This window comes from Budorcas taxicolor, chromosome 25 (genome assembly GCF_023091745.1).
Source record: "Budorcas taxicolor isolate Tak-1 chromosome 25, Takin1.1, whole genome shotgun sequence".
In the NCBI taxonomy this organism is placed as follows: domain Eukaryota; kingdom Metazoa; phylum Chordata; class Mammalia; order Artiodactyla; family Bovidae; genus Budorcas; species Budorcas taxicolor.
This window is the reverse complement of record NC_068934.1, coordinates 38,577,874-38,699,413: the sequence shown is the minus strand read 5'-3', so window position 1 is coordinate 38,699,413 and position 121,540 is coordinate 38,577,874. Positions and strand designations below refer to the sequence as shown.

Genomic DNA, 121,540 nt, shown 5'->3' with positions numbered 1-121,540 from the left:
GAAAAGACCCTGATATTAGGAAAGGTTGAAGGCAAGAGGAGAAGCGGAAGACAGAGGATGAGATGGTTAGATAGCATCACCAAATTGATGGACATGAGCTTGAGAACGCTGTGGGAATTGATGATGGATAGGGAAGCCTGGCATTCTGCAGTCTATGGTGATGCAAAGAGACGGACACAACTGAAGGACTGAAATGAGCTGAACAAATTGAGAACAAAGACTAATAAATCTAATTGCATCAAGTTTTTGACTAGCTATCTACAACAACACATTACTTAAGTGGCTTTAAAATTCAGACTTATGACTCTACATTCAGAGTGGAATAACTTCTAAAGGAAAAACAAAAATCATGCCCATCAAAAAACAAAACCAAAGAAAACGAAAAGAAAAAAAGGAAAGAAATCTGACACTGTATTTAACAACTTCAGTTCAGTTCAGTTGCTCAGTTGTGTTCAACTGTTTGTGAGCCCATGAATGGTAGCACGCAAGGCCTCATTATCCATCATCAACTCCTGGAGTCCACACATGCTCATGTCCATTGTGTTGGTAATGCCATCCAACCATCTCATCCTCTGTAATCTCCTTCTGCTCCTGCCTTCAATCTTTACCAACATCAGGGTCTTTTCAATCAATCAGCTCTTCGCATCAAGTGGCCAAAGTATTGTACTTTCAGCTTCAACATCAGTCCTTCCAGTAACATTCAGGACTGATATCCTGTAGAATGGACTGGGTGGATCTCCTTGCAGTTCAAGGGACACTCAAGAGTCTTCTCCAACACCACAGTTCAAAAGCATCAATTATTTAAGGCTCAGCTTGCTTTATACTCCAACTCTCACATCTATACATGGCCACTGGAAAAACCATAGCCTTGACTACGTGGACCTTTGTTGACAAAGTAATGTCTCTGCTTTTCAATATGCTGTCTAGTTTGGTCTCAACTTTCCTTCCAAGCTGTAAGTGTCTCTTATTTTCATGGCTGCAATCACCATCTGCAGTGAATTTGGAGCCCAGAAAAATGAAGTCAACCACTTTCTCCACTGTTTCCCTATCTATTGGCCATAAACTGATGGGACCAGATGACATGATCTTAGTTTTCTAAATGCTGAGCTTTAAGCCAACCTTTAAATCTCCTCTTTCACCTTCATCAGGAGGTTCTTTATTCTTCTTCACTCGCTGTAATAGGGTGGTGTCATCTGCATATCTGAGGCTATGGATATTTCTCCTGGCAATCTTGGTTCAAGCCTGTGCTTCCGCCAGCCCAGCTATTTCATGATGTACTCTGCATATAAGTTAAATAAGTAGGATGACAATATACACCCTTGAAGTACTTTCCTATTTGGAACCAGTCTGTTGTTCCATGTCCAGTTCTAACTGTTGCTTTCTGACCTGCATACACGTTTCTCAAGAGGCAGGTCAGGTGGTCTGGTATTCCCATCTTTTTCAGAATTTTCCACAGTTTATTGTGATCCACACAGTCAAATCTTTGGCATAGTCAGTAGAGCAGAAGTAGGTGTTTTTCTGGAATTTGTTGCTTTTTTGATAATCTATCAGATGTTGGTAATATGATCTCTGGTTCTTGTGCCTTTTCTAAAACCAGCTTGATCCTCTGGAAGTTCATGGTTCACGTATTGCTGAAGCCTGGCTTGGAGAATTTTAACCATTACTTTACTAGCGTGTGAGATGAGTGCAATTGTGCTGTAGTTTGGGCATTCTTTGGCATTGCCTTTCTTTGAGATTGCAATGAAAGCTGAGCCTTTCCAGTCCTGTGGTCACTGCTGAGTTTTCCAAATTTGCTGCAATATTGAGTGCAGCACTTTCACAGCATCATCTTTCAGGATTTGAAATAGCTCAACTGGAATTCCATCACCTCCACTAGCTTTGTTCGTAGTGATGCTTTCTAAGGCCCATTTGACTTCACATTCCAGGATGTCTGGCTCTATATGAGTGATCACACCATCGTGATTATCTGGGTCATGAAGATCTTTTTCATACAGTTCCTCTGTGTATTCTTGCCATTTCTTCTTAATATCTTCTGCTTATGTTAGGTTCATATCATTTCTGTCCTTTATTGAGCTCATTTTGCATGAAATACTCCCTTGGTAACTCTAATTTTTTGAGGAGATCTCTAGTTTTACCCTTTTTTTTTTTTTTTTGAATTTTTATTTTTACTTTATTGTGCTTTGCAATACTGTATTTGTTTTGCCATACATTGACATGAATCAGCCACGGGTGTACATGAGTTCCCATTCCTGAACCCCGCCTCACACCTTCCACCCCATATCATTTCTCTGGATCATCCCCGTGCACCAGCCCCAAGTATCCTGTATCCTGTATCGAACATAGACTGGTGATTGGTTTCTTACCTGGTAGTATACATGTTTCAATGCCATTCTCCCAAATCATTCCCACCCTCTCGCTCTCCCATACAGTCTAAAAGTACATTCTATACATCTGTGTCTCTTTTGCTGTCTTGCATACAGGGTTATCATTACCATCTTTCTAAATTCCATATATATGTGTTAGTATACTGTATTGGTGTTTTTCTTTTTAGCTTACTTCACTCTATATAAACGGCTCCAGTTTCATCCACCTCATTAGAACTGATTTAAATGTATTCTTTTTAATGGCTGAGTAGAACTCAATTGTGTATATGTACAACAGCTTTCTTAGACATTCATCTGCTGATGGACATCTAGGTTGCTTGCATGTCCTGGCTATTATAAACAGTACTGCAATGAACATTGGGGTACACGTGAATCTTTCAGTTCTGGTTTTCTCAGTGTGTATGCCCAGCAGTGGGATTGCTGGGTCATAAGGCAGTTCTATTTGCAACTTTTTAAGGAATTTCCATACTGTTCTCCAGAGCGGATGTACTAGTTTGCATTCCCACCAACAGTGTTAAGAGGGTTACCTTTTCTCCACACCCTCTCCAGCATTTATTGCTTGTAGACTTTTGGATCGCTGCCATTCTGACTGGTGTGAAATGGTACCTCATTGTGGTCTTGATTTGCATTTCTCTGATAATGAGTGATGTTGAGCATCTTTTCATGTGTTTGTTAGCCATCCGTATGTCTTCTTTGGAGAAATGTCTATTTAGTTCTTTGGCCCATTTTTTGATTGGGTCATTTATTTTTCTGAAATTGAGCTGCATAAGTTGCTTGTATATTTTTGAGATTAGTTGTTTGTCAGTTGCTACATTTGCTATTATTTTCTCCCATTCCTAAGGCTGTCTCTTCACCTTGCTTATAGTTTTCTTTGTTGTGCAGAAGCTTTTAATTTTAATTAGATCCAGTTTGTTTATTTTTGCTTTTATTTCCAGTATTCTGGGAGGTGGGTCATAGAGGATCCTGCTGTGATTTATGTCAGAGAGTGTTTTGCCTATGTTCTCCTCTAAGAGTTTTATAGTTTCTGGCCTTACATTTAGATCTTTAATCCATTTTGAGGTTATTTTTGTGTATGGTGTTAGAAAGTGACCTAGTGTCATTCTTTTACAAGTGGTTGACCAGTTTTCCCAGCACCACTTGTTAAAGAGATAGTCTTTAATCCATTGTATATTCTTGCCTTCTTTGTCGAAGATAAGGTGTCCATAGGTGTGTGGATTTATCTCTGGGCTTCCTATTTTGTTCCATTGATCTGTATTTCTGTCTTTGTGCCAGTACCATACTGTCTTGATGACTGTGGCTTTGTAGTAGAGCCTGAAGTCAGGCAGGTTGATTCCTCCAGTTCTATTCTTCTTTCTCAAGATTGCTTTGGCTATTCGAGGTTGTTTTTTTTTTTTTTTTTTTGCATTTCCATACAAATTGTGAAATTATTTATTCTAGCTCTGTGAAAAATACCGCTGGTAGCTTGATACGGATGGCATTGATTCTGTAGATTGCTTTGGGATGTATACTTATTTTCACTATATTGATTCTTCCGATCCATGAACATGGTCTATTTCTCCATCTATTAGTGTCCTCTTTGATTTCTTTCATCAGTGTCTTATGATTTTATATATATAGGTCTTTAGTTTCTTTAGGTAGGTGTATTCATAAGTATTTTATTCTTTTCGTTGCAATGGTGAATGGAATTGTTTCCTTAATTTCTTTTTCTATTTTCTCATTATTAGTGTATAGGTGTGCAAGGGATTTCTGTGTGTTGATTTTATATCCTTCAACGTTACTACATTCATTGATTAGCTCTAGTAATTTTCTGGTGGAGTCTTTAGTGTTTTCTACATAGAGAATCGTGTCATCTGCAAACAGTGAGAGTTTTACTTCTGCTTTTCCAATTTGGATTCCTTTTATTTCTTTTTCTGCTCTGATTGCTGTAGCCAAAACTTCCAGAACTATGTTGAATAGTAGTGGTAAAAGTGGGCACCCTTGTCTTTTTCCTGACTTTTGGAGAAATGCTTTCATTTTTTCACCTTTGAGGATAATGTTTGCTGTGGGTTTGTCTTATATAGCTTTTATTATGTTGAGTTATGTTCCTTCTATTCCTGCTTTCTGGAGAGTTTTTATCATAAATGGATGTTGAACTTTGTCAAAGGCCTTCTCTGCATCTATTGAGATAATCATATGGTTTTTATTTTTCAATTTGTTAATGTGGTGAATTACATTATTTGATTTGTGGATATTGAAGAATCCTTGCATCCTTGGGATAAAGCCCACTTGGCCATGGTGTATGATATTTTAAATGTGTTGTTGGAGTCTGATTGCTAGAATTTTGTTAAGGATTTTTGAATCTATGTTCCTCAGTGATACTGGCCTGTAGTTTCCTTTTCCTTTTTTTTAATTTTTTGGCATCTTTGTCAGGTCTTGGTATTAGGAAGTGAAGAGGAGCTAAAAAGGCTCTTGATCAAAGAGGAAAGTGAAAAAGTTGGCTTAAAGCTCAACATTCAGAAAACGAAAATCATGGCATCCGGTCCCATCACTTCATGGGAAATAGATGGGGAAAAAGTGGAAACAGTGTCAGACTTTATTTTTTTGGGCTCCAAAATCACCGCAGATGGTGACTGCAGCCATGAAATTAAAAGACGCTTACTCCTTGGAAGAAAAGTTATGACTAACATAGATAGAATATTCAAAAGCAAGGACATTACTTTGCCAACAAAGGTCCATCTAGTCAAGGCTATGGTTTTTCCTGTGGTCATGTATGGATGTGAGAGTTGGACAGTGAAGAAGGCTAAGCGCCGAAGAATTGATGCTTTTGAACTGTGGTGTTGGAGAAGACTCTTGAGAGTCCCTTGGACTGCAAGTAGATCCAACCAGTCCATTCTGAAGGAGATCAACCCTGGGATTTCTTTGGAGGTAATGATGCTGAAGCTGAAACTCCAGTATTTTGGCCACCTCATGTGAAGAGTTGACTCATTGGAAAAGACTCTGATCCTGGGAGGGATTGGGGGCAGTAGGAGAAGGAGACGACAGAGGATGAGATGGCTGGATGGCATCTTGGACTCGATGGACATGAGTCTGAGTGAATCCGGGAGACGGTGATGGACAGGGAGGCCTGGTGTGCTTTGATTCATGGAGTTGCAAAGCGTCGGACACGACTGAGTGACTGAACTGAACTGAACTGGCCTCATAGAATGAGTTTGGAAATTTACCTTCCTCTGCAATTTTCTGGAAAAGTTTGAGTATGATAGGTGTTAGCTCTTCTCTAAATTTTTGGTAGAATTCTGCTGTGAAGCCGTCTGGACCAGACTTTTGTTTGCTGGAAGATTTCTGATTACAGTTACAATTTACATGCTTGTGATGGGTCTGTTAAGTTTTTCTATTTCTTTCTGGTTCAGTTTTGAAAAGTTGTATTTTTCTAAGTATTTGTCTATTTCTTCCACATTGTCCATTTTATTGGCATATAATTGCTGATAGTAGCCTCTTCTGATCCTTTGTATTTCTGTGTTGTCTGTTGTGATCTCTCCATTTTCACTTCCAATTTTATTGATTTGAGTTTCCTCTCTTTGTTTCTTGATGAGTCTGGCCAATGGTTTGTCAATTTTATTTATCCTTCCAAAGTATCAGCTTTTGGCTTTGTTGATTTTTGCTATGGTCTCTTTTGTTTCTTTTGGTTTTATTTCTGCCCTAATTTTAAAGATTTCCTTTCTTCTACTGACTCTAGGGTTCTCCATTTCCTCCTTTTCTGGTTGCTTTAGGTGTAGAATTAGGTTATTTATTTGACTTTTTTCTTGTTTCTTGAGGTATGCCTGTATTGCTATGAACTTTCCTCTTAGCACTGCTTTTATAGTGTCCCACAGGTTTTGGGTTGTTGTGTTTTCATTTCATTCATTTCTATGCATATTTTGATTTCTTTGTTTTTTTCTGTGATTTTTTGGTTATTCAGAAGCGTGTTGTTAAACCTCCATATTTTGAAATTTTTAATAGTTTTTTTCCCATAAATGAGATCTAATCTTAATGCATGATGGTCAGAAAAGATGCTTGGAATGATTTCAATTTTTTTTTTTTTTAATTTATCAAAGTTAGATTTATGGCCCAGGATGTGATCTATCCTGGAGAAGGTTCCATGAGCACTTGAAAAAAAGGTGAAATTCATTGTTTTGGGGTGAAATGTCCTATAGATATCAATTAGGCCTAACTGGTCTATTGTATCATTTAAAGTTTGCGTTTCTTTGTTAACTTTCTGTTTAGTTGATCTGTCCCTAGATGTGAGTGGGGTATTACATTCCCCCACTATTATTGTGTTATTGTTAATTTCCCTTTTCATACTTAGCATTTGTCTTACATATTGTGGTGCTCCTATGTTGGGTGCATATATATTTATAATTGTTATATCTTCTTCTTGGATTGATCCTTTGATCATTATGTAGTGGCCTTCTTTGTCTCTTTTCACAGCTTTTGTTTTAAAGTCTATTTTACCTGATATGAGTATTGATACTCCTGCTTTCTTTGGGTCTCTATTTGCATGGAATATATTTTTCCAGCCCTTCACTTTCAGTCTGTATGTATCCCTGGTTTTGCGGTGAGTCTCTTGTAGGCAGCATATATAGGGGTCTTGTTTTTGTATCCATTCAGCCAGTCTTTGCCTTCTGGTTGGGGCATTCAACCCATTTACGTTTAAGATAATTATTGATAAGTATGATCCCACTGCCACTTACTTTATTGTTTTGGGTGCGGGTTTATACACCCTTTTCATGTTACCTGTCTAGAGAATATCTTTTAGCATTTGTTGGAGAGCTGGTTTGGTGGTCCTGAATTCTCTCAGCTTTTGCTTGTCTGTAAAGCTTTTGATTTCTCCTTCATATTTGAATGAGATCCTTACTGGGTACAGTAATCTGGGCTGTAAGTTATTTTCTTTCATCACTTTAAGTATGTCTTGCCATTCCCTCCTGGCCTGAAGCGTTTCTATTGAAAGATCTGCAGTTATCCTTATGGGAATATCCGTGTGTGTTATTTGTTGTTTTTCCCTTGCTGCTTTTAATATTTGGTTTTTGTGTTTGATCTTTGTTAATTTGATTAATATGTGTCTTGGGGTTTTTTGTCTTGGGTTTATCCTGTTTGGAACTCTCTGGGTTTCTTGGACTTGGGTGATTATTTCCTTCCTCATTTTAGGGAAATTTTCAACTATTATCTCCTCAAGTATTTTCTCATGGTCTTTCTTTTTGTCTTCTTCTTCTGGGACTCCTATAATTCGAATGTTGGAATGTTTCATATTGTCCTGGATGTCTCTGAGATTGTCCTCATTTCTTTTAATTCGTTTTTCTTTTTTCCTCTAGGATTCATTTATTTCTACCATTCTATCTTCTATTTCACTAATCCTATCTTCTGTCTCTGATATTCTACTATTTGTTGCCTCCAGTGTGTTTTTGATCTCATTTATTGCATTATTCATCATATATTGACTCTTTTTTTATTTCTTCTAGGTCCTTGTTAAACCTTTCTTGCATCTTCTCAATCCTTGTCTCCAGGCTATTTATCTGTGATTCCATTTTGATTTCAAGATTTTGGATCATTTTCACTATCATTATTTGGAATTCTTTATCAGGTAGATTCCCTATCTCTTTTCTTTTGTGTGGTTTGGTGGGCTTTTCTCCTGTTCCTTTACCTGCTGGGTATTCCTCTGTCTCTTTATCTTGGTTAAATTGCTGCGTTTGGGGTGGCCTTTCTGTATTCTGGGAATTTGTGGAGTTCTCTTTCTTATGGAGTTTCGTCGCTGTGGGTGGATTTGTATCAATGGCTTGTCAAGGTTTCTTGGTTAGGGAAGCTTGTGTCGGAGTTCTGGTGGGTAGAGCTGGATTTCTTCTATCTGGAGTGCAAAGAAGTGTCCAGTGATGAGTTGTGAGACATCTATTGTTTTGGAGTAACTTGAGCTGCCTGTATTTTGAAGCTCATGGGTGTGTTCCTGTGTTGCTGGAGAATTTGTGTGGTATGTCTTGATCTGGAACTTATTGGCCCTTGGGTGGTTCTTGGTTTCAGTGTAGGTATGGAGGCGTTTGATGAGCTCCTATTGATTAATGTTCCCTGGATTCAGGAGTTCTCTGATGTTCCCAGGATTTGGACTTAAGCCTCCTGCTTCTGGTTTTCAGTTTTATTTTTACAATAGCCTCAAGACTTCTCCATCTATACAGCACTGATGATAAAACATCTAGGTTAGAGATGAAAAGTTTCTCCACATTGAGGGACACCCAGAGAGGTTCACTGAGTTACATGGAGAAGCGAAGTGGGAGGGGGTAGTTAGAGGTGACTGGAATGAGATGAGGTGGAATCAAAAGAGAAGAGAGCAAGCTAGCCAGTAATCACTTCCTTATGTGTGCTCCTCAGTCTGGACCACTCAGAGATGTTCACGGAGTTATACAGGGAAGAGGAGAGGGAGGAAGTAGACAGAGGTGGCCAGAAGGATAAACAGAGAAAGGAAAAGGAGAGAGACAGATCCACCCAGTAACCAGTTCCCTAAGTGTTCTCCGTCATCTGGAACACACAGAGATTCACAGAGTTGGGTAGAGAAGAGAAGGGGGAGGGAGGAGACAGAGACAACCTGGTGGAGAAAAAGGAGAATCCAAAGGAAGAGACAGTGGTCAAGCCACTAATCTCGCTCTTAGGTAAACTTGGGTACTGAAGATTGGGTTTTTAAATGTGCAAAATTAACAACAAATGCCAAAAAGCAAAGAGTAAAAATCTAGAGTAGAGGTTGAATTTTCAAAAATACAATATTAAAGAAAAGAAGAAGAACAAGAAGAAAAAAAATAAGAAAAACAAAGTCACGAGAATTATTAAACAACAACAACAATCACAATATATATATATATGGCATTTGCTTTAAAAATAGTGTCTTTGTTTTTTAAAGTGATAGTAGGTTATAAAAATTAAAATTAAAGGAGAAATAAAGGACTTAAAAATTTTAAAAAGTTTAAAAAAGGAGAAGAAAAAGAAAGGAAGAAAAAACAATCAAACAACATCAACAACAACAAATAAAAAGAGAATGGTCATAAATATAGTAAAGAATTTCTGGGACTTTCTCTGGTGTTTTGGGCAGTGTGAGGTCACTTTCAAGGCATTTCCCTCTGTTTAGCTTCTTCTGTTTGCTGGTCTCTTCAGTGTCTGATTTCAGCCTGACACAAGGAGGGCGGTGGTGGAAACTTTTTTTTTTTTTCTTTTAGGCTCACTTGTTCAGTTGTACTGTGGGGAGGGAGGGATGCTGCAAACAAATAGCACTGGAATGTGCTCACAGTGTCTCAGCCACGCTGGGCATGCCCCTGCACATGGAGCGCACCACTCAGGCTCTACATTGCTCCTCTGGGAACCGTCTGAGGCCGGCCCTGGGCTTCATGCACCTCCCCGCTCTAAGCCGCTCAGGCTCGGCTCTCAGGTAGCCCTCACAGGTGCAGATTTGGTTGGGCCTGCATTTTGTGCCCTTCCCAGGACCGAGTAGCTCAGGTGTTTGGCGAGCACGGTTGCTGCGACTTATCGCCTTTCCCTGCTGCTCAGTTTTCTGTGTGTACCGCTGGCACCCATTGTCAGGCAGATGGTGATGGTCCAGAACCCTAAGAAGTGTTAGTTAGCAAAGAAGCCTGCTTGCAGTTTGGTAGGTAAAGTATCTCCGGGGCTGCAGTTGCCCCCTTCCAGCCCTTATGGCTCTGGCTGCCTGTCACTGGCGGGGGACGGTCTGCAGCTTGTTATTTCTGTTCCATCCATTGTTCTGTGCGTGGTCTTGGCAGTGTGTTATGTTAGAGCTTTTTGTGTGGTAGCTATCCCATAGTCTGGTATGCTAACCCAAGTTAGTTCGCTCTGGTTACATTTGGGGCATTCCGGCCCAGTTCTTAAAAAGCACTGCAGCCCTTGCCTCCCTGCCCAGCCCCCACTTACTAGTGGTGGATGCAGGCGTCTGCACTGCTTCTCCACTGGGGGAGTTACCGTTGGGCTTGTAATCTGTTGATTTTAATTATTTATTTATTCATTGTCCCTGTTATGTTGCTCTCTGTACTTCCAAGGCTCGCCACAGACACGGCAGTGAGAATGCTTCCTGGTGTTTGGAAACTTCTCTCTTTTTAAGACTCCCTTCACGCGACGGGACTTCTTTCCAGGGACAGAGCTCCCTCCCTACCTCCTTTGTCTCTTTTTTCATCTTTTATATTTCTCCTACCTGTTTTTGAAGACAATGATCTGCTTTTCTTGGTGCCTGATGTCCTCTGCCAGCATTCAGAAGTTGTTTTGTAGAATTTACTCAGCATTGAAATGTTCATTTGATGAATTTGTGGGGGAGAAAGTGGTCTCCACATCCTATTCCTCCACCATCTTCTGAATTCCACCCATTCTATTGTCTTCCTCTATTTCTTTGCATTGGTCACTGAAGAAGGCATTCTTATTCTCCTTGCTATTCTTTGGAACTCTGCATTCAAATGGATATATCTTTGCTTTTCTCCATTGCTTTTTGCTTCCCTTCTTTTCACAGCTATCTGTAAGGCCTCCTCAGACAGCCAGTTTGCTTTTTTGCATTTCTTTTTCTTGGGAATGGTCTTGATTCCTGTCTCCTATACAATATCATGAATCTCCATCCATAGTTCATCCAGCAGTCTTTCTTTTAGATCTAGTCCCTTAAATCTATTTCTCACTTCTACTGTACAGTCATAAGGGATTTGATTTAGGTCATACCTGAATGGTCTAGTGCTTTTCTCCACTTTCTTTAATTTTAGCCTGAATTAGGAAATAATGAGTTCATGATCTAAGCCACCGTCAGCTCCCAGTCTTGTTTTTGCTTCCTGTATAGAGCTTCTCCATCTTTGGCTGCAAAGAACATAAGCAATTTGATTTTGGTGTAGACCGTCTGGTGATGTCCATGTGTAGAGTCTTCTCTTGTGTTGTGGGAAGAGGGTGTTTGCTATGACCAGTGTGTTCTCTTGGCAGAACACTATTAGCCTTTGCCGTGCTTCATTCTGTACTCCCAGGCCAAATTTGCATGTTACTCCTGGTGTTTCTTGACTCATACCTTTGCATTCGAGTCCCGTATAATGAAAATGACATCTTTTATTGGTGTTTTCTAGAAGGTCTTCTAGGTCTTCATATAACTGTTCAACTTCAGCTTCTTCAGTGTTACTGATCAGGGCATAGACTGGGATTACCATGATTTTGTATGGTTTTCCTTGGAAACGAACAGAGATCACAGTGTCATTTTTGAAATTGCATCCAAGTACTGCATTTCAGACTCTTGTTGGCTATGATGTCTACTCCATTGCTTCTAAGGGATTCCTGCCCACAGTAGTAGATATAATGGTCATCTGATTTAAATTCACCCATTCCAGTCCATCTTAGTTCGCTGATTCCTAGAAATTCTATGTTCACTCCTGTCATCTCCTGTTTGACCACTTCCAAGGTCCATCTAGTCAAGGCTATGGTTTTTCCAGTGATCATGTATGGATGTGAAAGTTGGACAATGAAGAAAGCTGAGCACCATAGAATTGATGCTTTTCAACTGTGGTGTTGGAGAAGACTCTTGAAAATCCCTTGGACTGCAAGGAGATCCAACCAGTCTATTCTAAAGGAGATCAGTCCTGGGTGTTCTTTGGAAGGAATGATGCCAAAGCTGAAACTCCAGTATTTTGGCCACATCAATGGAAGTGTGACTCATTGGAAAATACTCTGATGCTGGGAGGGATTGGGGGCATGAGGAGAAGGGGACGACAGAGGATGAGATGGCTGAATGGCATCACTGACTCCATGGAGGTGAGTTTGAGTGAAAGCTGTGCGTTGGTGATGGACAGGGAGGCCTGGCGTGCTGCAATTCATGGTGTTGCAAAGAGTTGGACACAACTGAGACACTGAACTGAACTGAACTGAATTTTCCTTGATTCATGGACTTAACAATCCAGGTTCCTATGCAATATTTCTCTCTACAGCACCAAATTTTGCTTGTATCACCACTCCCACCCACAACGGGGTGTTGTCTTTGCTTTGGCTCCATCCCTATATTCTTTCTGGAACTATTTCTCCACTGATCTCCAGTAGCATAATGGGCACCTACCGACCTGGGGAGTTCATTTTTCAGTGTCCTATCTTTTTGCCTTATCAAATTGTTCATGGGGTTCTCAAGGCAATAATACTGAAGTGGTTTGCCATTCCCTTCTCCAGTGGACTATATTCTGTCAGACCTCTCCACCATGACCCATCCATCTTGGGTGGCCCCGCAAGGCATGGCTTAGTTTCATTGAGTTAGACAAGGCTGTGGTCCATGTGACAGATTGGCTAGTTGTCTGTGAATGTGGTTTCAGTCTGTCTGCCCTCCGATGCCCTCTCTCAGTGCCTACCGTCTTATTTGGATTTCTCTTACCCGGACATGGGGTGTCTCTTCACAGCTGCTCCATAAAAGCGCAGCTGCTGCTCCTCACCTTGGAAGTAGGGTAGCTCCTCTCGGCTGCAGCCCCTGATTTGGCTGTGGGGAAGTTCCTCTCTGAGTCGCTTCTCCACTGCCATTGCAGCCACCATGCATTTGCACCACCATCACAGCTGCGGCAAGCAATAATTCAACAATTTATTGTCCCTCATATTGTTTCTGTTATTGTGACAGAATCGTATGTATGTTAACAGGTAAAAGCAAGACAATAATTAAAACTATTGTTCTGAAGTAAGCCTTTCAGTGGCTAGAAAAAGAGGTTCACAAATAACATATAGAAGTTTAACTCAAACCCTGCTGTCTTAAATCTTGAACTGAAAGCATAAGTTTGCATCAAATAATTATATTCCTTTTTATATTAATTTTAAAGGAAAATGTGTACTTCCTCCTCTGACCACTGTAAAGCCTAGAAGGAGTGACAACTTGATAAGAGTGACTATTCTGAGGTCTAACATGTAGCTTCTAAATACATTTCCCATCAGACGATCTTAAAGAGCTGGCTGATTTCAGGACTGGGTAAAGAAATGCACAAAATAATTTTGAGTATCATGAAGGAACAGAAAGCTGAGAGACTTCAAAGACCAATTGGGACTGGACAGAATGTTCAGGAATCCAGATGAAAAGGCCAAACATTTACCAGTTTGTTGGGCAGAATGTTTCTGCTTCTCAACACACTGTTTATGTTTCTCATAACTTTCCTACCAAAAAGCAAATTCCTTCTGATTTAATGGCTGCAGTCACCATCCACAGTGGTTTTAGAGACTAAGATGAAGAAATCTTTCAATGCTTCCACATTTTCTCCTTCTTTTTGCCATGAAAGATGGGGCTGGATCCCATGATCTTATTTTTTTTTAATATTATTTTTAAGCTGGCTGAATGTGTCCAAATGTTAATAGGCAACATCTAATTTATCACTGTGATTGATTGCTAGGGCACCAACTCACCATTATGAGCACTGAGAAAGGAAAATAATCATTAATATTTATGTTATTTTGTTTCTATTAAGCATAGGTTATGTAACTACAAACAGTTCCAGGAAAACAAGGTAGACTGTTCCTTCTGGGGATGATAAGAGAGTGACGGGGAGCAGCTATAATACAGATGAAGCCTCACTCAGTGACCTGCAGCTCACCTCCTCCTGTGGAGGTCTGGTTCCTAATAGACCAAGGACTGGTACTGGTCCAGACCCACTGTGCTGGTATTGTGGACTCCTGCTCTAAAACCAATACTGGGACATTCTCTAAGACAAACCACCCTGCTTCCGCCCAGTTTTCGAACAAATAAATGACATTAAAATTGGGAGAGGAAGAGTTACTTAGTCTTAAAGGAGAACAACCAAGTGCAACATATGACTACATTCTTTCAATAAACTGTGAAAACTGCTTTTTGAGTATCAGGGAAATTTGTACACGGACTGCATATTAGATGTTAATTTTATTGGGAACAAAAGAGCATTTTTTGCACATCCTATATTTTACCCCAAATACTCATTATGTGTATTTTGTGAAATGTTCAACTTGTCCCTAAAACACTTCCAGAAAAATGAACAAGGGGTAAAAGAGAGAATGAAATGACGGTCTGTCTTGATTTTAAAACAGATCTGCATAGCTGCTATGGATTGAATTGTGTCCACCCTTGACTACCAATGTGATGGTATTAGGAAGTAGAGCCTTTTGGAGGTTGACATGGGGTTTTGATGGTGGTCCCTCATGATGGAATTATCCTCTCTCTCTTTTTCTCTCTTATTCTCCCTCTTCCTCTTTCCCTTCCCCCACTACAATTGAGAACACAGCAAGAAGAAAAGGGCCTGATTCAAGTCAAGAATGTCTTCACCTGAATTCAACTGTCCGCCACTTTGATGTTTCATAGTCTTTGGTCTATGACAACCTGTGGGACTAAGAGGTTAGTTTTGCAGTTATTGATGTTGAATGATGAATTATAGTGTTCATCACACTCTTCTTTCTTATATGTGTTATGTTTGAAATCATTTTGTAATAAGAAGTTTATAGAATGAAATTTCTGTCTTAGTGATACCCTGAGGGGCCCAAGTTAGCAAATTCAGGCAGGTCCCCGATGAGTGAGTGGTTGGAGGGGACATGTTCCTTCCTCCAACTCTTCTCTTGTCATCTGAAAAACACTCCCCGCCCCGCCATACCTGACAACTTTTCCTCCAACTCCATCTGCATCGCCACTCCCCTGCTAAGCTACTGAATCATCTAGTTGGAGATCTTGATGATTCAGGACAGGGTCTGAAGGAGAAAGAATGCATACATTTTTAGAAAGAATGATCGGGGAAGACCCCTCTTTGGTTTTCCCTTCTTTACTGCCATCTGCAGGTGAGGGATAGGGCCTGAGTAGAAAGGAAGCCACAAGTGAGACTGCATGGATATTTGCAAAAGAATGGAGGAAAAATTCACAACCCATTAACCAGGAGGTGGGCAGCTTGCACAGGACCCAGGAGGGAAGGAAGAAGCACTGGGAAAAGAATAGTGCCTACCTGACAGCCAGACCTACATGAGTCTTCCTGTTAAACTTTGAGGTTGTGTCCTTCCTGCTTTAATTTCTTCTCTAGATGTGGAGGGGATAGAGCTTTACTCACTGCTAATGAGTCACAGGGAGAGGGACAGCCTCCCCCAGGATCCCTTTGATTCCATTCTAACTGTGGGTATCCTCCCATGCCAGAGAGCAAATGGCAAGTCATCCAAAAGATGACTTACTTTAAATAGTATTTAAAATATTACAATATTTGTCTAAGAGTCCTGGCATATCTTGTTCCCAGAGTTTTTTTAGGAGAGATGATTCCTTAGCCTAATTTGAGTTCTGCTGAGGATTCTACAAGCTTCCCCATTAGTAACTTCTGACTTATAACTACCTGATCTTATCCCTCAGAACACAAATGATTTTAAGTTTCAGGAGGCAAGGCCTCTAAGGTCCTCAGTGTCACATTAGCTGAGTGCCAACCGGTCTACAACTCACAGTCCTGAGCCCAGGACCCATGAACATCATCAGACAGTTACAGCACCCTGCTCATCAGAGGCAGCCTCAGCATCCTCAGTAACACCCATCTCTGAGCCACTTGTCCACTGATTGGCACTGAACTTCAGTCTGGAACAAGTGCTCTCGAGCAAGTCCAGTCTCCCTCATCCAAGAGATTGGAAACTGTACCCTGGGGTGTATGACTCACCTTAAGGCTGCAGGTAAGTTTGTGAAGATTTAGGAACCAGGAACTCTGGTTCCGAGGGTAGGAGACTTCAAGGAAGGGAAACATTAGAGAATGCTCAATTGCATCCACTGCTGGGTAGCTCTCAGATGTCTGCAAGCACCAGAGTGGAAGTTCCTTTCACATTGCTCCTCAAGTCTGGTTCCGATTTTATCAGCAGACCTGCCTCCATATAGCAGCAGGAAAGCAATATTCAGGGCTGTTTCTTCTGGGTTCCAGGCACAGAGGGGGAACCTCAGCTCTAGTGACCTCTGGAGGCAGTCTTGAAGGTGGTGACTGACTCACTCCCAACTCAGAATCCTCAGAGCTTCCGCTCCTCATTCACACAACACAGACCTTGGGTGACTGGATAACGTGCACCTGCATTCAAGTTAGAAGCATTCCTTTCTCAGCCTTCTGGTAACTTAGATAAGTGTCTTATGTTTCCTCAGGGAACCCCTAGTGATTGAGGCTGGGGTCTGAGACTAGCCTGCATAAAACGTATGTGTTCCCTCTTTGATGCTCAAAATAGACCTTGGAGCTTCGAAGGCCTTGAGATGGCTACAATCACACGTATGTTTTTTTCAGGACTTTGCTTTATGAATCTGGTTGGAGAAAAAGGACAGAAACACAGGACAAGGCTGGACATCTCTGGGTCCCAGTTAATTGTGAGTTGAGTTCCAGCCACCAGGCTACAGAGTCAATTAGTGATGTTATTCACAAGCCACCTTTGAGGAAGGAGTAGAGGAAAGAGTTTTTGGGCAGAGAGCAGTGTGGTTAAAAGGCCATGGGAATCACACGGGACAAGATGAAACAAGAGTCATTACTTGTTTCTTTGCTCTATCATTTCCTTGGCGTTTCTACTCCTAAGAACAAGTACATGGAGATAACCAGAGGCATTGGTGGTGTCCCTGGCACCTGATGCTCCTGATGATAACCAGTTTGTGTACATGTCCCTGAGTCCAGAGCGTATTCAGTATCGTGATAGTCCCAGGTTCTCCCTTCTTGGGAAGGCTGATGTGGCTCATTGCTGCTAACTCACAACTGAAACCTGGGATGAGGTAATGGTGGTTGACCTGTAGGCCAAGTTCCAAGCATGGAAGGAAGGTTGGAAGTGAAAGGGTAGACATTTATTAACCTTGGTTACCTTGGTCCTTAGCAGGGGCTACTTCCCACATCTACAATGTTTTTCTCCCAGCTTTTTGCATGGCTAGGTTCTTCTCAACATTTACCATCATCTCAAATGAGTCTCTCTCGGGCTTGCTTTCCCTGGCCACTCCACTCTCACAAGCACAGACTCTGATCCAAAAAGTGCCTATAGACACTTCCTCCATCAAAACAATAATTATAGTTACCTAAGTGGAAAGGTGGGGGAGAAATAAATTGAGAGTTTGGGATTAATATATGTATACTACCTTATTTAATAGATAATCAACAAAGACCTACTGTACAGCACAGGAATTCTGCTCAATAGTTTGTAATATCCTGTATAGGAAAATAATCTAAGAAACAATGGATACATGTGTATGCATAAGGGAATTAATTTCCCATACAATTAATGTTAGTACAATACTGTAAATTAACTATACTCCTATATAAATTAAAAGCTGAATGCCCCAACCAAAAGGCAAAGACTGGCCGAATGGATACAAAAACAAGACCCTTCTATATGCTGCTTACAAGAGACCCACCTCAAAACAAGGGACACATACAGACTGAAAGTGAAGGGCTGGGAAAAGATATACCACGCAAATAGAGACCAAAAGAAAGCAGGAGTGGCAATACTCATATCCGATAAAATAGACTTTAAAACAAAGGCTGTGAAAAGAGACAAAGAAGGCCACTACATAATGATCAAAGGATCAATCCAAGAAGAAGATATAACAATTGTAAATATATACGCACCCAACATAGGAGCACCGCAATATGTAAGACAAATGCTAACAAGTATGAAAGGGGAAATCAACAATAACACAATAATAGTGGGAGACTTTAATACCCCACTCACACCTATGGACAGATCAACGAAACAGAAAATTAACAAAGAAACGCAAACTTTAAATGATACATTAGATCAATTAGGCCTAATTGATATCTATAGGACATTTCACCCCAAAACAATGAATTTCACCTTTTTTTCAAGTGCTCATGGAACCTTCTCCAGGATAGATCACATCCTGGGCCATAAATCTAAACTTGATAAATTCAAAAAAATCGAAATCATTCCAAGCATCTTTTCTGACCATAATGCATTAAGATTAGATCTCAATTACAGGAGAAAAACTACTAAAAATTCCAACATATGGAGGTTGAACAACACACTTCTGAATAACCAACAAATCACAGAAGAAATCAAAAAAGAAATCAAAATATGCATAGAAACTAATGAAAATGAAAACACAACAACCCAAAACCTGTGGGACACTATAAAAGCAGTGCTAAGAGGAAAGTTCATAGCAATACAGGCACACCTCAAGAAACAAGAAAAAAAAATCAAATAAATAACCTAACTCTACAACTAAAGCAACTAGAAAAGGAAGAATTGGAGAACCCCAGAGTTAGTAGAAGGAAAGAAATCTTAAAAATTAGGGCAGAAATAAATGCAAAAGAAACAAAAGAGACCATAGCAAAAATCAACAAGGCCAAAAGCTGGTTCTTTGAAAGGATAAATAAAATTGACAAACCACTAGCCAGACTCATCAAGAAGCAAAGAGAGAAAAATCAAGTCAATAAAATTAGAAATGAAAATGGAGAGATCACAACAGACAACACAGAAATACAAAGGATCATAAGAGACTACTATCAGCAGTTGTATGCCAATAAAATGGACAACGTGGAAGAAATGGACATATTCTTAGAAAAGTACAATTTTCCAAAACTGAACCAGGAAGAAATAGAAAATCTTAACAGACCCATCACAAGCACGGAAATTGAAACTGTAATCAGAAATCTTCCAGGAAACAAAAGCCCAGGTCCAGACGGCTTCACAGCTGAATTCTACCAAAAATTTCGAGAAGAGCTAACACCTATCCTACTCAAACTCTTCCAGAAAATTGCAGAGGAAGGTAAACTTCCAAACTCATTCTATGAGGCCACCATCACCCTAATACCAAAACCTGACAAAGATGTCACAAAAAAAGAAAACTACAGGCCAATATCACTGATGAACATAGATGCAAAAATCCTCAACAAAATTCTAGCAATCAGAATCCAACAACACATTAAAAAGATCATACACCATGACCAAGTGGGCTTTATCACAGGGATGCAAGGATTCTTCAATATCCGCAAATCAATCAATGTAATTCACCACATTAACAAATTGAAAAATAAAAGCCATATGATTATCTCAATAGATGCAGAGAAGGCCTTTGACAAAATCCAACATCCATTTATGATAAAAATTCTCCAGAAAGCAGGAATAGAAGGAACACACCTCAACATAATAAAAGCTATATATGACAAACCCACAGCAAACATTATCCTCAATGGTGAAAAATTGAAAGCATTTCCCCTAAAGTCAGGAACAAGACAAGGGTGTCCACTTTCACCGCTACTATTCAACATAGTTCTGGAAGTTTTGGCCACAGCAATCAGAGCAGAAAAAGAAATAAAAGGAATCCAAATTGGAAAAGAAGAAGTAAAACTCTCACTGTTTGCAGATGACATGATCCTCTACATGGAAAACCCTAAAGACTCCACCAGAAAATTACTAGAGCTCATCAATGAATATAGTAAAGTTGCAGGATATAAAATCAACACACAGAAATCCCTTGCATTCCTATACACCAATAATGAGAAAGTAGAAAAAGAAATTAAGGAAACAATTCCATTCACCATTGCAACGCAAAGAATAAAATACTTAGGAATATATCTACCCAAAGAAACTAAAGACCTATATATAGAAAACTATAAAACACTGATGAAAGAAATCAAAGAGGACACTAATAGATGGAGAAATATACCATGTTCATGGATCGGAAGAATCAATATAGTGAAAATGAGTATACTACCCAAAGCAATTTACAAATCCAATGCAATCCCTATCAAGCTACCAGCCATATTTTTCACAGAACTAGAACAAATAATTTCAAGATTTGTATGGAAATACAAAAAAACCTCGAATAGCCAAAGCAATCTTGAGAAAGAAGAATGGAACTGGAGGAATCAACTTGCCTGACTTCAGGCTCTACTACAAAGCCACAGTCATCAAAACAGTATGGTACTGGCACAAAAACAGAAATATAGATCAATGGAACAAAATAGGAAGCCCAGAGATAAATCCACACACCTATGGACACCTTATCTTTGACAAAGGAGGCAAGAATATACAATGGAGTAAAGACAATCTCTTTAACAAGTGGTGCTGGGAAAACTGGTCAACCACTTGTAAAAGAATGAAACTAGATCACTTTCTAACACCGCACACAAAAATAAACTCAAAATGGATTAAAGATCTAAATGTAAGACCAGAAACTATAAAACTCCTAGAGGAGAACATAGGCAAAACACTCTCAGACATAAATCACAGCAGGATCCTCTATGATCCACCTCCCAGAATTCTGGAAATAAAAGCAAAAATAAACAAATGGGATCTAATTAAAATTAAAAGCTTCTGCACAACAAAGGAAACAATAAGCAAGGGGAAAAGACAGCCTTCTGAATGGGAGAAAATAATAGCAAATGAAGCAACTGACAAACAACTAATCTCAAAAATATACAAGCAACTCCTGCAGCTCAATTCCAGAAAAATAAACGACCCAATCAAAAAATGGGCCAAAGAACTAAATAGACATTTCTCCAAAGAAGACATACAGATGGCTAACAAACACATGAAAAGTTGCTCAACATCACTCATTATCAGAGAAATGCAAATCAAAACCACAATGAGGTACCACTTCACACCAGTCAGAATGGCTGCGATCCAAAAATCTGCAAGCAATAAATGCTGGAGAGGGTGTGGAGAAAAGGGAACCCTCCTACACTGTTGGTGGGAATGCAAACTAGTACAGCCACTATGGAGAACAGTGTGGAGATTCCTTAAAAAATTGCAAATAGAACTCCCTTATGACCCAGCAATCCCACTGCTGGGCATACACACCGAGGAAACCAGAATTGAAAGGGACACATGTACCCCAATGTTCATCGCAGCACTGTTTATAATAGCCAGGACATGGAAACAACCTAGATGTCCATCAGCAGATGAATGGATAAGAAAGCTGTGGTACATATACACAATGGAGTATTACTCAGCCGTTAAAAAGAATTCATTTGAATCAGTTCTGATGAGATGGATGAAACTGGAGCCGATTATACAGAGTGAGGTAAGCCAGAAAGAAAAACACCAATACAGTATACTAACACATATATATGGAATTTAGAAAGATGGTAATGATATCCCTATACAAAAGACAGCAAAAGAGACACAGATGTATGGAACAGTCTTTTGGACTCTGGGAAGAGGGCGAGGGTGGGAGGATTTCGCAGAACAGCATTGAAACATGCATATTATCATATGTGAAATGGATCACAAGTCCAGGTTTGATGAATGAGACAGGGTGCTTGGGGACGGTGTATTGGGATGACCCAGAGTGATGCGATGGGGAGTGGGGTGGAAGGGGGTTAAGGATGGTAATCACATGTACACCTGTGGCAGATTCAACTAAATACATGGCAAAACCACTACCATATTGCAAATTAACCAGCCTCCAAATAAAGTAAATCAATTTATATTAAAAATATTCTCATAGAGAAATCAGTGCAGTCTCAGGGGAAGCAGGACATGAAAAAGGATGAAACCAGTCTGGGTCTGATATCATGCAAGTCGTGGAGAGGGAAGCTACAGCCTGTTTGCATAGGGAACTTGGGATATAAGTTGTGCCTCAAATGTGCCCTAACCCAAGACTTGGGAGCTGGGATTTCACTCTCCCACTAGCACTGCCCTCTAATCCTTCAACTAACACCCAGCTGGTGTTTCAGAGCCTTTGTTTAGATCATCCAAAGACAAATCAAAGGTGACACTAGAAGGAAAAAGACACCAAAGCTCAAGAAAATGCAACCTCAGATAATGGCTCGATTTCTGCACCCACTCTGGCATCTCCAGCATCATATCTGGGATCCTGCGAGTCTAAAGAACTCCATAAGTCTCTAGACAGAAGCATGTTTCAAAATTCAGCTTTTTTTTTTTTTAATTTATTTTTTTTTTAGCTTTTTTTTTTTAAAATTTTAAAATCTTTAATTCTTACATGTGTTCCCAAACATGAACCCCCCTCCCACCTCCCTCCCCATAACATCTCTGTGGGTCATCCCCATGCACCAGCCCCAAGCATGCTGTATCCTGCGTCAGACATAGACTAGCAATTCAATTCTTACATGATAGTATACATGATAGAATGCCATTCTCCCATATCATCCCACCCTCTCCCTCTCCCTCTGAGTCCAAAAGTCCATTATACACAGCTGCGTCTTTTTTCCTGTCTTGCATACAGGGTCATCATTGCCATCTTTCTAAATTCCATATATATGTGTTAGTATACTGTATTGGTGTTTTTCTTTCTGGCTTACCTCACTCTGTATAATCGGCTCCAGTTTCATCCATCTCATCAGAACTGATTCAAATGAATTCTTTTTAATGGCTGAGTAATACTCCATTGTGTATATGTACCACAGCTTTCTTATCCATTCATCTGCTGATGGACATCTAGGTTGTTTCCATGTCCTGGCTATTATAAACAGTGCTGCGATGAACATTGGGGTACATGTGTCCCTTTCAATTCTGGTTTCCTCGGTGTGTATGCCCAGCAGTGGGATTGCTGGGTCATAAGGGAGTTCTATTTGCAATTTTTTAAGGAATCTCCACACTGTTCTCCATAGTGGCTGTACTAGTTTGCATTCCCACCAACAGTGTAGGAGGGTTCCCTTTTCTCCACACCCTCTCCAGCATTTATTGCTTGCAGATTTTTGGATCGCAGCCATTCTGACTGGTGTGAAGTGGTACCTCATTGTGGTTTTGATTTGCATTTCTCTGATAATGAGTGATGTTGAGCAACTTTTCATGTGTTTGTTAGCCATCTGTATGTCTTCTTTGGAGAAATGTCTATTTAGTTCTTTGGCCCATTTTTTGATTGGGTCGTTTATTTTTCTGGAATTGAGCTGCAGGAGTTGCTTGTATATTTTTGAGATTAGTTGTTTGTCAGTTGCTTCATTTGCTATTATTTTCTCCCATTCAGAAGGCTGTCTTTTCCCCTTGCTTATTGTTTCCTTTGTTGTGCAGAAGCTTTTAATTTTAATTAGATCCCATTTGTTTATTTTTGCTTTTATTTCCAGAATTCTGGGAGGTGGATCATAGAGGATCCTGCTGTGATTTATGTCTGAGAGTGTTTTGCCTATGTTCTCCTCTAGGAGTTTTATAGTTTCTGGTCTTACATTTAGATCTTTAATCCATTTTGAGTTTATTTTTGTGTGCGGTGTTAGAAAGTGATCTAGTTTCATTCTTTTACAAGTGGTTGACCAGTTTTCCCAGCACCACTTGTTAAAGAGATTGTCTTTACTCCATTGTATATTCTTGCCTCCTTTGTCAAAGATAAGGTGTCCATAGGTGTGTGGATTTATCTCTGGGCTTCCTATTTTGTTCCATTGATCTATATTTCTGTTTTTGTGCCAGTACCATACTGTTTTGATGACTGTGGCTTTGTAGTAGAGCCTGAAGTCAGGCAAGTTGATTCCTCCAGTTCCATTCTTCTTTCTCAAGATTGCTTTGGCTATTCGAGGTTTTTTTGTATTTCCATACAAATCTTGAAATTATTTGTTCTAGTTCTGTGAAAAATATGGCTGGTAGCTTGATAGGGATTGCATTGGATTTGTAAATTGCTTTGGGTAGTATACTCATTTTCACTATATTGATTCTTCCGATCCATGAACATGGTATATTTCTCCATCTATTAGTGTCCTCTTTGATTTCTTTCATCAGTGTTTTATAGTTTTCTATATATAGGTCTTTAGTTTCTTTGGGTAGATATATTCCTAAGTATTTTATTCTTTGCGTTGCAATGGTGAATGGAATTGTTTCCTTAATTTCTTTTTCTACTTTCTCATTATTGGTGTATAGGAATGCAAGGGATTTCTGTGTGTTGATTTTATATCCTGCAACTTTACTATATTCATTGATGAGCTCTAGTAATTTTCTGGTGGAGTCTTTAGGGTTTTCCATGTAGAGGATCATGTCATCTGCAAACAGTGAGAGTTTTACTTCTTCTTTTCCAATTTGGATTCCTTTTATTTCTTTTTCTGCTCTGATTGCTGTGGCCAAAACTTCCAGAACTATGTTGAATAGTAGCGGTGAAAGTGGACACCCTTGTCTTGTTCCTGACTTTAGGGGAAATGCTTTCAATTTTTCACCATTGAGGATAATGTTTGCTGTGGGTTTGTCATATATAGCTTTTATTATGTTGAGGTGTGTTCCTTCTATTCCTGCTTTCTGGAGAATTTTTATCATAAATGGATGTTGGATTTTGTCAAAGGCCTTCTCTGCATCTATTGAGATAATCATATGGCTTTTATTTTTCAATTTGTTAATGTGGTGAATTACATTGATTGATTTGCGGATATTGAAGAATCCTTGCATCCCTGTGATAAAGCCCACTTGGTCATGGTGTATGATCTTTTTAATGTGTTGTTGGATTCTGATTGCTAGAATTTTGTTGAGGATTTTTGCATCTATGTTCATCAGTGATATTGGCCTGTAGTTTTCTTTTTTTGTGACATCTTTGTCAGGTTTTGGTATTAGGGTGATGGTGGCCTCATAGAATGAGTTTGGAAGTTTACCTTCCTCTGCAATTTTCTGGAAGAGTTTGAGTAGGATAGGTGTTAGCTCTTCTCGAAATTTTTGGTAGAATTCAGCTGTGAAGCCGTCTGGACCTGGGCTTTTGTTTCCTGGAAGATTTCTGATTACAGTTTCAATTTCCGTGCTTGTGATGGGTCTGTTAAGATTTTCTATTTCTTCCTGGTTCAGTTTTGGAAAATTGTACTTTTCTAAGAATATGTCCATTTCTTCCACGTTGTCCATTTTATTGGCATACAACTGCTGATAGTAGTCTCTTATGATCCTTTGTATTTCTGTGTTGTCTGTTGTGATCTCTCCATTTTCATTTCTAATTTTATTGACTTGATTTTTCTCTCTTTGCTTCTTGATGAGTCTGGCTAGTGGTTTGTCAATTTTATTTATCCTTTCAAAGAACCAGCTTTTGGCCTTGTTGATTTTTGCTATGGTCTCTTTTGTTTCTTTTGCATTTATTTCTGCCCTAATTTTTAAGATTTCTTTCCTTCTACTAACTCTGGGGTTCTCCAATTCTTCCTTTTCTAGTTGCTTTAGTTGTAGAGTTAGGTTATTTATTTGATTTTTTTTTCTTGTTTCTTGAGGTGTGCCTGTATTGCTATGAACTTTCCTCTTAGCACTGCTTTTATAGTGTCCCACAGGTTTTGGGTTGTTGTGTTTTCATTTTCATTAGTTTCTATGCATATTTTGATTTCTTTTTTGATTTCTTCTGTGATTTGTTGGTTATTCAGAAGTGTGTTGTTCAACCTCCATATGTTGGAATTTTTAGTAGTTTTTCTCCTGTAATTGAGATCTAATCTTAATGCATTATGGTCAGAAAAGATGCTTGGAATGATTTCGATTTTTTTGAATTTATCAAGTTTAGATTTATGGCCCAGGATGTGATCTATCCTGGAGAAGGTTCCATGAGCACTTGAAAAAAAGGTGAAATTCATTGTTTTGGGGTGAAATGTCCTATAGATATCAATTAGGCCTAATTGATCTAATGTATCATTTAAAGTTTGCGTTTCTTTGTTAATTTTCTGTTTCGTTGATCTGTCCATAGGTGTGAGTGGGGTATTAAAGTCTCCCACTATTATTGTGTTATTGTTGATTTCCCCTTTCATACTTGTTAGCATTTGTCTTACATATTGCGGTGTTCCTATGTTGGGTGCGTATATATTTACAATTGTTATATCTTCTTCTTGGATTGATCCTTTGATCATTATGTAGTGGCCTTCTTTGTCTCTTTTCACAGCCTTTGTTTTAAAGTCTATTTTATCGGATATGAGTATTGCCACTCCTGCTTTCTTTTGGTCTCTATTTGCGTGGTATATCTTTTCCCAGCCCTTCACTTTCAGTCCGTATGTGTCCCTTGTTTTGAGGTGGGTCTCTTGTAAGCAGCATATAGAGGGGTCTTGTTTTTGTATCCATTCGGCCAGTCTTTGCCTTTTGGTTGGGGCGTTCAACCCATTTACGTTTAAGGTAATTATTGATAAGTATGATCCAGTTACCATTTACTTTATTGTTTTGGGTTCGGGTTTATACACCCTTTTCATGTTTCCTGTCTAGAGAATATCCTTTAGAATTTGTTGGAGAGCTGGTTTGGTGGTGCTGAATTCTCTCAGCTTTTGCTTGTCTGTAAAGCTGTTGATTTCTCCTTCGTATTTGAATGAGATCCTTGCTGGGTACAGTAATCTGGGCTGTAGGTTATTGTCTTTCATCACTTTAAGTATGTCTTACCATTCCCTCCTGGCCTGAAGAGTTTCTATTGAAAGATCAGCTGTTATCCTTATGGGAATCCCCTTGTGTGTTATTTGTTGTTTTTCCCTTGCTGCTTTTAATATTTGTTCTTTGTGTTTGATCTTTGTTAATTTAATTAATATGTGTCTTGGGGTGTTTCACCTTCGGTTTATCCTATTAGGAACTCTCTGTGTTTCTTGAACTTGGGTGATTATTTCCTTCCCCATTTTAGGGAAGTTTTCAACTATTATCTCCTCAAGGATTTTCACATGATCTTTCTTTCTGTCTTCTTCTTCTGCGACTCCTATAATTCGAATGTTGGAGCATTTCATATTGTCCTGGAGGTCTCTGAGATTGTCCTCGTTTCTTTTAATTCATTTTTCTTGTTTCCTCTCTGATTCATTTATTTCTACCATTCTATCTTCTATTTCACTAATCCAATCTTCTGCCTCCGTTATTCTACTATTTGTTGCCTCCAGAGTGTTTCTGATCTCATTTATTGCGTTATTCATTATATTTTGACTCTTTTTTATTTCTTCTAGGTCCTTGTTAAACCTTTCTTGCATCTTCTCAATCCTTGTCTCTAGACTATTTATCTGTGATTCCATTTTGATTTCAAGATTTTGGATCATTTTCACTATCAATATTTGGAATTCCTTCTCAGGTAGATTCCCTACTTCTTCCTCTTTTGTTTGGTTTGGTGGGCAACTCTCCTGTTCCTTTACCTGCTGAGTATTCCTCTGTCTCTTCATCTTGTTTATATTGCTGCGTTTGGGGTGGTCTTTTTATATTCTGGTAATTTGTGGAGTTCTCTTTATTATGGAGCTTCCTCACTGTGGGTGGGGTTCTATCAGTGGCTTGTCAAGGTTTCCTGGTTAGGGAGGCTTGTGTTGGAGTTCTGGTGGGTGGAGCTGGGTTTCTTCTCTCTGGAGTGCAGTGGAGTGACCAGTAATGGGTTATGAGACATCAAAAGTTTTGGAATAATTTTGAGCTGCCTGTATATTGAAGCTCAGGGGAGTGTTCCTGTGTTGCTGGAGAATTTGAGTGGTATGTCTTGTTTTGGAACTTGTTGGCCCTTGGGTGGAGCTTGGTTTCAGTGTAGGTATGAAGGCATTTGATGAGCTCCTATTGCTTAATGTTCCCTGACTTCAAGAGTTCTCTAATGTTTTCAGGCTTTGGATTTAAGCCTCCTGCTTCTGGTCTTCAGTTTTATTTTTACAGTAGCCTCTAGACTTCTCCATCTATACAGCACCGATGATAAAACATCTAGGTTAAAGATGAGAAGTTTCTCCACATTGAGGGACACTCAGAGAGGTTCACTGAGTTACAAGGAGAAGAGAAGAGGGAGGGGGTAGTTAAAGGTGACTGGAATGAGATGCGGTGAGATCAAAAGAGGAGAGAGCAAGCTAGCCAGTAGTCACTTCCTTATGTGCGCTCTATAGTCTGGACCGCTCAGAGGTATTTACGGAGTTATACGGGGAAGAGGAGAGGGAGGAAGTAGACAGAGGTGGCCAGGAGGATAAGAGAGAGGAATGAGAAGGAGAGAGACAAATCCTGCCAGTAACCAGTTCCTTAGGTGTTCTCCACCGTCTGGAACACACAGAGATTCACAGAGTTGGATAGAGAAGAGATGGGGGAGAAAAGAGACAGAGGCCACCTGGTGGAGAAAAAGGAGAGTCCAAAGGAGAAGAGAGTGGTCAAGCCAGTAATCTCACTCTCAGGTAAACTTGGGTAGTGAAGTTTGGGTTTTTAAATGTACAAAATTGACAACAAAAACCTAAGAGCAAATATTAAAAATCTAGAGTAGAGGTTGGATTTTCAAAAATACAATATTAAAGAAAAGAAGCAGAGGGAAAAAGGAGGAAAGGAAGAAGGAAAGAAAAAACAAGAATTATTAAAAAAACAAAACAAAACAAAACAAAACAAACAAAAACAACAACAACAACAACAACAAAAAAAAAAAAAACCACCAACAACCATCCAAAGGCTATATATGGTGTTTGCCTTAAAAAAAAAAAAAAAAAGTCTTTTTTTTTTAAATAGTAATAATAGGTTATAGTAATAAAAATTAGAGGAGAAATAGAAGACTTAACAATTTAAAAAAAAAAGCTAGAAAAAAAAAAAGGAGTGATTTTAAAAATAGTAAAAATATATCTGGCCCTTCTCTGATGTTTTGGGCCGTGTGGGATCACTTCCAAGGTGGTTCCCTCTGTTTAACTTCTTCCATTTGCTGGTTTTTTAGGCTCACTAGTTCAGTCGCACTGTGGGGAGGGGGGATGCTGCAAACAAATAGCACTGTCGTGTGCACACAGTGTGTCAGCCCCACTTGACCTGTCCCTTCTCGCGGCGCACAAACCGCTCTGGCTGTACGATGCTCAGCCGGGAACCGTCTGGGGCCGGCCCTAGGCTGCGTGCACTTCCCCGGTCCAAGCCGCTCAGGTTCGGTGCTCAGGCAGCCCTCAGAGGCACAGATTCGGCTGGGACTGTGCTTTGTGCCCTTCCCAGGTCCGAGTAGCTCAGGAGTTTGGCGAGCGTGATCGCCGCAGCTTGTCACCTTTTCTGCCGCTGCTGCTCAGCTTTCTGGGTGGACCGCTGGCGTCCCCCATGAGGCAGATTGTGACTGTCCAGCACCCCCAGAAGTCTTAGCAAAGAAGCCTGCTTGCAGTTAGGTAAGTAAAGTCTCTCCGGGTCTGCAATTGCCGCTTTCCAGTCCTTACGGCTCTGGCTGCCTGTCCCCGGCGGGGGATGGTCTGCAGCCGGCTTTTTCTGTTCCATCCTTTGTTCTGTGCTCGATCCTGGCGCTGTCTTATGTTCGAGCTTTTCGCGTGGTAGCTATCCCACAGTCTGGTTTGCTAGCCCAAGTTAGATCGTTCTGGTTGTGCGTGGGGCATTCCTGCTCGATTCTTACAAAGCCTTCAATATTGTTTTGAGGTGAGAAATGCACGATGGGTGGTTTGCTTTTGTCCATTCCTGTGAGTAGTTAGATGACTAAATGTCTGATTCCTTAAATGCATGGTTGGAATCATGCTTAGGAAAGCAAACTAGGTCAGGTCCACACATATTTCCTGATGAACAGCAGGCATAGGCAGGTTTTTAAGGTCACTGTAGGTATTTTTACCGTGAAGGGCCATTTGGGGACAGTTTAATTTAGCAGGCTGAGATGACACTGTGTTGTTGCTATGACAAGTAGCCATAACAGCTACTTGTTGCTACGCTGGAGATGTGGGAAATTGAAAAGAGACCAAAAGCCTTACAACTCTCCTTGCAGTTGATTTCAGGCTCCCTAAGGACCATTTGACTTCACATTCCAGGATGTCTGGCTCTAAATTAGTTATCACACCACCGTGTTTATCTGGGTCGTGAAGCTCTTTTTTGTACAGTTCTTCTGTATATTCTTGCTACCTCTTCTTAATATCTTCTGCTTCTGTTAGATCCATATGCTTTCTGTCCTTTATCAAGCCCATCTTTGCATGAAATGTTCCCTTGGTATCTCTAATTTTCTTGAAGAGATCTCTAGTCTTTCCCATTCTGTTCTTTTCCTCTATTCTTTGCATTGATCACTGAAGAAGTGTTTCTTATCTCTCCTTGTTATTCTTTGGAACTCTGCATTCAGATGCTTATATCTTTCCTTTTCTCCTTTTCTTTTCACTTCTCGTCTTATCAGAGGTATTTGTAAGGTCTCCTCAGACAGCCATTTTGCTTTTTTGCATTTCTTTTCCATGGGGATGGTCTTGATCCCTGTCTTCAGTACAATGCCACGAACCTCTATCCATAGTTCATCAGGCACTCTTCTATCAGATCTAGTCCCTTTAATCTATGGACTTCTCTATGCATAGAGGACTATGCAAGAGGACTTCCACTGCATAGTCCTCCAATTGTGTTTTTTGCTCCATTCCCACTGGGAGTGGTGGGTAGTAATCTGGCACTATTGCTTAGGCAGAAGCAAGCAATATTCAGGCTTCAGTTGAAGTAAGGAAAACCACTAGACCATTAAGCTATGACCTAAGTCAAATCCCTTATGATAATACAGTGGAGATGAAAAATAGATTCAAGGGATTAGGTCTGGTAGCCTGAATATCTATGGATGGAGGTTAGTAACATTGTATGGGAAGTGGTGGCCAAAACCATCCCCAAGAAAAAGAAATATGAGAAGGCAACGTGGTTGGCTGAGGAGGCCTTGAAAACAGCTGAGAAAGTAAGAGAAGTGAACAGCAAACAAGAAAAGGAAAGATATACCCAAAGACATGCAGACTTCAAGAGAAGAGCAAGGAGAGATAAGAAAGTCTTCCTAAGTGAAAAATGCAAGAATTAGAGGAAAAATAATAAATTGTAAAGAGTATAGATCTTTTCAGGAAAATTGGAGATACCATAGGAATACTTCATGGAAAGATGGGCACAATAAAGGACAGAAAAGTCAAAACCTAACAGAAGCAGATGAGATTAAGAAGAGGTAGTAAGAATGCACAGAAAACCTATACAAAAATGGTCATAATGACCCAGATAGAGATGATGTTGGGGTCAGTTGTGTAAAGCCAGATAAACTAGAGCATGAAGTCAAGGGGACCTTAGGAAGCATCACTAGAAGCAAAGCTAGTGGAGGTGATGGAATTCCAGCTGAGCTGTTTAAAACATCCTAAAGAATGAGGCTGTAACAGTGCTGCATTCAACATGTCAGCAAATGTGGAAAACTCAGCAGTGGCCACAGTGCTGGAATAAGCCAGTTTTCATTACAATCCAAAAGAAAGGGAATTCGAAAGAATGTTCAACCTATCATGCAATTACGCTCGTCTAACTTGCTAGCAAGGTAATGCTCAAAATTTCAAGCTAAGCTTCACAGTACATGAACTGAGAACTTCCAGATGTACAAACTGGTTTGAGGAATCAGCGATCAGATTGCCAACATTCATTGGACCATAGAGAAAGCAAGGGGATTCCAGAAAAACATCTGCATCTACTTCACTGACTATGCTAAAGCCTTTCACTGTGTGGACCACAACAAACTGAGGAAAATTCTTAAGAGAAAGGGAGTAGCAGATCACCTTAACTGTCTCCTGAAATTCTGTATGGAGGTCAAAAATTGGCAGTTAGAATCAGACACAGAACAACTAAAATAATTAAATTGGGAAAGGAGCATGACAAGGTATACATTGTCACTCTGCTTATTGAACTTGTATGTAGGCAAGATCATAAAATATGGTGGACTGCATAAATCCCAAGATGGAATCAAGATTGCTGGGAGAAATATCAACATCCACAGGTATGAAGATGACACCATCCTAATAGCAGAAAGCAAAGAAATAAAGACCAATTGATAAGGAGAGGAGATGAAAAAAAGCTGGCTTAAAACTCGACATTCAAACAACTATTCACAAAAAAACACTCAATATTCATGGCATCCAGTACCACCACTTCATGGCATATAGATGAGAGAGAAGTGGAAACAGTGGCAGATTTTATTTTCTTGGGCTCCAAAATCACTATGGACCTTGACTCCAGCCACAAAATTAAAAGACACTTGCTCCTTGGAAGGAAGAAAGGGTATGAAAAACCTGCAGTGTATTAAAAAGCAGAGACTCACTTTGCTACAGAGGTCTGTAGTATCACAGCTATGATTTTTCCAGTAATCATGTAGAGATGTGAGATCTGGACCATATGAAAGGGTGAATGAAAAAGAATTGAGCTTTTGAACTGTGGTGCTTGAGAAGATTCTTGAGAGTCCCTTATAAAACAAGAAGATCAAAACAGTCAATCTGAAAGGAAATCAACCTCTGACCACTATTTTCTTCACCAAGACATGTACTGAGGGGTCCAGGTGGAAAGAACGGATACTTCCACTGCAAAAGTGCCTAACCATGGCGGCTCCAAGCAAATAGTTTGTAGCTCCACCCCTGGAGGGAGCTCAGAAAGGCTGAAGGCTCTTTGTTCCCTGGGTCCCCTGACACATGTGTTGCATTCTTCCCAGCAGCATTGGAGGCCAAGGAAGGGGTATTCTGGGCCTTGGAGGAGGGGAATGGCTCAGCGATCCACTGGGGCCACCACTTACCAAGTAGGACTGGAAAGGACAGAGCAGGCATATGTGGCAGAGAGATGGTGACTGGGGTATGGGAACAAGGGGCAACCAGTTCTGCATGAAATACCTCACCAAAAATCCCCTGGAGGAGAAGCCCAGCAATAAGATCATCTGAGAAGAGATGAAGAGAGACTATTTCATTACCCCTGTAATTCCTCTGAATGAGGAAGTGGTGGAGTTGGTGGGTCATCACAAACTCCTCCATGGCCTAGACCATCCCCAAGTCGCTATCCTTGGGGCTGCCTCTCCCCAGCTTCAGTCATGTAATTCTGGAGGAAATTGACAGTCATGTGTGCTGCTGGGTCAGGTCCAATGACCATGTAAAGCCAATCATAGGACCCCATGGCCCTGCCAGGATGGCTGATCTAGGGCTGTACATGTGAACTGAGGTAGGTCATTTAGGGAACACCCTTGAATTCTAATGGTTCCGAGCTTCTTTCCTTACTAGGAGATGACTTCAGGATATAAAAGCCTAGGGCAGGTAGCTTGGACTCCCTCACTAAGTGTGGAAGCCTTAAGGAAGAAAGTTGTCAGGCTAAGACCATTAAAGAAATGGAAAGGGAAAGACCGAGGGTGAGAAAGAGAGAACTGATGACTTCTGATTCCCTGGGTCCAGTCACTGAGATCTTTGTATTTGCTCTGAGTCTTGTGTCCTGGATTCCCAGAATCATTTCAATGAGTCTTCTTTTTCCTTGAAGCCAGTTGGAGTAGAGCTTCTCTCAATTTTGTTTCAGACTTCATTCTAGATCCTTCACTCTCAGACACAAACAGAGGCAACCATTTGTTTCTGCACCATTAAGAGTGAAACCTTTTATTATTTACTGAGAATAGGGTGTGCAGACCACCAAACACAGTTCACCAGCATCCGGGGGAGCAGTGCCTAATGTGTGAGTGAGTGTGTGTTAGGAGCGTCCTTACTGATTCCTGAACCACTCCAAGCATTTACACTGCCCGTGCCAGGCCAATCCTTTCATTTCCTCGATCATAGACTGAGAAATACAGCCTCAGGAAGACGTCACCCAGGACCCTGGTCTCTGTAGATGGACTCACAGCGTTCTCTTGAAAGGTGGTATAGCAGCGGCTTTAGAATCCTGGGGGATTCAGACACACACACCAGTCAGCATGAGCCCTTACCTGTGACTCCCCCCAATATCCAGACCCAGCCAAATTTTTTTTTTTATTTCCCTCTTTTGGTAAGTATCAAGGGGTTTTCTCAGCAGCAGGCAATATGAGAGTTCATCCAAAAATGAAGATGGCCAAGACATGAGGTTGCCATGAGGAAGGGTGTGGTGAGTCGAGGACTGGGAGTTTGGGAAACAGAAGAATGAAAAGCAACAAAGTCCTACTGTACAGCATAAGGAACTATATTCAATATTCAGTGATAAACACATGAAAAAAATAAGAAAATATATATATTTTTATGTGTATAACTGAATCACATTGCTGTGCAGGAGAACTTAAAGCAACACTGAAGATTAGACACACTTCAGTATAATTTTTTGAAAAGAACAAGTGTGTCCATAGCTGTCCTCATTCCCTGTTTCTTTCCTTCTGACTCCTGCTCCTTGTTTTCTCTGCAGAGAATGTTGATTCTCCTCCTGAATCCCCACAATCTGTACTTTATTAAGAAACTTTATTTTGTATTGGATTATAGCTGATTAACAATATTCTGAGTTTCAGGTGTACAGTAAGGGGACTCAATGATATGTATCCAGGTATCCTGGTCACAAAGACACCCCTCCCATCCAACTGTCATATAACTGAGCATAGCTTCCTGTGCTACACAGCAACTTGTTTTTGGTTATCCATCTTAAATAGAGCAGTGCCCACAACACTTTCTTGAAGACTTAACTCAGGAACTCTGCAAAACCTCCTTCAGCCCACACTCACTGTCTTTGGCCATTCCAGGCTTGGTTGGGTAACGTACTCCTGTTCCCCATCCCCACTGGTCAGTCCATAGCCTTCATCATCCCACTAAAGTGCCCAGTGCCCCAGTGCAGACCACCTTGAGATGCCATTTGCCTGGAATCCAGTGAAGCTTGCCTAGAACCAAGCAACCTTCCATATGGCTCAATGAGTTTGTGGTTTTAGAATTCCTGTAATTTCCTCTCTTCCTCAAAGCCTTCTTTGAATCCATCAGCCTGCTCTGAACTCCTGCTGGGAGCTGACACGAAGCTTCCACCCAGTGCTGAGGCTGAGCAGTCACAGTGCATCCTTTATGCACATTGGCATCCAACCTCACCACAGAGGGGTCGGGTACCTCAACTCACAAAGGGGGCACCTGGCCAGAGCAAGAGGAAGATGCAGCAGAGAACTAGGCTGACCATGTAATTTATCATTCAAACCAGGAAAACTTTGAGGAGGGAAGGGAGCCTATTAACTTATGCTGGGATATCACACTGGGACTGTCCCCACACATTCTCCTTGTAATATAGCCTATTTCAGGGACTGCTAATGGTGAATTTCATATTCATGAACCTAAGGGTTCACATTGAATTGAAGCTCTTTGAGGACTGAAGACCTTAGTGTTCCCCTCTCCCTGACTCAAACCATGCATATGGTGTGGCCTCTCTAAATTTATTTCAGGAAGATCAGTGTCCCACACTGCCCTTTACTCTCAAGTGATTGGTTTTGTGGGAGTCACTTGCCCAGTCACAGGGCTCAGCAGCATCTGCAATGGTGTGACATGGCCTCCAGAGGGCGCCCTCCTCCCAGCAGCAGCCCAAGGGTTCCTGCAAGCTCCAGTTTGAGAACCAACCCTCAGTGTTGTCCCCTCACCTTGAGGATGTAGGCTCGAGTTTGCACTGGGTAGTTGATGCTGTTGATGGTGAAGATAATAGGTGTAGGTATTGACTGCAGAACATGAAACATAGTGCTGTTAGAGAGAGAGGGTAAGAGGTTGGCCCTGGAGATCTTTGTTGTTTGTGGAGATTGGGAGTGATCCTGGGGCATGGCCCTTCACCTTGGAACCCTGTGGTGTGGCGCTGATGAGCTTCTGTATGTTATCAACCAGTGTTCTTGGGCCTTTGATCATTGATACCCAGGTGTAAACAATGGCCTCACAGCTGCCAGAACAAGCAATAACCTTTCTTCTCATGGAGATGCTGAGAGACAAAGGAAGAAAGCTGGCATCAAGGTCACTCTGAGTCTCCCCAGAGTTGTCCCCTTCCCGACTGTCTCCTAAACAGCACTTCATCTCTCACCCTCTTTTCCTTTGATCTTGAAAAAAGCACCTTTCTTGACATCCTGGAATGCAGTTCTTGAATACACTAGGATCTTTTGTACCTTGACACAAGCTGGTCTTCCTTCCTAGAGAACTCCACTCCCCTTTGACTAGCAAATTTCTTCTCATCTTCCAGATTCCGGCTTAATTGTATTGTTTTCGGGAAGTCTTTCTTCTGGTGTTTATCAGTCTCCTGTGTTAGTCACTCTCTGTAGACCCTTCCTCATGTCTGCTGCTGCTACTGCTGCTAACTCACTTCAGTCGTATCTGACTCTGTGTGACCTCATAGAGGACAGCCAGCCAGGCTCTGCTGTCCCTGGGATTGTCCAGGCAAGAGTATTGGAATGGATTGCCGTTGTCTTCTCCACCTCGTGTCTAGCATGTACCAAAGTCAGAATTCACTATGTGGGCAAGTCACTTCATGTATATCTGCCTTCTTGTATGTGAGGGCAAGTTTTATTGTCCTTGTCTCCCTAAAGTGGCTGGAACACAGTAGATGTCCAATGCTTGTCTGTTCAATGAGTGGATGAAGACTGAGAAAACAATGAGAAACATCCAGAGAGCTGTATCTTGTGGGGATCAAATAACAGGTCACACACAGAGTGAAGATTGAGATTCACAGGGGCAGCAAATTCTCATAGTAGCTGGAGAGGGAAGCTCCTCAGAGAGAGGGTGTCTCCCAGCACTGCTCCTACAACCAACTCAGACCTTGAGACCCTAGCCAGGAAATACATGACTAGCCCACAGCATTCCCAAAGGACAAGTCAGCTTTTGTCTGAGGGTATCACACAGAATCCTATCAATTATACCTCTTGTCCTCAGGTTGCTCCTGAATCCCACTTTCCTGATTCTCTGTTATAGCCCCAAAAACAGTGGGAACGAAATCTCCACAGCAATGTGCTGGAATCAGCCTTCAGTCTCTGCACGTTTTTATTTCACCTAGAATTGGGAGTGCAGTTGGGACAGAGAGGAATTTAATTCATGTCAGTTGATTTAAAAAGAGACTGAATGCATTCTGAAAATGTGTGTTTCCTTTCTATTTATAAAGAAAGATCATCAAGGACATACAAACCAACAAAATTTAACTACTGAAGATAAATGGATATATTTCTGATATAATTTCCCCATAGGGTCGATGTCATGAAAAATTTTGTCTGCCAAACAAAACATACGAAAAAAAATTTTTTTTTGAAATGTCATCCCAATCAAAGAAGACAAAACTACTGTGGCAGCAAAGTAAAGACAATCGTGTTTAATGACTCATCCAAAACTCCCAGGGCCTATTCCTGCATGAGATCAATCCATGCCTGTCCCTTGAAAACAACAGGAGACTCTCCTTTTGCCAGGTGTGTTATATGGGGCACTGTGACTTAATCCTCATTTTTTCATGTTGTTTAAATGCACTTCTGGTGGTTAAATCCCAACAGGGGAAATATGACATCACTGACAAATGACACACATACGTGCCCTTTGAACTATGGTGTTGGAGAAGACTCTTGAGAGTCCCTTGGACGGCAAGGAGATCAAAGCAGTCCATCCTAAAAAAAATTAGTCTTGTATATTCACTGGAAAGACTAATGTCGAAGCTGAAGCTCCAATTATTTGCCACCTGATAGGAACAACTGACACATTGGAAAAGACCCTGATGTTAGGAAAGATTGACGGCAGGAAAAGAAGGGGAAGACAGAGTGAGATGGTTGGTTGGCATTACCAAGTCAATGGACATGAGCTTGAGTAAACTCTGAGAGTTGGTGATGGATAGGGAAGCCTGGCATGCTGCATTCCATGTCCTTGCAAAGAGACAGACACAACTGAAAGGACTGAACTGAACTGAAGAAATTGAGAACAAAGAGACTGATAAATCTAATTGCAGCAAGTTGGTGACTAGCTGTCCATAACAACACATTACTTAAGTAGCTTTAAAATTCAGAATTATGACTAAATTCAGAGTAGAATATATTCTAAGGAAAAAAAAATAATAATACTGCCCATCCAAAACAAAACCAAAGAAAATCAAAAGAAAAACAGGAAGGAAATCTGAAGCTATATTCAACAACTTATTTTTCCTCATAACCTCTGTTATTGTGACAGAATCATATGCATGTTTACAGGTAAAAAATAAGACAATAATTAACACTAATGTTCTGAAATAAGCCTTTCGGTGGCTAGAAAAAGAGGTTCACAGGTAACAGAAAGAAGTTTAATTCAAACCCTGCTGTCTTAAATCTTGAACTAAAAGCATAAGTTTGTACCAACTAATTATATTCCTTTTTACTTTATTTTTTAAGGAAAATGTGTACTTCCTACTCTCACCAATGTAAAGCCTACAAGCAATGACAACTTGATAACAGTGACTATTCTGAGGTCTAACATCTAGCTTCTAAATACATTTCCCATCAGATGATGCATGGATTCTTAAAGAGATGGCTGATTTCAGGACTGGGTCAAGAAATGCACTAAATAATCTTGGGAATCGTGAAGGACAAGAAAGCTAAGGCATTTCAAAGCCCAATGGGGACTGGACAGAAAGTTTAAGAATCCAAATGAAATGGCCAAACATCTACCAGTTTGTTGGGCAGAATGATGTTTCTGCTTCTCAACACACTCTTTATATTTGTCATAGCTTTCCTGCCAAGAAGCAAACATCCTCTGATTTCATGGCTGCAAGGCACCATCCACAGTGGTTTTAGAGGCTAAGATGAAGAAATCTGCCAGTGCTTCCACCTTTTCTCTTTCTATTTGCCATGAACGATGGGGCTGGATCCCATGATCTTAGTTTTTTAATATTTAAATTTAAGCTGGCCAAATGTGTCCAAATGTTAATAGTCAACTTCTTATTTGACACTGTGATAGCTTGCTATGGCACCAACTCACCATTCTGATCACTGAGAAAGGAAAATAATCATCAACATTTATGCTATTTTATTTCTTTTAAGCATAGGTTATGTAACTACAAACAGTTCCAGGAAAACAAGCTAGACTGTCAATTCTGGGAGTGATGAGAGAGTGATGGGGAGCAGCTATAATGCAGATGAAACCTCACTCACTGGCCGGCAGCTCACTTCCTCCTGTGGAGGTCCGGTTCCTAATAGACCAAGGACTGGTACTGGTCCTGACCCACTGTGCTGGTATTGTGGACTCCTGCTCTAAACCCAATAGTGGTGCATTCTGTAAGACAATCCACCTTGCTACCACCCAGTTTCTGAACAAATGAATGACACTAAAATTGGGAGAGCAACAGTTTTTTCATCTTAAAGGAGAACAACCAAGTGCAACATATGAGTACATTCTTTCAATAAACTGTGGAAACTGCTTTTTGAGAATCAGGGAAATTTGCACATGGACTGGATATTAGATGTTAATTTTATTGGGAACAAAGTGCATTTTTTTTTAAATCCCATTCTTTTATCCCAAATACTCCTTATGTACCTTTTGTGAATTGTTCATCTAGACCCTAAAATACGTCAGGAAAAATAATAAGAAGTAAAAAGGAGAATGGAATTAGTGTCTGTCTTGATTTAAAAGCAGATAGCATAGCTGCTATAGATTGAATCATGTCCACGTTTGACTCCCAATGTGATGGTATTAGGAAGTAGGGCCTTTGGGAGGTACCCAGGTTGACATGGATTTTGGACGGTGGTCCCTCATGATGGGTTTAGCCTCTCTCGATTTTTCTCTCTTATTCTCACTCTTCCTCCTTCCCTTCAACCACCACATGTGAGAAGATAGCAAGAAGAGAAAGACTGATGCAAGTCAAGAATATCTTCACTGCAAACACAATTGGCCACCACCTTGATGTTGCATAGTCTCCAGTCAATGAAAACCGGTGGGACTAATAGGTTAGTTTTGTATTTATGATCCTCAAATGATAAAATATAGCATTTATGACACTCTTCTTTATTATATTTGTTATGTTTGAAATCGTTTTGTAGTAAGCAGTTTATAGAAAGTCCATTTTGAAATTTCTGGCTTAGAGATACCCTGAAGAGGCCAAGATAGCAGATTCAGGCAGGTCCCCAGTGAATAAGTGGTTGGAGGACAACATGCTCCTTACTCCAACTCATCTCTTGTCATCTGAAAACCGTCCCCCACACCTGAGAAACTTACCACCCCCCACTCCTGCCATCTGCATCTCCATTACCCTGCTAAGCTGAGTCAACAAGCTGGAGATGTTACTAATTCAGGACAGGGTCTGGAAGCAGAAGGAATGTGGACATTTTTAGAAAGAATGAACTGGGAAGACCCATCCTTGGTTTTCCCTTCTTTAGTGCCATCTGCATGTGAGGGATTGGGTCTGGGTAGAGAGGAAGCCACAAGTGGGACTGCATGGATATTTGCCAGAGAAGGGAGTAGGAATTCAGAACCCAGGAACCAGGAGGTGGGCAGCTTGCACAGGATGCAGGAGGGAAGGAAGAAGCACTGGGAAAAGAATAGTGCCTCCCTGAGGGCCAGACCTACCTGAGTCTTTTGGTTAAACTTGGAGGTCACATCCTTCCTGCTGAAATTCCTGCTCCAGATGTGGAGGGAAGAGAGCTGTAGTCACTCCTGCTGAGTCACAGGGAGAGGGACAGCCTCCCTCAGAGCCCTTTGATTCCACTATAACTGTGGGTATCATCCTAAGGCAGACAGCAAATGGCAGGTCATTCAAAAGATGACCTACTTTAGATAGTATTTAAAATAATAAAAATTTTGTCTAAGATTCGTGGCATATCTAGTTCCCCGAGTTTTTTAGCAGAGATGATTCATCAGCCTAATTTGGGTTTCTGCTGAGGAAACTACAGACTTCTCCATAGGTAACTTCTGACTTTTAAGTACCTGATCTCATCCCACAGAACCTAAATGATGGTAAGTTCCAGTAGGCAAGGCCTCTAACGTCCTTGGTGTCACAGCAGCTGTGTGCCAAGTGTTCTACCCCTCCCATTTCTGATCCCAGGACCCATGAACATCACCAGACAGTTACAGCCCCCTGCCCACCAGAGGCAGCCTCAGCATCCTCAGTAACACGCATCTCTGAGCCTCTTGTCCACTGATTGGCACTGAGCTTCAGCCTGGAACAAGTGTTCTGGAGCAAGTCCAGTCTCCCTCATCCAAGAGGTGTGAAACTGAACCCTGGGTTGTATGACTCACTCTAAAGCTGCAGGTACATTAGTGAAGACTTGGGACCCAGGAATTCTGGTTCTCAGACTAGGAAACTTCCAGGAAGGGAAAGATGAGAGAAAACTCCATTGTATCCACTGCTGGACAGCTCTCAGATATCTGCAGGCACCATAGTCGAAATTCCTCTCCTGTTGCCCCTCAAGTCTGATTCTGATTTTATCAGCATTCCTGCCTTCTTGTAGCAGCAGGAAAGCGATACTGCATGCTGTTTCTTCTGTGTTCCAGGCACAGTGGGGAGCCCCAGGTGTAGTGACCCTAGGAGGCCATCATGCAGGTGGTGACTGACTCACTCCCAACTCAGAATTGCCAGAGCTCGCAATCCTCATTCAGACAACACAGACCTTTGGGTGACCGGAAAGCATGAACATCCATTCACAGTGAGAAGTATTCTCTTTTCAGCCTTCTGGCAACTTAGATAAGGGTCTTATGTTTCCTCAGGGAACCCCTGGCTGAGGGAGGCTGTGGTCTGAGACTAGCCTGGATGCAAGGGAATATGTTCTCTCTTTGATGCTCCAAATAGACCTTGGAGATTCAAAGGCCTTGAGAGAATTACCATCACCCTTACGTGTTTTAGGGACTTTGTTTTATGAATCTGGTTGGAGAAAAAGGAGAGAAACTGAGGCAAGGCTGGGGATCTCTGGGTCCCAGCTGATTGTGAGTTGAGTTCCAGCCACTAGGCTTCACAATCAGGTGTGGATGTAATTCACAAGCCACCTTTGAGGAAGCAAAAGGGGAAAGAGATTTTGGGCTAAGAGCAGTGTGGTCAAAGGGCGATAGGAATCACACAGGGCAAGATGAAACAAGAGGCATTATTTGTTTCTTTGCTCTATTTGTTCCATGGCATTTCTACCTCTGAGAACAAGTATATGGAGATAGTCAGAGGCATTAGTGGTGCCCCTGGCATGTGATGCTCCTGTTGATAACCAGTTTGTGTACACATCCTTGAGTCCAGAGCATATTCAGCCTCATGATAGCCCCAGGTTCTCCCTTCTTAGGAAGGCTGACATGGCTCATTGCTGCTAACTCACAACTGAAGCATGGGATGAGGTCATGGTGGTTGACCTGTAGGGCAAGTTCCAAGCATGGGAGGAAGATTGGCAATGGAATGGTAGCCATTCATTAAACTTGGTTACATTGGTCCTTAGCAGGGGCTACTTCCCACATCTACAATGTTTTCTCCCAGCTTTTTGCATGCCCAGGTCCTTCTCAACATTTAGCATCATCTCAAATGAGTTTCTCTCAGGCTTGCTTTCCCTGGTCACTCCACCCTCACAAGTACAGACCCTGAACCAAAAAGTGCCTAGACACTTCCCTCCATCAAAACAGTAATTATAGTTACCAATGTGGAAAGGTGGGAGAGGGATAAATTAAGAGTTTGAGATTAATATATGTATACTACTTTATTTAATAGATAATCAACAAAGACCTAATGTATTGCACAAGAATTCTGCTCAGTAGTCTGTATTATCCTGTATGAGAAATGAATCTAGAAAGAATGGATACATTTCTATGTATAAGGGAATTAATTTCTCATACAACAAATATTAATATGATGGTATAAATCAACTATACTACTATATAGATTAAAAGCTGATTAATTTCTCATACAACTAATATTAATACAATGCTGTAAATCAACTATACTACTATATAGATTAAAAGCTGATTTTTTAAAAATGCTTACATGTAGAGACCCATGGAGTTATTTAGACTTGCAGGATTTCAGATATGATGCTGGATATGCCAGAATGGGTGCAGAAATCTAGACATTTTCTGAGGTTATATTTTCCTGAGCTTTGGAGTCTTCTGTTCCTAGTGCCACCTTTGATTTTTCTTTGGAGGATCTAATACAAGGGCTTGGAGACACCAGCTGGGTGTTAGTTGAAGGGTGAGACAGAGGCACTAGTAGGAGAGTGAAATCCCAGCTCCCTAGCCTTGGGTTGAGGCACATTTGAGGCACAACTTACATCCCAAGTTCCCTGTGAAAACAGGCTCTTCCTTCCCTCTCCATGACTTGCATGAAATCAGACCCAGACTGGTTTCATCCTTTTTCATGTCCTGCTTCCTCTGAGACCTCACTGGTTTATCTGTGAGAATTTTTTTTTTTTTTTAATTTTGACTGAACTAGGTCTTCATTGCTGCTCAGGGCTTCTCTATTTGCAGCGAGTAGGGGCTACTCTGTAATTTCAGTGCACTGGCTTTTCAATCCTGTGCTTCTCTTGATATAGATCAGTCTCTAGGGCACTTAGACTCAATAGTTTTGGCCCACCTGGTTAGTTGCCCTGGAGCATTTGCCATCTTCCCAAACCAGGTCTCAAACGCATATCTTAAGCACTGGCTCAGAAGGGAAAACCTTCTGGAAGGAATTTGAAATAAATCACTTTTACATGAAACTTGGCACCATGCCTTATTTATGAGGAGACTGATAGAGGATTGTCCCTGCTTCAAGCAACCTCCTGAGATCAGGACTGATTGAGGTGCCCCTCCCAAGGGTTCCTACAGGATCTTGAAGCTGTCCTTCCATATGGCTTTGTTCCCGCTTCAGTTTCTGAATCCCACACTAGAGCACAGCTTCTAGACTGCAGGGCTGTCACTTGACTCACTTCTAAGTATACATCAGTAGATACTGTCTCATTCAGACCCTAATGTCAAGACAAGGCTAACACAAAGATCAGTTATTCTATTATGAGTGTTTGGTTACAGGTCCAACAAGTGTAATCAAACCCTGAATAACATTATCTTAAATACAATAAAATTTCAACTCTTTTTCATATAATGTTAGTGCAGGTCTCTCCACAGAGATGAGGGTTAACTTCTTTCTTGTCATATCTTCCACCTGTGCTACTTACTTCTGGTCTAACATGGCTGCTCCATCTTCTGTCATTACGTCTGCATTTCAGGTACTGGAACAGAAAATAATACTTCAGTATGGAAATGACATATCACCTCTACTCAAATTCCACTGGCCAAAGTATCTTCCATGTTCATGGAAAACATGGGGGTTGTGGGCACACAGAAGGGCAGGGGAATGTGATCCTACTGAAGAACATTCATGATGAATAACACGGGCCACCACCATTCATTCATATCCCTGTATTCATTCTTCTTTGGTTCTCCCCACAGAGCTCTTGGTCGGTTTTGGCCTGCAGATATGGATATGGATGAAGTTAACAGAGAGGACACGATCCAGGCTGTACCAATATGGAGAAAAGAAGAAAGGAAAGAAGATAAGAAAGTATAAAAATTCAAAATCTAAAAGAAAGCATGCTTATAATCATAATTTTGCATTTATAAAATTTAGGTATAATGGTTGATGAATCAATTTATAAAATAAAAAAATTGAGAAATGTAAAACTTAAATATATTCCTTAAACCCAACAAAATAATAAGGCTGTATCATAGTAAACACATAGTAGTATCAGGATTAAGTTTGGATACACATTGCAAAAAACTAAAACAACTATAAATTTAGCAAGATAAACTTGATTTTTCTCTCCCACTGAAACAAAGCTGTAGGTGGGCCAGCCAGAGCTTGGGTGGTATCCATCTCCTAGGTTACATGATTGTGCAATACAACTGCAGGAGTTCCAGCCATCACAACTAAAATCCAGACAACAGTTAGGAAGAAAGTAGAGAAGTGAAGAGTCCCATCTCTCAGCTAAATCAGTTCCTTGAAAGCAGTCTTTAAAGAAATCCCTCTTAAATATCCACTTGCATCTCTGTCACCAGTCATGACTAAGAGCATGGCTGGGTAGGAAATGCACTCCTGTAGTTACTGGGCTCATGGCTATATAACAAACTATTTTCAGTTTTGAAAGAGAAGCAGAGAATAGATCATTTTGTAGGTAGCTTGCATCACATGCCTAAAATAACAAACTTTTTCTGAATGAATTAGGCTGAACGGCTGGGCATAGTGTGGAAGCCAGGAGAAAGGAACAGCAATGAGAAACAGCTAGATGGTCCTGAACTGTGCTCCAGAAAAAAAGAGGCAGACTGGTCAGTAGAGATCTTTTAAGGACTGAAGTGAGGAATATACACACCACATGACCCAATGTGGTTTGAAAACTGCTTTTCCAGCTCAGACCCCAAATCTCTCTCAATTCTTCAGCTTCTAAATACCTTGTCTTTGTTACCTCACATTCTGACCTACCTGTCTCACCTTCCTTATTTCTATTCACATCCCTTCTCCATCAAGTCCACCAGCATTGCAAGATCCAGAACTGAGGAGTTAGCAATAATTTCTCAAATTGGGTAGAAACACAATGACTATTTCTGCTTTAATATTTGTTTGTCCTTATCAAGGTCTTTTGAAAGATTGAGATGGCTAGAATTATGGAAATCTCACATTTGAGGCCTGGTATAGAGAAGAAAACAGCAACCCACTCCAGTACTCTTGCCTGGAAAATCCCACGGATGGAGGAGACTGGTAGGCTACAGTCCATGGGGTCGCAAAGAGTCGGACACGACTGAGCGACTTCACTTCACTATGGATGTGAGAGTTGGACTGTGAAGAAGGCTGAGCGCCGAAGAATTGATGCTTTTGAACTGTGGTGTTGGAGAAGACTCTTGAGAGTCCCTCGGACTGCAAGGAGATCCAACCAGTCCATTCTGAAGGAGATCAGCCCTGGGATTTCTTTGGAAGAAATGATGCTAAAGCTGAAACTGCAGTACTTTGGCCACCTCATGCGAAGAGTTGACTCATTGGAAAAGACTCTGATCCTGGGAGGGATTGGGAGCAGGAGGAGAAGGGGATGGCAGAGGATGAAATGGCTGGATGGCATTACTGACTCGATGGATGTGAGTTTGAGTGAACTCTGGGAGTTCGTGATGAACAGGGAGGCCTGCCATGCTGCGATTCATGGGGTCGCAAAGAGTCAGACACGACTGAACTTAACTGAACTGAACTGAAAAAAAAACATGTCTTTTTACATTGGTTGTTGGTGGTGATGCAGTCTCATAGTGGTTGTACGTCTGACATATTTTATCTTGTTTTTAATATGTATTTTTCTTGGGTATAGAATTCTGAGTCAATTATATTTCTCTCAGCATTTTAAGATGTGGTGCCAGTGTCCTCTGGGAAACATTTTTCCTATGCCCAATCTGCTGTCTTTTCCATTTTTGTTCTATTCTGTCTATTTTTCCTTCTGGTTACATTTCTTTTGTTGATTGTTTGAAACAATGAATTATCATGCACCTTTGAATAGTTGTCCTATTTCTTGTCCTTGAATTTATTGACCTTCTGTGTTAATGGGTTTAAAGCTTTAATCAGATCTGGAAATTTTTCAGCCAGTAATTATGAAGTTCTTTTCTCTATTCTCCTTCTTTCACTTCTTGTGGGATTCCATTTACATATATTTCAATATTCTTAAAATTGTTTCAAATCTCTGTGATGCACAATTAATTGTTTCCCAGAGTATTTTCATTCCTATTTTCCATATCTCTATTTAACATACTCAATATTCTTCAGCTTCATGACTATAAAGATTATTATTCTAGGAAGCATTTTAATATCCTTCCCTGCTAATTATGTAATATATATTTTAACTGTGTTTTTACTAATTTATTTTTCCCTCATTTTGGATATTTTCTTGCTTCTTTACACATTGGAGACTTTTTTCTTTTTGAATTTATTTATTTATCTTAATTAGAGGATAATTACTTTACAATATTTTGATTGACATAGGACAAATATTTTCACACTTCATATGGAAATTTTAAGTTGGATATTGGATATGGCAATTTTTACCCTTTGGATGCTGGATATTCTTAATTTTTAAAAATTATTCATGGCACTGCTTGCAGACACTGTTAATTTCATGGAAACATTTGTATTTTTTGAAGGCTTGCTGTTCAAGTTTTTAGCTGATATAAGACCTGCCTTTAGATCAGGTTTATTATTCCCCACTAGTAAGGCAATATTGTCTTCATGGCCATGCTGATGTCATGGGAATTATGAGTAATTTCCATGCTGGTGGGTGGGGACACCATTAGACTTGGTGCAGTTTGAGACTAAGGATTGTTCCCTATAATCCTGACCAGTACTATTAACTCTCTGCTCTAAACTGGAAGGGTATCACCTATACACTCCCACAGTTCTCTGTGTGTAGCTTTCTCCTGTGGACTCTAAATATCTAGAGTCTTAAATATTTCTTCTTGGGAGACTCTCTCTGCCTAGATAGCTGTTCCATGTGTGTGTTGGAAACTATTTCTAGAGTTGGGGCAATTTTAGAACTCACCTTCCTTGCTCCCTGCCTCAGGAATTCATTCTCTGCTGCCTGACATTTGATGTAAAAAACTGCTCTTTCATTTATCTCTTCTATTTTCAAGTTGTTTGAGACAGGAGAATAAATGTGTCTTTTGCTCCTCTATGTCTAGCAAAATGAAGGTGCCCCTGCAATCAGACCTCACTGAATGCCTGGTGAATGCTAGGCAGTGACTTCTGTGCATGGGTGCAGACTACTAGGGATATGGGGCTTTGGGCGAACTGCGTCTTGCTGGAGAAACATGACAGTTAGAAATAGCATTTGCTATGGGTATGTTCAGTTCAGTTCAGTTCAGTTCAGTTGCTCAGTCATGTCTGACTCTTTGCAACCCTATGGACTGCAGCACGCCAGGCTTCTCTGTCCTTCACCAACCCCTGGATCTTGCTCAAACTCATGTCATAAAGTCAGTGATGCCATCCAACCATCTCATGCTCTGTTATCCTCTTCTCCTCCTGCCTTCAATCTATCTCAGTAATAGGGCCTTTTCTAATGAGTAAGTTCTTCACATCAGTTGGCCAAAGTATTTGAGTTTCAGCATCTGTCCTTCCAGTGAATATTTAGGACTGATTTCCTTTAGCATGGACTTGTTGGATCTCCTTGTAGTCCAAGGGACTCTCAAGAGTCTTGTCCAATGCCACAGTTCAAAATCTTCAATTCTTCATTACTCACCATTCTTTATGCTCCAACTGTGACATCCATACATGACAACTGGAAAATAGCTTTGATTATACTGAACTTTTTTTTAGCAAAGTAATGTCTTTGCTTTTAAAAATGTTGCTCGGCTTGTCATAACTTTACTTCAAACAAGCAAGCATCTTTTAATTTCATGGCTGCAGTCATCATCTGCAGTGATTTTGGAGCTCCTAAAAATAAAGTCTGTCACTGTTTCCACTGTTTCGCCATCTATTTACCATGAAGTGATGGGATGAAATGCCATGATCTTCATTTTTATAATGTTGAATTTAAGCCAGATGTTTCACTCTCCCCTTTCACTTTCATCAAGAGGCTCTTTAGTTTCTCTTCACATTCTGCCATGAGAGTGGTCTCTTCTGCATATCTGAGGTTATTGATATTTCTCCCAGCAACTGTGTTTCCAGCTTGTGCTTCATCCAGTTGGGCATTTCGCATGATGTACTCAAAATATAATTTAAATAAGCAGGGTGACAATATACAGCCTTTAATTACTCCTTTCCTGATTTGGAACCAGTCTGCTGTTCCATATTCACTTCTAACTATTGCTTCTTGACCTGAATACAGATATCTCAGAAGGCAGGCAAGATGGTCTGGTATGCCAGTCTCAGTAAGTTTTCCACAGTTTGTTGTGATCCACACTGTCAAAGGCTTTTACATGGTCAATAAAGCAGAAGTAGGTATATTTCTGGAATTCTGTTGCTTTTTCTATGATCCAACTGATGATGGCAATTTGATCTCTGGTCCCTCTGCCTTTTCTAAATCCAGCTTGAACATATGAAAATTCACAGTTCATGTACTGTTGAAGACTTGCTTGGAGAAATTACTTTGGTGGCATGTGAGATGAGTGCAAGTGTATGGTAGCTGAACATTCTTTGAAATCGCCTTTCTCTGGGATTGCAATGAAAACAACCTTTCTAATCCTGTGGCCACCGCTGAGTTTTCCAAATTTGCTAGTGTATTAAGTGCAGCACTTTAACAGCATCATCTTTTAGGATTTGAAATAGCTCAACTGCAATTCCATCACAACCACTAGCTTTACTCGTAGTGATGCTTCTTAAGGCCCTCTTGACTTCACATGTCAGGATGTCTAGCTCTAGTTGAGTGATCACACCATCGTGGTTATCTGGGTCATTAATATCCTATTTGTATAGTTCTTCTATATATCCTTTCAACCTCTTCTTAATATATTCTGCTTCTTTTAGGTCCATGCCATTTATTTCTTTTATTTGACGCATATTTGCATGAAACCATCCTTCCCTACCTCTAATTTTCTTGAGCAGATCTTTGGTCTTTCCCATTCTATCGTTTTTCTCTATATCTTTGCACCGATCACTTAGGAAGGCTTTTTTTTTTTTTTTAATCTCCTCTTGCTATCTTTGGAACTCTGCATTCAGGTTGGTATGTGTTGTTTTTTTTTTTTTTTTTTTTTCCTTTTGCTTTTTGCTTCTCTTCTTTTTTACATTATTTCCAAGGCATTCTCCCAGAACCATTTTGCCTTTTTGCATTTCGTTTTCTTGGGGATGGTCTTGATGAGGTACATATATTTCAAAAAATGAAGATCACTGCATCCAGTTTCATTATTTCATGGCAAATACATGGGGAAACAATGAAAGCAGTGACATAGTTTATTTTCCTGGGCTCCAAAATAACTGCAGATAGTGACTGCAGCTGTGGGGGGCGGGGAGGTGGGGGAACACATTTGGTCCTTGGAAGGAAAGCTATGAAAAACCTTGACAGAATACTAAAATGCATAGGCATTACTTTACCAGCAAAGATCTGTACAGTCAAAGCTATGGTTTTTCCAGAAGTCGTAAGTAGATGTGAGAGTTGAAACATAAAGAAAGCTGAGCACCAAAGAATTAATGCTTTTGCACTGTGTGCTGGACAAGACTCTTGAGAATCCCTTGGACTGCACGGAGATCCAACCAGTACATCTTAAAGGAAATCAGTCCTGAATATTCATTGGAAGGACCGATGCTGAAGGTGAACCTCTATTATTTTGGCTAATTGATGGCTAGAACTGACTCATTATAAAAGACCCCGATGGTGGGAAAGATTAAAAGCAGGAGGCAAAGGGGAAGACAGAAGACAAAATTGTTGGGTGGCATCATCAACTTGATGAATATGAGTTTGAGCAAGCTCTGGGAGTTTGCGATGGACAGGGAAGCCTGGCATGCTGCACTTCATGATATAGCAAAGAGTGGACGTGACTGAGAGATTGAACTGAACTGATTTACAGAGGACAATCAGGGATCAGGCAGAAGTCTTTAAGGAAAGAGAAAGGAACAATTCCTGGATAGCTGACAATTTTGGGTCAGCAGGCCATTTCAAGCTGGAGAAGCTGTAGGGAAGCAATTCTATGCCAGGTGGAGAGAATGTTAAGAGAAAGGCAGGGTGGCAGTGCTGAGATTTCCCAGAGGACCAGATCCTACTTCTATTAAACTTTATCAGTGTTCAATATTGTTAGGTGATTGGAAGCATGAGTTTTGTTTTGGAAGTGGTAGAGGAATATTCAATGGAAGGACTGATGATGAAGCTCCAACACTTAGGCCAATGATGTCAAGAACCAGCTCTTTCGAAGAGACCCTGATGCTGGGAAAGATTGTGGGCAGAAGGAGAGAAATGAGAATATGAAATAATGAAAGACAGGGAGGCCTGTTTTGTTGCCGAACATGTAATCACAAAGAGTCAGACATGCCTTAGCAACTGAATGATACCAGTAAGGACACAGGGACAAATGAAGGTTCTGGTCCTGGTTGGAGTAGAGAAAGATTTAGTTGAAAGGGGAGGCTTCCCATCCTCTGGTGCAGGACTTTGAATCCAAAGCAAGGAGCACAAGATTTGAATGTTACCAAAAATTGTTTTCTAAAAAAACAAAAAACTGTTTTCTGCAGGAGAGAGAGCTTTGACTGAGTTTGTTCTCTAGATTTTACTGAGGGATGTCGAAGGGATCTGAAGTGGGCTGAGTCTGCAAAAACCAGGTGACTGGCTGCTGGAGGGCGAGGCTTGTGGTAGACATCTGGCACTAGGTGCAAAACGGATCCAGAAAAAGTGTCCCTTCTGATGTGTACATGCCAATGTATCACATTGTTTCAGAAGATCACTTCAAAGTTGTTTTGGGGCAAGCAAGAAATGGATGGGTGGTATGCTTTTGTCAACTCCTGTGGGTAATTAGATGACTAAATGTCTGGTTACTTCATTGCATGGTTGGAGTCATACTTGGGAAAGAAAACTAGATCAAGTCCACAAATATTTGGTCATTAAACAGCAAGCATAGGAAGGTTTCTAAGGCAACTGTAGGTAATTTAAACATGAGGGGCCAAATGGGGACAGTTACATTTAACAGGCTGAGATTGGACTGTACAGGTTGCCATAGCTGTTGCTAGGACAAGTAACCATAACAGCTACTTCTTGCTACACTGGAGATGTGGAAACCAAAAAGAGACCAACAGCCTTACAACTCTCCTTGCAGTGTGATTTCAGGCTAGAAGTAGTTGACAAGGAAAGGCTGACTGGTAAGTCTGGGAAGGGAGCAATCTGAGCCAGTAATGATTAGCTTTTTTGGGGGCCCAGAAAACTGAAGCATCGGCTCAGTCAGAGTTCTGGGTCAGGTTCAGAGATAGATGTCATTTGGCTTGAATCAGTATTTACCATTGGGGATGGCAGCCATGACCTCTAAACAGAAGGTTTCCACCTCCTCAGGTGGCAAAATAATTCATACTTTTTCCAGACTCAGGAACCAAGTAAGCCCTCTCAGGGCCACTTCTTCTTAGCAGGCACACATGCATCTAGAGGTGGAATTATCATCACGGTGCCCATTGACCAGATAAGAAAACTGAGGTTTTGGGACTTGATCAAGGTCACACAGCTAAGCACGTGAAAAGCCAAGCACAAACCCAGGGTAACAGTCCTCAAATTGTGTGTTTTTGCTCCACACCGACTGGGAGTGGTGGGTGGTGACCTGGCAACAACGCTTAAGCAGAAGCAAGCAGTACTTTAACTGAAGTACTTTAATTGAAGTAAGTATGGATAACATTCAGCTATGACTTAAATCAAATCCTTTATGGTTTTATAGTGGAGATGAAAAATAGATTCAAGGGATTAGGTGGAAGCCTGAAGGTATATGGATGGAGGTTTGTAACATTTCACAGGAGGTGGTCACCAAAAGCATCCCCAAGAAAAACAAATGTGAGAAGGAAAAGGGGTTGCCCGAGGAGGCCTTAAAAATAGCTGAGAAAATAAGAGAAGTGAAAGGCAAAGGAGAAAGGGAAAGGTGTACTGAATGGAATGCAAACTTCCAGAGAATAGCAAGGAGAGATAAGAATGTCTTCATAAGTGAACACTGCAAGAATTAGAGGGAAATAATATAATTGTAAAGAGTATAGATTGCTTCAGAAAAATTGGAGTTACCAGATGAGCACTTCATGCAAGGATGGGCTCAATAAAGGAAAGAAAATTCAGAGACTTAACAGAAGCAGATAAGATTAAGAAGAGGTGGCAAGAATGCACAGAAAAACTGTACAAAAAATGGTCAGAAAGACCAGGATAGACCGGGATAGGGACGATGCTGGTGTCACTCATGTAAAGCCAGATATACTGGAGTAAGAAGTCAAGTGGGCCTTAGGAAGCATCACTACAAACAATGATAGGAGAGGTGATGGAATTTCAGCTGAGCTATTTAAAAATCCTGAAGAATGAGGCTGTAAAAGTGCTGCATTCAATATGTCAGTGAATTTGGAAAACTCAGCAGTGGCCACAGTGCTGGGAAAGGTCAATTTTCATTCCAATCCAAAAGAAAGGCAATTCCAAAGAATGTTCAACCTATCATGCAGTTGCACTCATCTCACTTGCTAGCAAGGTAATGCTCAAAATCCTTCAAGCTAAGCTTCAACACTACATGAACTGAGAACTTCCAGATGTACAAACTGGTTTGATGAACCAGAGATCAAATTGCCAACATCCATTGGATCATAGAGAAAGCAAGAAAATCCAAGAAGACATTTCTATCTGCTTTACTGACTATGCTAAAGCCTTTCACTGTGTGGACCACAACAAATTGTGGAAAATTCTTAAGGAAATGGGAGTACCAGATCACCTTACCAGTCTCTTGAAAAGTCTGCATGTAGGTCAAAAATCGGCAGTTAGAGTCATACACGGAATAACTGAAAGATTTAAAACTGGGAAAGCAGCGTGACAAGGTGTACATTCTCACTCTGGTTATTTAATTTCTATGTAGGATTCATCATTCAATATACTGGACTGCATAAATCCCAAGCTACAATAAAGATTGCTGGGATAAATATCAACATCCACAGATATGAAGATGACACTGTCCTAATGGCAGAAAACAAAGAAGAACTAAAGAACCTCTTGATGAGGAGAGGAGATGCAAAAACTGGCTTAAAACTCAACATCCAAAACACTCTTCGCAAAAATATACTCAAGATTCTTGGCATCAGGTCCCACCATATCAGCATATAGATGAGGGAAAAGTGGAAACAGTGGCAGATTTTATTTTCTTGGGCTCCAAAACCACAAAGGACCTTGACTGAAGCCAAAAATTAAAAGACACTTGCTCCTTGAAAGGAAGAAAGGCTATGAAAAGCCTGCACAGTGTATTAAAAAGCAGAGACTCACTTTGCTACAGAGGTCTGTAGTGTCACAGCTATGATTTTTCCAGTAATCATGTACAGATGTGTGATCTGGACCATAAGAAAGGGTGAATGCCGAAGAATTGAGCTTTTGAACTGGTTCTTGAGAAGATTCAAGAGCTGACTCATTTGAAAAGGCGCTGATGTTGGGAAAGATTGAGGGCAGGAGGAGAAGGGGATGACAGAGAATGAGATGGTTGGATGGCATCACCAACTCAATGGACATGAATATGTGTGGACTCCAGGAGTTGGTGATGGACAAGGAGGTCTTTCATGCTGCCGTTCATGGGCTCACAAAGAGTTGAACTTGACTGAGCAACTGAACTGAACTGAAGTTGTTGAACATAGTGTCAGATTTCTTTCCTTTTTTCCTTTTGGTATTCTTTGGTTTCGTTTTGATGGGCAGGACTTTTGTTTTCCCTTAGAAGATATTCCACTCTGAATGTAGAGTCATAAGTCTGAACTTTAAAATCGCTTAAGTAATGTGCCATGATCGCACTAGGACAACAGCCTTGTTTAACTCAATGAAACCAAGCCATGCCTGTGGGGCAATCCAAGATGGGCAGGTCATGGTGGAGAGGTCTGACAGAATGTGGTCCACTGGAGAAGGGAACGGCAAGCCACTTCAGTATTCTTGCCTTGAGAACCCCATGAACAGTAGGAAAAGGCAAAATGATAGGATACTGAAAGAGGAACTCCCCAGGTCAGTAGGTGCCCAATATGCTACTGGAGATCAATGGAGAAATAACTCCAGAAAGAATGAAGGGATGGAGCCAAAGCAGAAACAATATCCAGTTGTGGATGTGACTGGTGATAGAAGTAAGATTGGATGCTGTAAAGAGCAATATTGCATAGGAACCTGGAATGTCAGGTCCATGAATCAAGGCGAATTGGAAGTGGTCAAACAAGAGATGGCAAGGGTGTTGTCGACACTCTAGGAATCAGCGAACTAAAATGGACTGGAATGGGTGAATTTGACTCAGATGACCATTATATCTACTACTGCGGGCAGGAATCCCTCAGAAGAAATGGAGTAGCCATCATGGTCAACAAAAGAGTCTGAAATGCAGTACTTAGATACAATCTCAAAAATGACAGAATGATCTCTATTCATCTCCAAGGCAAAACATTCAATATCACAGTCGTCCAAGTCTATGCCCCAACCAGTAACGCTGAAGAAACTGAAGTTGAAAGGTTTTATGAAGACCTACAAGACCTTTTAGAGCTAACACCCAAAAAAGATGTCCTTTTCATTATAGGGGACAGGAATGCAGAAGTAGGAAGTCAAGAAACACCTGGAGTAACAGGCAAATTTGGCCTTGGAATGCAGAATGAAGCAGGGCAAAGATTAATAGACTTTTGCCAAGAAAATGCACTGGTCATAGCAAACACCCTCTTCCAACAACACAAGAGAAGACTCTACACATGGACATCACCAGATGGTCAACACCAAAATCAGATTGATCATATTCTCTGCAGCAAAAGATGGAGAAGCTCTATACAGTCAACAAAAACAAGACCAGGAGCTGACCGTGGCTCAGATCATGAACTCCTTATTACAAAATTCAGACTCAAATTGAAGAAAGTAGGGAAAACCGCTAGACCATTCAAGAATGACCTAAATCAAATCCCTTATGATTATACAGTGGAAGTGAGAAATAGATTTAAGGGTCTAGATCTGATAGATAGAGTGCCTGATGAACTATGGAATGAGGTTCGTGACATTGTACTGGAGACAGGGATCAAGACCATCCCCATGGAAAAGAAATGCAAAAAAGCAAAATGGCTGTCTGGGGAAGCCTTACAAATAGCTGTGAAAAGAAGAGAGGCGAAAAGCAAAGGAGAAAAGGAAAGGTATAAGCATCTGAATGCAGAGTTCCAAAGAATAGCAAGAAGAGATAAGAAAGCCTTCTTCAGTGATCAATGCAGAGAAATAGAGGAAAAGAACAGAATGGGGAAGACTAGCGATCTCTTGAAGAAAATTAGAGATACCAAGGGAACATTTCATGCAAAGATGGTCTCGATAAAAGACAGAAATGGTCTGGACCTAACAGAAGCAGAGGATATTAAGAACAGGTGGCAAGAATACACGGAAGAACTGTACCAAAAAAGATCTTCACGACCCAGATAATCACGATGATGTGATCACTGACCTAGAGCCAGACATCCTGGAATGTGAAGTCAAGTGGGCCTTAGAAAGCATCACTATGAACAAAGCTAATGGAGGTGATGGAATTCCAGTGGAGCTCTTTCAAATCCTGAAAGATGATGCTGTGAAAGTGCTGCACTCAATATGCCTGCAAATTTGGAAAACTCAGCAGCGGCCACAGGACTGGGAAAGGTCAGTTTTCATTCCAATCCCAAAGAAAGGCAATGCCAAAGAATGCTCAAACTACCGCACAATTGCTCTCATCTCACATGCTAGTAAAGTAATGCTCAAAATTCTCCAAGCCAGGCTTCAGCAATACGTGAACTGTGAATTCCCTGATGTTCAAGCTGGTTTTAGAAAAGGCAGAGGAACAAGAGATCAAATTGCCAACATCCCCTGGATCATGGAAAGAGCAAGAGAGTTCCAGAAAAACATCTATTTCTGCTTTATTGACTATGCCAAATCCTTTGACTGTGTGGATTACAACAAACTGGAAAATTCTGAAAGAGATGGGAATACCAGCCCACCTAACCTGCCTCTTGAGAAATCTGTATGCAGGTCAGGAAGCAACAGTTAGAACTGGACATGGACCAACAGACTGGTTCCAAATAGGAAAAGGAGTATATCAAGGCTGTATATTGTCACCCTGCTTATTTAAATTCTATGCAGTGTACATCATAAGAAACGCTGGACTGGAAGAAACACAAGCTGGAATCAAGATTGTCGGGAGAAATATCAATAACCTCAGATATGCAGATGACACCACCCTTATGGCAGAAAGTGAAGAGGAGCTAAAAAGCCTCTTGACAAAAGTGAAAGAAGAGAGCGAAAAAGTTGGCTTAAATCTCAACATTCGGAAAACGAACATCATGGCATCTGGTCCCATCACTTCATGGGAAATAGATGCAGAAACAGTAGAATCAGTGTCAGACTTTATTTTGGGGGGCTCCAAAATCACTGCAGATGGTGACTGCAGCCATGAAATTAAAAGACGCTTACTCCTTGGAAGAAAAGTTGTGAGCAACCTAGATAGTATATTCAAAAGCAGAGACATTACTTTGCCGACTAAGGTCCGTCTAGTCAAGGCTATGGTTTTTCCTCTGGTCATGTATGGATGTGAGATTTGGACTGTAAAGAAGGCTGAACGCCGAAGAATTGATGCTTTTTTTTTTTTAATGCATATTAATTTTAATAATGCAGGCACAACAGGATTTAAGTATATAGTGTATCAATGTTTACATGCTATTAAAGGCCTTTAACGTGCAAAGTAATAACATTAGGAGCCCCCCAAAAAATGTTCTTTAACACTATCATAGGCATGTCAAGTTTTTCCTGCTTAAAGAAAATATATAATCTCCATGCTTATTGCATATATGCAATAAACTGTAATTCTCTGGGGATACTTAATATTTATACCAAATAGCAACTGCATCAATAATTAATATTTTTCAAATATATGAAGGCATCACACTTGAGAGTTACAAATGCCTTTGCAATTGTCTCAAAGCAATCTGCAGAATTATGATAAATACACTTCCGTAATTTCTAACTTAATTTCTTGAATTTATCCAGCATTTACATTTCTGCCAGGTAGAGACCTAGTATGTCTTCTATTCAGGTTTATGTTGTCTAGGTGAGGCAGTTTATGGCTTAGGCAAGAAGCTTTGAAATAGTTTAAAATAAATTTTTAAAAGCTGTGGTACATGAAAGGTATTAATAGCCAGGCTATAATCTTCAAGTTCTTATTTTAAAATTCCCAAAGATGTTAAATTCATAAATACAGCTTCACACAAAAGATGGCATTCAAATTATCACCATCATAAACAATCTATTTATAATAAACCATAAATCAGACTTTCCTGGCGTAAAATTATTCATGCCAGTGAATTAATCAAGAATTTGAAAGCATACAAACACTTTACCAAGTATCCTGAACAGAATGTACTGGGCCATACTTGTTATTTCTAATATAACTATAATAGGATAGTAACAAATACCTCAACAGCTACTACAGAAATGCCCTTTCCCACTTGTGTACACTAAACACCAAATGTTGAAGTCATGTACGTAAAGATCTAAAAGTTAACATTTTATAAAAGTTTGATTATGCTGAGGTTTTTCTTTAATAAAGCTACTTATTTTTTCTTAAGTGATCCACCTTCTACTCTGCTTTCCAGGTATTTGTCCAATTCTTCCTCCTTCTTCACTGCTTCTGGCGATACTTTGGGTGAATTTGGAAAACAGATCAATATCACACTCATGTTGTCTCGACTTCCCTTATACAAACAGGTGTCGACTATTTCATTGCAAACTTTCTCAAGGTCATCAGTGACTTCAAGTCTGGATCTTACAAAATCACAGAGCTCTTCATTTCCCATGGCATCCCAAATACCATCACATGCAAGAATAATGAATTGATCATCTTCTTCAGATCTTTCAATATCATGGACTTCAGGCTCTGGTGAAACAAGCTGCTCTGTAGGACCTTTTCCATGGACACATTTGTAATCAAAGTCCCCAAGGGCCCTTGACACAGCCAGAGAGCCATTCACATGCTGAATCATTACAGAACCACCTGCATTCTGAATTCATTCTTTTTCCAGCGGATTACTTGGTTTGTGATCTTGTGTGAAGAAGTAAACTTTCCTGTTCCTAGACAGTAACCCTCTTGAGTCTCCACAGTTGAAGTAGGTGTGTTGAGGAGAAATCAGGACACCCACAGCTGTTGACTGTTAGGGACCAAACGACAGGCTCTAGGACCTGTGTCATGTTTACCAGAAAGAGACAGGATATGCGCTCATCCTGCCTGGCCAATCATGTAACGCCAGCTACTCCTGTAACTGAGACAAAGAACTGCCTGTATATAAGCCACCATACTCCTTTTTTCAGGGCTCTTGTCAGATTCCCTTGTGTGGGATGAGACTTGGGCCCTAGCGCGCTAGGAATAAACAAACTCCCTTCTTGCGTTTGCAATACTGTGGTGGACTTGCTCTCTCAGTCGGTTCGGAGATACGGGCTTGGAGCATAACATCTGGGGGCTCGTCCAGGATCTCTGTCCCGCCGGGGAGGACAACTCTCCTGGTAGAAGGGAGTAACCTCGTTAGGAGATAAGAGCTCTGAGCACTGGTGCTAACGTTGCAGAAGCCCAGATTAAGTCCGGGGCCCAGTATCGTACTGGGGAGGCATCTGGCTGTAAAGTGCAGAGGCAAGTCCAGCATAAGGCCGGGGCCTAGTTTCGTGCTGGGGAGGCAGCTGGCTCTGGTTACTGGATTAAGTCCAGCGTAAGGCCAGGGCCCGGTTTTGTGCTGGGGAGGCGGCTGGCTCTGTGAACATCCTGCAGGTAAGATTGAGTGCATTGTCGGTGGCCACCTTGTGTTTGTTATCTGTTTGTCTATTCGTGGTGTCTGTGTTGCTCTTTCTGTGCTCTGTTGTCTCCCAGTGTACTTTTCTGTGATCATGGGACAAACAACTTCTACTCGTTTATCTCTTATGATTAACCACTTCTCTGATTTCAAGTCTAGAGCACAGAATCTATCATTGCTGGTGAAGAAAAGCAAGTTAGTAACGTTTTGTTCTGCCGAGTGGCCTGCTTTTGATGTCAGCTGGCCACAAGAAGGCACCTTCAGCCTGCCTACTATTTGAGCGGTCAGAGAGAAGGTGCTCGCCCCCTACCCTTCGGGACACCCAGCCAGACCAAACTCCATACATTTTGGTCTGACAGGACTTGGTGGAAAACCCCCTGGCCTGGCTAAACCTTTTGTTTTTCAGCCCCTCACTTCCCTTCCCTCTTCCCCGCCCTTGCTTCCACAGGTTCCACAGGTTTCATCGGGAGAAGCCAAAAAGAAAACCAAGCCTTCAGCTCCTCCCAGAAAAAGGGGCCCCACCTAGGAAACTCTGGGAAAGGCGAAAAAAAAAAAAAAAATGGCCGGCACAGCGGAAGAAGACCCGGAGATTCCCTCCTCCACCATTCATGCATTTCCGGTCTGGGCAGGGCCATCCAGAGAGGGTGGAGAATGGACATATCAGTATTGGCCCTTCTCCACTAGTGATTTGTACAATTGAAAAACCCAGACTCCCTCCTTCTCTGAAAAACCGCAGGGTCTTATTGATCTTTTAGAGTCTATCCTGTTTACTCACAATCCCACTTGGGATGATTGTCAGCAACTGTTACAGGTACTTTTTACTACAGAGGAGCATGAACGGATCCTGTCAAAAGCCCGGAAAAATGTGCCAGGGGTGGATGGGAGGCCCACAATACAGTCTAACCTCATTGAGGAGGGGTTCCCCTTGGTGCGACCCAACTGGGACTTCGAATGTGCTGAAGGTAAGGAGCGTCTCCGAGTGTACCGTCAGACTCTCATGGCTGGCCTTAGAGCGGCCACCAGAAAGCCAACTAATTTGGCCAAAATAAATCCAGTGAGACAACAGCCAAATGAGAGCCCAGCAGCCTTCCTGGAAAGGATAATGGAAGCTTTTAGACAGTATACCCCTATGGACCCACAGGCAGATGAGTCACGAGTGGCAGTTATGTTAGCACTTGTAAATCAAGCAGCCCCTGATATTAGAAAAAAGTTACAAAAGATAGAGAGGTTAAGTGAACAATCCTTGCAAGATCTAGTGAGGGCAGCCGAGAGAGTTTTTAATCATAGAGAGACCCCAGAAGAGAGAGAGGACCACATTAGAAGAGAAGAAAGAGAATTTAGAGCTGAAGAAAACCGTAAAAATCAAAAAGAGCTGGCCCAGATATTTTTTGCTGGGGGTTGAAAACAAAAACAGGTTCCAGAAAGGAAAAAAGTTGGACTCAAAAACTGAAGAAAAAACGACAAGGTGTAAGCTTGAGAAAAACCAATGTGCGTTTTGTAAAGAGTTTGGACATTGGAAAGATAAATGCCCCAAGAAAAATCTAAAAGAGGGGCCCAAGGACCCCAAGAACAAGACTCGCTCTCCAGACAGTCATATCCTCTATGCGGGTGAGGATAGCGACTAGGGGGTCAGGGCTCGAAGCCCCTCCCCAAGTCCTGGGTAACTATAAATGTGGAGGGGAAACCGGTTGGCTTCATGGTGGACACGGGAGCCCAATACTCAGTCTTAAACCAAAAAGATGGACCCATGTCTAAAACAAAGTAGCTGGGTGCAGGGAGCAACCGGGACTAAACGATATGGATGGACTACAAAACGGCATGTGAACTTGGGGGCCCACCAGGTAACCCATCATTTTCTGGTGATACCTGAGTGTCCAGCGCCCTTGTTGGGAAGAGATTTACTGTCTAAAGTGAATGCCCAAATTCATTTCAACCACGGACAAGTGTCGGTTTTAGATGGGACCGGGCATCCTCTTCAGGTCCAGTGTCTGGCATTAAAAGATGAATACAGACTCTACTTGCCAGAGGCCCCAGCGACAATAAGCCCCGAAGTACAACCATGGGTTCAAAGATACCCTCAGCCCTGGGCTCAAACAGCAGGAATGGGACTGGCCAAACAGAGGCCCCCTATCATTGTGGAACTGAGAGACAGTGCTTCCCCGGTGAGGGTACGGCAGTATCCCATGAGTCAAGAGGCTCGACAAGAAATTACTCCTCATATACAATGCCTCATAGATGCTGGGGTCCTGAAAAGGTGCCGGTCCCCATGGAACACTCCCCTGTTGCCTGTGAAAAAGCCTGGGGGAACTGATTTTAAACCGGTTCAAGATCTACGAGAAGTCAACAAATGGGTGAATGACATTCATCCTATGGTTCCTAACCCTTATATATTGCTAAGCAACTTGCCTCCAAACTACATTTGGTACACTATTTTAGATTTAAAAGATGTGTTTTTCAGTTTGCCTCTTGCCCCCGCAAGCCAAGAGATCTTTGCCTTCTAATGGCAGGAAGACGGTAGTCAGACCCCTGTGCAGCTGACATGGAGTCGCTTACCACAGGGTTTCAAAAACTTGCCCACGTTATTTAATGAGGCCCTGGACGAAGACCTCCGTGAGTATCGGGTTGAACACCCTACCATTGTTTTATTACAATATGTTGATGACCTTATGCTGGCAGCGGCTACAGAGAAAGAGTGCCAAGAGGCAACAGGTGACCTTCTCCAAACCTTGGGGACTTTAGGTTACAGGGCCAGTGCCAAAAAGGCCCAGATTGCCAAGCAAGAGGTTACATACCTCAGTTATAAGATAAAACAGGGCCAGAGGTGGCTAACACAGGCTATAAAAGAAACCATCCTCCAGATCCCTGAGCCGGCTAACCCTAGACAAGTGAGAGAATTTCTGGGAACTGTGGGATATTGCCGGTTATGGATCTTGGGGTTTGCAGAAAAGACCAGGCCCGTATATAAAGGGACCAAAGAAAACAAGGACTGGGAATGGACTGAGCCAATAAAAGAGGCCTTCCAAGAGCTCAGGCGAGCCTTGCTAGAAGCTCCTGCCCTTGCCCTTCCTGACCCATCTAAGCCTTTCCAATTATTTGTAGATGAAAAGCAGGGGATAAAAAAAGGGGTACTAACACAGAGATGGGGACCATGGAAGCGACCTGTAGCTTACCTTTCCAAGAGACTGGACCCAGTGGCAGCCGGATGGCCACCTTGCCTCCGTATCATCGCGGCCACTGTGCTTTTAGTCCACGATGCTGATAAACTGACTTATGGACAGAGACTCTTGGTCCACACTCCTCATGCCATAGAGAGAGTTTTAAAGCAACCCCCAGGTAAATGGATTTCTAATGCCCGCTTGACACACTACCAGGCCTTGCTACTTGACACCCCATGGATTCATTTCCAAATGCCCTGCACTCTAAATCCGGCCACTCTTTTGCCCAATCCGGAGGAAAATAGCCCCCTCCATGATTGTGATGAGATACTGGCCGGGGTAACAGCAATGCGAAAAGACTTAACCAATACTCCACTGGATAACAGTGAGCTAAAATGGTCCACAGATGGCAGCCGTTATATAAAAGATGGACAGAGACGGGCGGGAGCCGCAGTAGTAGATGACTCTGGACAGACGATATGGGCAGAGGCCCTTCCCCTGGATACCTCAGCACAAAAGGCAGAGTTAATTGCCCTGATTCAAGCATTAGAGAGAGCCAAAGGAAAAAAAAATAACTATTTTCACTGACAGTCGCTATGCTTTTGGCATGGTACACATCCAGGGCCCAATATATTGGGAACAGGGGTTTTTGACAGCTGAAAAAAAAAAGGAAATTAAAAACTTGCCTGAAATACGTAGACTTTTAGAGGCTGTACAGATGCCTCAGGCTGTGTCAATAGTACACGTACCTAGACATCAGAAGGGTGACAGCCCCACGGCAAGAGGGAATCATGCTGCAGACCTGGCAGCTCAAAAAGTAGCTGATGAAGATTTCATCACCCCTGTGTTGGCGATCGGACTTCCACCTCCAGGTATGGGAACTCTGCCCCCAACCCCTGAGTATTCATCCACAGACCTTGCTTGGATCCAAAAACACACCAACCTTCAAAAAGATAAAAATGGATGGTACTGAGACTCAGACGGCTACTTGATACTCCCTGCTCAGTTGGGACGGCAACTATGTGAGCATTTGCACTTGTCTACTCATCTGGGAGAAAAGAAGACTCTGATGCTCTTTCAAACTGCACGCCTCCAATTTCCCCGGCACCAGACAACTGTAAAGAACATAGTGCATGCTTGTAAGGCGTGTCAACAGATGAGGCCAGGAAAAGGACAACATGCAGGACTGAGATATCGGGGAGAAGGACCAGGGCAACACTGGGAAATAGATTTCACCGAGGTAAGGCCAGGCAAGAATGGTTACCGGTACTTGTTAGTGTTTGTGGATACCTTCTCAGGGTGGGTGGAGGCTTTTCCTACAAAGGGAGAAACCGCGATGATAGTGGCAAAAAAGATTTTAGAAGAAATAGTTCCCAGGTTTGGCCTGCCAGTGAACATCAGCTCTGATAATGGACCTGCTTTTGTGAGTCAAATAGTTCAGAGCCTTGCCCTAGCCCTGGGGACTAAATGAAAGTTACATTGTGAATACAGTCCACAGAGCTCAGGGCAAGTAGAAAGAATGAATCGGACTCTAAAAGAAACTTTAACTAAATTGGCTATAGAGACTGGCAGGGACTGGGTGACCCTCCTTCCCTTCGCCCTCTTCCGTGCATGTAATACTCCTTATCAACTTAATCTGACCCCATTTGAAATTCTGTATGGGAGACCTCCCCCTGTATGTCCAATGTTTAAAGGGAAGAAACTACCGCCTCCCACGTTGGGGCAATTCCAGGCGGCCTTGATGGCCTTAAGCAAGGTGCACTCTCCTGTCTGGAAACTGCTCTGGGAAATACATGCAGGTCAAAATAAGGGAATTATTCCCTCACATGACATTGGCCCAGGAGACTGGGTATGGGTCAAAAGGCACCAAACCAAGGCACTAGAACCCAAATGGAAGGGTCCTTATATTGTTCTTCTTACCACCCCAACTGCCCTAAAGGTCGACGGTATCGGGCCTTGGGTTCATTGCAACCACGTACGCCCGGCTGCTTCAGCAGAGCAGGAAGACGCTAAGAAAGAATGGGAAGCATCTCTGCACCCGTCCAAACCCCTGAGGCTAAAGCTTCGAAGGCACCAACAGGACCAGGACAACTCGGCTGGGCCGTCTTGTGGATGACCCAGTTACTCTGCTCCGGAGTTGCCAGCGTGAACCCACATCAACCCGTCAAAATCACCTAAAAACTGCAAAATAGACTAACACGTGAGATGCTTAACTCCACCACCGAAATACATCCACCAAATACTTGGTGGCCAGACTTATACTTTGACCTTAAGCCAATGGTAAATATACCCTGAAAGAGGGGCAAGCTCCGAAATCATGCATTCTGGGCATGTCCAGGTGCGCCCAGGCATAACTAAAAGATCTGTGGGGAGATACAGGGGGGACTCTGTGCTGCCCTAAAAAAAAAAGAGTGTTGTTTTTATGCTGATCACACAAAAATAGTTAAAAAATCTATGGCCAAAATAAGAGAGGGACTAGCCCGATGTAAACGAGAACGTGAGGTTCAACAAAGATGGTTTGAGTCTTTGTTTCAACAATCCCCTTGGTTGACCACCCTAATCTCCACCTTGTTGGGACCCCTGCTAATACTTTTACTAATGCTTACCTTTGGCCCATGTATTATCAATAGACTTATAGCCTTTGTAAAAAAACGCATAAATACAGTACAGCTGTTTGTGCTTCGACAACAATATCAAACTGTGTCTCAAAACCGAGATGAAGCTTCCTCTATATGATCTAAGGACAGGGGGGAATGTTAGGGACCAAACAACGGGCTCTAGGACCTGAGTCATGTTTACCAGAAAGAGACAGGATATGCGCTCATCCTGCCTGGCCAATCATGTAACACCAGCTACTCCTGTAACTGAGACAAAGAACTGCCTGTATATAAGCCACCATACTCCTTTGTTTGGGGCTCTTGTCAGATTCCCTTGTGTGGGATGAGACTTGGGCCCTTAGCATGCTAGGAATAAACAAACTCCCTTCTTGCGTTTGCAATACTGTGGTGGACTTGCTCTCTTGGTCTGTTCGGAGATACGGGCTCAGAGCATAACATTGACCCACTTCTGTCAGCACCGTGTTTCTTCTCCGACATACCTCTCATGTTCATCAATCTCCAGGAAACCTGTTCTGATTCCATTCTTCACATTTTCCACAGAAGGTGCTCCTGCAGACCCTTTAAAATCCTGGTTATTGGTGATGTGATCTAACAAATGCTCACAGCAGTATTTGGCAACCTGAGAAACAGCATGCCCATCATACACAGCAAAGAACGACCATGTTTCAAGTCCACTTGTCAAACCTATCACAGCAGTATGTGCATCCTTCATTTCAACTCGCCAGCCTTGCATGCTGCTTAGCCCATATCGCAACCCATTACCCTGCCCCTGGGCATTATGTTTTCCATCTTTGGTTTGTCTAAAAATGCTCCCATTATGTCTTGATTCTCTAGGTCCGGAGCAGCCGCGGACGGGCAAGTCCCTGGTCCCTGAGGCGGCGGCGGGCTACTGCGGCCGGGGAGGGGGCGGGAGGGGAGTCATCGAGGCTGCGGCCGGCCAGGTCAGGCCGGGGAGGGGACGGAGGAGGGGAGGAGCCGGGCTGCGTCCAGGCCCGCGGCTCAGATCAGCCGGCGTTGGAGCGGGAGGTGGAGATCGGGTCCGGGAGGGAGGAGGAAGAGCCGAAGAGTCATAGCTTTCACGCCCCACCTGCCTGGCGCCCCCCACCCCCCACTCCCCAAACTGTGGTGTTGGAGAAGACTCTTGAGAGTCCCTTGGACTGCAAGGGGATCCAACCAGTCCATTCTGAAGGAGATCAACCCTGGGATTTCTTTGGAAGGAATGATGCTAAAGCTGAAGCTCCAGTACTTTGACCACCTCATGAGAAGAGTTAACTCATTTGCAAAGACTCTGATGCTGGGAGGGATTGGGGCAGGAGGAGAAGGGGATGACAGAGGATGAGATGTCTGGATGGCATCACAGACACGATGGATGTGAGTCTGAGTGAATTCCGGGAGACGGTGGTGTGACAGGGAGGCCTGACGTGCTGCGATTCATTGGGTCACACACAGTTAGACACGACTGAGTGACTGAATTGAACTGAACTGAAGTAATGTGTTGTTACAGATAGCCAGTCAACAACTTGATGTAATTAGATTCATTAGTTTTTGTTCTCAGTTTTTTCAGTTCAGTAGAGTCCTACAGTTGTGTCCATCTCCTTGCAACGGCAAGACTGCAGCATGCCAGGCTTCCCTATCCATAAAGAACTCCTGGAGCTTTCTCAAGCTCATGTCCATTGTCTTGGTGATGCTATCCAACTATCTCATCCTCTGGCTTCCACTTCTCCTCTTGCCTTCAATCTTTCCTAATATCAATGTTTTTCCAATGAGTCAACATGTTTAGTATGCATTCAGTCTCTTTTAAAATAAATCAACATGAATTAAATTCTTCTCTGTCCCCACTGCACTCCCAGCTCTCAGCCAGAAACAAAAACCTGCAGAAACTGAAGGCTGATTCCAGCACATCGCTGTGGAGATTTTGTTCCCACTTTTTTTTTTTTTTCCAGGAAAATAAAATTAATTGCTAACATTAAAAACAGTAGATTGTACAGAAATATACAAACTTCTGATTCTCTTGAAAACATCACCAACTGGCCTGCTTTCCAGCATGGGTGAAGTGGAAGAAAGGCTGCCCCAAGAGTTAAGGCCTGTGCTGCCCAGATTCCAACATGGCCACTTAGCCCTAGTATCATTTCTCCTGCCTCCTGGGGCCATGCGTTCATGAGAACTAGACTTCTAGCTCTCTTAAGATAAAGACTAATTTTGTCTTGATTAGCTTTGACTTTGAAGCCTTTAACCCAGAACCTAGCACACAGTTCTTCTTTGTACAGCTGTTGGATGATATAAAACACTTGTGGATGCATATGACATTTATTCCAATACTGGAACCATGCAATTGAAGTACTTCTCTGCCCTAAATCCTTGATGCAGCCTGGTATCATAGATGCTCCTGATGTCTGCCAATAGACCCACTACCTAAAGCCAGTTGTATGTCCCTGGGCTGTCCCTGAAGTCTTCACTTTGCCATTTGACAACTTATCATCTTAGCAATGTCCTCACCAGTGAAGACAAAGATGCATATCTCATGAGGTGGCTCAGAAGATGACATGATACCACGTGTGTCAAGCATGGGCCTTAGTATCCATTTCCATGGTGTTCTTAGCAGTTATTTCTGCAAGTAGGCAAGATTCTCCATCTTCTTAGATGTCCATGCAGATCAGTTTGATTTTCCACCCAAGCTTCAAGGAAGAGATTACAGTTCAATTCTCTGTATTCTGAAAAGCTTCAAAGTCCACTTGCCAATGACACTGATGAAGGTAAAGATGTTATCGAGACTTGTGTGTGTGTGTGTGTGTGTGTGTGTGTGTGTGTGTGTGTGTGTTTCAGATCTTTTAGTGGCCTAAAAAAGGGGAAAATTAGGGTAGGTCAGAACTTATGTAACTAGGGGCTCCCGGTCACCACTACATGCTAAGAACCTAAAGTACTCCCTGAGTACTTGGAGCCAGGAAAGAAGCATGAAGTGGCTTGTGCTCCTCGGGCTGGTGGCCTTCTCAGAGTGCATAGTCAAGTAAGTAGGGGACTATATGTCACATCATATTCATTTCTCAGATTTTTCTTTTCATCTGATTATTCTTCCAGCCATCAGGTTTAGAAGGGAATGGAATATTTCCCAAAGAGTCTTAAAGATCAACTCTTCCTTATCGATAAGTAACTTGCTATAGGAACTGTGGATACCAAGGTTTTGGTGTAGATTTGGGTTGCACAAATCTTAGGGTCCTGTCATGTCATGACCTATTGAAAATGCAACTCCTTGCAACTGTTCAGTGCACAGTCTATGCAGATGTTGATGTGGTCCTGAGGAATAGCACTTTTCTACATTTTATTCAACATGTCCTCTTTTCCCCCTGTCTACTTCAGTGTGTATATGCCTATGTCTGCATCTCTATATCACTGTCATTTATCTCTCCATCTCTTTGGAAGTGACTGGGAGTATATTTCTCTTTGTGTTGTTTGCTGTTAATTTTTCATTTGACGTGTCCTTCCTACTCAAGCCTCTGAATTTCCCTTACTTATTCCCTATATCTTGGATTCTTCTTTCAACTCTCTCTTCTCTTTTAACTTGGAGGAAGATACCCTGTTTTATATACACTGTTTTATATCTGACAAGCAGTGTGACCACAGCCAACTCAGAAACCTCTTGCATTTCAATTTTTTCCCTTGTAAAAGAGGATAAGAGTCCCCCTTCTACCTCCTTCCTTGAGGTTCTTTGAGAAGGAATGAGCGGGATGGCAACAGCAATGCTAATGGCCATCATTGTTGACACTTCCTATTTAACAGGTACCTTATATCCATCACTACACTTATCCCCAAGATATTCTATTAGGAGGGTTTATATTGTTACATTCCACCATTTTGCCCAAGGGGAGACTGAGACACTACATGGTCATATATCTTACCCAAATTGCAGAACAGAACCTGTATTTAAATCTATGCCTTTACCATGGTATATGCATAAAATTCTGATGATAATGTGCCTCATAAAAATGATTAGAAAACACACAGGGCCATTACAATGACAGTTATACCTTAACACTGACAGCTAATTGTGGCATCTTCGTTGTTTTCTTTGTCAAATGCTTGGTGAAAGAATACCTCTAAGGAGAGTGAAGACCATGAGAAAAACCCTCAGTGGAAAAAAACATACTGAGCAATTTCTTGAAGGAGTTTGGTAACAGACTATCCCAGATTTCTTTCCGTGGCTCTAATTTGACAATTCACCCGCTGAGAAACAGCCTAGATGTGAGTATTTAGGAGAATGGTGCTCCACAGCGCCCCCTGGTGCTCTAGACTAGCATGGGGCTCATCTGGAGGTGTCAGGTGGGATGTTGGGGTTGGGCTTCCTGCAGGAGGCAGAGACACTGGAAAACAGGGACCCTAACCAGAGGAGAAGGCACTCTCATCCTCAACTGTTGGTCTTTGTGACTGGGCCTGGCAATAACCAGGTGGCAGGTAAATATCCATTTCTGTGTCAAACATGTGTCATTAATTTAAGGGTGATTGTTCCTTCTGAACTAAGTGAGCACCTCAGTTACAGATAAAGAGTGAACCATCACTGATCAAAAGGTAGAACCAACTGCAAAGCAATTGTAAATCCCTAGGTAGAGGAATTCAGTTTTCACAGATGTAACAATGACAGCAGAAAAAAGATATTGAACCTGTATTCCGTGTATGGCCATAAGAATTTAACACAGTGCTTATTGTTTTTAGATTAGAAAAGGGCTTATTTTGTCTTCAAGAATGCCCATGCCAGCCTGAGAGATAGGCAAAGAGTAAATACATGTCAAATGAAAGGGTCACATGTGTGGAGTTGATTGGATGTGGTCTGAGTTTAGAGGGAGTGGCTGTGTTTGATCAAATAGGACCTCCTGGAGAAAGGGGTGCTAAGGCTTGGTTTGAAGAGACTACATAGCTTCTCAAACGAAGGCACAAAGACTTCCCTGGGTGTCCAGCAGTCTTGGAGGCCCAGTGATTATGCCTCTGGGTTTCCCAGGCAAGAGGTACCACTTCAACGCCTGGTCATGGAGTCAATATCCTGCATACAATGAAGCACAGGAAAAATATATCAAATGCAGATATGTCTGTGACCAAAGTCTGTGAGCAGCACGGTGGTTAGAAAGTGATCTCAAGATATATGTGACACCCAGAGGGAGACATCAGTGTGGGAACAGAGGCTAGCCAGTTCTGCACTAACCCACTCCCTCCTTCTCCCTTTAGCTGGTCTACGTGAGTAACATCACCATTGGAACACCCCCTCAGGAATTCTAGGTTGTCTTTGACACAGGCTCATCTGGCTTGTGGGTGCTCTCCATCGTTTGCAACTGTACATCCTCTTGAGAGTACAGACACCCCCTACCTGGACTATCCTTCACTTGCCCTGCCACCCTGTTTTCCACTATTGCATCTGATGACACTCATTTCTTGTGTCTGCAGCTACACAAGTTAGGTTCAGACATTATCAGTCTTCCACCTTCCAGCTTATCAATAAGACCTTCAGCATCACCTATGGATCTGGGAGAATGAAAGGAGTTGTTCATGACACAGTTCGGGTAACAGTGTAACAAATGCTGAGTCATGACTGGCTATTTAGTGATCACTGCTTGCAAAACAGACGCAGGACCATCTGGCAGGACCCTTCCTAGCCTAACTTTCATAGATATTGGCCATCTTATCCACAGGATCATGTCTGTTGGGAGGCAGTGCCTGTGGTGACACATAAGCAAACAAATTAGCTAACCCAGAGAGTGGCTTGTGGTGTGGACTTGCAGCTCCTTTACCCATGAGCAAGCAGTTCAAGTTTCATTTAGCTGGGAGCAAGAAGAATGGATAAAACTACCCACTTTTATATTCACAGACTGTTCCAGCCACTTTCAGCTGATAATTAGTTTCAATCTGCAACAACCCCACAAAGCAGTTACTCTGATTAGCTCATGAGACATATGAGGAAACTGAGGTGCAGACAGCAAGGGCCTTGCTGAGGGCACACATGTGGTAAAAGGTGAAGTTAGGCTGGCTTTTCAGGACTGAAGTTGCTGTAGGGTGTTTGGGGACAGGATAAAACTGATCTGGGGACCCTGGGGCCAGTCAAGGGCTTCAGGTATCCAGAGCGGGAAACTGGAGGCCTGAGAAGTCAAGGAGCCTGATAAATGAGTCCTCCTCTAGAGGACCCTTGAGAGTTAATAAACCTATGGCCTGCCTCCCCCCAAATACTGAAGTAGTTCCCCTCTCTCTCTTTCTCTCTCATACACACTCACAGAAATATACACATATCCCCATAAGTGAATTCCTCAAGCAGTAATTTCATAGAATCCTGCAAGTAAGATTGTGTTTTCAGCTTCTGTCTTCCTGGACAGATGCAGAATCCACAGTACATTACAGAGAATGCAGTCCATTCCTGTCATTAGGTCACAGTGATGCCAAAGAGAAGGCTATCTTGCTCTCGATTGTTTTGTCCATAAGGTGGCACCAATGGGACCTGGCCTGATTCTTGGTTGCCCCACCTGTACAGAAACCACGAGGCCAATTTGACTCACTCAGGTGTTGTTTTTCAGAGGGACAGATGTTTTAAGATTCACAGCCCCTCTCAAATGGAACCCAAATTCCCCTTCCACCTTGCTCTAACCATCTGTGGGCAACCAAAGACAGAGCCCAGCCTCAATTCTTCTCTGAGGATCTAATGGCAATGCACCCCAGCCCAGTCCTAGTTCCACTTCACGTATCTGTAAGTGGGAACACTCTTCTCTCCCACAGATTGGGGACCTTGTAAGTATTGACCAGCCATTCGGTCTAAGCGTGGCAGAATACAAGTTTGTGCACAAAACTTTTGATGGCATTGTGGGCTTAACTACCCCAACATATCCTTCTCTAGAGCCATCCCCATCTTTGACAAGCTGAAGAATCTAGGTGCCATTTCTGAGCCTGTTTTTGTCTTCTACTTGAGCAAGTAAGTCTGAGATGGACAATTCCTTTCTCCAACTTAGCTGTAATACCCTTTCAGTTGCACAAAAATTATAGAACAATTGATAAACAAGTATCCTGAGAGATCATCTAACCAAGGATAATCTGACCTCAGGGCCCTACGTGGCTTCACCACTGGCTTTTATAAATAAAATTTTATTGGAACACAATCCGACTCCTGGGCTCAAGACCAGTAACTTGGTCTAGGGGGGTGAGTTATGAAGGAGGCTAGTGGAAGGCAACAGGAAACAAGCTGGAGGAAAAAGAAATACGATGTGCTTATGAATTTTATAAGGAAGGAAGGAGAAGGATGGTGGATATCTTTCCTTCATCATTAGCATTCTACTGGGAGCCCAGGACCAGCTAACCAAATTGTGGAGTGACTGAGAAGTGAAAGTGTGGGGCACAAAAGTGTGGGACCCCTTGTTCAAGAAATATGAGGCATTTCAAGACAGGGAGAGCAGTGGTGGGGTCCGTTTTGAATTTGGGGCCCTTTGGACAATGGAGGTCACAGGCCAGTGGAGCCAACTCTGGGGACCTGTACCCACACCCTTAAAACTCCAAGGCCTTGATTTTCCTGAAAAAATGGCAAAGTGGACAAGCGGAAAGTGAAAACATTTCAGCACCCTGTCCTCTGAGGGTGCTGAGCACTCAGGTCGCTGGAGGTCCAGGGCGTCTTTAGAAGACATAGTGGTTGGAGCTCAGACAAGTGATTAAGCTTCTAACTTCCTCTGTGCCACTCATGAGACAATAACAGACCTCATTCTGGATCTCAATCTCTCCTAGACACTATTTCTTTATCTGTTCATGGGGACCTTATTAGGGCCTTGATGGGTGGACAAGCACAGCTCTCAGTGCTGTTTTTACTGTCCTCTAAGGATCCCCCCCTCACTTCTCTCTACAGAGATGAGTGGGAGGGCAGTGTGGTGATATTTGGTGGGGTGGACCACCGCTACTACAAGGGAGAGCTCAACTGGGTACCATTGGTCCAAGTGGGTGACTGGACTGTACACGTAGACTGGTAAGCCTCTCCCTCTGAGCGTCAGCCCAGTGATGCTCCCACTATAGTACACAGACACAGGCAGACACACACGAATACATTCTCAGACACACAGTCACACAGACATATATACCACCTTCAACGACACAGAAAGACATACAAACACTTGGAGACACACAAGCAGACACATATAAACCTACACAGAGACACATAAAAACAGGCATAGCTAGTCAGAGACACACAAGCACTCACAGAAACACATACAAACACACATACAAAGAAACACACAAGCACATAGATACACAAACAACCCATGGGTTCATAATCCCCAGGCCTTCTGAGAAAGACTCTGACCAGGGTCCTAAAAGGGTCCATAGAGGTCTGTGCAGCTGGGAGAGAGCTGCACCCACTGCACTTTGAGGTGGGGAGCATGGTTAGAGGACTCTACTGTGTGGTGAACCGAGGACCATGGAGAATTTCTCCAGCCTGGACAGAGTTATGATAAGATGACCAGCAGTCCAGGGTTGATTTCATTTGCTTCTGTTAGGTCTTTGACTTTTATGTCCTTTATTGTGCCCATCCTTGCATGAAGTGTTCCTCTGGTAGCTCCAATTTTCCTGAAGCGATGTATACTCTTTACAATTCTATTATTTTCCTCTAATTCTTGCAGTGTTCACTTATGAAGACTTTCTTATATCCCCTTGCTACTCTCTGGAAGTCTGTATTCCAATGAGGACATCTTTGCCTTTCTCATTTGCCTTTCACTTCTCTTATTTTCTCAGCTGTTTTTAAGGCTTCCTCAGGCAAACCCCTTTTCCTTCTCCTATTTGTTTTTCTTGGGGAAGGTTTTGGTGACCACCTCCCGTACAATGTTACAGACCTCCATCCATAGATACTCAGGCTTCCAGACCTAATCCCTTGAATCTATTTTTCATCTCCACTATAAAATCATACAGGATTTGATTTAGGTCATAGCTGAATGTTTTAATGGTTTTCCTTACTTTCTTCAATTAAAGCCTGAATACTGCTTGCTTCTGCCTAAGCATTGTTGCCATATCACCACCCACTACTCCCAGTGGGTGTGGAGCAAAAACACACAACTTGAGGACTGGTACCCTGGGTTTGGGCTTGGCTTTTCATGTGCTTAGCTATGTGACTTTGATCAAGTACCTTAACCAAAGTTTTCTCATCTGGTCAATGGGCATGATGATGATAATTCCATCTCTAAATGCGTGTGTGCCTACTAAGAAGAGGTGGCCCTGAGAGGGCTTACTTGGTTCCTGAGTCTGGAAAAAGTATGAATTATCCTGCTACCTGGGGAGATGGAAATCTTCTGTTTAGAGGGTATGGCTGCCATCCCCAAGGCTAAATATTGATTGAACCCAAATGACATCTAACTCTGAACCTGACCCAGAACTCTGACTGAGCTGATGCTTCTGTTTTCTGGGCCCCCAAAAGAGCTAATCATTACTGGCTTAGATTGCTCCCTTCCCAGGCTTACCAGTCAGCCTTTTCTTGTCAACTACTTCTATTCTGAAATCACACTGCAAGGAGAGTTGTAAGCGTTTTGGTCTCTTTTCAGTTTCCCACTTCTCCAGCATAGCAAGAACTAGCTGTTATGGCTGCTTGTCAAAGCAACAGCTATGGCAACCTGTACAGTCCAATCTCAGCCTGTTAAATGAAACTGTCCCCATTTGGCCACTCATGTTTAAATTACCTACAGTTGCCTTAGAAACCTTCCTATGCTTGCTGTTTAACGACCAAATATTTGTGGACTTGATCTAGTTTTCTTTCCCAAAGTTTATTCCAACCATGCAATGAAGTAACCAGACATTTAGTCATCTAATTACCGACAGGAATTGACAAAAGCAAACCACCCATCCATTTCTTGTTTGCTCCCAAACAACTTTGAAGTGATCTTCTGAAACAATGTGATACATTGGCATTTACAGTCCAGAATGGACACTTTTTCTGGATCCATTTTCCACCTAGTGCCAGATGTGTACCACAAGCTTCACCCTCCAGCAACCGGTCACCTGGTGTTTGCAGATTCAGCCCACTCCAGATCCCTTTGACATCCCTCAATAAAATCTAGAGAACAAACTCAGTCAAAGCTCTCTCTCCTGCATAAAAGAGATTTCTGTTTTTTATTTTATTTTATTTTATTTTTTTGAAAACAATGTTTGGTAACACATTCAAAATCTTGTGCTCTTTGCCTCGGATTCAAGGATCTGCACCAGAGAATGGGAAGCCTCCTCTTCCAACGAAATATTTTTCTGCTCTAACCAGGACCAGGTCCTTCACTGGACCCTGTGTCCTCATTGGTATTGTTCAGATGCTAAGCCATGTCTTACCTTTTCTGATTACATGTTCGGCAACAAAACAGGCCTCCCTGTCTTTCACTATTTTGGGGAGTTTCCTCAAGCTCATGTCCTTTGAGTAGGTAATGCCATCTCACAATCTCATCCTTTATTCCCTCTCCTTCTGCCCACAATCTTTCCCAGCATCAGGGTCTCTTCCAAAGAGCTGGGACTTGACATCATTGGCCTAAGTGTTGGAGCTTCATCTTCATCATCAATCCTTCCGTTGAATATTGCTCTACCACTTCCAAAACAAAACTCATGTTTCCAATCACCTAACAATATTGAACACTGATAAAGTTTAATAGAAGTGGGATCTAGTCCTCTGGGAAATCTCAGCACTGCCTCCCTGGCTTTCTCTTTCCTTTCTTTCCACCTGGCATTGAATTACTTCCCTACAGCTTCTCCAGCTTCAAATGGCTTGCTGACCCAAAATTGTCAGCTATCCAGGAATTGTTCCTTCCTCCTTCCTTAAAGACTTCTGCCTGCTCCCTGATTGTCCTCTGTACATCAGTTCAGTTCTATCTCTCAGTCATGTCCAACTCTTTGCTATATCATGGGGTGCAGCATGCCAGGCTTCCTTCTCCATCACCAATTCACAGAACTTGCTCAGACTCATGTTTATCAAGTTCATGATGCCACCCAACAATTTTGTCTTCTATCTTCCCCTTTGCCTCCTGCTTTTAATCTTTCCCAGAATCAGAGTCTTTTATAATGAATCATTTCTCCTCATCATTTGGCCAAAGTAATGGAGATTCAGCTTCAGCATCACTCCTTCCAATGAATATTCAGGACTGATTTCCTTTAAGAGGGATTGGTTGGATCTCCTTACAGTCCATGGGACTCTCAGCAGTCTTGTCCAGTACACAGTTCAAAAAGCATCAATTATTTGGTGCTCAGTTTTCTTTATGGTCCAAACTCACATCCACTCATGACTTTTGGAAAAACCGTAGCTTTGACTCTACAGATCTTTGCTGGTAAAGTAATGTTTATGCTTTTTAGTATTCTGTCAAAGTTTTTCATATCTTTTCCTCCGAGGACCAAGTGTTTTTATTTTGTTTTTGTTTGTTTGTTTGTTTGTTTGTTTTCACAGCTTCAATCACTATCTGCAGTTATCTTGGAGCCCACAGAAATAAACTCTGTCACTGCTTACATTGTTTCTCCATCTATTTGCCATGAAATAAAGGAACTGGATGCAGTGATCTTTGTTTTTTGATCTATTCTTTTCATTATAGGGGACTGGAATGCAAAAGTAGGAAGTCAAGAAACACCTGGAGTAACAGGCAAATTTAGCCTTGGAATGCTGGATGAAGCAGGGCAAAGACTAATAGAGTTTTGCCTAGAAAATGCACTGGCCATAGCAAACACCCTCTTCCAACAACACAAGAGAAAACTCTACACATGGACATCACCAGATGGTCAACACCGAAATCAGATTGATTATATTATATGCAACCAAAGATGGAGAATTTCTATACAGTCAAAAAAACAAGACCAGGAGCTGACTGTGGCTCAGATCATGAACTCCTTATTGCCAAATTCAGACAGAAAATGAATAAAGTAGAGAAAACCGCTAGACCATTCAGGTATGCCCTAAATCAAATCTCTTATGATTATACAGTGGAAGTGAGAAATAGATTTAATGGCCTAGATCTGATAGAGTGCCTGATGAACTATGGAGTGAGGTTCGTGACATTGTACTGGAGACAGGGATCAAGACCATCCCCATGGAAAAGAAATGCAAAAAAGCAAAATGGCTGTCTGGGAAGGCCTTACAAATAGCTGTGAAAAGAAGAGAGGTGAAAAGCCAAGGAGAAAAGGAAAGTTATAAGCATCTGAATGCAGAGTTTCAAAGAATACCAAGAAGACATAAGAAAGCGTTCTTCAGCGATCAGTGCAAAGAAATAGAGGAAAAGAACAGAATGGGAAAGACTAGAGATCTCTTCAAGAAAACTAGAGATACCAAGGGAACATTTCATGCAAAGATGGGCTCGATAAAGGACAGAAATGGTCTGGACCTAACAGAAGCAGAAGATATTAAGAAGAGGTGGCAAGAATACATGGAAGAACTGTACCAAAAAGATCTTCACGACCCAGATAATCATGATGATGTGATCACTAATCTAGAGCCAGGCATCTTGGAATGTGAAGTCAAGTGGGCCTTAGAAAGCATCACTATGAACAAAGCTAGTGGAGGTGATGGAATTCCAGTGGAGCTGTTTCAAATCCTGAAAGATGATGCTGTGAAAGTGCTGCACTCAATATGCCAGCATATTTGGAAAACTCAGCAGCGGCCACAGGACTTGGAAAGGTCAAAGAAAGGAAATGCAAAAGAATGCTCAAGCTACCACACAGTTGCATTCATCTCACATGCTAGTAAATTAATGCTCAAAATTCTCCAAGCCAGACTTCAGCAATACGTGAACCGTGAACTCCCTGATGTTCAAGCAGGTTTTAGAAAAGGTAAAGGAATCAGAGATCAAATTGCTAACATCCACTGAATCATGGAAAAAACAAGAGAGTTCCAGAGAAACATCTATTTCTGCTTTATTGATTATGCCAAAGCCTTTGACTATGTGGATCACAATAAACTGTGGAAAATTCTGAAAGAGATGGGAATACCAGACCTCCTAACCTGCCTCTTGAGAAATCTGTATGCAGGTCAGGAAGGAACACTTAGAACTGGACATGGACCAACAGACTGGTTCCAAATAGGAAAAGGAGTGTGTCAATGCTGTATATTGTCACCCTGCTTATTTAACTTCTATGCAGAGTACATCATGAGAAACGCTGGACTGGAAGAAACACAAGCTGGAATCAGAATTGCCAGGAGAAATATCAATAACCTCAGATATGCAGATGACACTACCCTTATGGCAGAAATTGAAGAGGAACAAAAAAGCCTCTTGATGAAAGTGAAAGAGGAGAGTGAAAAAGTTGGCTTAAAACTCAACATGCAGAAAATGAAGATCATGGCATCCAGTCCCATCACTTCATGTAAATAGATGGGGAAACAGTGGAAACGGTGTCCGACTTTATTTTTTTGTTCTCCAAAATCACTGCAGATGGTGATTGCAGCCATGAAATTAAAAGACGCTTACTCCTTGGAAGAAAAGTAATGACCAACCTAGATAGTATATTCAAATCAAAGACATTACTTTGCCGACTAAAGTCCATCTAGTCAAGGCTACGGTTTTTCCTGTGGTCATGTATGGATGTGAGAGTTGGACTGTGAAGAAGGCTGAGCGCCGAAGAATTGATGCTTTTGAACTGTGGTGTTGGAGAAGACTCTTGAGGCTCCCTTGGACTGCAAGGAGATCCAGCCAGTCCATTCTGAGGGAGATCAACCCTGGGATTTCTTTGGAAGGAATGATACTAAAGCTGAAGCTCCAGTACTTTGGCCACCTCAGGAGAATAATGACTCATTGGAAAAGACTCTGATTCTGGGAGGGATTGCGGGCAGGAGGAGAAGGGGCGACAGAGGATGAGATGGCTGGATGGCATCACTGACTCAATGGACATGAGTCTGAGTGAACTCTGGGAGATGATGATGGACAGGGAGGCCTGGCATGGTGAGTTTCATGGGGTCGCAAAGAGTCGGACACGACTGAGCGACTGAACTGAATTGAACTCAAACAACTTGAAAATAGAAGAGATAAATGAAAGAGCAATTTTTTACATCCAATGTCAGACATCAGAGAATGGATTCCTGAGGCGGGGAGCAAGCAAGGTGAGTTCTACAATTACCTCAACTCTAGAAATACTTTCCAACACATACATGGAAGGACAATCTAGGCAGAGACAAATGGTCTCCCCAGGAAGACAGATTTGAGACTCTAGATAGTTAGAGTTCACAGGAGAGAGCTACACACAGAGTACTGTGCGAGTGTACAGGTGATACCCTTCCAGTTTTCAGCAGAGAGTTGATAGTGCTGGTCAGGATTATAGGGAACAATCCTTGGGTCTCAAACTGCGCCAACTCTAGTAGTGTCCCCACCCACCAGCATGGAAATTACTCATAATTCCTATGACATCAGTATGGCCCTGAAGACAATACTGCCTTACTAGTGGGGAATAGAAAACCTGGTCTAAAGGCAGGTCTTATATCAGCTAAAAAATCTGAACAGCAAGCCTTCAAAAAATACAATTGTTTCCATGAAATTAACAGTGTTTGCAAACAGTGCCAGGAATAGTTTATGAAAATTAAGAATACCTAGCATCCAAAGGGTAAAAACTGCCATATCCAATATCCAACTTAAAATTTCCATATGAATTGTGAAAATATTTGTCCTAGGTCAATCAAAATATTGTAAAGTAATACTCCATTGTGTATATGTAATGCAGCTTTCTTATCCATTCATCTGCTGATGAACATCTCAGCCATTAAAAAGAATACATTTGAATCAGTTCTAATGAGGTGGATGAAACTGGAGCCTATTATACAGAGTGAAGTAAGCCAGAAAGAAAAACACCAATACACGTGTTCCAGTGCACCAGCCCCAAACATCCAGTATCATGCATCGAACTTGGACTGGTGATTCCTTTCATATATGATATTATACATGTTCAATGCCATTCTCCCAAATCATCCCACCCTTTCCCTCTCCCACAGAGTCCAAAAGCCTATTCTATATATCTCTGTCTCTTTTGCTGTCTCGCATACAGGGTTATCATTACCATCTTTCTAAATTCCATATATATGTGTTAGTATACTGTATTGGTGTTTTTTCTTTCTGGCTTACTTCACTCTGTATAATAGGCTCCAATTTCACCCACCTCATTAGAACCGATTCAAATGAATTCTTCTTAGTTGCTGAGTAAAACTCCATTGTGTATATATACCACAGCTTTCTTATTCATTCATCTGCTGATGGACATCTAAGTTGCTTATACCTGTGGCAGCTTCATGTTGATGTATGGCAAAACCAATACAGTATTGTAAACTAATTAACCTCCAATTAAAATAAATTTATATTAAAAGATAATAAATAAATTAGCCTTAGATCATCTGAAAAGAAAAACAAACAAACAAAAAAAACCAATAGAGTATACTAAGGCATATATATGGAATTTAGAAAGATGGTAGCTGTAATCCTGTATGCGAGACAGCAAAAGAGACACAGATATATAGAACAGTCTTTTGGACTCTGTGGGAGAGGTAGAGGGTGGGATGATTTGGGAGAATGGCATTGAAAAATGTATAATATCATATAGGAAATGAATCACCAGTCCAGGTTTGGTGCAGGATACAGGATGCTTGGGGCTGGTGCACTGGGATGACCCAGAGGGATGATACAGGGAGGGAGTTGTGAGGGGGGTTCAGGATGGGGAAGACATGTACATTGTGGTGTATTCATGTTGAGGTATGGCAAAACCAATACAATATTGTAAAGTAATTAGCCTCCAACTAAAATAAATAAATTTCTTTCTTTCTTTCTTTCTTTTTTTTTTTCTTAAAGGCAGTATTGTACACGTTAAAAGGATAAACTCTGGTGTTGTGCTGCCCTAGCACATATTGGGGCTTGCCACTCCCTAGCTGAGGGCCTTTGGATAGGTTATTTAACCTCTCTGAACTTCAGTTTCCTGACCAGAATGTGGAGAACAATAGAGTGTATCCATTATCATTCCTTATTTATTTCTTTAGCATTTAAACTAAAAAAAAAAAAAACTAATATAAAATATTGTAAAGTAATTATCCTCTAAATAAGATAAATATATAAATTTAAAAAGAAAAAAAAATACAATGTGTAAAGAAGCAATAAAATATCCATAATGAGGGAAACATCAATTAGTAAAAACACAGTTAAACTATACATTACATAATTAGAAGGGAAGGACATTAAAATGCTTCCTAGAATAATAATCTTTATAGTCATAAGGCTGAAGAATATTGAGTATGTTAAATACAGACATGGAAAATAGGAATGAAAACACTGTGGGAAAAAATTAATTGTGCATCACAAAGATTTGAAACAACTTTAAGAACACTGAAAAATCCTGGGCTCAAGACCAGTAACATGATCTAAGGGGGTGAGCGAGGAGGAAGTTTAATGGAAGGCAACAGAAAAGAAGTTGAAGGAAAAGGCATTAGGATTTGCTTATGAATTTGATAAGGAAGGAAGGAGAAGGATAATGGATATTTTTCCTTCCTCGTTAGTATTGTACTAGGAGCCCAGGACCAGCTACCCAATTTGTAGGAGCCAGTGAGAAATGAAAGTGTGGGACACAAAAGTGTGGGACCCCTTGTTCAAGAAATATTAGGCATTTCAAGACAGGGAGAGCAGAGGTGGGGCCCCTTCTGAGTGTGGGGCCCCTTCTGAGTGTGGGGCCCTTTGGACAGTAGAGTTCACAGGCCAGTGGGGCCAATGCTGTGTGAACTGAACCCACACCCTTAGAACACCCAGGCCTTGATTTTTCTGAAAAATGACAAGGTGGACAAGGAGAAACCAAAACACTTCAGTACCATGTCCTCTGAGGGTGTCTGAGCACTCAGGTTGCTGGAGGTCCAGGGTGTCTTCAGAAGACATAGTGGGTGGAGCCCAGCCAAGTGATTAAGCTTCTAACCTCTTCTGTGCCACTCAATAGCCAGTAACAGACCTCAGTCTGGAACTCAATCTCTCCTAGACTCGATTTCTGCATCTGTACATGGGGATCTTATTAGGGCCTTGATGGGTGGACAAGCACAGCTCTCAGACAGTCCTGTTGTTACTGTCCTCCAAGGATCCCCCCCACCCTCTTCTCTCTACAGAAATGAGTGGGAGGGAAGTATAGTGATGTTTGCTGGGGTGGACCACCACTACTATGAGGGAGAGTTGGATACCATTGATCGAAGCAGGTGACTGGAGTGTACACATGGACCAGCAAGCCTCTCTCTCTGAGGGACAACCCAAGTAACGCTCCCAATACTGTACATGGACACAGGCAGACACACACAAATGCATTCTCAGACATATGGTCACACAGACATATACACAACCCACAACGACACAGACAGACACACAGACACATGGAAACACATGAGCAGACACATATAAACCTACACAGAGACACATATAAACATGCATAGTTAGTCGGAGACACACAAGCACACACAGAGACACATAGAAATACACATACAAACAAACACACAAGCACATAGATGCACAAACAACCCATGTATTCATAATCCCCAGGCCTTCTGAGCAAGGCTCTGACCAGGGTCCTAAAAGAGTCCAGAGAAGTCTGTGCAGCTGGGAGAGAGCTGCATCCACTGCCCTTTGAGGTGGGGAGCATGTTTAGAGGACTCTACAGTGGAGATGGAAAACCTTGACTCCATTTTAAAGGAGATAAGCCCTGGATATTCTTTGGAAGGACTGATGCTAAAGCTGAAACTCCAGTACTTTGGCCACCTTAGGTTAAGAGTTGACTCATTGGAAAAGACTCTGATGCTGGGAGGGATTGGGGGCAGGAGGAAAAGGGGAGGGCAGAGGATGAGATCGCTGGATGGCATCACCGACTCGATGGACATGAGTTTGAGTGAACTCTGGGAGATGGTGATGGACAGGGAGGCCTGGGGTGCTGCAATTCATGGGGTCACAGTCGGATATGACTGAGTGACTGAACTGACTGACTGGCCGTTAGGAGTAAATCCCTGAGGCCTTATGCCTAATGCTGTCTGGTAAATGGACGTAACTCATACCCCAGCCTTTGGGAAAGTGTCTTTTGTGCATGTTACCGTGAATACCTTTTCCCATGCTATGGTAGCCTCTGCTAGATCAGGTGAAACAACACGAGATGTAATTCAACAATTGTTTCAATGCTTTTACCAAATAGGATTCCCTGGACAGATAAACACAGATAATGCCTCAGCTTATACTTCTACTCGGACAAGGCAGTGGCACCCCACTCCGGTACTCTTGCCTGGAAAATCGCATGGATGGAGGAGCCTGGTAGGCTGCAATCCATGGGGTTGCTAAGAGTCTGACATGACTGAGTGACTTCATTTTCACTTTTCATTTTCATGAATTGCAGAAGGAAATGGCAACCCACTCCAATGTTCTTGCCTGGAGAATCCCAGGGATGGTGGAGCCTGGTGGGCTGCCGTCTATGGGGTCACACAGAGTCGGACACGACTGAAGTGACTTAGCAGCATACTTCTACTGCTTTTAAGAGATTTTGTCAACAATTTTCCATAGTATATTCAACAGGAATACCTTATAACCCCCAAGGCCAAGCCATAGTGGAAAGGGCACACCAGACTTTAAAAAGTCAGATAGCTAAATTAAGGCAGGGATAATTTAAGTATTCCTCACCACGTCATGTTCTACACCATGCTTTGTTTGTAATCAACCATTTAAACGTGGACACACAGGGGCAAACTGCGATGATGAGACACTGGACTCTTGAAGGGGCTACGACTCGGCCCCTGATTAAGTGAAAAGACCTCCTTACAGGAGAATGGAAAGGGCCAGATGTGTTGTTAATTTGCAGGAAAGGGTATGCTTGTGTGTTTATACAAGATTCCAATTCTCCTATTTGGATTCCTGACAGCCTGATTCGACATGTTCCGTCCCATGAGTTCTCCGAGATCACAGAGACCCCCGAGGTCACTGGCATCCCTGGGGTCCTGGAGCCCTGGACTGAGGAAAGATGGGGAGACCAGAAGCTCATCAAGTTCAGACCTGAGGGAGCCAAGGAAAAGCCAAAGGGTGTGTGACCCTTCACCAGAGGCTTCACTGCTAGTACATCACTTCAAGAACCTGGCACTTTAGGGGAGACATGCTGATCGAGTCCAACTGTATTCTGCTCCATCTCATTGCCATCATAGTACTCACACAACTACCTCCAGCATGGTGCCAACTTGGGGCCAGCTAAAACATCTTGCTCAGCGGGCTGAAGAATTAATAGAAAGGGAGAGACATGAGGCCACTCCTATGGTAATGTTTGTGGCTATACTTGCTGTGTTGGCTTGTCAACCAAGGCCCTCCAGCACAGAACAAGTTCACTGGGCCTATTTGCCTAATCCACCTTCCTTTCAGCCTGTCAATTCAATGAATGAGCCCATTAATGTTTTTGTTACTGATACTCATCTTATGGGCAGGTCTTCCATCTATCCTAATAATGCTAAAACAGTGGTCAGTGCTCCCTTCAATTTTTCAGGCGTGTCAGTTTATCTACCCGTTTGCTTTGCCATACCTTCTTCCTTACAAGGATAAGCTCCAGTTCTGAATGGATGTGTTAGCACTTCCTTGAAAGGCATGCTTACTGATTCTCTGAGAAGCAATGGCAAGAGAGACTTTTGGTTCTTACAGCTGTTGATGCTGTGGGTGCAAGAAAGAATATATGATGCCATAAAACAGGCAGCTCTTCATTTAAAGGACTTTCTGAGCTGTGCACTGCTCCCTCCGGGTTCTGATGAACAAGGACTGCAGCCCTGGGAAAGCGTAAGCAGAAGTTCTGGCATTCCTCATTGGAAGGGATGTTTGTATGCCATAAGGTTATCTATTCCCATTGTTGCCATCAGACATTTTCTGACCGAATGGGGGTGCCCCTATCTTCCGAATAAACAATGGGACTTGATTTATTTAGAACCTTATAGGTCCGCATGGAACAATTCATTTCTCCCTATGCCTTTACTAATTACTAGGTGGCATGTTAATGGATGCCTTCCTCCTTTAGTGAGCTTCGATGGAACAGGTCCCTTGCAGCCTGAATTATGGAGAGCATTGGCTGCTATGGCAACTGTGATTATACATAGATCTTTAAATGAACAAAGATATATTGTATGGGCCTGTGTACATTCTCCCTATGCCTTTTTGTTGGACAGAAATCAGAGTGATTTGGAAATTTTTAAAAGAGAAACTGTTTAAAATGTTGTATGTGTGAATTGTTTGGTATAAAATTGTGTTGATGGGAATAATTATAATAATTATAAGGCTGTGATGATTGTAAAACAACCACCATACTTGATGATTGCTGTAAAATTAGAGGGTCAATGGTTTGATGATTTTGCATTGAAAGTTTTATATGATTTTAATGGCTTAATTTCTCGACCTAAGAGATTTATTGCAGCTCTGATTGTGGGAATAACTGCCTTGATTGCCACAATTGCTTCAGTTACAGTTTCTGCTGTTTCCCTGTCCAAAGAAGTGCATATTGCCTTGTTTGTCAATCAGCTGTCCTAAAATGTCTCTGTAGCTCTTACTATGAAGGAAATTATAGATAAGAAAATAGAAAATAAGGTCATTGTTTTAGAAGATGCAGTCCTGCTTATGGGACATGAAATTACAAATTTAAAAAATTAAGTTGTCTTTAAGGTGCCATGCTGAATTTAAATGGATGTGCATTACCCCTCTACAAGTGAATGTGTCCATACATTCTTGGGAAAACATTAGGAATCATATTTTAGGCGTCTTAAATCATTCAGATTTTAGTACTGATATTTCTAAGTTACATCAGGATATTCAGAATTTGAAGCAGGCAGAGCCTGACTTTTCTTCTCAATGGCTTTCTAATTCCCTTTTTGAAAATCTGGAGGGATATCTTACCCATGGATCCTTTTCTACAATAATGATTAATGTGGCCATGTGATTTTGCCTGTTAGTTCTGATTTGTGTAATAGCCCCGTGCCTTTTCAGAATACTCAACTGAAGTGTTTCTGCTCTATCTACTGAGTTTCATACTTATGCTCTAAAAAATAAAAAGGGAGAGATATCAGGGACCACATTAGGCATTACTGACAAAATGGAGGCACAGCCCCAACCCCCTCTTCTTGTCCCGCAGGCATAGACCTGGGATGAAGGAGCTAGGTCCTGTGATTCTGAATGTTTTTGCCTTTCCTTGGCTGGGTTGACTGAAAAGAATATTAAGGTGCTTATTGTTCTTCAGAGGAGCATGAAAAGACACAAAGGCTTCTGAAGTTGTGCTCAGAGAATAATTCATAAAGTTAATCATTGACATTTGTTCAAAGATCTTTACAAAAGAGTGTTGCAGGATAAGCATGTAGGATGCAGCTTGAGGCCATGGGAGGGATTGTTATCTGAAACTTATTTGTGAAGGAAATCTTTATAGCAACGGAGTTTTCTGAATTTAGGGCTTAAGAATAATTAAAAATTGTTAGAAGCAACAGATTTAAGGAATGTTGTAATGTTAGCATATTTTACTGCAGCTTATACAGATTAGGAATTTTAGAGATATTAATAGCTAGAAGCCTTTTTAAGAGATAGTGAGACCAGGATACTAGGGGAAAACAGTACTTAGAAAGATAAGAAATTAACTGAGGTTTTTTGTATGCACTCCAGATATAAACACAAGTTACAATGTAATCACAAGTTACAGTAAACATAATAATGAGAGAACCCCTGAAGCAGAAACTCTGCTTGAAGGGCAATAATGATTTATGGAGACAATGAATCTGGGTGAGGGGAAATTGAAAACTGTCAAATCTCTGACCTGCATCATTATTCGCTGACATCGCTCTCCCTTCAAGCTGATTTCCTGGTTACTGGAGCTGGGCTCCAGCACACTACTATGTCAACAAAAGTCTGTGTAGTCAAGGCTATGGTTTTTCCAGTGGTCATGTGTGGATGTGAGAGTTGGACTATAAAAAAAGCTGAGTCCCGAAGAATTGATGCTCTTGAACTGTGGTGTTGGAGAAGACTCTTGAGTGTCCCTTGGACTGCAAGGAGATCCAACCAGTCCATCCTAAAGGAAATCAGTCCTGAATGTTCACTGGAAAGACTGATGCTGAAGCTGAAATACCAATATTTTGGCTACCTGATGCAAAGAGCTGACTCATTTGAAAACCCCTGATTTTGGGAAAATTTGAGGGCAGGAGGAGAAGGGGATGACAGAGGATGAGATGGTTGAATGGCATCACCCACTCAATGGACATGAATATGTGTGGACTCCGGGAGTTGGTGATGAACAAGGAGGCCTTGGAGGTTACCATTCTTGGGCTCACAAAGAGTTGAACACGACTGAATAAGCAAGAGAGTTCCAGAAAAACATTGATTTCTTCTTTATTGACTATGCCAAAGCCTTTGACTGTGTGGATCACAATAAACAGTGGAAAATTCTGAAAGAGATGAGAATACCAGACCACCTGACCTGCATCTGGAGAAATCTGTATGCAGGTCAGGAAGCAGCAGTTAGAACTGGACATGGAACAACAGACTGTTTCCAAATAGAAAAGGAGTACATCAAGGCTGTATATTGTCACCCTGCTTATTTAACTTCTATGCAGAGTACACCATGAGAAACGCTGGGCTGGATGAAGCACAAGCTGGAATCAAGATTGCTGGGAGACATATCAATAACCTCAGATATGCAGATGACACCACCCTTATGGCAGAAACTGAAGAGGATCTGAAAATTCTCTGGATGAAAGTTAAAGAGGAGAGTGAAAAAGTTGGCTTAAAGCTAAACATTCACAAAACGAAGATGATGGTATCTGGTCCCATCATTTCATGGGAAATAGATGGGAAAAGAGTGGAAACAGTGTCAGCTTTTATTTTTGGGGGTCTCCAAAATCACTGCAGATAGTGTCTGCAACCAGGAAATTAAAAGACGGTTACTCCTTGGAAGAAAAGCTATGACCAACGTAGATAGCATATTCAAAAGCAGAGATATTATTTTGCCAACCAAGGTCCATCTAGTCAAGGCTATGGTTTTTCCAGTGCTCATGTATGGATGTGAGAGTTGTCCTGTGAAGAAAAGTGAGCACCAAAGAATTGATGCTTTTGAACTGTGATGTGGGAGAAGACTGTTGAGAGTCCTTTGGACTGCAAGGATATCCATCCAGTCCATCCTAAAGGAGATCAGTCCTGGGTGTTCATTGGCAGGACTGATGCTGAAGCTGAAACTCCAATACTTTGGACACCTAATGCAAAGAGTTGACTCATTTTCAAGACTCTAATGCTGGGAGGGATTGGGGGCAGGAGGATAAGGAGACGACGAGGATGAGATGTTGGATGATATTACCAATTCGATGGACATAAGTCTGAGTTAACTACGGGAGTTGGTGATGGACAGGGAGGCCTGGCTTGCTGTGATTCATGGGGTCCCAAAGAGTCTGACACGACTGAGTGACTGTACTGAACTGACCCTAGGTTTGTTCTGGTGTTTCACATACTTAACTGTGTGACCTTAATCAAGTCCCTTAACCTCAGTTTTTTCTTCTGAAAAAATAGGCTCCATGATACTTCAACAGTTTCGATTGCATACATGCCTGCAAAGAGCAGGTGGCCCTGAGAGGGCTTTCTGGTTTCCTGACTTTGGAACAAATATGAATTATTCTGCCACCTGGGGAGAAGGAAATCTTCTCTTTAGAGGTAATGGCTGCCATCCCCAAGGCTAAATATTTATTCAAGCCAAATAACATCTATTTCTGAACCATGACACAGAACTCTGACTGAGCCAATGCTTCTGTTTTCTGGGGTCCCACAAGAGCTAATAATTACTGTCTCAGATTACTCCCTTCCTCAGCCTTACCAGTCAGCCCTTCCTTGCCTACTACTTGTAACCATTTCCCACATCTCCAGCATAGCAACAAGTAGCTGTTATGGCTGCTTCTCATAGCAACAACTATGGCAACCTGCACAGTCCAATTTCAGCCTGTTAAATTAAACTGTCGTATGGCCCGTCATGGTTCAAATACCTACATTGGCCTTAGAAACATTTCTATGCCTGCTGTTTAATGAGGAAATATGTGTGGACCTGATCTAGTTTACGTTCCCAAGCATGATTCCAACCATGCATTGAGGGAACCAGACATTAGGTATCTAATTACCCACAGGAATTGACAAAGCAAACCACCCATCGTGCATTTCTCACTTACCTCAAAACAATATTGAAGTGATCTGCTGCAATGATCTGATACATTGGCATGTATACTCTAGACGGGACAATTTTCCTCTGGATTTGTTTTCCACCTAGTGAAGAATGTCTACCATGAACCTGGCCCTCCAGCATCTGGTCACCTGGTTTTCTCAGCCCACTCCAGGTCCCTTCCACATCTGTCAGTTAAATCTAGAGAACAAACTCAGTCAAAGCCCTCACTTCTGCAGAAAACAGCTTTTGGTTTTTTTAGAAAACAATGTTTGGTAACACATTCAAAATCTTGTGCTCCTTGCCTTGGATTCAAGGACTTGTACCAGAGGATGGGAAGCTTCCCCTTCCACCTAAGTCTTTCTCTACTCCCACCAGGGCCAGAGGCTTCACAGGACCCTTTGTCCTCATTGGTATTGTTCAGTTGCTAAGTCATGCCTGACACTTTGTGATTACATGTACGGCAGCAAAACACGCTTCCTTGTCTTTCACTATTTTGTGGAGTTTCCTCAAACTCATGTCCATTGAGTCACTGATGCCATCTCATCCTTTTGACAACTCTCTTTCTGCCAACAATCTTTCCCATCATCAGAGTCTCTTCCAATGACTCGGCTCTTCACATCAGGTGGCCTAAATGTTGGAGCTTCATCTTCAGCATCAGTCATTGCATTGAATATTGCTCTACTACTTCCAAAAGAAAACTCATGTTTCCAATCACCTAACAATATTGACCATTGATAAAGTTTAATAGAACAGGGAGGTTGTGCCCTGGGAAATCCCAGAACTGCTGCCCTGTCTTTCTCTTACCATTCTCTGAGCCTGACAGAAAATTGCATCCCTACAGCTACTCTTGCTTGAAAAGTCCTATCAACCTATCATTGTCAGCTATCTAGGAACTGTTCCTTCCTCCTTCCCCAAAAACTTCTGCCTGCTCCCTGATTGCCCTCTGTACATCAGTTCAGAGCACTTGCTATATCATGCAACTTCTTGCTATATCATGGGTGCAGCACGTCAGACTTCCCTGTCCATCAAAAACTTCTGGAGCTTGTTGCCACCCAAAAATTTCATCTTCTGTATTCCCCTTTGCCTCCTGGCTTTAATCTTTCCCAGCATTGGGGACTTTTCTACTAAGTCAGTTCTTCCCATCAGGTGGCCAGTGTATTGGAGGTTGAGCTTCAGCATCGGTCCTTCCAATGTATATTCAGAACTTATTTCCTTTAGTGTGGACTGGTTGGATATCCTTGCAGTCGAATGGACTCTCAAGAGTCTTGTAAAACACCAGAATTTAAAAGCATCAATTATTTGGTGCTCAGCTTTCTCTACGGTCCAACTCTCACATCCATCACAACTTCTGGCAAAACCATAGCTTTGACTATACAGGCATTTGCCGGTAAAGCAGTGTCTCTGCTTTTTAGTATGCTGTCTAGGTTTTTCATAGCTTTATCTTCCAAGGATCAGTGTCTCTTTTTTCACAGCTGCAATCATTACCTCCAGTGATTTTGGAGCCCAGGAAAATAAAGCCTGTCACTGTTTTCATTGTTTCTCCATGTATTTGCCATGAAGTAATGGAATGGGATGCCATGATCTACGTTTTTTGATTTGTACACACCATATCAAGTCATTCCCTAAGAATAAATACAAAAATGTTGTCTGAGAAGGCCTTACAAATAACTTAGAAAGGAAGAGAAGCAGGAGACAAAGGAGAAAAGAAAGACATACCTTGCTGAATGTAGAGTGCGAAAGAATACCAAGGAGAGATTTTTTTAAAGCCTTCCTAAGTTCTCAGTGCAAAGAAATAGAAGGAAAACAACAGGAAAGACCGGAGATCTGCTCAAGAAAATTAGAGATAGGGAGGGAACATTTCATGCAAAGGTGGGCACAATAAAGGACAGAAATTATGTGGACCTAACAAAATCAGATGATATTAAGAAGATGTTGAAAGAATTCGTAGAACTGTACAAAAAGATATTAATGACCCAGATAACCACAATGGTGTGATCACTGACCTAGAGCTAGACATCCTGAAATGCACATCAAGTGGGCCTTCAGAAGCATCACTAGGAGCAAAGCTATTGGAGATGATGGAATTGCAGTTGAGCTATTTCAAATCCTAAAAGGTTATGCTGTTAAACTGCTTTACTCAGCATGCTAGCAAATGTGGAAAACTCAGCAGTGGCCACAGGGCTGGAAAGGTCGTACTCATTCCAATCGAAAAGAAAGGCAATTTCAAAGAATGCTCAACTACCACACAGCTGCACTCATCTCACATGCTACCAAAGTAATTTCTCCAAGCAAGTCTTACACAGTACATGAACTGTGAAATTCCATATGTTCAAGTTAGATTTAGAAAAGGCAGAGGAACCAGAGATCAAATTCCCAGCATCCACAGGATCATAGAAAAAGCAAGAGAATTGCAGAAAGACACCTATCTCTGCTTCATCGAATTTGCAAAAGCCTTTGACTGTGTGGATCAAAACAAACTGTGGAAAACTTACAGAGACTGGAATATCAGACCATCTTATCTGCTTTCTGAGAAATCTTTATTCAGGTAGAGAAATAACAGCGAGAACTGAACATGGAACAACAGACTGGTTCCAAATCAGGAAAGGAGTATGTCAAGGCTCTATATTGTCAACCTGATTACTTAACTTATATGCAGAGTACCTCATGAGAAATGCCCAACTGGAAGAAACACAAACTGGAATAAAATTTCCAGAAGAAACATCAATAACCTCAGATATGCAGATTACACTACCCTCATGGCAGAAAGTGAAGAGGAACTAAGAGCCTCTTGATGAAAGTGAAAGAGGAGAGTGAAAAAGTTGGCTTAAAGCTCAACATTCAGAAAACAAAGATCATGGCATCTGGTCCCATCACTTCAAGGCAAATAGATGGGGGAACAATGGAAACAGTGAGAGACTTTGTCTTTAGGGGCTCCAAAATCACTGCAGATGATGACTGCAGCTATGAAATTAAAAGATGCTTGCTTGTTTGAAGAAAAACTATGACAAACCTAGACAGCATTTTTAAATGCAGAGACATTGCTTTGCTAAAAACTGTTCAGTATAATCAATGCTATGATTTTCCAGTTGGCATGTATGGATGTGACAGTTGCACCATAAAGAGTGGTGAGTGTTAAAGAATTGATGCTTCTGAACTGTGGTGTTGAACAAGACTCTTGAGAGTCCCTTGGACTGCAAGGAGCTCCAACCAGTCAATGGTAAAGGAAATCAATTCTGAATATTCATTGGAAGGACTGAATCTGAACCTGAAGCTCCAATACTTTGGCCAACTGGTGTAAAAAACAGAATCATTAGGAAAGACCTTGTTGCTGGGAAAGATTGAAGGCAGGAGGAGAAGAGGACAACAGAGAACGAGATGGTTGGATGGCATCACTGACTTGATGGACATGAGTTTGAGCAAGCTTTGGGATTTGGTGAAGGACAGAGAGGCATGGCATGCTATAGTCCATGGGGTTGCAAAGAGTTGGACATGACTGAGCGACTGAACTGAATTGGACATACCCCATGGCAAATACTATTTGTAATTGGTATGTTTATCCAGCAAGACTGGGGCTCCCTAAGGCCCCAACACTTATCCCCAATCATGTCTCTACCCATGAACAGAAGTCAGTGCCTAGCATTCACAAGGCATTCAGTGAGTGCTGATTGCAGTGGGACCTCCATTTTGGTAGACATAGAGGAGCAAAGGACACATTTATCCTCCTGTCTCAAATAACTCCAAAATAGACAAGATAAATGAAAGAGTAATTTTTTACATCAAACATCTGGCAGCAGAGAATGGATTTCTGGGGAGAGGAGGTGGGGAGCAAGCAAGGTGAGTTCTACAATTGCCCCAACTCTAGAAATAGTTTCCAACACATACATGGAGGGGATATCTAGGCTGAGACCAACAGTCTCCCCAAAAATAGAGATTTGAGGCTCTAGATAGTTAAGAGTTCACAGGAGAAAGCTGTGATAGAACTGTAGGAAGGTACAGATGATACCCTTCCAGTATTCAGTGAAGAGTTGACAGTACTGTTCAGAATTGTAGGGAAAAACCCTTGAGCCTCGAGTAGAGCCAAGTCTAATTGTGTCCTAACCCATCAGAGTGGAAATTATTCATAATTCTCATGACATCAGTAGGGCCTTGAAGACAATATTGCCTTGCTAGTGGGGAATAATAAACCTGGTCTAAAGGCTGGTCGCATTAGAACTGATTTGAATCAGTTCTAATGAGATGGATGAAACTGGAGACGATTATACAGAGTGAAGTAAGCCAGAAAGAAGGACACCAATACAGTATACTAACACATATATATGGAATTTAGAGAGATGGCAATGATGACCCTGTGTGCAAGACAGTGAAAGAGACACAGATGTGTAGGATGGAATTTTGGATTCATAGGGAGAGGTAGAGGGTGGGATGATTTGGGAGAATGGCATTGAAACAAGTATACTATCATGTAAGAAATGAATCGCTAGTCTATGTCTGATGGGGGATGCAGGATGCTTGGGGCTGGTGCACGGGGATAACCCAGAGAGATGTTGTGGGGAGGGAGGTGGGAGGGTGTTCATGTTTGGGAATGCATGTATACCCGTGGTGGATTCGTGTCAATGTATGGCAAAACCAATACAGTATTGTAAAGTAAAATAAAGTAAAAATAAAAATTAAAAAAAAAAAATGCTGGTCGCACCTCAGCTTAAAAAACTGAACAGCAAGCCTTCAAAACATACAACTGTTTCCAAGAAATTAACAGTGTTTGCAAACAGTGCCAAGAATAATTTACAATAATTAAAAAAACGTCCAGCATCCAAAGGGTAAAAACTACCACATTCAACATTCAATTTAAAATTTCCATATAAATTGTGAAAGTATTTGTCCTAGTTTCTTCACAGTATTGCAAAGTAATTATCCTCGAATTAAGATATATAAATTTAAAAATAAAATTTCAGATGTGCAAAGAAGCAAGAAAATATCCAAAATGAAGGGAAAATCAATCAGTAACGACACGCTCAATCACTACAAAAATATCCGGATGATATTTGCCGAGTCTTTCACATACACCAGTGAAAATTTTTTTCCTCCTCCTTTGCACTTCTGGCTCTTTTCAGTCAACCATGGCCCTTGTGCCAGGTCCTGGAATCTTGGTCCTCTGTCACTTGCAGTGATGTCCTAGTTCCATCAGCATATTGTAAAGTAATTATCCTCAAATTAAGATAAATGAATGTGAAAAGAAAAAAATTCTGGATGTGCAAAGAAGAAGAAAATATCCATAATGATAGAAAAATCAATTAGTAAACACAGTTAAAAATATGCATTACAGAATTAGCAGAGAATGATATTAAAATACTTACTACAACAATAATCCTTATATTCATGAAGGTGAGGAGTATTGAGTATGTTAAATAGAGACATGGAAAATAGTATGGGAAAGAATGTGGGGAAAAAAATTAATTGTCTATCATAGAACTTGAAACAACTTTAAGAATACTAAAATATATGTAGGTGGAATCCAACAGGAAGTTAAAGACAGGAGAAGAGAGAAAAGAACTTCATAATTACTGGCTGAAACTTTTCCAGATATGATGAAAGCTTTAAACCCATAAACACGGAAGCTCAATTAATTCAAGGACAAGAAGTATGACAATTATACAAGGGCACATCATAACTCATTGCTTAAAACAATCAACCAAAGAAATGTAACCAGAAGGAAAAACAGACACAGCAGAACAAAAAATGGAAACACAGCAGATTAGGCATAGGAAACAATGTTAGCCAGAGGACACTGGCACCAAATCTTAGAGTGCTGAGAGAAATATAGACTCAGAGTTCTATACCCAAGAAAAATACATATCAAAAACAAGATAAATACTTTCTCAGACGTACAACAACTACAAGATTGCATCACCACCAACAGACCAACGTAATAAATGTTTTATAAAAGGTCTCAAGTCAGAAGGAATTTGAACGGAAGGGGAAATCTGGATCTACAGGAGGTAGAAACAGTACCCCAAATGATATACAAGTAATATATATTAAAAGGCAAATATAATGACTTTAACAGTGGTCCAGTGGTTAAGGATTTGCTTTGCAATGGAGGGAATGCTGGTTTGTTTCTTTGCCAGATAACTCAAATTCCACATGCCACTGAGCAACTAGGCCTGCATGTCTCAAAGAGAGTTTACACGCGGCAAGTAATGAGCTTGCCTTCCTCAAATAGAGAGTCTCTACCACAAGGAAAGATCCTGCATGCCACACTAAGACCCAACACAGCCAAAGAAATGATGAATAAATATATAATTTAATAATTATCAATATTTATGATAATTAATAATGACAGACTGGCAAGTTAAAGATGCATACCATGGATCTGATGCTGGGAGGGATTGGGGGCAGGAGGAAAAGTGGAAGACAGAGGACGAGATGGGTGGATGGCATCACCGACTAAATGGACATGAGTCTGAGTGAGCTCCGGGAGTTGGTGATGGACAGGGAGGCCTGGTATGCTGCGATTCATGGGGTAGCAAAGAGTCAGACATGACTGAGCGACTGAACTGAACTGAACTGATCTGACCACGGATCTTAAAACATCTAAAAAAAAAAAAAAGTTACAGTTAATAAAGTGACAAAGTCTATAAAAGGGAAACATAAAATCTTTTCACTTACAAAGAAGTCAGAGATATAAGGAGACATGGGAAGAAAGAACATGGGATAAACTGAAGATAAAGAGCAAGATGATCAAATTAAACCCACCTAGAGTTAACCCCTCAGATGGGAACCCAGACTGAAGATAAACTCCAGGCCCCTGATGAGAGCAGATCTCCATACACTGCACTCTGCAGCCGAAACAGAGCCTGCCAGGCTCCAGGGCCCCCATGTGCCTGGGCACAAAGCAGCACCAAAAGTTTATATGGAACAGTAAATTAGAAGACTTCAGTCATATGAAGTGCATCCTGTTTGTAAAGAAATGGCATTATAAATCAATGTTCACTGGACAGAAGAAGAAGGTGCTAGCATAGTGCGGACTTTCCCTCCTTTACTACTCTAATTCTATCCAGGAAGGAGCAGATAAATTGACAGGACTTACATCTCTTCAATACTAGATATACTTGACCTGGGACACATGTTCGATTTTCATGGTTCATTCTATTTTCTTTGCTCACACTGAGCAAGAGAGACTGCTCCTCTAAACCAAAGCTCAATCACTACAAACAAATCCAGATGATATTTGCAGTCTTTCACATAAACCAGTGAAAACTTGTTTCTTCCTAACTTGAACTCCTGGGTCTTTTCAACCAATCATGGCTCTTGTGCCAAGTCCTGGAATCCTGGTCCTCTGTTGCTTGCAGCAATGTTCCCTTACATCAGGCTTCAATTATGCTCAATGGAATTCCTATTCAGAGTGGTCATAATACATGCAAACATGGAAAGAACAGGCAGCTCCTTACACTCCTCTCTTGTTCATTCACTACATACATTCACTGAACACCTGTGTAGCAAGTCTGTTACAAACAAACCTCCAAGTTGAAAACTTTCAAACATGTAAAAGTGCATTTGCATGTGCAATCACATCAGTTTGTTCACAGATCTCACACACATTGTCATGGGAACATCCCAGGCAAGTCGGTGTGCTTTTGTGTACTTTACTGTACAGAACTCTACGGAGTACAATAAGTGTTGGTCACTCAATCGGGCCTGACTCTTTGTGACTCCATGGACTACAGCCCACAAGGCTCCACTGTCCATAAGATTTTTCAAGCAAGGATACTGAAGTGTGTTCCCATTTCCTTCTCCAGGGAATCTTCCCAATCAAGGGACTGAACCTGGGTCTGCTGCACTGCAGGCAGATTCTTTACTGAATGAGCTACAAGGGAAAGTGATGGAGTAAAATAGTGCAGTATTTTTAGTTCAAGCCTACGATGTCTGAAAGGAAGCATAAATGCAGTGATAATATAGATGGTACTACTATTCTATTTTTAAAAGTGTGCTTATTTGCTCAGCTCTGTTCAACTTTGGCAACATATGGACTGTAGTCAGCCAGGCTCATCTTGCCATGGGGATTGTCCAAACAAGAATACTGGAGTGGGTTGCCATGCACTATCCATGTACTGCAAGATTAAAAATGTTTATTTTATTGTGTTTGTTTTTTATGTATGATTTGCATGAAAAGTATCATAAAGCTATTAAACTAGAGCAATATGTAGCCATTCGTCTTAGTTGGCTGTCTAAGAATGTTTGCTGGACTTACGAAGAAATTGGGATTTTTGAACACCCTTTTGAAATGTAACTTGTTCATACACAGGGGACTTACTGTCCTGCTAAGACATGTGGATCCAAACGTGAGCACATCCCCTCCAGGTCCATTCTTAGTTGTAACATTCTTGGTTAGGATTTTGGAGGAAGCGTGAGATCTCCATAATTCTAGCCATTTTAACCTCCATAATTAGCCATTCTAATCTCCATAATTCTAACCACATCTTGGTTGGGACTTTACAGGAAAAGTGAGGTCTCCATAATTCTAGCCATTCTAACCTCCATAATTAATCATTCTAATCTCCATAATTCTAACCACATCTTGGTTGGGATTTTAGAGGAAACATGAGATCTCCATAATTCTAGCCATTCTAACCTCCATAATTAGCCATTCTAATCTCCATAAATCTAACGACATCTTGGTTGGGATTTTAGAGGAAATGTGAGATCTCCATAATTCTAGCCGTATCAGCCCTTCAAAAGACCTTGATCAGGAGAAACTAATATGAAAGTAGAAATAGTCATTGTGTTTCTACACACTTCTAGAAAGTGTTGCTAACTCCTCAGTACTGGATCTTGTAATGCTGGTGACAGGATGGTGAGGTGATGTGAACAGAAGTAAGGAAAGTGAGACAGGTAGATCAGAATGTGAGGTAACAAAGACAAGGTATTTAGAAGCTGAAGAATTGAGAGGGATTTGGGACCAGAGTTGGAAAAGCAGCTTTCAAAACAAATTGGGTCCTGTGGTATGTATCCTCATTTCAGTCCTTAGAAGATCTCTAGTGATCAGTCTGTCATTTTTTTTCCCCTGGAGCACAGTTCAGATCCACCCAGCTGTCTCTCATTGCTGCTCCTTCCACCTGGCTCCCACACTGTGCCCAGCTGTTCAACCTAATATATTCAGAAAAGGTTTGTTCTTTAAGGCAGACACCACTGGCTGCCTGCAAAATGATCTATTCTCTGCTTCTGTTTCAAAAGTGAAAATAGTTTGTTATATAGCCATGAGCCAAGTAGTTACAGGACTGCATGTCCCACCCACCTGTGCTCTTGGTCAAGACTGGTGACTGAGATGCAAGCAGACCTGTAAGAGGGATTTCTTGGAAAACTGCTTTCAAGGAGCTGATTAAGCTGAGAGAAAAGTATCTTCCCTTCCCCACCTTCTTCCTAGATGCTACCTGGATTTTAGTTGTGATGGCTGGAACGCCTGCAGTTGTATTGGACAATCATGTAACTTTGGAGATGGATACCATCCAAGCTCTCACTGGCCCACTTCCAGCTTTGTTTCAGTGGGAGACAAAAAATCAAATTTATCTTGCTAAAGTTTTGGTTGTTTTAGTTTTTTGCGATGTGCATCCAAACTAATCCTGATACTACTATGTGTTTAATGTGATATAGCCTTATTATTTTGTTGGGTGTAGTGCATATATTTATATTTTACATTTATCTTATTTTTAATTTATAAATTGATTCATGAACCACAGGTATATCTAAAGTATATAACTGCAAAATTATGATTATAAGCATACTGTCCTATAGATTTTTAATTTTCATACTTTCTAATCTTCTTTCCTGTCTTGTTTTCTTCATATTGGTACAGCCTGGGTCATTTCCTCTCTTACAACCTCATCCATATTCATATCTGCCAGCCAAAACAGGCTGAAAGCTGTGTGGGGAGAATCAAAGAAGAATGAATTACAGAGACATGAATGAAGGGTGGTGGCCCTTGTTACTCATCATGAATATTCTGTAGTAGGAATACATTCCCTTGCCCTTCTGTGGATTCATCACCTCTAGGTTTGCCATGACCATGGTAGATACTTTGGCCAGTGGAATTTGAGTAGAGATGATATTTCACTTCCAAATGGAAGTATTATTTTCTGCTCCACTAGCTGGAATGCAGATGTAATGACAGGGGCTGGAGCAGCCATGTTAGACCAGAGGTAAGTAGCAAAGGTGGAGGATGTAACAAGAAAGAAGTGGGTCCCTATTTCTGTGGAGAGACTGCACTAATATTATCTGAAAGATAATTGAAATTATATTGTATTTAAGACAATGTTATTTAAGGTTTTATTACAGTAGTTGAACCTGTAACCTAACACTCATAATAGAATAACTGATCTTTGTGTTAGCCTTGTCTTGATTTTAGAGTGTGGTATAATGAGACAAGACCTACTGACGTATACTTACAAGTGAGTCAAGTGACAGCCCTGCACTCTGGAAGCTGTAGTCTAGTGTGCATTTCAGAAATTCAAGCAAGAACAAAGCGACATGGTGGGGACAGCTTCAAGATGCTGTAGGAACACTTAGGAGGGGAACCTAAATCAGTCCTGGTCTCAGGAAGTTGCTTGAAGTAGTGGACAATCCTCTATTGGTCTCCTTAAAAATAGACCATGGTGCCAAATTTCATGTAAAAGTAATGTATTTCAAATTCTTTCCAGAGTGTTTTCCCTTTTGATCCAGTGCTTAAAATATGCACTGGAGATCTGGCTTGGGAAGATTTCAAATGCCCCAAGGCAACTAAACCCGCGGGCCACAATGACTGAGCCTGACTGACCAAGAGCCTGTGATCTGCATCAAGAGAAACACAGGATTGAAAAGCCAGTGCACTGCCATTACAGAGTAGCCCCAGCTCACTGCAAATAGAGAAGCAATGAAGCAGTGAAGAAGCAATGAAGAACTAGTGCAGCCAAATATATATATATATATATATATATATATATATATATATATATATATATATATATATATGGGGAAAAAAAAAACAATAACAGAAGAATTGTGGGAGACTTTAATATCCCATTCACACCTATGGATAGATCAACTTAACAGGGAAATAACAAGGAAACACAAACTTTAAATGATACAATAGACCAGTTAGACCTAATTGATATCTATAGGACATTTCAACCCAAGACAATGAGTTTCAACTTTTTCGCAGCTGCACATGGAACCTTTTCCAGGATAGATCACGTCCTGGGAGATAAATCTAGGCTTGGCAAATTCAAAATAATTGAAATAATTCCAAGCATCTTTTCTGACCACAATGCAGTAAGATTAGATCTCAATTACAGGAGAACAACTATTAAAAATTCTAACATATGGAGGCTGAACAACACGCTGTTGAATAACCAACAATTCACAGAATATATAAAAAAGAAATCAAAATATGCATAGAAATGAATAAAAATGGAAACACAACAACCCCCAAACTATGGGACAATGTAAAAATAATGTTGAAGGGAAGGTTCACAGCAATACATGCTTACCTCAAGAAACAAGTCAAATAAACAACCTAACTCTTCACATAGAGTAACTAGAAAAGGAAGAAATGAAGAACCCCAGGGTTAGTAGAAAGAAAGAAAACTTAAAAATTAGGGCATAAATAAATGCAAAAGAAACAAAGGAAACCAGAAGAAAAGTCTACGAAGCCAAAAGCTGGTTCTTTGAAAGGATAAATAACGTTGAAAAACCATTACCCAGACTCATCAAGAAACAAAGGGAGAAGAATCAAATCACAAAATTAGAAATGAAAATGGAGAGATAACAACAGATAACACAGAAATACAAAGGCTCATAAGACACTACTATCAGCAACTTCCGCCAATAAAATGGACAACTTGGAAGAAATGGATAAATTCTTAGAAAATAAGCTTTCCAAAATTGAACCAGGAAGAAATAGAAAATCTTAAGAGACCCATCACAACCACAGAAATTGAAACTGTAATCAGAAATATTCCAGCAAACAAAAGCCCAGGACCAGATGGCTTCACAGCTGAATTCTACCAAAAATTTAGAGAAGCCTTAACACATATCCTACTCAAACACTTCCAGAAAATTGCAGACTAAGACAAACTGCCAAACTCGTTCTATGAGGCCAACCATCACACTTATACCAAAACCAAACAAAGATGCCACATATAGGACAATATCACTGAGGAACATAGATGTAAATCCTTTAACATAATTCTAACAAACAGAATGCAACAACATATTTAAAAAGATCATATTACATGACCAAGTGGGATTTATCCCAGGGATGCAAGGATCTTCCACTATGCACAAATCAATCAACATTTTACACCACATAAACAAATTGAAAGATAAGAACCATATGCTTATCTCAATAGATGCAGAGAAAACATTTGAAAAATTCAACATCCATTTATGGTAAAACCCTCCAGAAAGCAGCAATAGAAGGAACACACCTCAACATAATAAAAGCTATGTATGACAATCCCACAGCAAACATTATCCTCAAAGGTGAAAAATTGAAAGCATTTCCCCTAAAGTCAGGAATAAGACAAGGGTGTCCAGTTTCATCATTACTATTCAATATAGCTTTGGAAGTTTTGGCCACAGCAATCAGAGGGGGAAAAAAAAAAGATATGAAAGGAATCCAGACTGGAAAAGTAGAAGTAAAACTCTCACTGTGTGCAGATGACATGGTCCTCTACATAGAAAACCTAAAAACTCCAGCAGAAAATGACTAGAGCTAATTAATGCAAACAGCAAAGTTGCAGGATATAAAATTAACAGACAGAAATCCCTTTCATTCCTATACACAAATAATAAGAAAATAAAAAAGAAATTAAGGAAACAATTTCATTCACCATTTCAATGGAAAGAATAAAATACACAGGAATATATTTACCTAAAGAAACAAAAGACTTATATATATAGAAAACTATAAAACACCAGTGAAAGAAATCAAAGAGAACACTAATAGATGGAGAAATATACTGTGTTCATAGATCAGAAGAATCAATATAGTGCAAATGAGTATACTATCCAAAGCAATCTGTAGATTCGATGCAGTCCCTATCAAGCTACCAATGGTATTTTTCACAGAGCTAGAAAAAATAATTTCACAGTTTGTATGGAAACACAAAAAACCTGGAATAGCCAAAGCAATCTTGAGAAAGAAGAATGGAACTGGAGGAATCAACTTTCCTGACTTCAGGATCTACTGCAAAGTTACAGTCATGAAAACAGTATTGTACTGGCACAAAGACAGAAATATAGAACAGTGGAACAAAATAGAAAGCCCAGGGATAAATCCATGCACCTATGGACACCTTATCTTTGACAAAGGAGGCAAGGATACACAATGGAGAAAAGACAAACTCTTTAACAAGTGTTGCTGGGAAAACTGGTCAACCACTTGTAAAAGAATGAGACTAGAATGCTTTCTAAAACCATACACAAAAATAAACTCTAAATAGATTAAGGACCTAAACTTACAACCAGAAACTATGAAACTTCTAGAGGAAAGCATAGGCAAAACACTCTGACATAAATCACAGTGGGATCCTCTAGGACCCAAGTCCCACAGTTTTGGAAATGAAAGCCAAAGGAAACAAATGCGACCTAATTAAACTAAAAAGCTTTTGCACAATGAAGGAAAGAATAGCAAGGTTAAAAGACAACCTTCAGAATGGTAGAAAATAATAACAAATGAAGCAACTGACAAATGATAAAACTCAAAAATATACAAGCAACTCCTTCAGCTCAATTCCAGAAAAAGAAATGACCAAAATAAAAAATGGGCCAAAGAGCTAAACAGACATTTCTCCAAAGGAGACATACATACAGATGACTAACAAACACATGAAAATTTGCTCAACATTGCTCATTATCAGAGAAATGCAAATCAAACCCACAATGAGTTACCATTTTACACCATTCAGAATGGCTGCTATCCAAAAGTCTACACACAATAAATGCTGGAGAGGATGTGGAGAAAAGGGAACCCTCTTACACTACTGGTGGGAATGCACACTGGTACTACCACTCTGGAGAACAGTGTGGAGATTCCTTAAAAAACTGGAACTAGAACTGCCTTATGACCCAGCAATCCCACTGCTGGGCATACACACTGAAGAAACCAGAATTGAAAGAGACACGTGTACCCCAATGTTCATCACAGCACTGTTTCTAATAGCCCTGACATGGAAGCAACCTAGATGTCCATCAGCAGATGAATGGATGAGAAAGCCATGGTATATATACACAATGGAGTATTACTCAACCATTAAAAAAATACATTTGAATCAGTTCTAATGAGGTGGGTGTAACTGCAGCATATTATAAAGAGTGAAGTAGGCCAGAAAGAAAAACACCAATACAGTAAAAGTTGGCTTAAAGCTCAATATTCAGAAAATGAAGATCATGGCATCTGGTCCAATCTCTTCATGGGAAATAGATGGGGAAACAGTGGAAACAGTGTCAGACTTTATTTGTGGGGGCTCCAAAATCACTGCAGATGGTGACTGCAGCCATGAAATTAAAAGACTCTTACTCCTTGGAAGAAAAGTTATGACCAACCTAGGTAGCATATTCAAAAGCAGAGACATTACTTTGCCGACTAAGGTCCATCTAGTCAAGGCTATGGTTTTTCCAGTGGTCATGTATAGATATGAGAGTTGGATGGTGAAGAAGGCTGAGTGCCGAAGAATTGATGCCTTTGAACTGTGGTGTTGGAGAAGACTCTTGAGGGTCCCTTGGACTGCAAGGAGATCCAACCAGTCCATTCTGAAGGAGATCAGCCCTGGGATTTCTTTGGAAGGAATGATTATAAAGCTGAAACTCCAGTACTTTGGCCACCTCATGTGAAGAGTTGACTCATTGGAAAAGACTCTGATGCTGGGAGGGATTGGGGACAGGAGGAGAAGGGGACAACACAGGATGAGATGGCTAGATGGCATCACTGACTCAATGGACATGAGTCTGAGTGAACTCCGGGAGTTGGTGATGGACAGGAGGCCTGGCACGCTGCAATTCATGGGGTTGCAAAGAGTCGGATACGACTGAGTGACTAAACTGAACTGAACTGAACTGAACTGAATATATGGAATTTTGAAGATGGTAATGATAACACTATACGCAAGACAGCAAAAGAGACACAGATGTGTAGAACAGTCTTCTGGACTCTGTGGGAGACGGCGAGGGTGGGATGATTTCAAAGAATGTCATTGAAACACATATATTATCATATGTAAAGTGGATTGTCAGTCCAGGTTTGATGAACGAGACAGGGTGCTTGGGAATGGTGTACTGGGATGACGTAGAGGGATGTGACAGTGAGGAGGGTGGGAGGGGGCTTAAGGATGGGGAACACATGTACACCTGTGGCAGATTCATGTCAATGTATGGCAAAACCACTACCAAACTGTAAAGTACCTAGCCTCCAATTAAAAAGTAAATCAATTTATATTAAAAAATATTCTCATAGAGAAATCAGTGAGGTCTCAGAGGAAGCAGGACATGAAAAAAGATGAAACAGTCTGGATCTGATATGCAAGCCGTGGAGAGGGAAGCTATAGCCTGTTTTCATGGGAACTTGGGACAACGTGCCCCAACCCAAGGCTACGGAGCTGAGATTTCACACTCCCACTAGCATCTCCTTCTCATCCTTCAACTAACACCAAGCTGGTGCCTCGAAGCCTTTGTATTAAATCCTCCAAAGACAAATCAAAGGTGACACTAGAAGCAAAAAGACACCAAAGCTCAGGAAAATGCAACCTCAGATAATGTCTCAATTTCTGCACCCACTCTGGCATCTCCAGCATCATATCTGGAATCCTGTGAGTTTAAAGAACTCCATGAGTCTCTAGACATAAGTGTTTTTCAAAATTCAGCTTTTAATTTATATAGGTGTATAGTTAATTTACAGTATTGTATTAATATTAGTTTTATGGGAAATTAATTCCTTATACATACACATGTATCCATTCTTTTTTAGGTTATTTTCCCATACAGGTTATTACAGACTACTGAGCAGAATTCCTGTGCTGTACAGTAGGTCTTTGTTGATTGTCTATTACAAAAAGTAGTATACATATATTCATCTCAAACTCTCAATTTATCCCTCTCCCATCTTTCCACTTTGGTAACTATAATTATTGTTTTGATGGAGGAAAGTGTCTATAGGTACTTTTGGGATCAAGGGTCAGTGCTTGTGAGAGGGGAGGGGCCAAGGAAAGCAAGCCTGGAGAGACTCATTGAAGATGATGGTAAATGTTGAGAAGGGCCTGGCCATGTGAAAAGCTGGGAGAAAACTATGGTAGATGTAGGAAGTAGCCCCTGCTAAGGACCAAGGTAACCAAGCTTAATAAATGGTTACCCTTCCACTGCCAACCTTCCTTTCATGCTTGGAACTTGGCCTACAGGTCAACCACCATGACCTCATCCCATGCTTCAGTTGTGAGTTAGCCGCAATGAGGCATGTCAGCCTTCCCAAAAAGGGAGAACCTGAGGCTATCATGGGGCTGAATATGCTCTGGACTCAGGGATGTTTACCCAAACATTATCACCAGAAGCATCAGGTGCCGGGGAAGAACCAATGCCTCTGACTATCTCCATGTACTTGTTCTCATGAGTAGAAACACAAAGGAACTGATAGAGCAAAGAAACAAGTAATGACTCAGGTTTCATCTTGCCCACATGTTTCCCATGACCCTTTGACCACATTGCTCGCTGTCCAAAAACTCTTTCCTTTATTCCTTCTTGAAAGGTGGCTTGTGAATAACATCAGCACCTAGCTCTGAAGCCTGGTGGATGGAACTCAACTCTCAGTCTGCTGGGACTCAGAGAAGTCCAGCCTTGTCCTGTGTTTCTGTCCTTTATCTCCAACCAGATTCATAAAGCAAAGTCCTGAAAAAACATAAGTGTGATTGTAACCCTCTCAAGGCCTTTGAATTTCCAAGGTCTATTTTGAGCATCAAAGAGGGAACATTTCTGTTTTATCCAGGCTAGTCTCAGACCCCAGTCACGCTCAGCCATGGGTTCCCTGAGGAAACATAAGACATTTATCTAAGTTACCAGAAGGCTGAGAAAGGAACGCTTCCTGCTTGAATGCAGGTGTATGTTATCCATCACTCAAGGTCTCTGTTGTGTGAATGAGGAGCGGGAGCTCTGGGGATTCTGAGTTGGGAGTGAGTCAGGCACCACTTGCAGGACTGCTTCCTGTGGTGACTACAGCTGGGCCTCCCCCACTGTGCCTGGAACCCAAAAGAAACAGCCGTGAATATTGCTTTCCTGTTGCTACATGGAGGCAGGTCTGCTGATAAAACGGGAACCAGACTTGAGGGGCAAAGGGAAAGAAACTTCCACTCTGGTGTTTGCAGACATTTGAGAGCTACCCAGCAGTGGATACAATTGAGCTTTCTCTCATCTCTTCCTTCCTGGAAGTCTCCTAGCCTAGGAACCATAGTTCCTGTATCCCAAGTCTTTACTAACTTACCTGCAGCCTTAAGGTGAGTCATAAAGCCCAGGGTTCAGTTTCCCATCTCTTGGATGAGGGAGACTGGACTTGCTCCAGAACACTTGTTCCAGACTGAAGCTCAGTGCCAATCAGTGGACAAGTGGCTCAGAGGTGGGTGTGGCTGAGGAAGCTGAGGCTGCCTCTGGTGGGCAGGGGGCTGTAACTGTCTGGTGATGTTCATTGGTCCTGGGCTCAGGATTTGGGGTGGTAGACTACTTGGCACACAGCTGCTGTGACACCGAGGACCTTAGAGGCCTTGCCCCTTGGAACTTACCATCATTTGGGTTCTGTAGGATGAGATCAGATAGTTATAAGTTAGAAGTTACCAATGGGGAAGCTTGTAGATTCCTTAACAGAACCCAAATTAGGCTAACGAATCATCTCCCCTAAAAATCTCTGTGAACAAGATATGCCAGGACTCTTAGACTAATTTTGAGAAATTTTAAATACTATTTAAATTAGGTCATCTTTTGGATGACCTGCCATTTGCTCTCTGGTTTGCGATGATACCCACATTTCGAGTGGAATCAAAGGGCTCCTGGGGGAGGTTGTCCCTCTCCCCGTGACTCACTAACAGTGAGTACAGCTCTACCTCCTCCACATCTGGAGCAGAAATTAAACCAGGAAGGACACAACCTCCAAGTTTAACAGGATCACTCAGGTAGGTCTTGCCCTCAGGTAGGTGCTATTCTTTTTCCTTGCTTCTTCCATCCTGGGTCCTTGGCAAGCTGCCCAACTCCTGGTTATTGGGTTTTGAATTCCTCCTCCCTTCTCTGGCAAATATCCATGAAGTCCCACTTGTGGCTTCCTCTCTACCCAGGCCCAATCCCTCACATGCAGATGGCAGTAAAGAAGGGAAAACCAAGGACGGGTCTGCCCAGTTCATTTTTCTAAAACTGTCTGCATTCCTTCTGCTTCCAGACCCTGTGCTGCATCATTAACATCTCCGGCTAGATGACTCAGCTTAGCAGGGTAATGGAGATGCAGATGGGGGAACATTAAGGTTGTCAGGTGTGGGGGACGGTTTTCAGACCACAAGAGATGAGTCTGAGTAAGGAGCACGTTGTCCTCCAAACACTCATTCATTGGGGACCTGCCTGAATCTGCTATCTTGTGCTCCTCAGGGAATCTCTAAGACAAAAATTCAAAATGGACTTGCTATAAACTTTTTACTACAAATGATTTCAAACATAAAAAACATAATGAGTGTCATAAACCCTATATTTCATCATTTGGCATCAATAACTACAAAACTAGCCTCTTTGTCCCACAAGTTGTCATAGACTGGAGACTATGCAACATCAAGGTGGTGGCCAATTGAGTTCCCGGTAAAGACATTCATGACTGTCATCAGGTCTTTCTCTTCTTGCTATGTTCTCATTTGTGGTGGGGGAAGGGAAGGAGGAAGATGGAGAATAATAGAGAAAAAGAGGGAGAGGATAATCCCATCTAGAGGGACCACCATCAAAACCCCATTTCAACTTGCGTACCTCACAAATGTCCTACTTCCTAATACCATCACATTGGGAATCAAGGGTGAACACAATTCAATCCTTAGCAGCTATGCAGATCTGTTTTTAAATCAAGACAAACCATCATTTCATTATCTCTTTTAATCCTTATTCATTTTTTCCTGAAGTGTTTTAGGGACAAGATGAATATTTCACAAAATATGCATAATGAGTATTATGGGGTAAAATGATAGGATGTTTAAAAAATGCTCATTTGATCCCAATAAAATTAACATCTAATATCAAGTCCATGTACAGATTTCCCTGATTCTCAAAAAGCAGTTTTCACAGTTTGTTGAAAGAACGTAGTCATATTTTGCACTTGGTTGTTCTTTTCTAAGATGAAATAACTGTTCTTCTCCCAATTTTAATGCCATTTATTTGTTCAGAAACTGGGCAGAAGCAGGGTGGTTTGTTCTACAGAATGTCCCACTCTTGGGTTTGGAGCAGGAGTCCACCATACCAGCACAATGGGTCAGGACCAGTCCTTGGTCTATTAGGAACCAGACCTCCACAGCAGGAGCTGAGTGAGGCTTCATCTGTGTTATAGCTGTTCTCCATCACTCTCTCATCACCCCCAGAAGGGACACTCTAGCTTGTTTTCCTGGAACTTTTGTAGTTACATGACCTATGCTTAATAGAAACAAAAATAGCTTAAATATTGATGATTATTTTCCTTTCTCAGTGCTCAGAATGTTGAGTTGGTGCCCTAGCAATCTATTACAGTGACAAATTAGATGTTGCTTATTGACATTTGGACACATTCGGCCAGCTTAAAATTAAATATTAAAAAACTAAAATCATGGGATCCAGCCCCATCCTTCATGGTGAATAGAAGGACAAAAGGTGGAAGCAGTGACAGATTTCTACATCTTAGCCTCTAAAGCCACTGTGGATGCTGCCTGCATCCATGAAATCAGAGGACGTTTGCTTCTTGGAAGGAAAGCTATGACAAACATAAACAGTGTGATGAGAAATGGAAACATCATTCTGCCCAACAAACTGGTAGATGTTTGGCCTTTTCATTAGGATTCCTAAACTTTCTGTCCAGTCCCGATTGGTCTTTGAAGCCCCTTACATTTCTGGTCCTACATGATTCCCAAGTTTATTTTGTGCATTTCTTTACCCAGTCCTGAAATCAGCCATCAAGTTAAGAATCCATGCATCGTCTGATGGGAAATGTATTTGGAAGCTACATGTTAGACCTCAGAATAGTCACTATTATCAAGTTGTCATTGCTTGTAGGCTTTACAGTGGTCAGAGTAGGAAGTATGCATTTTCCTTAAAAACATAAAATAAAAATGAATATATTTAGTTAGTACAAACTTTTGCTTTCAATTCAAGATTTAAGACAGCACGGTTTTAATTAAACTTCTTTATGTTTCGTGTGAACTTGTTTTTCTAGCCACTGAAAGGCTTAGTTCAAAACATTAGTTTTAAGTATTGTCTTGCTTTTACCTGTTAACATGCATATGATGCTGTTACAATAACAGAAGTTATGAGGAACAATAAGTTGTTGAATATAGTTTCAGATTTCTTTCCTATATATCTTTTCATTTTCTTCGGTTTTGTTTTGAATGAGCAGAATTTTTGTTTTTGCTTAGAAGATATTCCACTCTGAATGTAGTCATAATTCTGAATTGTAAAGCCACTTCAGTAATGTGTTTTTTATGGGAAGCTAGTCACCAACTCAATGCAATTAGATTTATCAGTCTCTTTGTTCTCAATTTGTTCAGTTCAGTTCAGGCCTTTCAGTCATGTCAGTCTCTTTGCAATGCCATCAACTGCAGCATGCCAGGCTTCCCTATCCATCACCAACTTCCAGAGCTTACCCAAGCTCATGTCCATCACTTGGTGATGCCATCCGACCATCTCGTCCTGTGTTCCCCTTCTCTTCCTGCCTTCAATCTTTCCTAACATCAGGGTCTTTTCTAATGAGTCAGTTCTTCCCATCAGGTGGGCAAATAATTGGAGTTTCAGCTTCAGCATCAGTCCTTCCAGTGAATATTCAGGACTGATTTACTTTAGGCTGGACTGCTTTGATCTCCTTGCAGTCCAAGGGACTCTCAAGAGTCTTCTCCAACACCATATTTCAAAGGAATATATGTGTATCATTTGTCAGTGATGTAACATTCCTTCTATTGGGATTTAACCACCAGAACTGAATTTAAATAACATGCAAAAATGAGGATTAAGTCACAGTGCCCCATTTAAACACACCTGGCAAAAGGAGAGGCTCCTGTTGTATTCAAGGGACAGGCATGGAAAAATCTCAAACAGGAATAGGCCCTGGGAGTCCTGGATGAGTCAATAAACACGATTGTCTTTACTTTGGCTGCCACAGTTGTTTTGTCTTCTTGAATTGGGAAGACATTTCAGAATTGTTTTCTGTATGTTTGGTTTGGCAGACAAAATTTTTCATGACATAGACCCTATGGGGAAATTATATCAGAAATATATCCATTTATCTTCAGCAGTTAAATTTTATTGGCTTGCATGTCCCTGATGACCTTTCTTTATAAGTAGAAAGGAAACACACATGTTCAGTATGCATTCAGTCTCTTTGTAAATCAACCAACATGAATTAAATTTCTCTCGGTCACCACTGCACTCCCAAGTCTAGGCTAGAAACAAAAAAAAAACAAAAACAAAAAAAACTGCAGAGACTGAAGACTTATTCTAGCACATTGCTTGGGAGATATTGTTCCCATTGTTTTTTGGGGAAAAAAAATTAGTTGCTAATATTAAAATCAGTAGATTGTACATAAATATCCAAACTTCTGATTCTCTTGAAAGTATGGCCAACTGGCCCGCTTTCCAGCACGAGTGAAGTGGAGGAAATGCTGCTCCCAGTGGTGAAGCCTCTTCGCCCCAGTGTTCAACATGGCCACCTCGTCCTAGTATCATATCTCCTGCCTCCTGGGGCCATGAGTTTGTGAGAATTAGGCTGCTAGCTCTCTTAAGATAAAGACTAATTTTGTCTTCATCAACATTGACTTTGAAGCCTTTAACCCAGAACCTAGCACACAATTCTTCCTTGTATGTTTGCTGGATGCTATACAATATCTTGTGGATGCATATGACATTTCTTCCAGTACTGAAAGCATGCAGTTGAAGTACTGCTCTGTCCCAAATCTTTGATGCAAACTGGCATCATAGTGCCCCTGATGTCTGCCATTACCCCACCCCCCCCACCCCCACCTAAAGCCAATTGTATGTCCCTGGGCTGTCCCTGAAGTCTTCACTTTGTCATTTGACGACTTATCATCCTAGCAATCTCTTCTCCGATAAAGACAGCAATGCATATCTCATGAAGTCTCTAGGAAGATGGCATGAAACGGTGAATGTCGAGCATGGCCCTTAGTATCCATTTTTATGATGTTCTTAGCAGTTTTTTTTTTTTTTTTTTTCTCCAAGTAGTCAAGGTTTTCCATCTTCTTAGATGTCTATGCAGATTAGTTTGATTTTCCAGCCAAACTTCAAGGAAGAGATTACAGTTCAATTCTCCGTATTCTGTGAAGCTTCAAAGTCCACTGACCAAGGACACTGATGAAGGTAACGATTTTATCAAGACCTTTGTGTTTATTCAGACCTATTATTGGCCTAAGGGGCTAAACTAGGGCATGTCAGAACATATATAACTAGGGGCTCCGGGTCACCACTACATGCTAAGAATCTGAACTTCCCTGAGTACTTGGAGCCAGGAAAGAAGCATGATGTGGCTTGAGCTCCTCAGGCTGGTGGCCTTCTCAGATTGCAGAGTCATTTATGTATGGAGACTGTAAGCCACATCATCTTCCTTTCTGTGATTTTTCTTTTCATCTGATTATTCTTCTACTCATCGGGTTTAGAGGGAATGGAATATTTCCCTGACAATCTTCAAGTTCAGCCCTTACTTATGGATAAGTACCTTGCTATAGGAACTGTGGGACCCAAGGTTTTTGGTGTAGATTTTCATAGTTGCACAACGCTGGGGCCCAGTCATGTCATGAACTATTGAAATTGAACTCCTTGCAATTGCTCAGTGCAGAGTCAGTGCAGATGTAGGTGTGGTCCTGTGGAATAGCACTTTTCTCCCTTTTATTTAGTATGTTCTCTTTGTTCCTTCTCTAATTCAGTGTGTATATGTCTACGTCTGTATCTCTGTATCACTATCATTTATCTCTCCATCTTTTTGAAAGTCTCTGTGAGTGTATTTCTCTCTGTGTTGTTCTCTTTTAATTTTTCAATTGACTCATCCTTCCTTCTCGAGCTTCTACATTTCCCTAACTTGTTCCCTATCTCCTGGATTCTTCATTCAACTATCTCTTCTCTTTCAAGTTGGAGAAAAATTGGGAGAGCTACTTATACACTGTTTTATATCTGACCAGCAATGTGACCACAGCCAAATCACAAATCTCTTGCATTTCAAATTCCTCCCTTGTAAAAGAGGATAGGAATCCCCCTTCTACCTCCTTCCCTGAGCTTCAATGAGAAGGAGACAGTGGGGTGGCAACAGCAGTGATAGTGGCAGTCATTCTTGAAACTTCCTATTTATCAGGCACCTTATATCCATCACTTCACTATCCCCAAGATATCCTAATTTGGAAGGTTTGAATCATTATATTCACCATTTTACTGAAGGGGAGACTGAGACCCCACATGGTCATATGGCTTACCCAACATTACAGAACAGAATCTTTATTAAAACTTATGTCTTTCCAATGGAATATGCTGAAAATTCTTATAATAAGGTGACTCATGAAAATGATTAGAAAATACACAGTGCCATTACAATGACAGTTATAGCTTAGCACTGACAGGTAAACGTAGCATCTTCTTTGTTTTCTTTGTCAAATGTTCAGTGAAAGAATAACTTTAAGGAAATTGAAGACCATGAGAAATACCCTCAGTGGAAAAAAAAAATGCTGAACAATTTCCTCAAGGAACATGCTTACAGACTGTCTCAGATTTCTTCTCATAGGTCAAATATAACTATTCATGCCTTGTGGAACATCATGGATGTGAGTGTTTTGGGAGGATGGTGCTCCACAGCGCCTCCCTGGTGTTCTAACCTAGCATGGGGCTCATCTGGAGATACCACGTGGGATGTTGGGGTGGGGTTCCTGCCAGAGGCAGAAACACTGGGCCAGAGGAGCCCCACGTCCCTTTGGGAGAGGAGAAGGCACTATCATCCTCAACTCTTGTCTTGGTGACTGGGCCCAGAAATTACCAGGTGGCAGGTAAGCATCCATTTCTGTGTCAAAGATGTGTCATTAGTTTGAGGGAGAGTGTTCCTCCTGAGCAGAAGGTAATGACAACCCACTACAGTCCTCTTTCCTGGAAAAACCCGAGGACGGAGCAGCCTGGTAGGCTGCAGTCCCTGGGATCGCTAGGAGTCGGAAATTATTGAGCGACTTTACTTTCACTTTTCACTTTTCTGAATTGGAGAAGCAAATTGCAAGCCACTCCAGTGTTCTTGCCTGGAGAATCTCAGGGACGGTGGAACCTGGTGGGCTGCTGTCTGTGGGGTTGCACAGAATCAGACACGACTGAAGTGACTTAACAGAAGCAGCAGGTGCAGCAGCAGCAGCAGCAGCAGCAGCACATCCTTCTGAACTAAGGGATTGAACTAATTACAGATGAAGAGTGAACCGTCTCTGATCAGAAGTTAGAACCAACTGCAAAGCAATTGTGAATGACCAGGCAGAGGAATTTAGTTTCCACAGATGCAAGAACCACAGCAGTGAAAATTTACTGAACCAGTATTCCGTGTAAGTCCATAAGAATCTAACACAGTGGTTACGGTTTTTTGATTAGCAAAAGGGCTTATTTTGTCTTCAAGAAAGTCCATGCCAGCCTGAGAGATAGGCAAAGAGTAAATAGATGAAAGGGTCACTTGTGTGGTATTGATTGGATGTGGTCTGAGTTTGGAGGGAGTGGCTGGGGTTGATCAAGAAAGACTTCCTGCAGAAAGGGATGCTAAGGATGGGTTTATAGAGACTAAAGAGTTTCTCAAATGAAGGCACCAGGACATCCCTGGATGTCCAACGGTCAGGAAGACCCAGTGGTTATGTCTTTGGGCTTCCCATGCAGGAGGTACCACTGCAATGCCTGGTCTTAGAATCAATATCCTACATACAATATAGCATAGGAAAAAAATATCGAATGCAAGCACCTGTGTAATCAAAGGCTGTGAGCTTCTCAGTGCTTGGAAAGTGATCTCAAGAAATATATAGCACCCAGAGGGAGACAGCAGTGTGGGAATAGAGGGTAGCCAGTTCTGCACTAACCCACTCCCTCTTCCCTGTAGATGAAATACATGGGTAACGTCATCATTGGAAGACACCCTCAGGAATTCCAGGTTATCTATGACACAGGCTCATCTGACTGGTGGGTGCCCTCCCTCTTTTGCTCCAGTCCAGCCTGTTGCGAGTACAGACACCCCCTGCCCGGGCCATTTTTCACTTGCCCTGCCACCCTATTTCCACCTTTGGCACCGGATAACACTCATCTCTTGTGTCTGCAGCTACACAAGTTGGTTCAGACATTGCAAGTTTTCCACCTTCCGGCCTACACAAAAGACCTTCCGTATCACCTATGGATCTGGGAGCATGATGGGATTTCTTGCTTATGACACCGTTCATGTAATGCGTAAAGAGAAGCTGAGTCAGAACTGGCTATGGAGTGACCCCTGCTTGAAAAACAGATGCAGGACCATCTGGCAGGACCCTTCCTAGCCTAACTCCCATAGATATTGGCCATCTTATGCACAGCATCCTGTCCCTGGGGAGGCAGTGCCCATGGTGACACACAAGCAAACAGATAGCTAACCCAGAGAGTGTCTTGAGGTGTGGACTTGCAGCTCCTCTGCCCATGAGAAGTTCAAGGTTCATTTTTCTGGGAGCAAGAAGAGGGGGGAAAAAGCACCCACTTTTATATTCACAGACTGTTCCAGGCACTTTCAGGTAATAATTGGTTTAATCCTGCAACAACCCCACACAGCAGGTAGTCTGATTTGCTCATGAGACATATGAACTAAAGTGCAGACAACAAGGGCCTTGCTGAGGTCACACATGTGGTAAATGGTGGAGCTGGATTGGCTTTTCAGGATGGTAGTTGCTGTAAGGTGTTTAGGGACAGGATAAAACTGATCTGGGGACCCTAGGGGCAGTCAAGAGCTTCAGGTATCCATAGTGGGAAACTGGAGGCCAGAGATGTCAAGGGGCCTGATAAATGAGTTCTCACTCTAGAGTGCCTTTGAAAGTCTCATAGAACATATGGCCTGCCTTCCCAAAGCACTTGAGTAGTTCCCCTCTCTCTCTTTCTCTCTCATACACAGTCACACTTATATCCCCCAAAGTGAACTTCCCAGGCAGTAGTTTCATAGATCCCTGCAAGCACTATTGTGTTTTCGGCTTCTGTCTTCCTGGACAGATTCAGAATCCACAATACCTTACAGAGAATTCAGTCCATTCCTGTCATTAGGTTATAGTGATCCCAGAGAAGGCTACCTTGCTCTCGACTCATTTTGGCCACAAGGGGGCAGCAATGATCCTGGCCTGACTCTTGGTTGCCCCACCTGGACAGAAGCCACAAGGCCACTTTGACTGATGCAGGGGGTGGTTTTCAGAGGGGCAGATGTTTAACATTCACAGCCTCTCACAGATGGAATCCGAATTCCCTCCCAGCTTGGTCTAACCATCTCAGGTCCACAAAAGACAGAGGCCAGCCTCAATTCTTCTCTGAGGATTTAATGGCAATGCAGTCCAGCCCAGTCCTAGCCCCACTTCACATATCTGTAAGTGGGAACACTCTTCTCTCCCACTGACTGGGGACCTTGTAAGTACTGATGAGCTGTTTTGTCTAAGCATTGTGGAATACGGGTGTGAGGGTGCACCTTTTGATGGTGTCTTGGGCTTGAAGTACCCCAACATATCCATCTTTGGAGCTATCCCCATCTTTGACAACCTAAAGAATCAAGGTGCCATTTCTGAACCTGTTTTTGCCTTCTACTTGAGCAAATAAGTTTGAGATGGACAATCCCTTTCTCCAAATTAGCTTTAAGACGCTTTCAGTTGCACGAAAATTACAGAACACATGATAAAGAAGAATCCTGAGAGATAATCTAACTCAGGATAAATATAGTGCCAGGGCTATACTTGGCTTCACCACTGGCTTTTATAAAGAATGATTTATTGGAGTACAATGCTGCTCCTGGTCTCAAAACCTGTAACTTAGTCTAGAGGGGTGAGTGAGGAGGGAGACTAGTGGAAGAAAACAGAAAACAAGTTGGAGGAAAAAGCAATATGATTTGCTTATGAATTTGATAAGGAAGGGAGGAGAAAGATGGTGGATATCTTTCCTTCCTCATTAGCATACCACTGGGAGCCGATGACCAGCTACCCAATTTGCAGGAGCCAGGGAAAATGAAAGTGTGGGACACAAAAAAAACATGTGGGACCCCTTGTTCAAGAAATATGAGGCATTTCAAGACAGAAAGAGCAGAGGTGGGGTCCCTTCTGAGTGTGTGGCCCTTTGAACAGTAGAGGTCACAGGCCAGTGAAGCCAACTCTGGGTTTTCTGAACCTACACCCTGAGAACTCCCAGGCTTTGATTTTCCTGAAAAAATGACAAGCTGGACAAGAGGAAAGCCAAAACACTTCAGCACCCTGTCCTCTGAGTGTGTCTGAGCACTCAGGTCGCAGGAGGTAGGGCATCTTCAGAAGCTATAGTGGGTGGAGCCCAGCCAGTTGACTCAGCTTCTAACCTCCTCTTTGTCACTCATTAGCCAGTAATGGACCTCGGTCTGGATCAGTCTCTCCTAGACTCGATTTCTGCATCTGTACATGGGGACCTTATTAGGACCTTGATGAGTGTACCAGCACAGCTCTCAGACAGTGCCATTGTTACTCTCCTCCAAGGATCCCCCATTCTCTTGTCTCTACACATGCAGGGTGAAAGACAGTGTAGTGATATTTGGTGGGGTTGATAAATCCTACTACCAGGGAGTGCTCAACTGGGTACCATTGATCCACGCAGGTGACTGGAGTATACACATGGACTGGTAACCTCTCCTTCTGAGGGTCAGCCCAAGTGATGCTCCTGCTATTGTACATGAACACAGGCAGACACACAAAAATAAATCCTCAGACACACAGTCACACAGACATATACACCACCCACAACGACACAGAGACACACAGACACATGGAAACACATAAGCAGACACAAAAACATACACAGAGACACATATAAACATGCATAGCTAGTCAGAGACACACAAGCACTCACAGAGACACATACAAACACATGTACAAACACATATACAAACTAAAACACAAGCAGATAGATATGTAAACAACCCATGGGTTCATAATCCCCAGGCATTCTGACCAGGGCTCTGACCTGGGTCCTAAAAGGGTCCGGAGAGGTCTGTGCAGCTAGGAGAGGATTGCACCCACTGCCCTGTGAGGCGTGGAGCATGGTTAGAGGACTCTACAGTGTGGTGAACAGAGGATCATGGAGAATTTCTCCATCCTGAAAAAGGTATAAAATGGCAAACTGTCCGGGGCTGCCTGGGACATAAGATGTTCTCAGGACAGATAAATGTCTGTTTAAAAACAGGGAGAGTCCTGAGCAAATGGGGAGAACTGCTCTTCTAAGGGAGCAACTACTGAATAGTGTAGAGAGATTTGCTGAAGTCATAAGACGTAAAAGCAACTAATAAAAAGAACCCCTGGTCATGGGCACACAGTGGGGTAGGGGTTATAACAAAGAATCAGGAAGGTGGGATCCAGGAGTGACCTGAGGACAAGAGGTATAACGATAGGATTCTGTGTGATACCCTCAGACAAAAGCTGACCCATCTTTTGGAGTTTCTGTGGGCTGGTCATGTATTTCCTGGCCAGGGTCTCAGGGTCTGAGCTGGTTGTAGGAGCAGTGCTGGCAGACACCCTCTCCCAGAGGAGCCCCTCTCTCCCATGACTATGAGAATCTGCTGCCCTGGTGAATCTCTATCTTCACTCTGTGATTGACCCGTTATTTGTTCCCCACCAGGAACAGCTCTCTGGATGTTTCTCATTCATTGTTTTCACAGTCTTTTTTCACTCACTAAACAGACTAGCCTTGGGCATCCACCGTGTGCCAGCCACTTTAGGGAGGCAATGGAAATAAAACTTGCCCTCATGTCTAAGAAGGCAGATGCATAGGAAATGAGACACACACATAGTGAATTGTAACTTTGGTACATGCTAGACATGAGGAAGTGTCTACAGAGACTGTCAAGAAAGGAAACAATAAACATTGGGGGAAAGACTTCCCTGAAACCATGGCAATTAACCTGAAATCTGGAAGATGAGAAGAAATTTGCTAGTCAAAGTGGAGGGGGTCCTCTAGGAAGGAAGACCAGCTTGTGTCAAGGTGAAAAAGAGCCTGGTGTATTCAAGTACAGCATTCAAGAATGTCAAGGAAGGTGCCGTGTTGGGAGCAAAGGAAAAGAGGGCAAGAGACAAAGGGCTGTTTAGAAGACAGTCTGGAAGGGGGCAGATCTGGGGAGACTCAGAGTGATCTTGATGGCTGCTTGGTCACACTGTCTCTCAGCATCTCCATGAAAAGAAAGGTTATTGCTTGTTCTGGCGGCTGTGAGGCCCTTGTGGATGCTGGGATATCACTGACCATTGGCTCAAGACGACTGAGTCAATAACATGGCTCATCAGTGCCATGCCACGGAGTTCTGAGGTGAAGATCATGCCCCAGGGTCACTTCCAGTCTCCACACACAAGAAAGATCTTCAGGGCCAAGCTCTCTCCCTCTTTCTCTAACAGCACTACTTTTTCATGTTTTTCAGTCAATACCCTGTCCTCTATTATCTTCAGCATCAATGGCATCAACTACCCAGTCCCAGCACAACCTACATCCTCAAGGTGAGGGGAGAACCATGAGGGGTGGTTCTCAAATAGGAACTTGAAGGAAACTTTGGGCTGCTGCTGGGAGGAGAGGGCCCTACGCAGGCCATCTCTCACTATTGCAGATGCTGCTGATCCCTGGGGCTGGCCAGAGCATCCCACAAAACAAACCACTTGAGCGTAAAGGGCCATCCGGGACACTGATCATCCTGAAATAAATGTGGAGACACCATGCCATGCTGGCATGGTGGGAGTCACAAGGAGAGGGGAACACTCAGGTCCTCAATCCTCAAAGATGTTAAATTCAATCTGAATCTTCAGATGGATGAACACGGAAAGTCAGCTCTAGCAGTCCTTGAAATATGTCATGTGACAAGGAGAATGGCTGGGGACAGTCCCAATGTGCTGTCCCACCATAGGGATAAACAGTCTCCCTTCCCTTCTTGCCGTTTTCCTGGTTTGAATGATAAATTACATGGTCACCCTAGTTCTCAGATGCATCTTCCTCTAGTTCTTGCCGGGTGCCCCTTTTGTGAGTCAGGCTATGGTACCGTCTGTGGGGAGGATGGATGCTAATATGAATAAAGGGTGCACAGTGACTGCTCAGCCCCAGCACAGGGTGGAGGATTCATGTTAGCTCCCTAGGGGAGTTCAGAGCTGGCTGATGGGATCAAAGAAGACTTTGAGGAAGGGAGAGAATTTCAGGAATTCTAAAACTGTAAACTCATGTCGCCATATGGAGGGTTGCTTGGTTCTAGGCAAAACTGCCCTGAATTCCATGCAAATGGCATCCTAAGGTGCTCTGCACTAGGGAATTGGGGACTTACTAGGGGTGATGAGGGCTACAGACTGAGCAGTGGAGATGGGGAGCCAAAGTATGTTACGCAACCAAGCCTGGAGTGGCCAAAGAGGGTGAGTGTGGGCCAATGGAGGCTTCCCAGAGACCCGTGTTAAGTCTTCAAGAACGTTTTGAGGGCACTGCTCTATTTAAGATGGATAACCAACAAGGGGTTACTGTGTAGCACGGAGAACTCCACTTAATTATGTGACAACCTGGATGGGAGGGGTATTTTTGGGACCAGGATTCATGGATACATATGTTTGAGTCCATGTATTGTGCACCCGAAACTCAGAATATTGTTAATCAGCTATACTCTGATACAAAATAAAGTTTTTTAGTTAAGTATGGATTGTGGCGATGCAGGAGGAGAACCAGCATTCTCTGCAGAGAAAACAAGGAGCAGGAGTCAGAAGGAAAGAAACAGGGAGAGAGGGAGAACTATGGACACTCTTTTTCTTTCCTAAAAATTATATTGAAGTGTGGTTAATCTTCAGTGTTGTGTTAAGTTCTGCTGCACTGCAATATGACTCAGTTATACACATAGAGAAATATATTATTTTTCTTAGTATTTTTCCTGTGGTTTATGACTGGATAGTTAATATATTTCCTTATGCTCTTCACTAGGACTTTGTTGTTTAGAATTCCTCAGTATCCCCAACACCCAGTCCACCCCTCCCCCACACCCTTCCTCATATCAACTTCACGTCTTGGTCCTTTTTGGTTGTGGATGAATTCTCATATCCCCTGCTATGAGAAAATCCCTTGATACTTACCAAAAGAGGGAAATAAAATCAAGAATTGTGCTAGGTCTGGATATTTGTGGGAGTCACAGGTAAGTGTTGAGGCTTTCTGGTGTGTGTCAGCCTCCCCCAGCATTCTAGAAGCCACTGCTTTACCACCTTTAAAGAGAACACAGTGAGGACATCTAGAGAGACCTGGATCCTGGGTGACGTCTTCCTGAGGCTGTATTTCTGTCTTTGATCGAGGAAACGACAGGATTGGCCTGGCATAGGCAGTGTAAATGCTTGGAGTGGTTGAAGAATCAGTAAGGCCGCTCCAAGCAAACACTAAATCACACTTAGGGTACTCCTGACCAGTATGCTGGTGAACTGTATTTGGTGGTCTGCTCACTCTGTTTTCAATAAAGAATAAAGGGTTTCACTCGTAATGGGGGTGAAAAAATCGGGTGCCTCTGTTTCTGTCTGGGAGATGTACAATGATTGAGAAGGATCTAGAACAAAGTCTGAATCACAGTTGAGAGGAGCCCACCTCCAGCTGGCTTCAAGGAAAGGGGAGATTCATTGAAATGATTCTGGGAATCCAGGACACAAGACTCAGAGCAAATACAAAGATCTCAGTGACAGGACACAAGAAATCAGAAGTCATCAGTTCTCTATTTCACATCCTGGCTCTTTTCCTTCCCTCTTCTCTGATGGTCTTAGCCTGAAATCTTTCTTCCTTGAGGCATCTACACCTAGTGATGAGTCCAAGCTACCTGCCCTAGGGTTTTACATCCTGAAGGCATCTCCAATAATGAAAGAAAAGTTTGAAGACATCAGAGTTAGAGGGTGTTCTCTGAATGACCCACCTCAGATCACATGTACAGTCTTAGATCAGCCATCCTGGCAGGGCCATGGGGTCCTATGATTGGCATTACATGGTCTTGTGGCCCTGACACAGCAGCACACAAATTGTCAATTTCCTCCAGACCTACATGACTGAAGCTGGGGAGAAGCGGCCCTAAAGATTATGCCTG

General features: G+C 41.8%; 2 pseudogenes; one reads left to right on the top strand and one right to left on the bottom strand.

Moving 5' to 3' along the window:
• Positions 1-57,911: 57,911 nt before the first annotated feature.
• LOC128068970 (protein phosphatase 1A-like) lies at positions 57,912-65,742 on the bottom strand (annotated as a pseudogene).
• A 2,120-nt stretch (positions 65,743-67,862) lies between these two features.
• Positions 67,863-120,796, top strand: LOC128069151 (pregnancy-associated glycoprotein 1-like; annotated as a pseudogene).
• Positions 120,797-121,540: the final 744 nt, after the last annotated feature.